Source organism: Meriones unguiculatus, chromosome 1 (genome assembly GCF_030254825.1).
Source record: "Meriones unguiculatus strain TT.TT164.6M chromosome 1, Bangor_MerUng_6.1, whole genome shotgun sequence".
In the NCBI taxonomy this organism is placed as follows: domain Eukaryota; kingdom Metazoa; phylum Chordata; class Mammalia; order Rodentia; family Muridae; genus Meriones; species Meriones unguiculatus.
The window spans coordinates 105,682,446-105,826,624 of NC_083349.1; the positions used below are offsets into that span (position 1 = coordinate 105,682,446).

Below are 144,179 nucleotides of genomic sequence, written 5' to 3' on the forward strand. Positions count from 1 at the left end.
TAAAAGAAATAAAAGCAGCTGTGAACCCATTCATCCACCCCTTGCATTGCCTTAGAGACAGTCTAATTGTCCTCATTTGTTTAAATCTATATTTATTGTTCATATCTAGTAGTGGATCCAATTTTTTAAAGAGCTAATATAGGATCCAGTTTTTTAAAGGTAAGTTTGTTCCACTGCCTCTCCATCTGGTGGGGTCATATATAAGAAGACTATTGAGAAGACAATTTCACAAATGTCTGCCAACTAGCTAAACTGTGGCATTGTCCATCTCTGAAACCTCCAGCATCCTTGAAGCACTCGAAGGTGCCATCTCTTGGGGGAGTAGTTTAGATTTTTCTGAGACAACTGATCCCAAGTGTTCTGGTAGACTGCTGGGTACATGGACCATCTCAGGGCTGGTCCTGTTCTACTACCAGTGTCTCCCTTTCACCTGTGCATGAACCCTGTCTGCCCACTCAGTGAGGTTGCTTTCCCCAATGGGCACAAGGCCCCTGGGAGCTCCCTGCCAACCTCAGTTGTTTTGAAAGGTAGTTCAGGCAACAGGAGAGGCCTTGGCAGCATCCTATATCTATTCAGGGAGAGGCCTTAATGCCTATCCACCCTCACAGGACCTGTCCTATCCATACCAGCCCCCTCCCCATACTTTCTTACCAGCAGGCTCTTAAACAATTCCTTTCTTTCAATTACTGTCTTTCCAGATTACCCATAGTCCTTCTCACAAGTTATCTGGCCCCACTTAGAAGTCTAAGGGCTGGGAAGTGTGAGTGGATGAAGAAAGGCACACAGGCTGTTTTAGGGACTTAGCCACCCTTCTAAGCTCTGCCTCCCTCACTCATTAACACAGTCACAGTCACAGTCACATGTATATACATAGACTCATGTTCTTAAGACTGTTTTTCTTTCATAGTGCTCTTTGGCAAGCTTAATATAGAAGTTTTGTTCCCTGAAGACTTTGGTCCTCCCATTAGTCCACACCCTGTCCCTGACCCCAGAGGTGTGAACTTATGTACTTAGAAACAAGGTTTAGAACCTGGGACCATCATTAAGTGTCCCAGACTGCTTCTCAGGAAAAGGGAATGATCCCCTTAGTCAAAGTGCTTCTTGGCTGTCAGTACTGTGTATTCCTCCTCTTCATCCCCACCATTCCCATGTCATGCTGAGAGGAGCCACTGATAGAGTCAGAGTTGGGCTGGGCTTCCAGTGCATGACTCTGCCACTCACTTGTGATACTAACACTGACCTCAAATGCCCAAAATAGCCAGGCCACAAGTTTGGAATGCCAAGACTACTGGGACAAGGTCCACACCTTCTAACTCCTCCCCCATGTTGAAGCCAGAAGCAGAGCTAGAGGGGTGGGAGTATTCTTCAAGAGCTTCATCTAGAGGTAGTCATATCAAATGCATCTGTTTTGAGACTATCCCTGAATGCTCACTGTGGAAAGATGGGGGGATCCTGGCATTGCACAGCTCAGCACCACAGGAGAATGCCCTTCCCAGGCAGATTCTGTCCCTCCCTGCATCTTGTCACTGTATGCCTTGCTTCGGTCTCTTCTCCATAGTCCCTATTTCCACTGAGTGGCTGTCTCTGGGTTCCTTTCTATCTCTGGACCCTTTCTGTCTGGATCTCTGTGTCACTTTTTTTCTCCCTCTGTGTGTTCTCCCTGCTTTGTCTGCCTCTCTCTTCTATTTTCTCTTTGTTTCATGTCAATGGAAGACTAAGAAGAAAGGCCAAAATGTGATCCTTGAAGAATAAATAGATTATCTAAATATTACCTTAACTTCTTTTTTTAAGATGGGTTCTGTTGTTGTTTTGGTTTTGGTTTTTGGTTTTGTTGTCGTTTTTTGTTTTGTTTTGTTTGGTTTGGTTTTTATTTAAAAAAGGGACAGAAAGAAAGATTCTGAAGCTGGTGTTGTCTGATTAATCCTGGGAAGTCATCAGGAGTGGGGAGGGGCTAGATCCTTCCTGAGGAACTTTGTTCTAAAACAGAAACTCGTTATGACCTGGTAGTTTAGCTTAGTACCTGCCCAGTGCAAACTTCCTAAGTCTTCCTGACGTACTTAAGAGAAAATTCAAATTAGGTAAGTTGAAGTGTGAAACACAAGCTTTCTTCTGATATGAAAAAATCTACTCCCAGAAATTTAGGAATATATCAAATTCTATACAGTGTCTCTGGAATACATCAGGCTGTAAAATCCAGAAAGAATATTCTACCCTGTTAATAGAATACAGCTTAACAGTCTATCCAAGAGCTTTCTTGGTCTATTTTTCTAATAGAGTAATATATATCAAAGATCTTTGAAGAGAGGAGAGGCACCAAGACAAATTTCACTTCTATGTGGGTGTTGGCACACAAACTTATTTAAACACATTAAAAAGGAACTCAACCTTACTGTCCAATAAGATTTAGGGTACATATTCTTAGCACCAGAAATACAGAGCATACATTTAAAGGTGGAAATAAGAAACTTAGAAGAGAAAGTCCAGTTAGCTTAGTCTTCCAAAGGGAAGAAATGATCCTAGAGAAGGCAGTGCTCTATCTGAGTTGAGAGGAGATACATAGATCCTTTCTATTCTGTCACCTGAGGTTTCCTGAGATGTTCCCATCTGTTAAGATCTATGAGATCCACAAGGCTGGGGGGATGAGCGTATGGAAGGAAGGTAGGTAGGAAGATGGTAGGCTGGGGGTAGGTAGAATAAGAGAATGGGAGAATGGGAGAATGGGAGCCTGGGAGGATGGGAGGATGGGAGGCTGGGAGGAAGGGAGGATGGGAGGAAGGGAAGTAGGAAGATGGGAGGCTGGGGGTAAGAGAATAAGAGAATGGGAGGCTGGGAGGAAGGGAAGCTGGGAGGAAGGGAAGTAGGAAGATGGGAGGCTGGGGATTATGAGAATAAGAGAATGGGAGAATGGGAGTCTGGAAGGATATGAGGCTGGGAGGATGGGAGGGTGGGAAGATGAGGGGCTGAGAAGAGGTGAGGCTAGAAAAATGGGAGGATGGGAGAATGGGAAGATTAGAGGCTGGAAGGCTGGGTTCGTGTGCCAGAGCAGTGGGAGAAAGGGTAGTGTGGCTGCCATGTCCGTTGACCCACAGAAGGTATCTTCCACACTTTGTGCTCTAGTGCCAAGTTGTCCGTCTTCTTGGCAGCCAGCACTGAGGCTAAATCCAGTCACTGGCAGGCAATGGCTAGTTCTATTCTGAGCACTCACTTCTCTGGCACCTGCTACAGGGCTGAGATGCTTCACTGCTTCTAAATCTGAGCATGGTTTCTTTCATGTCTCCCACTCCCGTGGCCAGTTGGTAGATTAGAGATTATCTCAGATGATGAAAGACGCTTGCTTCTCCCATCTCTTTCAGCCCTGATTAAGAAGACAGGCAGATGGGTTACTTACAAGCCAGATTTCCAAGACTTGAAGCCAGGGGTAGTGCAGAAGCCCACAAGTATTACCCAACTCCTCCTGCTTGATTTTGAGCCTCAGTTTCCTCTTCTGCAAATGGAACCCACTACAATCTTTGTGATCTTGCTGGTCAGCTTGGCTGAATCTGTAATAAACTAAGAGATACTATTCTGGGCATACCTGTAAGAGATTATCTTGATCACATTAATTGATGTGGGAAGGCCTCTTTTAACTGTGGGTGGCACTATTCCCAGCAGGGTAATCCTGCACTGTATGAAAATGGAGAAAGTAAACTGAGTAATTGCATGTTCCCCTCTATTCCCTGATAATGGATCTGACATAACTCACTACTGCAAGTCTCTCTCGCTGCCTTGGCTTCCTCCATGGTGAAAGGCTATACCTTGATCTATGAGCTAAATCAGCCCCCCTTCTCTCTTAAGTTGCTTTTGTCAGAGTATTTACGCAGCAACAGGAAAAGAAACTACAAGAGTCTTTCTCTGAGACCTGCCTTTCTGGGAGACATAACCCTGCATCCATGGCTTTTAGGCTACAAATGGCTGGTACCACCCTGAGGTCTGTGAGGCATGAACACAACTCAGGTCAACACTCTCCTAGAGAGTGTTGTTAGTTCCACCTTCAAGATCTGTCATCGGTTTTCATTCTCACCCTGGCGCCATCTCCTTCAAGCTCTCCTTGAGAGAACAGCTCTGTGCCTTTTCTACATAGGTAATCCTATGTACAAAGGCCTCTTTCCTCATATCTCACTCTCCCTTGCTTTTTCTCTCTCCACTTACCATTGCTTCCATTTTCTCTCACTCTCCCTTCTTCCCCTCATTGCTCTCTCCCATTGTTCTCTGGTCCTAGTCCCCCCTGTCCTTTGCTCTGTCTGACTGGCCTCTCTATCTTCTTCCTCACCTCCCTCCCTCTTTCTCTCTCCCTAAAGCTCTGAGGTGTGGCAAGGTGGCATATAGCTAAAAAGTGGTTTGCACTGGGTGTTTTTCCGCCAGAGAGCAGTTAAGTGCCTTATTTTCTTCACTTGGGTGACTAAATTATTCTCCGTGTGTTAAACAGTGTAATTAAACACATACACATGAGAGTGAGCGGGCTCCTTCCCCCACCCTTCCTTGTTCCTTGTCAGCAGACAGAGTGTCAGCCCCAGCCTTCAAGCTCTGTTAGTTTTAATTTGAGTTGTGGAATTAGTAATGGGTTTTGCTGTAACACTGTTGTGGGAAATAGATCGCTCCTTGTGCAGGGTTTGGGCACCATTTCAAATGAGTATTTGTTAAGGGGAAAGCCGTCCCTTGTCGTGTTCTGCTACATTACATCAGATTTATTTCCATTGTTCTGAGAAACACCAGCCAGGAGAGGGCTGTGTGCATCACTCCTGGGCAAGCAACGATTGAACACCACTTCCTGTTTCTTAGCCGACTTGGGAAAAAAATGCAAACGAACTCACCCTCTTTGGCTAGATTACTCCAAGTACTTCTTATAGGCAGGAACATCGGACAGCCCAGGCACCTGTCACTGTGAGGCCTAAGGGAACTGCTTTCCTGGGCCTGTCATCTGCAGAGAGTGACTGAGTGAGGTGATGGTAGGAAAATTGGATGTTGGAGAAAAGTAATTGAGTAGAGAGAGCCCAGCAGGCCAAAGTTGAAAGAGATCTGCAGGCTGCGGAGATTCCTAAGCATCTTTTTGCAGTCATAGTTCTCTGCTTGATGAGTCTCACTGAAATTCTGCCATGTTCTTCCTTGTTCCATAGCATTTCATGTCATTAGCAGCTCTTTTCTTTGTGGCTGTCCAATAAGGCAACCACTGGTTGCATATAGATGTGTGCAGTTAAATGCAATTTAAGTGTAAATGCAATGCAATGGAATCAAATTAAAAGTCAGTCACTTGCCTTATACTAAGAGCTCAAGGGCCACATGTAACTAGTGATTCCTGTGTTGTATGTGATGGTGTATTAGTCAGAGTTCTCTAGGGTAAAAGAACCAAAAGAATGAATATATTAATCAGGCTTATTAGACTGGCTTATATTACACAGCCAGAATAGCTCAACAATGGCTATCTCAGAGTAGAGAGGCCAGGAACAGCCAGGGTCCAGAGACAGCCAGCCTTCTGCTTTTCCAGAATAGGCATGTCATGTTTGGGAACTGGGGTGCGGGGCCTGGGAACAATGCCTTCCTTCCCTTCCTCCCAGGAAACTTATTTAGATACTGATCATGATCTCTAGGCTTCTTGCTTGCTTGGCTGGACTGCCTCAAGCCTGTATGACTTGTTTGTACAAATTCAATAAAGCTACCCCTGTTCCAGGTGGGCCTAACTCGCTACATGTCAAAAAGCCTACCTGCAGGTGAAGAACTCGCCTCTCTAGCCAAATTCTATTCTTATTTGGACACGAGAGAGAGAGAGAGAGAGAGAGAGAGAGAGAGAGAGAGAGAGAGGACAGCAATGGGCCACTTGGAGTCTATCCCTTCTTACAGAAGCCACACATCCAACTCAGTGGGCCAAGAGGAGCTTAATATAAAGGACTAGAGCCATTCCATCTAGAGCAACACATCGCCTCAGAAGCTGTTCAGACCCTAAACATAGTTTTGTTCCATTTAACTGAGAAGTTAGACATATAAAACCATTTTCCAAATGAAGTCTGGGTATGACAGATCCTGCTCACCCCGACTGAACCCATGCAGTTAGCCTTCACATGCAAGGACACCTGGGTCACACATTGTCCCCCTAGTTCTGAGGTCGTTTAGGGCTTTGGTGCTGTCGGCTCTTAAATGCGGTCAAAAAGTCGCAAAGAATCTTCATTTAGATCTCAACACTTCTCTTTTGTGGCTGAGGGGAAAATGCTGAACAGAGCAGGACAAGAAATGTAATTCGATGACTATTAGAGTGTAGTGATTCTAAGGTGATCCTGACCCACTCGTCGGCTTCTCTGGATCAGACTGTCAACTCTGAGCTCTGTTTACTACCATGCCCTGCCTCACCGTGCTATGCTGCATGGAGCTCCCACATGGCAGGATGCCCAGCCTGACCAAGCCAGCCTGCTCTTGCCACCTTACATGTACAGAGTAAGAGGAGATTTTTACCAAACAATGTTTTTTTGTAAAAAGACAGGAATGTAAACACAGGCACACAAACACACACACACACACACACACACACACACACACACATACACATACACACCTCTTCCATCACCATTATTTACTAAATGCTCAAAATGTTCCTTGAGTCTATTTTAATATTTTTCTATCTGTGTCAGACATGCTAAAGATGCCATAGAGCTATAAAAATCTTTAAATCAGAAAAACTGTAGTGTTAATTACAAATCAACTTTTAAAAAAGGAAAATTTATACAGTTTCTTATATTAAATACCCACAGCGTTTAACATTTGGCTCAGCTGATAAAAATTAAATTGATATTTTAATATGTTTATGTAAATTAGAAGACAGTTGTGTTCCTCAAATGACACCGTGAAAGAAGATAAAGCCACAAGCTGGCTGAAGATGCTTGCAACATATATACCCAATCAAAGATGAATATCCCAAGAAGATAAAGAAGTCCTACAAATCAATGAGAGAAGGGTAAGCCCGTAGATAAATGTGCATAAGATATGAATATTCATTTCTCAAAGGAGGGAGCACGAATGGAGAAGAAATGTATTGAAAAATGCTCAATCTTACCACTAATCAGGGAAACAAATTAAGACCACAAGGAGTTACTGTTTGTTCACACTAGGCAGATACTAATGAGAAACTTGCCAATACCCAGAATCACTGAGAACAGAGCAGTGGGCCTCTTTTCTGGAAAATAATGTAGCTGACTCAGACTGCACACTACATAGTCTACATTTGAAACTTCTACTCCTAGAGATCCAACCTGAAGATACTTAGAACGAGGTTGGCTAAACAGTCTCCCCTCAGCAAAGGAGTGTGGAGGAGGCTGGGATCTGCCTGGCTCATAGCTGTCAAGGTTAGCAGAAGGGGGTCTTCCTATCCCCCTCTCCTGAAGCCTGATTCATTAGCTTACCCAGTTTCTCAGCTTCTACCCATTCTGCCACTCTTCTAACTCCCCTATGCCATTTTTCTTGCTGTACCCCAAGAGATTCCCAGCGGCTGACCAGACTTTTACCTGAGCATCAGGTAGGGCTTCCATCTCTTTTGTTTTCTCTTCTTCCTATCAGTGTCGATGAGACTGCTCTTGTTTTTGTTACTCTTACAATGTGAGACAAGTAGGGGAGAGAAAAAAGGAGAGAAACCCCAAAGCCCCCTCCAGAGTGACGAGTGAGAAAATTGGCTCATCCTGTGTGGGACAAACAATGGTAACATAATGTCAAGTTCTACAGATGAACGATTCTGAAAGGGGGAGACACGGTAGGTGTGAAGTATGTGCGCTTCACGTATGTGTGTGTATACAAGTGTTCCTCTGTACTTGTGGAACAAACCTCGCCGCCTGCCCTTTCTGTTACCCACCAAGATTCTCCCCCAGGGGTGGACATGGAGTCTCACCCTGACTGAGGAGCCATTGATAGTTGCTGGGAGATATAGAATCCATTTTCATTAAGGTATACCCCTGGTCAGTCAACTGTGCTGTAGGAGGTGGTGACCCTACACCCAAGTGGGCTTGGGCAGTGCCAACTGGACTCGGTGGGTTTTAAAAGAAAAGAAAGTGAAGCCAGGAAATTGAGTGAATAGGGAAGTAGAGGTGGACCAAGAAAAGATGGGAGGTGAATGTGATCAAAATATAGAGTATGCAATGCTCAAAGAATTAATAAAAATATGGTTTTAAATAAACAGGATTAAAAAAACAACAACAACAACAACAACAAAAAAAAAAGTCCTTCCCCAGAGTGTCCTACCTTCTCCAGCACCAGACGTCCATCCGCCACAGTGACACTGTGACAACAGTGAACGAGCAAACGGAAAGCAAATAGCAAGAGAGGTATGACCATCCCCTACCCGCATCCTTCAGGCCCCTGTGACCCTAGCCTGCCCTTGAGTGCAAAGGAAGTTCCTTGTCTTAGGCCACTACACAGTCCATTCATACTCAAATAGTAATAGTCATTGTACTAATAACAATTACCCACTGACCACTTTCTATTTACCAGTTATGGTGTTATGTATTGTGCAAGCGTAGTTTCTTCTGAGTGTCAGAATGACCCTATTATGTGTGTAAAATCATCTTCATTTTGCAAACCAGGACAGTGACTGTTAAAGGGCATCCCTAAAGTCTGGCCAACCAACTCCCCAATAGTGAGCAGAGGGGGCCCTCTAGAATGAGCCAGGGATTCATTTCCCATTTGTAAGAACTTTGAATGATTCTGACAGAGAAATGAAACTAAATCCTTTAAACTTTAATTTTTACATGCAATTATGCACTCCTTGCCAGCAATCCCATAATTGTGTTATTAAGGGTAACTACAGTGTGGGTTTCACAAGCTAAAATTAGGTCATTGCTAGAGATTTCCACATACTCCAATTCAATATTTGATGGAGAAGCTGGAGGCTGACTGATGCTGTGTTGGTTCCTCGGTCCCAGAGCATGCACAGAGCTGGCAAACCCACAATTTCCTAACTCCTCATTACCAGGTGTCATTGTCATTGTCTTGAATTGACAAGCAATTTCTATCACTGTTTTTCTGCTCTTGAATGATAGCTTGCTGTTACTTCAGCTCTGTCACTATTATTTAATTCGTTGTGGGCTCTCTGTATAACCCCATTGTGGATGGTGAGGTACAGAACATTTTGGTCTGTTTATTTTTTTCCAAAAATTAAATTGAACAAATGCATATATTATACTAGGTGAAAATAAATCAAATTGTCTGTATTTAACCATTGTTTTGTCTTGGGTTAAACTATATGTATCTGACTATATTTAAGTACTTTTGATCCATAACAATGCTAGTTTTATAGGGCTCAGTCTAATAATGCCAATGTAAATTATTCATATCTTATTTGGGAGAAAATTATAAGTACAATTTCCTTCCCAATGTGCTCATACAATGACACTTAACTGGTGATATTCTGCCTGTGAATTTGTGCTATCTCAGTAATTTGCCACATACCACTACCAAGTAACTGCAAGATAATTGCAAAGTTATTTTAAGTTTGCATATGTTTCTCTAAGATTCACAAGTCTTGGCTGTCAGTTCGTGTTCTTCCCTTATAACTTAGCTCCCCAGATTCCCTCATTCTTTCTCACTCCATTTCTTCACTGTGACGCAGAGAGGATGGGAAGTATGGACATTGGGATCTTGTGTGCCACCTAAGTAGATCTCGGCCAAAGAAGCGTCAATTGCAGAGTTTTAGACCTGCAAGAGGTTAAATTTAATTTAAATTAAGTTAAATTGCAATTTAAGACCTGCAAGAGGTTTTCATGTCCCACTAATAAAGTGAATTTGTGACTGCGACCCTGGCTAGCTTCAGTGGTGGAGGATGAAATGTATATGTTGTGGGGTTGCATAGATTATATCTGTATGTCTTCTTGGACAACCCTAAACCTTTATTGACAATGTTTTAAGGAAGTTAGACACTGACCAGCATTTAATGAACCCCTACTATATAGCAGCTTCTTGGTTGGATCAAATCTTATTTAATATCATCACCAACACTATGATTTTGGTACAATCAACCCATACGGTAAAGAGACTGCTTCACAGACATGAACGCTGTCTCAGTATTGTAGACTCAGGATGTAGGCGGAATAAGTACAATGGCGACCTTAAAATCCATGTGGTCATTCATCACACCTCCCTTCTCCTTGTTCAGGTCATCGTCTGATGGTGTAGGTTCCTCCTGTAAAACAACCCTGGGGTGCTTTCTACCGTCATCACCACTAACACTCCACCACTAGCTCTCCTGAGAGCAAGCGCAGCCACCTGCGACCTCTTCCATTCTGCATGCATTCTCATCTGAACACCTACTTCCTGAGTCGGCATCCTATCTGCAGACATGATCAGGACAGATCATGCCCTTCCCCCACCACACACATATACATGCGTGTGCACACAGACACACTTGCAGGTGATTGTGAAAACCCCAAACAAGTAAAACAAAAACAAATTTTAAAAAACCCTTCATTTGACCTTGCCTTTCTAGCCATTTTCCCTCAATACCTAATTATTCCAGCCCAAACTAAAGTCCACTAAACCCCTAAGCCACTTCCTATTCTCACATACCCTATGACTTTCACAGGCCAGCTTTCAGGGCCTCTGTGCACTTGCTACTCAGGGCAGCTGCAGACAGTTAAAAAATTAACCACCATTTCTCCATCTGGTACATTCTTCCTTCAAGGCCTGATTCAAATGTTGCTGCCTATGGAAATGTCCTCCCAGGCTGTCAAGAGGGTTATAGTGCCTCCTCCTTACGGCCCCAGACTTTGTACACATTTTTAATTGAGTAGTGTCTTGTTGAATGATAGCTGGCTGTTGGAATGTCTAATCCATCTTTCTCACTTGGTAATGAGCCCCCAGGGGATAAAGATCATGATGTATTTATCTTTGGATTGCCAGCATTCAAAAGAGTGCATGGCACAAGGTCGGTGTTCAATAAATGTTCATTAAATGGACAAATGCCCTCAGAGTCTCTGGTGCACAGGAGAACACACTGAGAAGCTAATTCAGAACACCATGCTGAACGTGAATAGGGAGTAGGGATATTAAATTTTAGTTGACACTTGCCCACCCAGGAGCTTCATGCCAAGGACAGCAGAGATATGAGTCTCAGATCTTATAAAGGGGCAGGGGTTGGTGCATCAAAATGTCTGGTGCTAATCATTTTCCTCTTTCTCATCAGAAAGAAGAGACGTCAGACATCTTTCTAAAGATAGTCATGGCACATAACACAGAGCCTCAAACAGAGACTTCCGTGGTCAAGTTCAAGAATCAAGACTTTAGGTCCTTACGGGATCGTTGCCTGAGCAGGGGTCAACTGTTTATAGATGATACATTTCCTGCTGAGGCCTCTTCCATAGGCCAGAAGCTTCTCAAGGGAAAGAGCCTCTCAAAATTGGAGTGGAAGCGACCCCAGGTGAGTGAGTCCCAGCCAGAACACAGCAAGTTCTGCGACTCTGGGAGCTATAGGCCATGGCATCACCCAGTGAAAAGAGAAGTGGTGCAGCCTCAAACCAAACAGGAGAGAAAATAAGTCATCTGGTTTCTCTGCCACAATCTTATGTCCAGTCCAAGCAGTGAGAAGGCTCTGTGGTCTGAGCCACAGCTCCTCACTCAGTTCTAATAATGACCTCACTGGTAGATTAAAACATTTCAGTCCTATGACTGGAAACTGGCATGTTATGGTTGTGGAGGCTGTGCTGGTTGGTCTCCAGGGTCTCGCCACCTCCTTAATTGAGCCCATCGATCAGTCTGTCAGCCTTTATTCTCTTCCAGTGTCTTTATGCTCCTTTCTTCTTACCTACCAGAATTTACTCAAAAGGAATAGATCATGTCAGTCATTTCTACCATAGGCAGAATTTAAATAATTGCTTTGTCTCTCTCTTTTATAATCACTTTCTTAGTCTCGTAAGGGCTTGGTCATCCATAAAAGGACTCCAGACATCACAGACACCTGTGACATCGGGGTGGTAATGTAGGGTGGCAATTGAATCACCCTGACTCCCCTACCTCAGCAAGTGGCCACCAACTCGACCTTGCAGCGAGGTGAGCCCTGCTGGTTTTGAGAACTATCTCAATGTTAAAGCATGAAGCCCTGTGGGAAACATCTCAGTAGATGGAAGTTACCCATGGTTTTATCAGGACTTTTTATAAATATGAAGGAGCTAAATGGAAAATGCTTTGGGGTACCTGACAATTCCTCCTCATGCCTCCAAAGCTGCCAGCACAGTCTAAAACAAGAAAATAGTACAGTCTAGTGAGTGGATGACAGGAACAGTTCTCAGGCACTGCTTACATGCCAAGCACTGCACTAGGAACACTGACTAACACCAGCCTAGAGTGCACAGAATGGTGATTTCTGATGATGTCCCACAGTGTCTATTTTGTCCAAGGCTATGTGATTTAGTTTCGTACATGAGAAAGAGAACCCAACACACCTAGCTCTGAAGGGAAAACTTTTTGCCTTACCTGGGACAGTAGTATCTCTAGGGAAAGAAAAGGCCAACAGAAAGCTAGAAGTGCTTCAATATTAGTTCAAGAAATCCGGATGCATTAATAAGTCTTGTATGGTTAGTCCAACTAGCCCTTGACAGTAGGTCCTTAGTTATGGCTCTCTTTTGCCTTTACCACCTAAGGAGATAGACAAGTCTATTTAAGAGAATTTTGAAGAGTCACTTTCTCTCCTCCATAGTTTTGAAAAGATAAGATTCATTTAGAAAGCATGTGAGACCTTATTTAGAATGTTGAGAGATTTATAACACTCCTATTTGGAAAGGGCTGAGAATATCTAATTATCTAAGTCCATCTCAACTTGTGATAGCTTTGGGGAACAAGAAGAAACTGAGGCAAGCAGAAATGACTATCACAGAATCAGCCCCATAATCCAAAGTAAAGGCAGCTAGAAGCCATGTTCATTTTTCCCATCATGCTTCACACCCAGGGGCTTACCCATACTCTACTAAAGGCCATTGTTCATTTCAGCATATATTCTCAAACATCATATTTCTTAATGTGTTCCTTTTCCAAATTTAGCAATACTTGTATTTATATAATAATTTCTAAAGACTTCCATATCTTGCAGCCTTTATATGTTTTAATGTTACAAGAAAGAAAACAGATTCATAGAGGTGATATAGCTTGACCGAGATGACATGGTTAGGGAGAGAAGAGCCCACGAGTTAGATCAAGACTCCCAAGAGTCTTTTACCCACCTGAACTTGAATGTCTAATTAGGGTTTGTTAGAATTTAGAGTAATAAAGAAATAAATAAGTGGGTGGGTGACTGTCTACAAATTACTTGTTCAGGTTTCAAGCTTATATGTACACAAGAGAAACCTTTTGCTGACTGATTTCTCACATAGACTAGCAAAGAGAAAACCTGGGTATATACTTCTTCACTACTATGGAATCCCTGACTCCTGTAGCTTACAGACTGAATGGAAGGCTACGTATAGAAGAGCCACAACCAACCTGGCCCATGCCTTATAATAAGGCCAAGATGCACATAGCGTTATGGTTTTAAGCTCTTTGAATGACTTTTAAAACTGTCATGAGGGGCTGTCATTAATTCCGTTCTACACATAAAAATGGAAACAGAGTGGAATGATCAGTCTAAAGTCACACAGCTGACCTCACAATATATTGCCCCCTATAAGGTGTCACTGTGAACTCCTGTTATATGTTGTATTCTTGGCTTTTGTTACCTCAGATATTTTATGCACCATTAGACTCTCCAACCTCATACGATCCACCAGGAACCCACCCCCCTCCATAAAGTCAGTCTCTAGGATTTTAGAAATCTTTGTTCCACATCATAGTTGAAAAATAATGAAGATGAAAACTGGACCTGTATCATACTAATATGATTATTTTAAGGGGGACTGCGAGCAATGCTTAGCATCTAGTGCATTGTAATTACACACTATAAACACTATTTCTCTGATTCCTCAATGTTCTTGAGCTTTCAGAATCCAAGAATTTCGGTTAAATTCAGAAAAAAAAATAGTAAATGTTTCCAAGGAGAAATGTAGGTCATAAAAAATGGTTAGTGGCTAAGTGGCTGCAGGGAAGGAATGTACAAAGTACGTTTCGTCTTGTGTTCTGTATCCCAGCTCTGCTTTCACAGTCAAGCCTCCCCTGCAGCAGCTTGCTTCCCACCTGAAACTTGTTCCAAGGCCCCTTAGCCCATCTCCACATTCTAGACTGTTCTAGACAACGGGGAAATTCCAAACACAGGCAACTGCTAAGCCACGATGGGTCTTATTCTTCCTGGAGTATCCATCCAAGCTTAGTAGGTTCAGCAATAACCTACAAGTCAGGGGCTGGGGACTTGGGCTCAGTTTTCTGGGCCTATCGTAGAAAAGTTGTTTAATATCCATAACTCCTATTCTCTCTCCCTCTTTCCCTTCATCTACTGTACTAGTTACTTTCCTTGTTGATGGTCCAAAATACCTGATATAAGCAACTCAAGAAAGAAAGGCTTTATACTAGCTGACACTTTAAGGGTATAAGTTGATCATGCAATTTGTCATGGCAGCAGAGACAGAAGGTGGCTGGTCATATAATGTCCACAACCAGGAAGGAGATAGATAGATAGATAGATAGATAGATAGATAGATAGATAGATAGATAGATAGATAGATAGATAGATAAGACACTATGTTCGTCTCCCTTTCTTCTTTATATTTAGTCCATGTAATTGTTCCACCCACACTGAGGGTGGGAATCTTCTCACATTAACTAACATAATCTAGAAAACACCTCACAGATTCTACCCACACTGACATGGATCTTCTCACTTTAAGTAGTGTAATCTAGAAAACCCCTTACAAATATGCCCACAGGTTTGTTTCCATGGTGATTCTAAATCCCATCGGGGTTGACAGTCAAAGTCAACCATCACACACCTGCATTTCGTCCTCACTTCTCTTCCCCTCTAACAATGAATCCAATCTGTTTGCTGCTGAAATGTTGCTGAAGGGGAATGTTTCTCACAGCCTGACCCATTCTGTTTCTCTTTAAGGAACATCCAACCTCGTTCCTTCCTTCAACTTGGGCTCAGCGGTAGTCTGTGACCTTGTAAGGAGGAAACTCAAGGATTCATCATTCTTAATGTTTCCTATAACCTCTGCTCTCAGGAAGCAATAATGCCAAGAATTTAACATGGGGTGTATGTGTAATGCATTCTCTAAATTAAATTTGGTACTCAGATGGCCTCCTTTTAGGGGACTTTTTATCCTGTGGATAATAGTAATAAATTCCACTTATTGAGTATGTACATAGTTGAGGTATTATACTAAGTGCTTACATGCAATTTGTCATTTAATTACCTTCACAGTCCTGTAAGGTGGATGAAATTATTCTCACTAAATAGATCATCAGTGTCCTGTAGCCCTTTCTGCACTGGTGGAGGTGTTCATTCTGCTCTGCTCATTGCCATGGGCATGAGTCAGATGTGTCTGTTGACTATATGGTCTTTGAGGCTGAGAGACAGAAATGTTAAAGTTATTTAAATCTAAATTGGTGTTTCTCAACCCTCCTAATGCTGCAACCCCTTAATACAGTTCCTCATGTTCTAGTGACCCCAAATGTAAAATTATTTTTCTTGCTACCTAATAACTGTAATTTTGCTACTGTTATGAATCTGACATGCAGGCTATCTGATATACCACCCCCAAAGGGGTCACAACCCATAGGATGAGAAACACTGGTCTAAATGAACATGTACCACTAGAGCTACTCTAGAAGATAGCATGGACCTGGAGATGGTAGATCTTCCCATTGTCACCAGTGTTCCTAGACCAAGGGACTGGAATGCCATTTTAGACCTCATTCAGGAAAAAAAAAAAAAATCCACTTCTCTACCAAAGGATGGGCTGCGTGTCTAAAGCATGTTCTCTAATAGGTACTTGGAGCTCAGCTCACTTCATTGTGGACCGAGTCTGTGGTCACTCCAGAGCAATGCATTTGCCAGCCCAGGAAATGCCACCTTCATATAGTCAGAGTACTTTTGGATGGGATCACTTGCTCACTAGAAGTGACTCACCAAAATATATTGTTCAGAAAAGGAAGAGGCAAGAATTAAAACCCACCAAGGTGCTTATCTGAATGTGGGAAAAACTGTGGAGTTGTTCTATCATGTAACAGGTGACAGAAGGTACTGGATATAATTATGCCAACAGTCAATTGCCACTGAGTCTCCAAAAAGAAACATCTTTGATGCCAGCACAGCAGAATTCTCTTTAAAAGAAAATAGGAAAGGGATTATCTTGCCACCTGTCCAGGGAAAAGCCTGGTCACCATCTGGAAGGGCTGAGTGACAAGATGATGAGTCTAATTGTTATAGGCTGAATATGAAATGCTCCCACAGGCCTGTGTGCCGAATGTCTCCAGCCGAGGGCAGGATTTGGGATGGTTCTGGAAATGTTAGGGGGTGGGCGTAGTAGAGGAAGCAGGTCACCGAGGAGGGGCGTGACTTTGAAACTTACACCTGGTCTCCAATCTCTTGGCTGGTCTCTACTTCCTGTCCACCATGCAGTGAACAGCCTCCCCCAACACACCATGTCACCACATGATGTCACAACTAAGGGCGTCGATAAGCCAGCCTCCCAAACTGTGTTCTAAAATGAAGCCTTCCTCTTCTAAGTTTTCCCCCAGGTATTTTAGTCACAGCTGTGCAAAGATAACTATTGGCAAAACATGTTTTTTTTACACAAGACCAGTACTTGGTATAGGAAAATCATGAGAAAGTATTCAAAGAAAATACCATGAGGTAAATTCTCTCATTACTGGGGTGATGCCTCTAAAGATGATAGAGAACAGTGGCTTCTGTGGTGCTACTTCAGAGAGGATGTTTGCTAAGGTTTGTATTACATGGGTTTCTTACATCCCTAATGTAACAGAGAGTAACTCAAACTTGGCTTGGAGAAAAGGATCTAAGTTACTACGATTACTTGATTTGACAATTACTTAGTTTGATGATTATTGATGGCTTATGTATTATTCATATTTTCCAAATACCTGGATAAAATCTATTATATGTATGTGTGTGTATCTACATAGCACTGATATATACTTATATCTTCTTAACAGATTTACCAACATCCGTATTGATAATATATTTTTCATGTATTAACCCTATTATTATACTACCTATAACCTATTGATGTATTTATGAAAAGAAATTTGTTATGAGGTATTGGCTCATGTATTTATGGGTCTAAGTAATACCATGCTATGCAGTCGGTCACCTAGAGACATAAGAAAGTCTTAAGTCAGGGGCCTGAGAGCCAGGGAAACTACAGGGCTGAGTCCCAGTCTGGGACCAGGAGGAAATCATTTTGCCATCTCAATCTGAGAGCAGGACATTCTTTGCCCCTTTGTTTTAGTCAGGCACCTGATGGATTGATCACATCGGATGTTCCCACCCACACTGGGAGCGTAGGCTGCTTTACTGAGTCCAACAGTTCAAATACGAGGCTCACCCACCGCTTCTTTGACAGACACACCCAAATAGAATATTTATCAAATAAATGACTCCCTGTGATCCAGTTCAGTTGACATATTAACTACTTCAGTTTCCGTTGGCATACCTAATATTTTTGAACTCTGTCTATCTTACAAAACCAAATACTTCAAGCTGGGAAAGACTGGGTGTTGGGAGAAGAGAGATGTATGGGCAAGTTGACCTGGAACATACCCCTAAACTTCCCTCAGCCTGGTTTCTTGCCCCTGTTGAGCCTTAGAGTCACCGGATTACTGTCGGTCTTGAATGCTACCTCTGGCTGACCTCCTGATTTACAGGTGTGGAAGGCAGGGCTCCACGGCCTCAGGTCTACAGAGCTGCCAGCTGATTCTGAGTCATCACTGGGTGGGAGTTCAGCACAGATCTGTTCTAAGATCTTATCACAATAACTTTCCTGCTGCCCTGGCTTGCCAAGCCTGCCTGCTAATCAAGGACTTCACAAGGCTCAGAGCTTGCTCTTCTTTAGCCACAGTAGCACATGTTCTGTACAGACCTTTTCTCTAGCAAGCCGGATGTACAACCTGAGCATCACCACATCTCTTCCCACCTTCCCTCTCTGACTGAGGGTTGAGGTTCTAAGGGCCAGCATAAGACATGGGGTAGATCCTTAGGGGACAGGAGTTGGAGATACTGTATCCATCTTTAATGCAGTCAGCCCTACTGTTTCCTTGCAAACTTGATGTTGGCTATGGATTGCAGGCCTATCTTGTCCCTAACTAGCTGCTACTTTTCTTTTTTTCTTTTTCTTATAACTTCCATTGTTTTGGTAAAAGTTTGTGTGGTTATCAAATGCCTTCATAGGCTTTAGCAAAAGGGTATAAATTTTCCTCCATTTATCCCATGTAATTCCTATTTCATATTATTAGAGATCCTAAATTGTTGTTGAAAATACATGGTATTGTATTTTCAATACATGGCTAATAATAAACATCAACATAATAATAATATTTATTATAATAATAAACATCATTAGCCCTATAATTATTATGGTGGTATTGTTTAATCTGAGATCATAATCAGTAAGACAGAGATACCTGTTAGATTTTATAATTGCCTTATTTCACCTTGGGCTGGACAGATAATTCACCTATGCCACCTCAGTCTCCTAGGCTGCATCCCTTGCCATCTGCCTTCACCATTCTTTTCTGGGCTACCTTCCATCCATAACCTTATAAATACTTGCTTATATATTTCATCTTGGTGTCTCTTTCCACGTCATTCTTGGAGTCCTTTCTCCTGGCCCACATGGTTCTCTCTTCACCTAACCCCATGGGAGTTTCCTCCTTCCTCGTCTCTTCCCATGAGTCTCCTCTCCCAAAGCCCACAAACTTTGCCCATGCCTACCCCATTCTGCCCTGCCAGGTTTAGGCCTTTTAATCAGCCAATCAGGAATAATTTCTTAGATAGGGTTAAACAGCAGTACTTGGGGTACATGGCAGTTTGCTCATAAACAGTAAGAATCACAGGGGGCAAGCAATTAACAAATACAAAATATCAGACCATACTCCAACTCCAAAATGAACTATCCTTGCCTTTTTCATTCCTACAGAAATTCCTATTTAATGAAAATAAGTTAGCCTAAGTCAACGTGTGTGTGTATGTGCGTGTGTGCACATGAATGCATATGTGTGCATGTGTGTCTACTCTCATGTTGTACAGAAGACTTTATTGGCTTCTTAATTAGCAGTAGAGTTCTTTTTTTTAACACTTAAACTGTAAATAACATGGGACACATTTATCCCTTGAAAGGGTGAGAGGATTCAGCAGAAAAATTGCAGATGGTTATACTAGGATGATAGTCTTTTAAATCTTAAAAATATTGACCAAGGTTATTGATTTGGGGGTGTTATTTACTAATTTCAGCCATTTTGTCATTAATTTTTTTCAGAAAGTTATTAGTATTTGTAATTGATCAGCATAAAATTTTCTGCTGTGCTTTTATATTTCTTTCTAAAGCCCATTTTTATTTCTAATTTTATTTGGGTTTCTTTATTATATTTATCAAAGGTTGATTTTATAGATAATGCCACTACTGAGCAGAACAATTTATTTACCTTATTATTCTTGCTGTATTGCTGGCTTATTTTACAACGTACAGGCCGTTTTCTTTATCACTTCCTTCCTCCCATTTTTGTCCCTTTCTTTCTATTATCTATGAATTGACTGCTTCGCTTATGTTTGATTCTGTCTTGTTTAATAATGAATGCATTTGAGGCTATGGGTTTGCCTGTGAACATAGCCATTCTAATTTCACAGCTATCACACAGGAGAAAGGAATCAATAGTTATTGAACACACACCCTGTCAGATGCTATGTTAAGTGTTCCCCATCCTTCCTCATTTGCAAAATAGAAGGACCCATCCTGCTTTGTAAGTCTGTTGGGAGCCTGCAGGGAATAGTCTAGGAGTAGAGCAGCTGGTGCTCAGGCAGAGTTTGATAATTGGTGGCCATCGCCCTGCCTCAGAGTCCGCTTCTCTCAACTGCTCCTACATTTTAATACCATGTTGCACACGAGGGGAAATTAAGCTACAGCAAAGAAGAAGAAAATATTCAAGGTCTCCAGGTCATCTGGGAAGAAAGGTCAGCGCAAGATTCCATCTGCAGTCTGTCTGCAGAGATCTTCCAGAGACCATACCCTCCTGTGCAAGGCACAGGAACAAAGCGAACGGAACAGCATCAGAAGAACTAAACAGTGGGTAAAGATAACTACGGGATGGGCCACACTCCTGCCCCAAGCCCCTGTAAGCATCCACTGTCTCCAGTTGTATGTGTACAGCTCACATCTGTATGGCTCGCATGCACATAAAAGCCAGAGGGCAGCTTCAGCTGTAATCCATCCTTAGGTACCGTCCACCTGGATGTTTTCAATGAAGCCTCTCACTGTTACCTGAAGTTTGCCAAGTAGGCAAGGCTAATTGGTGAGCAAGCCCCAAGGATCTGCCTGTGCTGGCATTCTGAGGGACTTCCACCACATCTGGCTTTTCACTCTATATATTCCATCTACTTTTATTTATCTTTATCATATTTTTAATCATATTATTTGAAAAACATAATATAATTACATCATTCCCCCTTCTCTTTCTTCCTTCTAACCCCTCCCATGTATCTCCCCTTGCTCTCTCGAAAGTTCGTGGCCTTTTTCTTTAATTGTTGTTACCCACATACGTACATACACACATTCCTAAAATAAAATTGCAACTTAATCAGCCCCTATAATAGTACTTATTTGTCTATGAATTTAGGGCTTACCATTTGGTATTGGATAAGCAATTAGGGGACTCCCCCCTATATAAGATCATTTCTCCCACTCTCAGCATTCCTTGGTTGCCTATAGTTATTGTTTTATTTTGTGGTTTTGTTGTTGTTTCGTTTTTGTTTTTAAGACATCTTAACTTCCTTCGGAACTTCCGTGTCAGCATGTCTAGCGGTACCATCATTGCTCATGTTTAGGCAGACATGTTGAGGAGAGTTTATAGGTGTAGCTCTCTGTCTTTCTCAGAGACACAATCTCACAATAACCTTCCTTTTCTTCTGGCTAATAATCTTTCTGCCCCATCTTCCCCAGAGGTCCCTGAGCCTTTTAAGGGTGCTGGACTTGTGTTGTGAATATATCCCTTGGAACTGGGCACCATTTGATATCTTGTTTTCTGCCTTTTGACCAGTTGCAGTTTTCTTTAATGGTCTCCATCTGTTGCAAAGAGAAGTTTCTTTGATGAGGGGTGAGAACTTTGCTTATCTCTGGGTATAAGAACAAATATTTAGAATGTAGTTAGGGATTATGCTGGTTTGGTGAAGTGGTGGTTGTAGGTTCTCCTTCAAGATCCATGACTTCACTAGCCCCAGGTGATTGGCTAGGTTTCAGGTACCAGGCATGCCTTCCCTCCTGTTGAGCAGGTCTTTAACATGGGGCCTATGAAACTCAGATAATCAGGCTTGCTTGAAGGCAAGCACTTTCTGAGCCATCTCCCCAGGCTTCCACTTTTGTTTTCAATTCCTATACTGGAGCATTGGGAGTGAATGTCATTATTCAGATAGCAGACTTCCTTTGAGACTTGTAATTCCTTTTCCCAGTAGAAATAACCATCTGTGGTCACTGAAGTGCCCCCACATTGTTTTAAAGCCAGCGCCACAGCCCATGTACAGGAGCGTGGCCCCTCACACAGTCTTTCCTGCTTGAGTGAACTGGAGAGCTTTCCAAGTACACTCTGCACCTAGTTATAACAGAGGGCCCGTAGGAAAGCCAAACTGTGTCTCTCCTGGAGTCTGATGGGGTCAGTTCACTGTTGACAAAGCAAGTGAAGACACGTTCTCCCCAGAGAACCCTGGCCACGCATGGAGGACAGGTAGGGTTCTACATCGGTGTAGGTCTCTTTCCTTTCATGGCTACCTAGGCCCTGATCTCTGGGGAGTTACGTGTCCCTGTAAAAGGAAACAATAGCAGAACAATTATCAAATTATGCAAACATATATAGTAGAAGAAGAGCCACATAGAGAGGTCACAGAGAAAAATCCTGTAGGCTCCTCAAAGGAAACAAAACTAGAGGGCTGGTGGGCCCTGGAGTAGGAGCCACGGCGTTACTCCAGTGTGTCCTAAAAGGCCTGGAGATGCCCTTAGGAACTCTCCTAATATTCACATCTGCTAAGAGTCCGCCAAGTTCGCCCATATGTCCCACTTTGATGCTGTAGCATTCCTCTTCTGTGGCAGGCAAGTATACGTGGGCTAGATGCCAGGATAGAGGTCCCCCAGACAAAGTCTGTAAGTACATGAGGTGTGGGCACCTGAGTAGCTTGAAACTTGTGTCCTCTGCAGCACGTGAGTGCAATCTAGAGTTGGGAATGGCCAAGCTGGTTTCTGAGGCATGTTGTTTCTCAAGAAAAGCTTTATTCAGAAAACAAAACAAAACAACAACAACAACTGTAGTCCTAATGTTTCTCAAAGTCTCATCTGACAAATGGATCCTATTCAGTTTTATTTGTTTATAACCGTCTAATAAAACACAGGCTTGTTGGGAGCAGACAGGCTGACTATTTGATATAAGGATCTTCAGACCTTGTTTATGAAGTTTCCTTGTACAGTTTCCTTGTGCATTTATTGCCTGTCTTGTCAGCTACATACACACCCCTTTGACACCCGCTTCCCTGTGAGCAATAAAACCTGAAGAACAAAGGAAGCCTTCCTAATTCATATTTTAAGCACCTATTTAAGAATTAACCTCTATCCCTCAAAGGCAAGTGAATGATAGTGTTGATACCACACTGACGCAGAAAGGGATGAAAGGCGCTCACAGCTTCTCATTGTCTTTTGTAAGGATTTATCAGAGGATCCCCCTCACTTCATCCTGGAAGGTGCCAGCAGATTTGATATCCAGCAAGGAGGAGCAGGTAAGAACTCCATTGCCCCCATTTCAGCCTTTCACCTTGTCCTTCACATGGGAAACCATTACCTTAATCCAAGTTCATAGGTATCTATCGAGCTATGAGCTGGATAGTCTGCCCATTAGGGAGTCCCCTGACTAGAGAGAGGGGCCCTCTCAGGGTACCTTTGTGATTTCTGCTCTGAGCACAGTGCCTGTCATGAAAGCGCATTCAGAAAATTGATGGTGGTGGCGGTGAAGGAGGCAGAGAGAGAGAGGAAGGAAGCATATTTAGAAGAGCTCACATTGATACTCGTGGAGAAGGTCAAGGCTACTCATCCCTCAAAGGGAAGAGGAGACACCTCCTGCATGGGCTAGCAAGTCCCCTACACAGAGGTGGGAAGGGCAAACGTTAGCAAAGAAAAATACAGGTGTGTTTTCTGCAATTGTATAAAATACCATTGCTGACTCAGCTCAGTGGTTAAAAAAGTAATGGTAATAGTGCTATGAGATCAACCCTAGGCAACTCTTAAAAAACAGATTTAGAGAGCCAGTTGAACCCATCAATTGCCATAGTTTATGCGGGATGCCCTGATCTTCCCCACCAGACCACACCACACCCCATGGTCCCCAATACCTATGCATTAGCACCTCTTCTCCATCTTACTTAGAACTGTAAATCTTTCCCCCAATTTTCCTCCCTCAAAGGGCAAAAACCCAGTATAGACTCCAAGTTTTAACTGTTCCAAACTCTGAAATGTTATCACAAGAAGAAAATTATATACCTGATCTCACATGGCAGGTCACAATCAAAATGCAAGTGTAAAAAAATAAGACTTAAGATTACCTCAAGTCTGAGTATATGAGAGAGATGTGGAACATAAAGGAATATGTATTTAGATTTGGGCCTCATTCCCAGGAAAAATGTATTATGTGAAAATATTATGTTTAAAATAATTTGAAAACATCCTGGTATCAAAGATTTCAGATCTATATTGACTCTGTACTCAGAGGAAGGGTTGGCAAGTTAGCACCCATAAAATTTAGGGTGGGATTTTCAGGTATAACCAGTTGCCTTTTATGGCTTTTCCCTTCCCAGGAGACTGCTGGTTCCTGGCAGCACTGGGTTCCCTGACCCAGAACCCGCAGCGTCTCCAGAAGATCCTGATGAAACAAAGTTATTCATACCAGTATGCTGGAATTTTCCAGTTCCGGGTATGTGCGCCACAAGTACATTCCTTCTACGATGGAAAACTCTTTGTGAGTCACAAATTTTCTAATGTCCTGGGAACCTTGAAATGAGAATGACATCTGTATGTCAGTTACCCTTCCTCCTCCGAAAGCCTTCCTCCTCCTTTTACTTATGGTCCAGCCACACACAGAGAAGATGAGAGCTGAGATATTTGGTAGAAGAAACAGGATGTTGAGGAGTCCTTTGGGTATATGCTGAAGGGTACATACAATTAGTGAAAGCCGCTGGCCTAGAACTCTAAAGGTGATGACCATTGAGTTTTTGCCTGTTATTCCCGTACCATACCATGATGCTTGTGACAGGAGTTCGAAAACTACTGCATCTGGGAAGATAAGTTCTGCTTCATTATTCATTCTTCTTTTCTCAAATACCTTGGTAATCCTTGCACATTTCTCTTCCATGGGAATTTTAAAATAATTTTGCCTAATTAAACAGAAAAGCCGCTGTGATGTAGAATGGAGCAGCATATAATTTATGCATTAATTTGGAAAAATTACATTTTTATTGTTTTAATTATTCTTTTCCAGAAACACGGTATATCTTTCTATTTATTCAAAAGTGATTTTATGCCTGCTCATAAAATGTTATAGCTACATTTTCGTATTGGTGCTGTATCCTTCTTGGTAAATTTATTCTCAAATATTTTACAACTGTATAGCCAATGTGAACTTCTTTTGGATTTTCTCCCCCCACACACACTTTCCAAGTAAATGATGCTGGAAAAAGAATTAAACAGCCATCTATTCTGTAAACTGTCTGGAAACCTCACCAAATTCTCTCTCTAGTTCTCCTTTTTCTTCTGTGGTTGAATCTAAATTATTTTCGATACCTAATGATATAATCTTCAAGCAGGTGGAGTTGTCTCTCCTCTTTTAATGTGCATAGTCATTATTTTGCTCTTTTGCCTTCTCACACCTATTGAGTCAGAGAGACAAGGGTCAAACTCTTACCGCCCATGGATTTTAGTAAGGGACTATTCTGATGTTATCAGCTCCAGTTGGTTAAGAGTCTGATTAGAATTTGTGTGCCTGTGTCATGTCTGAAGTTGTTTTCTGTGTTGTGTTATTGTTTAATCATGTTTGAGTTACACTATCTTTGTAAAGTGAACTATTACATCCTTGGTTATTTGAAAGAATTTGAGTAATGTTTGCTAGTCAAACATTCAGGAAAGTAGACAAAAAAAGAAAGTAAAGGAGATAAGAGTTAAATCACCTCACTCTTCTTCTAGATGACTTCCTTCACTCTTCTAATATATTCAGCAGCTATTAATTGATTTGCTTAACTTGTTTCTCTTGGGGTTATTCTTTTCTAACTTTTATTTTTGCGATAATATAATTACACCATTTTTCTCTATCCTTTTCTCCCTCCAAACTCTCCCTTATATCCTCCCTTCCTCTCTGTCACCCTCATGGCCTCTTGTTATTATCTGTATTTATGTATGTGTACATACTTATTATAAATACCTAAACATAACCTGCTCCATATATTTAATGTTGCTTGCATGAGAACATGCAAGCTTTGGGTACCAGAAGCCACCATGCAAACTTTTAAAGGAGGGAGGCAAGCAATAGTCCTCCCCAGCTATGTTGCCTATGAACCATGACCAGCATGGCACAATAACCCTAAGTGTTCAGAAGTGACATACATGCATCGGTGATAACTAACAACTATCTAATTGGACTTAAACTTTCTCAACAAGAGAGAAACCATACCTGAAACTAAAAACCTAGCTGACTAATCAGTGCTAGTGAAGTCATTTATCTTAGACAAGAAATTATAACCGCTGCTTTACTAAATCAGCACAATTCCTAACACTAATCTAAACATTTGTCCTTATGCCCACAGATAACCGGAGCTACTGATTAACATTTATGCTTTATCAGAAAAACTGTTTTCCAATACAAAAGCTTGAAGCTGCTCTTGGAATTCTCTGATAGTTCATTTGATATCTTTTTTTTTTTTAGATTTTTTAAAATTATTTATTTATTTATTTATTTTTACTTTTTAAATATTAGTTACAGTTTATTAACTTTGTATCCCAGCTGTATCCCACTCCCCCATTCCCTCCCAATTTCACCTTCCCTGCTATGTCTGGGCCAGCAAGATGCTTCAGCATGTAAGGGCCAACCAAACCTGAGGACCTGTGTTCAAGACCAGGACCTACAGGCTAGAAAGATAAAACCAATACCAGCATAGTCCTCTGACCTCCACATATGTGCAGGCACACACACACCCTCTGACGTCTTTGTTTATGCTTTAATTATCGGTCTTACATTCACCCATATGGGTATTTTTTGTAAGAAACTTCAACACTCATTGCTTGACAGGCTCTTCCACACTCATTTCTTTTTACCTTGAGATTTTGTTCTATTTCACTTCCCCAAAGAGAAGTGGTCCCTTGCATAATTTTCTCAAGCTGCAAGAGAATTTATCTGGTCTCAATGAAGAGCCTCTTAGTTTGATCTGGGTTATCCTGTCACAATCTTTCCCCTAAAAATCCCCATTGTCGCACTGTCTTACAGCTTCCATTGTTGCAGGAAAGTCAGGTGTAAACCATACATGTAGCATGTGATATCAGTCCTCAAGTCTCTAACTGGCTGTCTCTCCCTGGAGTTCAGAAATTTCTCCAGAATACGTTCAAATGTGTATAATTTTAAAAGCACTCTTAGGGAGTGGAGAGATGGCTCGCAGTTGACAGCATGTACTGTTCCTATTGCGGACCTGAGTTCAGTTCCTAGGATCCACCTTTGAATGGCTTAGACACTCATAACTCTAGCTTCTGGGGAACTGATGCTGTCTCCTGGTCTCTCTGAACCTGAACTCATACACCCAAGCACACACACACACACACACACACACACACACACACGTATACATACATATATACATACGTACATACTTATAATTAAATTTTAAAATATAAACTAAGAGAAATATTCTTGGGCTAGCGAGATGGCTCAGTCAGGGCAATATGCACACACACACACATAGACACACATACATTCACATATTCACAAACGCATACATGGACAATGCACACATACTCTTTCTTGAAGGTAAATGAGACATTAAGCCTAAAGACTAGCCTCCTTCTGTTGCTGGCTTTCATTCCATCATTGCTCCTCTTTCTTACTGTGTTCACCACTTCCCAAAATCCAATTAGGCAATACTAGATCTTCTGACAAGCTAGTGACAGTAGTGATCCAAAGACCACACTCAGGGCAGTGTAGACTATCTAGAACGGAGCTGAGCATCGGCTCACCATAGGCCCGCAGGCAGTGCTGGACCAGGCCTTGGTTGGTTAGGATAACCAGAGGGCCAGCATGGCACACTTTGCCCTTCTCTGTAACAATGAAAGTCAGACAGTTACCCCAGGACTCTGCATTTATCCTAAGTGTTCAGTCCTCAGGACCCACATGGTGAAAGGAGAAAGCAGATTCCATTGGCCTCTGACCTCCACATACATGCTGTGGTACACACACAGGCACACACCATGCATGCACACCACCCATGCACACAGGCATGCACACGCATAAGCAAACAAATGTAGAAAAAAACTCTGCAGTATCAGCTACAGTGCTGACTTCTGTAGGTCTCTCCCTGCCACTGTGAGCTTGGACTCTACTTCTAGAAAACACGCAGCGCCCAGGCACCTCAGATGCTTTGCCCAAAAAACTCATTACCCTGCCAGGCACGTGGCATTGGAAAAATGGCACCCGCGTGGTTTTTGAAGAGTTTAAACATTGTCCATGTCTGCTTCACTAAGGAAACAGAGCGTGGCTGCATTCCTGACCATCAGTCAGCTTATGTTTTGTGTTTATAGTATATTATTTATGCATAGGTATCAACACTTATTTAAACACTATATATATGGCATCAGCAATCTTAGCTGGTGGTCTGCTTGCATAGAGAAAGTATATTTTATCAGTCTTACTAGTGAGAGAAGAATGAGGTGAATGTGATTTCTAAGATGAAACTGGCCACAATAGTTCCCTGTCCCAGGGCACCCTCATGTATCCTTCTGGCTACTAAACAAAACAGCCATACAATTCCACAAATCATAGCCCCTCACAACCACCCTGTCCCTCTCACAGGGGGACTCATCTAATTTCACTCTTAGCCTTTTCATCTTAGCATCCATCATTTCCCAGAGGGTAAATCAAGTCAAGGTAAAGTAAGTTTCTTGCCCACTTACTTATTAGATAATAAGAGGTAAAAACCAAAATTCAGGCATATTTCTACCAAATGGACATTATCCACTCTGTGTTTACCCAAATCAGTCCAAATTTTGAATGGCCTTCTTGTGTACCCTCTGAAAACTGCAATTAACTTTCCTTGTGCCAGAGCTGGCTGTAGTGCCCTGGCTTGTTTAATGACCAGAAGAACATCTTTTTCTTGTTTCCACTGACATCTCTGTCTCTGTTTTCATCTCTGCTCTGATAGTACGTCCTCAGGTGGGTGCAACAACCCTGAGACATCCAGATGCAGAAAGGATGGAGTGGGTGTGAGCACACATCCACCCCTACTTTAGCAACGCTCACCTGGAGGAGACTTACCTTCGTCCAGTGCAGTCCTAAACCGCAAGTCCTGATGCTCCATCTAGCCTGCTGGAAACAAACAAAGATACTTAGAAGGCTGCCTTTGTAATGAATGTTCCTCATTTGCTGATGTCCCTGGGTGAACCACTTAGAGTTGAATACTAAAGATGAAAGCAGTCTGCTTTGGAGAGGAACAGCTGGCTCATTTGTGCTCTTAGCAGTAAGAGCGCAAGGCACTTTTCATTTCTCTATTATAATAGCAAGGCCAGCGTGACATGAGGACAGAAGGGCCAGAGTTAGGCTGTCACTACTCGGTCCTCCTGAGCCAGCCACGTTGTTCTGCCTCCAGGCGTTCGCCCATTCTGTCTTCATCATTTGAGGTGCATTGCAGTATGCCTGCCATGCTTCCTTCCTGGAGCCCTCATCTCCAGGTCAGCTGTCCTGCTCTGTATCAGCCCTGCATCTGCCACTCATCTTATTTAACATATGCTCTCCCTGCTGCCCTGCATGTGCAAGATAGATCTGGAGCCTCCTGTCTATTTGAAATACACACAAGATATGTCGAAATAAGGCTATAGTTTACTGCAAAGCCAAAGTAGGCCCTACACATTTTTCTTCCCTGCCTGGATATCCCTGAGCTACTTGCCTTGTTTTCTTGATTTGTGCCTCGTTTTTTACTTTACCGCTGGAGGTGACATGCATTTTCCCCTTGAGCTGGGAATTTGCACTAGATGGAGTTTGTTATTGGGTCATGAAAGTCATGTCACTAACTCTGTCATGGCTTAGGTCAGAAAGTTACAGAAACTCCCTCCTTCCCTGGCTACACTAAGGCATATCCTTGTCTTTCTTCCAGTTCTGGCAGTGTGGCCAGTGGGTGGAAGTAGTGGTTGATGACCGCTTGCCTGTCATAGGCAAGAAATTCCTCTTCGTGCATCCTCGAAGAGGCAACCAGGAATTTTGGCCCTGCCTGATGGAGAAAGCCTATGCCAAGTAAGTGTGGGCAAGCCTGGCAGCCCAGTTTCAATCCTGGATCTTCTTGTCCTGTGTCTTGCCCTCACTGATGCCTCCTGCCAGCTGGCCCTGCAGCTCAAAGATTTTCTTCTTAATGCAAGCAGTGACCTGGGTGTGGTGGCCCACACCTTTGATCCCTGCATTGGGAAGCTGAAGTAGGCAGATCTTTGTAGCCAGCTTGGTCTACAAAGTGAAGCCCAGGCCAGCCAAAGCTACATAGTGAGACCTTGTCTAAAAACAAGCAAATGAATCTCCATTTGAGCATCAGAACCCTTATCACCCAGCAAAACAATCTTTGCAAGTAATTGCCAAATGAAAGGTTTGGTCCTGGGGCTGTGAGGAGGGACCCGCAGACACACAGTGAGCTGTGGGACAGACAGCTCTAGGTCCATGTAACATGAAGTATAGGCAGATATAAGAATCCAGATGAAATATAGTTGTCCTAGGCATCTAAAGGACCCTCCTATGGATATTGCAAGTCATGATGCTCAAGATCCTTATATAAAATGGAATAGTATTTACATGTAAACTACATATATTATGTATGCCACATATAATATCTAACGTGATATAAAGCCTATATAAATAATTATTATACTGTATTGTTTAGTAAATAATAACAATGGATAATTGCTCATGCTCAGTATTGACAAAATTTGTTCCCAACATTTTCAATCCATGGTTGGTTTAATTGTGGGTGCAAAGGCTGCAGATTCAAAGGACTGACTAGAAGAGTATAATCCTGCTCATAGAAAATCCTGCTCATGATCTGATTGGGAGATAAATGAGGAAATAGTCCTGACCCTCTGGCCTACAGAGAGGAGAGCTGAGGTTTCTGGAAGAGTTGACATTTCAATGGAGATGGAAAGATGGGTAGGACTCTACAGTGAGGGGAGAGTTATGGGTAAGAGCAATGGGTAGGGGCAGTGAGAGGGAAACAGACAAAAACTTAGGTGAAACACGTTACACTGTGGTCCAGGAACTGAGGGTGTTATGTGGCTGCTATGAGATCTCATTTGTTTGGTGGATGGTAGATGAACAGAACTTACTCCTTGTCTTGTAATTCACACAGGATGTTCAGGGACCACTTCTAGTCGTGACAAGCTCAGAATTTGCATGCACCCCAGCTCACATATTTTCCTTGGGCTTTAAGGGTTTTCTATTCAACAGATGCCCACCAAACATTTTACCATATGTCAGGCACTGTGTTTGGCACTACCTCAGACACTTGAGCAGTCTGGCTTAAGTGAATATGTATAATGATATGCATACACACATCTACACAGAGCAAGGCACTATTCTAAAGACTCTTACAATAAACAAGATAAATAAAAGCAAATTGTAAGGTATGACAGCATCCCTCGATGTTCCCAGACTGCAAAAGTCAAAGCTAAGTAAAGCCAAGTGACTGGTATTAGAGACAGCTCTGATGGGAATGCCCTAAGACAACTTTCTAAGGGCCACTTTGCTACTCTTAGATTATTCACAAGCACATGTCACACCCCACGAGAAAACTCCTAGAAGAAGTCTTAGAGGACAGACCATATCCCAGAGGCACTGTGGATATGGTATGAAAATCCATGCCAGGATGCACAGGTACCATAGGGTGGCTGTAATCTGTAGACAGCCACACAGCAGCCAGAAGCCACAGATGTAATCTATGCCCAGGCTGAGCCTCAAAGCGTGGGCTCCAAAGGAAAGGGTCAAGAAACACTGAGCAGTAAAATACAAAGCCATTTATGGACATGGAAATTACATTAACTGCAATGTGCATTTAACAAGAATACAGAAGAAAAAGCATTACGGATTAAACATCCTGAAATGGACCGTGGTTAGAGGGAGAAGAAGGAAGGAAAGGAAGGAAGGAAGGAAGGAAGGAAGGAAGGAAGGAAGGAAGGAAGGAAGGAAGGAAGGAAGGAAGGAAGGAAGGGAAAGAAGAAAGGAAGGAAGGAAGGAGAGAGGGAAGGAAGGAAGGAAGGAGAGAGGGAAGGAGAAAGGGTGGGAGGGGAGAGGAGGAAGGAAAAAGGAAAGAAGGAAGAAGGAAGGAAAGAAAGAATGAAGGAAGGAAGGAAAGAGCCCAGCAGCCTGTCTGACTTCCTATCTTATCTTTGCTCACTCCACTAACTTCACCTTCCTCAGAACACTCTGCTTCCTGGCACCTCATGGCAGAGCTTGGCCTTGTGGCCTTGCTCTTTCTCCCTTTCACACTTCAGTCTCCTCCTTTTGACCATATTTCCTGTTCCTTGTAAGGTTCTAGTTACAGAAACTGACAGTCTAACTGGCCAAGGTCACATTGGGTCCCTGCTGGCCTTCTCAACCATGGCCAGGGCTTGGTGGCCACAGGGCCCTGTAAACAAGAGCTATGGAGGAAAGCATTTACTACATGGGCAGAGACACAGAGAACGACGCTTCAGAGGGGGAGAGGGAATCACAGAGTCATAGCTCACAGGTAAAAGACCACCAAGCACCCCACATCCTTGAGAAAAGGAATAGAAGAAGGGTCATAGAGTTGGAAGGTCCACATTCACACATGAGGAAGCTGAACCTCCAAGCCATCATAAGGCAATAGGTACAAGCAGTCGAATCCCTTAGTCACCTGCTTGGGACGCCTTGTGGCGGGGCTTCAGCCTGGCTAGATTCACAGTCTAGATGAACACCTTCCTCCAGACTTCTTTGTGTTTTTTCTTTCCTTCCTTCCTTCCTTTCTTCCTTCTTTCTTTCCTTCCTTCCTTCCTTCCTTCCTTCCTTCCTTCCTTCCTTCCTTCCTTCCTTTTTTTCTTTCTTAAGACAATTTGTGAAAAAATAAGGTTGTTTCTCCCTTCTATTGCTGGAAAGAGATGTGTGTTTGCATTGGAGAAAGAAGTCCAGGGAAGATCCAGGGCTGTTGAAGCAGAGCGGGCGTTCTGAGACGTTAATCCACTTCTAAGCCACTTACACAAACATTGCCATCATCTTTCCAGGATGGATCCCACCCTCATCACTTCTGGGCCTCATTTTCCCCCCTTATGTAGCCTGGTGTTTCGCTGGGAGAATTAAAAGCTTGAGGATGGAAATGATGACTTTGACCCCATTTTATTAACTGCCGACCTAAAGCAATCATTCAGCTTGAAAAGAAATGGGAGTATAGACTCAAATCCCACATTCTGCCACCCGGAGAAATCTAGCTGGGGATAAAGTGTTTCAGACTATTAAAGCTGTTTAAAAGTTTTGCCTCCACACCCACCCACCCAAGGAGGACATTACCGAATGCAGAAGTGAAGGCCGGCATTTCAGAGCCTGGTAAAGGCCTCTGTGAACACCATGACCTCCCTCCTGTGAGGGATGAGAAAACTAAGGCTCAGAGAGAGCACATCACTTGTCCAAGGTCCTACAGTAGTCAAGACCAAGCTGGGACCAAGAGACGTCCCCCCAGTTACTTTCTTCCTGCCAGTTCTTGGTATTGTCAGCTCTTATGGTTTGGTGCCTGAAACAGGGACACCACAGAAACATGGAGAGAATAACCTTCTGTGGCAGAGGCCACTGTCCCTCTGAGGGCATGGAAACAGTCCAGTGAGCACGTAAGGAAGGAAGGAAGGAAATGGTCCGCTCCCACTTCCCACTTATCACTGTGCCGGGGAGTCTGGAAGTAAATTAATCAGTTCGGGCAAGTGTCAGGCAGAGCAATCTGTGTTTGGAAATTGAAGAGACGGGGACAAGCTGTGGCAGGCTGTGTATCAGCCAGCGTGGTGTCTCTGTGGGTAAGAACTTCAGTAATTCAGTCTCCTGCCAGGCTCAGATTGAGACACCTGGGTTCATCTATTCTATCTGAGCATGAAGATGGTCATTTCGTTGAGGTGATGCTAAAGCAGAGGGATAAGGACAAGGCTCTCTCAGAATTCCTGGGTTTGGGCGACAAGGCCTAGTGACAGCTCTAATGAGCACATTTGTCTCTCTGAATGTCTCTGTCTACCTGTCTCTCCATCACTCTATCTCTGCTTCTCAGTCTCTCTCCATCTCTCTGTCTGTTTCTGTCTCTGTCTCTGTCTCTCTTTCCTGTTCCCTATCAGCAATGAGGGCTAAGAATAGTTGCCATGTTCCCGAAGCATCAGCGAGATCCATAAGCTTGCATTTGCAAAGAAGAGACCCAACTCCTCGTCAGAATGTCCATCTGCTACTGAGACAAGCTTTGCAGGCATAGAGGACAGACACTGAGAGAAGGTTATGGAAGACACGAGGAGGAGTCCTGGCTGTGGCAGAGTAGACAGGGTGCCCTTCCACCCTGGGTGGTATCTCTGTGGTGACAGCAGGAAAATGTGCCTAACAGACCTCAGATGAAGCCCAGAGCCGTCAAGATGAGGTGCATCAGGGAAGAGGGGTCAAAGCCCCCAGTTGCTTTCCTGGAGCAACCCTCTCATGGATCCTGTAGAGCTGGGAGGGACCCTTGGAACAGGCAGGAAGGACTAGTGCAGTGAAGCACTGACAGGCTCTGGAATGGTTCTTTGTGAGCTTTGCTGTCCTCAGTAAAGACCTGACATTAAGATCAAGTCTTCAGAGGTAGCCAGGGATAAACCCGATCAAAGGGAACCTGAGCCATCAGCTGAGAAAACACTGCGGAGATAAAGACTTTAAGGCCAATCAGATCCTGAGGTCAGAGGGAGGCCAGGGAGGGGTAAGATCGAACTCATTTTAAACAGTGTGGGTAGATGTCCCACGATGTCCCTGAATATTTGCCCTTTTGGTCTGTGGATCTGTAGGTTTCTGTAATAAGAGGTTTTTCTATGCCACCCTTGGCAAGTGTGCCAGGGACATAGTGGCTACTTAACACATATTTGCTGACATGATTTTGCTGTAATTCTATGTGGTTCTAGGAGGAGAGTGATCAAGGAAGAAATAGGGTGAGAAAGGAGTCTCTGAAGTCCCCAGTGTGACCCAGCCCATCCTGCTGTGTCTAGCAGAAAGTCCAAGAACAGAATGAGGAAGGGTCGTCTCCCAGTCGAAAAATACCTTGTTTTATTTGCAGCAGCAAGACTGAACCCAGACCCAGACTCTCATTTGAGTTTATAGTGGAAAAAAAAGACTCATGGCAAGGACTATGACCATCATTTGTCACAGGCTCTGTCTCTGCTTGCCAGTCAGAGACAGATGCCTGGGATCTGGCAAGGACAAAGAGAAGTGTGGCTCCTACATCCAGAAGACTGGCCACAGAACCCTGTCTCCTGTCCTTCATGTTTTGTCGTGACTGTAGCTTAGGAACCCACAGTTCACTACACTGAGAGTCTGACCCTATGACCCTAGCATTAGTGATGCCATTGTGACCTTTCTCCCAGAGATCTTAAGCTTCCCCGACCCCTACTGTCTACCCTTCTAGGTCCATCCATTTAATGGCCCCAGAAGCCTCTCCAATTTGATTTTCCCCTTGGAATACCCCTAACATTCTCCTTACCTGAATGAAACTCAACTCAGAGCCAAAGATACCTAGGCTAGGATCAGTCCATCTTTTGTCTCCCATGGTTATCCATTTGTTCTTGTAGCAAATAGATGCCCTAGTAGGTTAAAGAGCTTGATTTGTGGCCATTGACAGCCACTTCTAAAGAGATTATGTCCTGATTCCAAGCACTGGTGTGGAGGACAGACATATCTGGAGCAGGGAGGAGACATACAGACCACTGTGCCTCGTGATGCTGGCCAAGGCCAGAGATTCTCTGCGCTGGCCACATCCACTTATGCTGCTTTAACTCAGTGCGGCATTTGTACAAACCCTACTCCGCAAGCAGGCAAGGGGGCCTGAGAAAAAGCTCACTTTACTTCCAAGTATTGAGAGCTTGTGAAGGGGAGCCAAGGATAGAACCTGGATAATGTGTGAGGGGGGTCCCGAAACAGGCTCAGAGGTGCTAAGCCACCCCCTGACATCATACATTCAGGAGATTATGAGCAAAGGCTGGGGTTTGAAGCAAAATCGGGAAGAAAGCAAAGCTGAGACGATGAGGCCAGGTATTTCTGAGGTGCAGGCATGGAAGCAGAAGGCCAAAGGCTGTGGGACGGGTGCCCAGAGAACGGGTCTGTATGCCCAGACTCATCTCTTCCTATGCCACTTTCACCAAAGCCTTTCTCCTTCCTAATTTACAGGGAAAGGAGTGGCATTATAAACAAGAGCTCTGGATCAGTTTTCCCAGAGTGAAAACAAAGGCTGCTCATTGCCAGGCTGAACTTGGGGTCAGAATTGTGAGTGGGGATAAGGTCTTGTTCAACTTTGGGCCTATGGTGGCCCTGCAAGTGTCTACAGACCAGGGAGGCAGCAACAAAGCAGATTCTCATCAAAAGTAGCATTCAACATTTTCTAAAGGCTGGCTGGCCCTGTTCTTCACTCCTCCTGGGGAGGGCTGGGGGGTCCCTGCAGATGGAGAAGTCCCTTACCCAGGGAACATGTACAGGGCTGATGTGCAATCTCCTGCTCCAGGGATAACCTGACTTCCCCCTCCCAGGCTGCTTGGCTCCTATTCCCAAATACACTATGGCTACCTTCCGGATGCCCTGGTGGACCTCACAGGAGGAGTGGTGACCATTGTTAACCTTCACTCCTCCCCTTCTGATCTACTAATGGCAGTGAAGAACGCAGTCAAGGCAGGCTCCATGGTGGCCTGTGCCACACCAAAGGGGGTGAGTATATAGGGGCTTCCTTGGTACCCAGAGAGTTTTTCTTCACCTGAGAGTGTCCATCCAGAGCTCTTATCTTGGGAGAAGACAGATTTCAATCTGTATCTTTCCTCTGAGATAGGGATTCCAAACTCATATCATAGAAGAGGAGATGAGCTCGGAGAGACTACGTAACATTTCAAAGTCACACAGCTGTGGGGTGCTGTGCACAATTTAATGCAGCCAGCCACCCAATCCTCGCATATTGCTTCCTCCTGAGCAGGAGCAGCGTGCAGGACAGGGTGACCAGAAGGACTGTCAAATGTTGGAGAAAGTAACTGTAGCTAGTGGTAGCTCCATTGTGTTTTCTTTATATTTATGATTCTGGCCAGTCATTGGAGTAGCAGACCTCATCATTTGCATAACGTCCAAATTACTTGAGTCTATTCTAAAGCACCTGGCTCCCTGTCTACATGACACTTCCTGTACTCTTAAACATTGGCCAAGTCACTTCCCCTCGCAGAGGAATGCTGTTGAGGGCAGGAGACCCTGCTGACCTGTGTTACACTATGTCTTGCTCATGACAAATGATCAGTGGAGCAAACAGCCCATGCCCTCAGGTCCTGTGAATTTCAGAGTCAGTGGGGTAGGTAGCTCCTGGGCATGAAACACTGAGACCTCTCACTCAGTAGCCTTCACTTCTAAACTCTTAGGAAGGGTCACACACACACTCATAAACTCACACATTCACACACACACACACACACACACACACACACACACACACACACCCCTTTCCTGCTGGGTGCCGCTCACTAGCTCAGCTGCTGTCTGAATGTTTTTTGTTTGTTTGTTTGTTTGTTTGTTTGTTTGTTTTTATGTCTCCAAAGAACTCTGTTCTTTCCCTTCTGCAGCTGACAGAAGAGTCAGAGGTGATGGAGAATGGACTGGTGAGCCAGCATGCCTACACAGTGACTGGAGCTGAACAGGTAAGGCTGAGCTGCTGGCCTGATCTGGTCCCTGGGGTCCTCCTTAGAGGAGCCAGCAGATCAGGTGCCTGCGGGAAGCCCAGTGGCTGGAAAGCATGTACCTTCCTCTCACCCTGCCATAGCTTCCATCTCCAGCAGTCTCAACTCCTTCTCCAAAGTTATGGTACCTAGGGTCCTTCTCCCCAGGACACTTCTCTCCCTGTTTGTTTCTTTGTTTGTTTTTAATCTCTGTGATAATGGGATCTACTCCAAAGGGAGGTAGAATGAATCACTCAATTGACTTTAGGGAAAACTTGACCCTGAAACTCATTTCATTTGTGACATAAAAACTAAACCAGTAGAACAAAAGTCCTCTAAACTACAGGTACTTACAAAAGAGAGCATTTATTTCTCTCTTAGGTAAGCAGATGATTCTGGGTCATGGGTGTCTTAGTCACTGCTGCATTACTGTGAAGAGACACCATGACTAAGGTAACTCATTAAAAATGCATTTAACTGGGACTTGCTTAGTTTTAGAGGGTTAGAACATGATCATCATGATAAGAATCAGACAGGCATGGTGCTGAGAACTTTACATCCTGATCCACAGGCAGGAGAGAGAGAGAGACTAGATCTGGTGTGATCTTTTGAAACCTCAAAGCCCACCCCCAGCGACACACCTCCTCCAGCAAGGCCACACCTCCTAATCCTTCCCAAACAGTTCAGCTAATTGAGGACCAATCATTCAAATATATGAGCCTATGAGGACCATTCTCCTTCAAATCATCATGGGGGTAACTCTGACATACAGAGCAGGGGATTCTACCTGTGAGTTCAAGATGCATGCTGTACCTTTGTCTTGTAGCTTTGGAAAAGAATGAGGCCAGGGGCCATTCTTTGTTCTCCATAGTGGACAAGAATAAGAAGGCATCCATCTCACACACACACACACACACACACACACACACACACACACACACACAGCCCATTAGCTTGCATTTAATACTCCAGCCATACAGTGTCCTGAAAGAGGCTGGGAAATCCATTTCCTAGCTGTTTCTATCTGCTCAGGTCCAACTGGACCCCATGATGGGGTTGGCAGTCTATAGAAGAACTGACTGCAAATGAATGAAAATGTGTGTGTGACTTCTGGCTACAGCATAGTCCATCTAGAAAATACTACCAAAGTCCAGCTAGCTTCATTCTGAAATGAAGAATCTGAGGGATGATGGGAAAATCATATTTCTGAAGGTCACAAAGATGATGACCTATGAGATAGACAGCTGCCTGGCACCTGGCCTCCCCAGTTTGCATCTGAAGTCATCAAACACCTGTGCAGTGATATTTCCTAACCTCCCAAGGGTTTTCCTGAAGCGTCCCTGTCACTGTATTTCCCACTGCTCTTGAGTCAAACATGGTTTCTATGCCCTACAGGACAGAGTTCCAAACTCCAAGACAAATTTTCCATAAGTACCTGTGACCTGGGGAATGCAGAATTTCAAGCACCCTCTGTGGCCTTCTCAACTTGTCCTAATTCTTTGGTGCCAATCTATCTTTCCCATTCATCATCTTAAAGCCAGTTGCCCCATTGTTTCATATCCTAGTTCACAGCATGAGGGACTTTATTCTGTCCCCTACCTGCCTCCAAAATGGTAACCAGCATCAATATACTTGAAGATAGTTGGCATCTAATAAACGCTTGTAGAATGGATGAATGCAGTTGAATGCATGAATGAATCCATTTGCCCTAACCTGAGAAAATGACGTTGCTATTTCCCTATCACAGAATATATGACAAAGGCCTACAAGGCATTTCCATGAGCAAGGTCATGGCAGCTGAGACCCCAGTCCTTAGAATTGTGTATCAGATCCCCTGCCCTACTCTCCCAACCTCTTCCATGAATTGTTAAGGAAGACAGTCAGTACTATCATCACACTGGACATATGTAGATGCTCCATTTCCTATAGCCACACTATCCCAGATGTGGACAAGTCTCAGGTTTGCAGATAGATTTTATCTCATGTGGCAGCTGTGATCACTTAGCCATGTTGTCTGGGTTTCTAAGTTGATAAGACTTTGATATTGCTTACAGACTTAGAGAAAGAAAGCAGTGGTCAGTTAGCAATATCTGTGGTGAGCATGGGAGGAGAGCATGGTCTGAACAGAACACCTGCTCAGGGATGACAGTGATCAAGACTGCATGGCCTGTATAGTCCTGCCCTCCTTTTCTAAGCAGGTGTCGCATCAGAGAATAATAGACCTTCAGGGTATGTTCTCTGAAAACAGATACATCTGTAGAATGCATCTCACCATTTCTGCCTCCTGCAGGTGCACTGTGCATGAAGAGGCTAAAGGCTTTGAGAGCACCTGCATTAGTGCTACTTAGTTTTAATCAACCATTAACAATGACCCCACAGTTTCTGGCATGGAACTATTAATAGTCAATCGAGCTAGTATTCATTAGAGAAAATACATCTAAGGAGCTGCTATTTAGAATAGGTAACCCGGGCTACCTCTTGTCCAGTGACATCGTTGCTGAGACCAAGATCTGACCAAGATGAAGAGAATGGTCAGATCACTGAAGGCATGACCTTGGCACTCCTAGCTATACCCTACTTAGGTATCAATTGGGCAGGGTCATAAAGGACACACGGGCTCAGGGATTTGAGTTTGTTAGTCTCTCTCCCCATGGGGAGCGAGACGGCTATAACTCTGAGCCACAAGTGCTAAGATTAAAGCAGCCTGTAAATGTAGTATGCTTTTTAATCTCCTCACCCTCCCTCCAGGCAGGACACAGACAGGAAGATAAATGAAATTGGCATTTTTTATTACGCACCTAGCTCTGCCGGCAACTCCCCTGGGCCAAGGGGTGAGTGTTTATCTGCATGCCTCATTTAGCCTCACTCTGAGCCCTCTGAATCATGGGCTATAGCTCCTCCTCATGACCAACTGAGCCCCCGACTCTACTGGGCACCCAGGGGGGGCTCATTAGTCTCTGCAGCACACCAGGAGACCGTTTCTTATGCCCCTGCTTGGTGGGTATTCTGTTTCTTCCCCTGCAAGACAAGCACTGTAAAAGAACCCACCTCAGAGAACTGGCGGTAAGTTAGCTTGGGGCCTCTCCACAATTTCTCCTTGTCCAGTGATAAGCTGTTCAGTCTCTCAGCTGCCTCTTGCAATGGAGTTGGTGGACAGCTCTGTCCTCCCCTAAGTCTTCTATCTCCTTAGACAGCATTAGCATGGATCAATAGCCCAGCTACAACTCAATCATGCTGCAGTCCCCCTCTCCAGGCCGAGAGCTCCTGGCTCCCGGAAGTGTGTGCTGGATGATTTGCTGCAGTTTGTTCTGACATCCCCATGGCCTGCCCTTAACTAATGCAAGATCACAGGTAATAAATATCTTGCGGGTTGGAGGCAGGGATGACGGAGAAAGGAGGTTCAGCCTGTTAGAGGCCACCTTCTCAGAGAATGGCGTGTCTGGTCAGGGGTAAGATGTTGATAGAAGAGGGCTAGCCTCAGCTACCCCGGCTCCACCGATGTCTCTTACTCACATCAAACTCCTCACTCACAATACTGTACTATAGGCACCAGAGGTCTGCTGCTAGAGGTCAGGCTGTACTGGTGGGATGGAGATGCCATCGTGTGATGGATTAGAAGAAGCAGGGGACCACAAAGCTGTCTCCACTACAGCCAAATGCAGCAGCCTATGCTAGCTGTCCACGGTTAAACCTGAGTTCACCCAGCTCCAGCAGACAACACCCAATATGATGGAGCTGCCCCTTCACCTGCTGGGGCTGAGCAAAACAAGGGTCATTTTCCTCCCCTGCTACACTTTCTCTCTCCCTCTCTCATTCCAGCTCCTTGCGGGCAGCAAGAGAGACATTGATTTTTTTTCTTCTTTTCATTTTTCTCCTGGCTGCAGCCAAATGAGGTCAGGAGTTAAATTAGTCCTGGGAGGTAAAAGCAGCTGCATTCATACTTCAGCTCTCTGCCAACTTTGGCCAGAGAGCCCTGACTGTTGCTTTTTCTGTTCTTCCTTACAGATTCGGTACCAGAGGGGCTGGGAAGAAATCATCCGCCTTTGGAACCCCTGGGGCAACACAGAATGGAGAGGGCGCTGGAAAGATGGGTATGGGTGATGGGCACACGGGGAAGCTGAAGATTGTTCCCAGAACGTGGGCAGGGTCTGGCTAGCCCACTGCAGTTTACACTACAGGCCTGGCCATGTTCATCCCTGGGTATAGCTATGAGTACACTAACACTCCCAGGGTATCATTTCCCAGGCATCAATTAGGCACCTGTGAAGTGCGTGACACAAAGTGTGCGCTGGGCTAGGTAGGTGCTGTGATATGTATACAAATGGTAAGACCTGGTGTCTGCCTTCAGAAGATCTTTGCAACCTCACGTACGTGCCCAAGATTAGCAAAGAGTGTGAGAGACAGGATGAGAGCTGAGCTTCCCCTTGAGAAGAGATAGCTAGAGAATAAGAGCATCCTTCCAGAAAGGGGTTCCTCGGATTCAGATGCTGATGATGCCACACGATCAGCATGGAGTGGGCTTCATGGCTAGAGCTGAGACAATGATCTGGGTGAGGTTTTTACTGAATAGACTCGGCTGTTTCTGACACCTGACCTGGACTCAGTGTACCTACATGCCTGCAATGCTCCTTGCTCTTGGCGGGGGCTGTGGAGTAGCTAGGCCTCCAACACCCCTATGAGCAACTCTGCAACTTCCCCCAGGTGCCAGCATGGTCATCTCAGCTGCCGTAACCTGACTTCTGTTGCCCTACTTGCCTTTTATGTGCAATTAAATATCTAGTTTCCACGTATGAGAGAGAACATTCAATATTTGCCTTTCTTTTGTCCCTCTCATTATGCTCTCTTCCTCCCACCCCAGTCCCTAGTGCCTTGACGACTGACAGGGAGAAGGTAATAGATGGAGGACAGTAGACAGCAACAATTTGTTTGCTTCTCTTGGTGGTCAGCAGGGCTGGGGCTGTCACATTCCACTCAGGACCTGTGCAGACCTGTAAAAAGCATCATAGTGCCATGACTGCAGCCTCACTTCCAGCAGAGTAGGAGCATGATCAGAAAGGAAGCACAATGTGTCAGACAGACAGAATAGCACCCAACAAGTAGTGAAAAGCAACACAGTGCTCACAGTGAGCTCCAGAAGGCACATGCCGACAGCCCGGGTTGCTGGACCAGCTGCCAGCACCCCAGCTGGACTCCCCAGGCCAAGCTAATGCAAGACCCCTTGATTCGGTGTGGGCCTTGGGGCTGGGTGTGCACCTGGTCTCATGGGCACTCAGCAACCAGTGTGAGATGAAGGTATGATAGAGGATGAGAGAGAGAAGAAGAAGAAATGAAGGAAGGAAGAGAGAGAAGAGAAAAAAATAGAAACATCAGGACATGTCTATAGAATAAGCCTGGCTGAAACATCTATGGTACTCAATGTAGAATGGGAAGGAAAATGAACCTGGGAAAGCACCCGTGTACCAATGCAGCCTGTACGATGCCCTCATTCCTGTCCCTTTGCTTTTTTTCTCTTGCCTCCATTCTTAAAGTTATATTTGTCTTCTTTCTTCCATCCTGGGGATTAGACATAAGGCTCTCACATGCCAGGCAAGCTCTTCATTATATTCTCAGCCCTCATTATTATCTGGTTGAGACAGAGTCTTGTTTTCTTGCTCAAGCCTCACTCTAGCCTTGAAATTGTCATCCTTTCATCTCAACCCATAGAGTACCTAAGACCACACATCTGTGCCACCAGACCTGGATTATCCTTTAGTCTTTCCTAAATAAATCTGAGTAACCTCTGGCTGTCCCCAGTTCTCCAGGCCCAGCACCCCAAACTGCTGAATGTGAGCCCAAAGGATATTTTGATTGGCTGATAAAAGCAAGACAAGTCAGGCCATTGACAACAGGCTCCCTAGGGTGAGGAGAGGCAATAAGCTCAAAATGCTTAATATGTCCCTTGTGTCTTCCACGACCAGTGAAGGCCACAAGGGACATCAGAGTTCAGAATAGGAAAAGGTTCTCAGTAGACATGCTCAGGGAAAGTGTGACAGATGGCAACGAACATGAGATGTCCTTGTAGCAAGGGCATAGGGTGTGCTTCAGGAGAGACACTCGGTAGGGCCCCTCTCCCTAGCCAGGAAACTGCTGGGATGCAGCCGAGGAAGAAAGGATGGCAAGAATGGTCCTGAAGCTTGGACTGATGCCCTATAGGGATGAGCATGAATGGAGCCTCTAACTGGAGGAGTATGCACACAGAGCAGCAGCCGCCCCGGAGGATCATGTCCCTTGGCTGAGTGCCGAGGGTCAACCTTCTCTCACCAGAGCCAGGTTGGAAGGAAGTGGTGGAGACCGCATAATCACTGTCTCCATGCAGGTAGTCGATTTCTTCCCCACTCCTTAGGAATGGAGACGGATGGCGAGAGCCGGATGGTCTAATCTCAGCCATAATTGAAATTTCAGTCGCACACACTTAAAGGCAAACTTGCATGAATCAATAGCCTATTGATTTACACTACATTTATTTTCCCTTACACACTGCAGAAAATGTAATTATCGCTTAATTATAAAATTGCCATTTTACAATAACACATCTGACTGCCTCGGCCAGGAGCCGGAAGCCTGGTGGGGTGGTCTCCGCCTTTCTGTCCTGACACAGAGGTGACCCGCGCTCTGGATGCAGGTTCCTCTGTGGGAAAGATCTCATTAAATCTTTGTGCCTCTGGGGCCTATAGCCTGTGGTGCTTCTCTCTCCTTTGAAGCACATGCTGAAGGAAGAACAGCTGTTCCCTGTTGCCTAGAAGCATCTCTTTTCCATCATATCCCAGAACTCGCTTCTGGAACACATCATCTCTATAGTTTACTTAACTAAGCAAAAGAGAGAGAAATCACTGCAAGGACTGTGTGCTGAGGTGTCTGTTAGAGACCTGTGATAGTATCACGGAAAGCCAGGCCACTGATCTCTGGGCTCCTGGAGTCAAAAAGGAGAAAGACAAACAGCTGTGGAGCAATAGCTGCAGAGAACACTAGGTCTATGGGAGCCCAAGGGAAGAGCCAGGTCTCAGTATGAAGTGGGTGGGCTTTAGCCATGTGTCTCAGACCGAGTACCCTTTAGGTGAAAAGCTGAGAGAGTGGTAGCAGCTCAGCGTGGAGAGGTGCATTCCTACTGGAGGAGCAGCCTGGTGAAAGCAAAGAGGTGTTTGTGTTGGGGGCGGGGGATGACCCTGTTTAAAAAAATGAAGATATTCATGATTGCTGGAATAGGAAGTTGAAAGGTGGGGGTGGGGCCAGAGCAGCCCAATTAAACCTGGAGAGGTTCTCCAAGGTTGAGGTGTTCTTTAAGGACTTTGAACTTAACCCTGGGTGTAACTGGATGCCATCAAAATGCTTTAAGCGGGGAAGTGACGTCTGCTTTGGAGTGTTCATCTTGGTGGCAGGATGGAGGATGGGGAGGAAAGTGGGCAGAGCTATGTTCAGGGAGACCACATGTCCTGGAGGGAGGAAAGGGGAGGCTGAACTAGGGTAACAGAAGAAGTAGTGGGACCAGGATATCTGTGAGGGGGCCCTAGGAGGTAGAGTCAGTAAATGAATAATACTTGGCAACTGTCGAGAGGTAGAAAGCCAAAAGCTCTTGTGTTCAAGCTTGGTAATAGAAGAAAGTAGAAGATGAAGATGGTTGAAGATAACAGGCGGTTTTTATTACTGTACATTAATTATACAAATTATGGCATCCTTGTACATGTATAAGATGTATTTTGATCATTCCCCTGCTTTATTACCCTTGCACATCCTCCCTCCCCTTTCCCACTGTTAATTTATCGGATCAGCCTAGATACCTATCAACAGATATGCTGGTGAACAAAATGTGATATATATACATAATGGAGTTTTATTCATCCATAAAGAAGAGCAAACTCATGCTCTGAGCCGGAAAAAAAAAATGGCAGAACTGGAGAATACCATATTGAGTGGAAAAAGCCAGATCCTAAAGAATAGTTGTTGGGTGTTTTCTCATATATAACACCTAGATGGTAACAAAAGTGGGCAGGTGGTTTGAGGTCACTGTGGGACTCTTAGAATAATGTGGGGGATCTCATTCTTGGTCTCTCTTTCCATACGAAGGTCCCAAGAGTGGGAGGAAAGCCATGACCCACGGAAAAGCCAGCTGTATGAGAACAAGGATGATGGCGAGTTTTGGTATTTATCCCACTTTTTTATTATTCACTTCATTTCCCTACCACAGCCCTTCCCTCCTCTCTTCCCAGTCCCACCCTCTTTTTCCTTTCCCCCTCCCCTTCTCCCCAGAAAAGGGGAGCTCCTCTCACCAACCCACCCTGGCCACACCAAGTTGAATCAAGACTAAGTGCATCCTCTTCCACTGAAGCTGGACAAGGCAGCCCAGCTAGGGGAAGGTGATTCAAAAGCAGGCAACAAAATCCAGGTTAGTGACAGCCTCTGCTAGGGGACCCTCATGAATACCAAGCTTCCCATCAGCTACATATGTGTAGGGGACCTAGGTCATGTCAATGCATGCCCTTCTTTAAGGATGTTTGAAGTTCTTATTTCTCAAGCTCTCCATCGCAAATGCTTCCCTTAAACTCTCATGAGGATGGAAACTAGTGTTACAAAGACCCACTTAGAGGGAACCCGGTTCTTCACCAAGGCAAAAAGCTTTGAATGGCAAGGGTTATGTCCCCTTTTCTTGGTGTAAAGGTTATCTTGGAGATGAGACATGGGGTTCTCCTCGACATTTTGATGGTAAGGGTACTTTCTCAGAGGCTTGAGTGTGGAGGCATGATTTTTAACCCCTGTCTTCCATAATGTGTGGACCCAGCAGCTCCAGTTTGCTTTGGCAAGGCTCCCCAAAAGAGTAACTGGAAGAGAATCTACCAGCCTGACCCTGGGTGGGATATCACTGTCCTCAGGAAGGAGCTATTCAAGACCCCGTGTCTGGAAAAACACAGGCCTTATGTGCACAACTTAGAAAAGATGCACATTTCTTGCAGGGTCTTCTGGCTTAGTTAGTGACTATTTTAGTGAGATTTATAGCCTGTGTGTATGAAAAATAAAAGAAACAGCAAGACATATCTGTAGAATAAGTGTGGCTGGGACTGTTTCTCAGATGCACCCTGAAAAACACAAAAAAGGAAATGAACTTGAGAAAGTGGCCATGACAGCACACACAAGACCTGCACAGGTTCAAACCACACGAATTCCCAGCACTGAGAAGGAAAGGTGGATACAAAGTTCCACCCTTAACTAGGAAGTCTTTTACAATTAATACATGCTAAGAAAAGAAATATTTTTTTTTCTCCAATGGAGTGTCACTAGGACACTCACATATGCCAGTGCAGGTCCCATGCCTAGAAGTAGACCAACATAAAACAAACTCCACTTGGGGCACATGCTTCTTGTTGATTTCTTTGTTTCTTTTAGTTGTCTGTTTTGATTTTCACCTTTTGTTTTGTTCATCTTTGGTATAAGAAAGACAAAGGACAGGATATTATGTGGGTAAGGAAGTAGGGCAGGGAGTTGGAGGAGGAATAAGAACATGGTCAAATATACTGTATGGAAACAAATTTAAATAATTAAAAAAGAAGAAATTTAGCGGGGGTGAAAGAGTGAAAAAAAGCCTGGGTCTAAGTTACTAAGAATCAGAGAGACAAGTGTCAATTGGAAGGGCAAATCTTCCCCAATATCTCTATGTTAACCCTAGCACAAGGACAGGTTTTCATTGCAGCATCCATGTGTTTTCTTAATGACATCAGCAATGAATTTGCAAAGATAAAAGGCAAGACTGAAGACAGTGTGACAGACCAAGAGCAGAGAAAACCTGGCCTTTGTCCCACTGGCCCTAAAGTGACTCAGTTGGATTAATGATTTGGGGAAGTGGTTTTGTCAGGTGACAGACAATACCAAGATTTTATCTCTACCACTGTCCTCTCAAGCATGGATGAAGAGTGTCAGGGCAGAAAGGAATGGCACTGAGTGTAACAGAGACAGACTCTGGTCTTTGGGTAGGCCTGTGGTAAGTCAACACATGGGCACTTCCTCTGGCTGGAGAGGCACAGTGACATGGTAGGAAGCTGTTTATGGGCATGCATCCAGAAGTGACTTGGACAGTGTGTCTGTTTCCCACAGGATGTCATGTCAAGATTTCCAAGAGAACTTCTCCAGCCTGTTCATATGTAACCAGATCCCGATCACCCTGGATCACGGAGTCACACCCAATGAAAGATGGCGCCAAATGATGTTTAAGAACCAAGTGATCTCAAGAAACACAGCAGGTGGTTGTTCTGCTTGACCAGCAGCTGTCAGTTCTGCCCTAACTCTAACTCTTCTCTGACTCTTGTGTCTGGTTGGACAATGAGCCTGATAAAGGAAGTGAAGGAGGTAGCTTCAAGGACAACTACCACTTCTCTAAGCACAAGTAGGAAGGCTTCAGGGGAGGGGTCTTGGGAGGGTAACCGCTGTTCCAGCATCCTACAGGTCCTGCTACTCAGATCCACCCATGTCCAGGGTGGAAGGCTGGCTCTCTGCTATCCAGAAAATACCCAAGACAGGAGGAAAGGCTGTGGGGAAAAGCACAGGAAAGGAAGTCAAAGCCTCTTTAAACCATCATCATTCCCACACCCTAGCTTTGTGGCTGGGGATATCACTGTTCACTGTCCTTAGCTGCCCCAGCAGTAAACGGTACAAATAGTAATCCCGGCTTACCCCCCTGAACCTTTAGAGCACTTCCCAGACACAGGGTGAATGGTCCTGCCCTGATCATGAGGTAGCAGTGGGAGGCACCTCCATCACTGTCTATCCTGTTCCCTGTGTGTGACGATGGTGCCTGAAACTGCTTCCGGTGAGATAGAGTCCTCCCTTGTGAGCTTGCGCATGCCCCATAAAAGTGACTGTAAACATGTCTGTGGGAGAGAATGTATGTTTACACCTGCCTGTCCAGGAAGATTTCCTTGAGTGACCCCAGACCTTAAGGCGTGCTTCTTTTTAATCTCCACACTCTTGTGATCACTGTATTTATCACAGAGCTTTGTCACCAAGAAGGCCAAGGGCAGAATATATGGAACTGCTGAGTCATTCTTACTTATTCATCTCCCTAAGAGTGCCTGCCTGACTACACCGCAAAAACCCCTTTCCTCCAAGATAATATATTCCAGTGAACTAACCAGACTCACACAGCAAGGCCATTTATAGGAATACCTTATTACAAGGAAGAGAAGGAAGGAAATAATCAATTGAGTACCTGCTGTATGCTGCTAAGTACATATTAATCATCATCTGATTCGGTACTCATAGAAAGGCCATGACCATGATTGTCTTCTACGTCTCCTTATTCACTTTTTGGAGCTCATCAGCTGTGACCCATGCCTTCTGAAGAACATGCGCACATCTGTATCCTGACTTTCCTGAATGGCTTCATGTACTCGAGTCTAATAGTTTCCATGTGAGCTCTCTCGCTCTGGCCTGTAAACGTGCTCGGGTACAAGAGCACTGTAGATGAGCCTCGCACTATTTCCTACTATCTTCACTGGTGCGTGGTGGTGGATGCCATCTAAGGCTCTACTGGCTACTGTTAAAGGCGGTACAATAAGTTCATGCATTCTTGGAGAGTCTGCAGTGAAGACAGGTAGATTCCTAGGATTCACTCGCCAGCCAGCCTAGCCTGCTGGCAAGTCCTAGACCAGTGACAGTCCCTGTCTCACAAAACAAAAACAGTGGGCAGAACAGGAGGAATGAAACTTGAGGCTGGCCTCTGGCCTTCACAAACGTGTGCACACACACCTGAACACACACACAAACACACGCACACACACACACACACAAATAAGGCTGCATTTATAATGGAAGAGACACTTTTGCTCAAGTAGGGATAATACTTGCCTCTCTGTTTTTAAGAGGAAGAAACTGAAGCTTAGAATATAAAGAACTCGCTTCACAATCACTGGCTGTGGTGGGCCCCAACCTAGCTTTCCAAACAGTTTTAACCCAACCCCATAAAGTACTGTGCTGGAGCTCTAGGGGTATTTCTGAATCCCGGTAATGTCTCTTTCTCTTCTAGGACACAGGAAGGATGCTCAGTACCTCTTTGGTGTTCAGGAGCCCACAGATGGTAGCAATGTTGTTGTGGCCTTCACAATCATGCCACAAAGCCTGAAGACAGAAGAGGAAATATTTCCATTACATTTCCAGGTGTTCAAGGTAAACAATGTGCTCTAGGTCTTATTCTTCGTAGATACTGTATATACTTTAGGCTAGGTAGAGACACTGGCCAAGCTGCAAGATCCAGTGATAAAAGCCCAAAGGCATTCATGTGTCCAGCTCTAAAGTTTTAAGCAAAATCTAAACTAAATGTAAACTAACGAATTGTCTAATTCTTCTTGACTATTTAAAAAAAAATGTTATTGTTTTTTTGTTTGTTTTTTTTTTTTTTTGGTTTGGGTTTTGGTTTTGGTTTTTTAAGACAGGGTTTATCTGTGTAGTCTTGGTTGTCCTGGACTCACCTTGTAAACCAGGCTGACCTCAAACTCACAGCAATCCACCTGCCTCTGCTTCCCTGAGTGCTGGGATTGAAGGTGTGCACCACCACAGCCAGCTAAATTTTTATTCTTAATTATGTATATATGTGTGTGTGTGTGTTCAGATGTCCATGGAGTCTAGAAGAGGGCTGATCCGTCTGGAGCTGAAACTTCAGGCAGTTGTGAGCTGCATTATGCAGCAACTGGGAACAGAACTCTGCCAGAGCAGCTCTGGTTCTCAACCCTGAGCCATCCCTCCAGTCTCTTAACCATGTTTTAAATGGCATACGCCCTTTGCCTGTACCACTTGTGTGATATGGCTTTTCCAGATATGCCCCAGAATCTAATTCTTGTACCTCAAAAAGCACTCAAGTCTAAGATCAGCTTATACAATTATGCAAATTTTGGGGCTATCACCAGATCCCCAGAAACAGATTTTTACATGCAGAGTCTAACGGTCTGTATTTTAACAAGTTCCTCAAAGTCTGCCTACTTACATCATTTTTTAATATCATTGGTTAAAATTTGAAGAGCTTAACACACACACATACAAACATACTTAAATCCAATAGGTGAATTATTTTTCCTCTTTTTTATGTTTTTTTTTTTCAATGCAGTTTATTCAGGAACCTTGAACAATCCTCGGACCCTGGGGAAAGCCAGCCCACAGCTTAAATAGCCTCTGGGTAGCCAACCCAGGCGTGCCACGTGGGCAATGCAGATAGGTCCACATACATGGAAGCAAGCCAGATCCTCGGCCTTAGCCAAATGTGGAGTTGTTCGTGACAGAGAGCACTCACCATCGGGAAGGTGGAAGGCGGAAACCAGCTCCATCTTTAAGGCATAGCATTCCGCAGCTCTCTACAGTTCCCCCTTTTTGTTTTAGACGCATCAGGCAAGAGTAGAGGTCTGATCTCTGATATTAGAAATAAATTGGGACTTTGTACCGATGTTCATTTAGGTGTCATCCACCCAAAGAACATCAGACCCGTCCGATACCTTTTTCTCAGAGGCGGGACCTGGGGCATCAACCCGCATGCAATCAGACATGCTCTTCTCTGGGTCGAAAGCGGCTGACCCTGAGTGCAGTGCTTAGCCTCGCATCCTGAGCGTAACATTTTAGCTTTTTATGGTATCCAACCATGCTTGGGGAGAATGTCCTGCTTCAATGGCTGTAAAGGCCTGAATGATCAAGGCTGCATCACACTGTTGTGGGACTCTAATCTTGCATATACACCACAGGCAAACCAAGGAGACCAACACCAGAAGGCCTGCTAACGCTCCCATGCCCGCCCATTCCTTCAGATGATTCATGGCTGCAGCAATCCATGTTGATAATCCTGTGGCTAGTCCTGCGTCCACTCTGGTAGAATTTACTGTGACAATGGCCACTCTCAGCTGCTCCATCGTAGTATCAAATTCTCCAGTCCAATTACCTAAAATATAGCTCGACAATTGTTTAGACAGATTTGCAGCACAGGAAAAATTCTCATGTTGTATGCTAGTGACACAAAGTCCAGCATACTTTCATTGACAGCCAGGTTGAGCGATTTGCCATAGGGTATCAATTTGCTCCTGCAAGAGGTCAATCCTCTGATTGAACACCATCAAGCTTCCTTTTAGTTGAGCATTAATTCCTTTATGTACAACTAAGGCATGAGCTACATTGGCTAAATGATTATTCAGGGTCTGAGCAGTCTGCCCAGTATGACTCATGGCTAATGCCCTGGTGGTAGCTCCAACAGCCGCCAATGAGATGGAAGTAACAATGGTGGCTGTAGTTCCAAGATCCCTTTTCTGTCTGAAGAGAGTCATAGCCTGAGGGGCATCAATGGGCACAGGCACCCAGTGAGGCATGCGAGTAACCAGGGCATACCTAAATTTACTAGCATTCCAGCATTGGGCGAAAAAGCAAGTATCATTACCACAATTACTTGGCTCTATCTGGCTAATAATGAATAAAAATGGGGGATATAGACAAACAGGTGTGGGCTTATAGGAAATATTATGAGAAGCCTTAATCCCTTGTTGGAACATCCTGCATCAGTTCTAGAACTAGCAGTGGTGGTGTCCGAGGTCTGAGTAGGTTCAGGAGACCATTGCCCCCAGGGGCGAGACATGCTCCATGCCAATTGACTAACTCCATGTTTTCCTCCAATTTTGAAAGTCATTTAAGGTTCTTAAATTATTTTTCCCTTTTTTCTTAAATTTTTCATCAATTACACTTTATTCATTCTGCATCCCCCCATAAGCCCCCCCTCCTCCCCTCCCAATCCGACCCTCCCTCCTCCCTCTGCTTGCATGCCACTCCCCAAGTCCACTAATAGGGGAGGTTCTCCTCTCCTTTCTGATCTTAGTCTGTCAGTTCACATCAAAAGTGGCTGTATTGTCCTCTACTATGGCCTGGTAAGGCTGCTCCCCCCCAGAGGGAGGTGATCAAAGAGCAGGCCAATCAGATTATGTCAGAGGCAGTCCCTCTTCACATTACTATGTAACCCAATTGGACTCTGAACTGCCCTGGGCTACATCTGTGCAGGGGTTCTGGGTTATCTCCATGAATAGTCCTTGGTTGGAGTATGAGTCTCTGGGAAGTTCCCTGTGTTCAAATTTTCTTGTTCTGTTGCTCTCCTTGTGGAGACCCTGTCCTCTCCAGCTCTTACTATTTCCCAGTTCTTACCTAAAATTCCGTTCACCTGCCCAATAGTTGCCCATCCGGCTCAGCATCTGCTTTGATAGTCTGAAGGGCAGACTATCAATTACACTTTATTCACTTTGTACCCCCCTCATAAGCCCCTCCCTCCTCCCCTCCCGATCCAACCCTCCCTCCCCCTTCTTCACGCATGCCCCTCCCCAAGTCCACTGATAGGGGAGGTCCTCCTCTCCTTCCTTCTGATCTTAGTCTATCAGATCTCATCAGGAGTGGCTGCATTGTCATCTTCTGTGGCCTGGTAAGGCTGCTCAGGGGTCTTCCCAGAGACTCATACTCCAACCAAGTGCCATGCACGGAGATAACCTAGAACCCCTGCACAGATGTAGCCCATGGCAGTTTAGTAATGGGAAGAGGGACTGCCTCTGACATAATCTGATTGTTCTTTTTCCTCTTATGTCTACTCTCTATACTCGAGACCAAAGCCCAGATACAGTTCAGTGGTTGACATGTCATTTGGTTACTCATACAAAACCAGGTTTTACCTTTAGCCCAGACTCCTCTCCTCTACTACACTCCCAACCAGTTCAATCACTCCCCCAAATGTCAGCTTATATACGTACCATGAGACAATTAACTAAGGAACTTGTTTCTTTAAAAACGCAATTTAAAAGGGAAAAGTTACACAGATAAATCTAATGGTTCTTCTGTCTCTTTTCCTGAAATAAATCAAAGCATCCCAAAGGTAGAGTGGGTGCTCTCAAATCATCCATCCCATAGCCTCATTGCACAAAGAAGACCCGGAATCCCTGTGATATAAGTAGTCCCCTCTTCCCACATTAGAGTTGGAAAGGCTAGTTCACAGGGGTGTGGAATGGATGCCCCCCAAGCCTGCAGTCAGACACACCTGTCATGGAGCTCAGAAGTCTGCTGACACAGTAGGCTAGACATGGGCTTAGCATCCCTGAACAACCTCAGTTGCTCGGTGACAAAGCAACTTTCAAAGACAAGGCTCTTAGCTCATTTATGGCCGAGCTTCCTGCCTCCTCTGCTTGTGGGGAACTGTCCTGCTCACAGAGGTGGCTCTTGCTAGTGAGAAGGCTCCTTGGACATGGCGCTGCAGAGTCACAAAACTATTCAGTGTCTCACAACAGTGGATGTCCCTACCTTTACAGAAATGAAATCCAAAAGAAAAAGAATCATCTTCCCAGCAGCTGGGGTGATGGGTAGAGTTTGAGCGCAGCACCCATAGGCCCAGGCCCAGGCCTAGGGTTTTCAGCAGGGCTTACATACTTGCCTTTCTCATGGTACCCAGAGCAACAAGAGAAACAAGGACCCTTCCTCTGGAAGGAGAAACTGGTGGGTTCTACTTTCTTAATGTAGTTCAAAACCCTTACCCATTCCTACATGTTTTACTTAATTCTTCAAGAGTCAAAGCTCCTACAGAAGAGACTGTTGGGATTCAACACAATACTTTTAAGTTGTCTCAGGCCTGCCAGGCCTATCAAAGAACATCTCCGAAGGATGCAATAATAGACTGTTGTCATTTGAATCTCTATCCATCGCCTTCCTCCAATTTGGTGGGAGGAACCATGCAGGCATTCACTGCAGTAGCTAAGGAAACCAAATATCCCATCTCCTGCCCTGAGATGCACAAGGGAAGGCTTGTAACCTGGGCGTTTCCACTTATTTTCCCTTTTACCTCCATTCCAGCCACCTCACCACACACACATACCTGGTCACGCCCATACTCGACTATTAGTTAAACAAAAAAGGTAGGAATAAGCAGGCATTATTTACAGAAAATCTTTGGGCCCGGAAGTAGCCATGTAGGGTAGTCTATAGTCATGCCTAGCTGTGGCGCCATCTTGAGCAGCTACCTCCTACCTTTTGAGCTTCATTATCTAGACGACCCCACCTACAGCCAATGGACAAACATGCTTATGGTTCAGGAGCTATAGTGAAGTTGTAGTCAACTCTATTTTTAACATTTCTCCAAGCTCCCCTCTCTCCTTTGTACAGAGGCGCATTATTTCTCAGCTGCCACTTACCAAAGGGGCACTCAGACTGGACGCTTCCTCAGGCTTCCTGAGATCTCATTGGTCCTTCCAGGATCCTGATGGAATTAAATGCCAATGACCAGTCTAGATCTCATCATAAGATGCTTGAGGGACAGGAAAGATTGCTCAGTGGTTAAGAGTGCTTGCTTCCTCTTGCAGAGGACCTAGGTTGGGCTGCTAGTACTACCATATAGTAGCTCACAATGGTCTGTAACTCTAGTTCCCGGGTTGTCAACATCTTCTCCCTTCATGGGCACTAGACATGCATTTGGTGCCTACCTATATATATTGGCAAACAGTCATACACATAACAATTTTTTTTAAAAAAATTGAGACAGGGTTTTTCTTAGCTATTCTGGACTCACTTTGTAGACCAGGCTGGCCTCAAACTCACAGAGATCCACCTACTTCTGCCTCCCTGAATGCTGGGATTACAGGCATGTGACACCAAGTCTGGCTATAAATACATTTTTTTTAATCTTTAAAAAAATAAAAAAGATGCTTCAGTTCTTTCTGTATTCCAGGCAGAAACAAACAATGAGTTCACCAGCATGCAGGCTTCTGGAAGTCCCTAGGGCTAGGTGATTATTATAATGCTGATGTAGCTGAAATGGAGCTCCAATCTTAGTGTGAGCTTGTGACTCCCCAGCCACTGTGGGCACACTGCTCTTTGTTACATCAACCTGCTACCACTGGTGTGTGAACAGGCAGGAAAAAGCCAGGGCACAGGAAAGGGACAAGCGTACATGCTAGTCCGTCCTCATTTCCCAAAGGTCCTCCCACAGGCCAGGGTTCGACACCTCGCTCCCAATGTTCATGGCTAAAATGACCACCCATCAAGTGGTCCAGCTGCATGTTTAAGACCCCCCCCTCCCCTCACAGTAGGCAGGGACTTGAACCCAGGATGACTGGGAAGGACTGTGCTTGCTGGGAAGCTGGCTTTACTGCAAAGAAAGCACCGCAGCTCGCCCTGTTCTCCACTCTATTTCTTGCCTGTCTGGCTTCCATTTCCAGAAGGACCCTGAACATTGTAGAGGGGCGTAAAGATAAAATTGTGTTCTTGGGGCTTCCTTGCACCAGACAGAAAAAAAAAATGGAACATAGCTGTCCCCCATTCATAGGTGCACATGCATTCCCTACAAGGGGAGGGAGTACCCATCGAAGAAATTCCTATCATGCTTACAGTTGTCTAAGGATATCAAAGAAGTTGTCTTCTCGTTGGTGCTCTCCATGTTGAATTATTTGCACTTGACTTTGGGAAATCTGCCCTTGACTGAGACTGTGTCTTATCTCTGGTCCTGATAGAGATAAGACACATCCCCCCTATATTACTATCATAGCTATGAACAATAACCACATCTTGCTCTGACATAAATGGAGCATTACTTCCACCCAGATATTTTCTTCCTTCAGTTTCCTTCCCTCTGCTGCTCCCTACAGCAGCATAGGTTTCTGTTTCTACAACTCTGCACAATGAATGAAGAATCTGTCCCCACTCCCAACACATGACCTTGTGCGCCAGGCAGGCTGAAAACACAAGAAATAGCATGGGCCCTGAGCTAAGAGAGGAGACTCAGTTGTCTTTCTGTTGCGTCTGGCTTCCTGAAGCTCCTTTTTCTCTCTTCCACAGGTAGACTCCCAGGTATGGCTCACTGCTGTCCTCATTGACTTCCCACACCTCTGATGCTGTCCCTTGGTAAACTGTTATACCTCTTCCAACTGTTGTACCTACCCACATGTCTTAAGTCTACAAATTCACTCTCACTGCATCTTCAATCAGCAGTCAGCTTAACATCTCCAAACAGGTGAACAAACTAGGATATGATTTGTCATCTTGGTATGTGATTGGACCCTGTAAGGATTTTCGCTTTAACATCCAAGAGGGGCTGCAACTGTGGAAACATCTTGAAGCATTTGGTCCTCATAGAGAAACCTGGTCCAGAGGGTTCCTTTGCATTTAAGATAAGAGCAGCAGTAAGGGGTTTCTAGGAAAGACCTCCAGACTCTTGAATTAGTCCCCAAATCAATCACAAGCTGATGCTTACAGGCTTCATATAGCTTCAAAGCATTCCCTGTACCTCTTCTCATCAGCAAAAAGATATCTTCTTTATCCAATAACCTGACTTGGTCAAGTATTGAAACAAGGTCTGAAGACTATAAGGAAGGGTGGAAAGGGACATTTGGGTTCAGAGGGCCTGACCTCAGAGGTACAAACCTTGTCATGACTGTGAACTCTTCAGTAACCTTTCTCTGCTGCCAAGAGGAAGGTACAATGTATGGGTGAGGGACAGGACGTGGCCATGGCAAGCAGATGGTAACAGTGCTCCACCCCAAGGCTGTCAAGGCCCCAAGAAGTACTGTTTAGAGTAGCAACTCTCAGAACAGGGTGACTCAGAAATCCAGGCATAAAGTTGGCAGCAAAGATGTCTATGCTTCAGTCATGGCCCAGCCACAAAGCAGGGGCTTAGAATGTGCCATACATGAACGCCTAGTTCTATAGAAGGGCTCTGAGGAAAGGTCGCAAATGAATGAAATGGATCAGAGTTCCAGTTCCCTGAGCTGGAGAACATAACATGGTAGGGATTTGAGCCAGAAAAGGGTATGAACCCCATCACTAGAATAACAGAGCCAGCTGCGTAGCTGCCTGGCCCTGAATCTACATGAAGCAGTCTCCTCTGGGCACTGGCCTAAGGTCTCCTTTCATTCCCAAATCAAACTGTTAGCCACCGCTGAGCATGTCCTCTCTAAACAGGGCTGCAAAAAAATACATGAGGGTGGAGAGAGGCAGATAAGTGAGGCCATCGTACCCTACCTTGTAGGAGGAAGGCCGCTCACATACTCCTGTACACGCAGTGCCAGAGGGCACAGCTGCTCTTTTGGAAAAGAACTGGCCCCAGCATTCATTACTTCTGTCAAAGGGAGCTAAGCAAGCAGGACCCCCAACCCCACAAGGGCTGCTGTGTAGCAACAGCAAAACTGCTCTGGAGGTTCCATCTGCCCTCTGCTGTGCACCTGGGACAGTGGCCTATCCTCTGCCTGGCCCTGTCACTACCCCCCCCAACAGAAAAGTCCCTATTTCCCTTATTCTTCCCCCAAGGCAGAGCCTATCAATAACCATTTCATGCTGTGTAACCATTCTAAATGGAATCAGCATGCTCACACATAGTAGGAAAATTTGTTTAGTAAGGGGTTTTTATTATATAATATGTATGTGACATCTGGTAATAGGAATTGCATTATATTTATTGTTTTATCTGCAAGAAATTTTGAAATAAAAGGAAAATGATTGAGACCCATTATTTTCCAATGAGAAGGACTCCCGGGGCTCTTGCTGGAGATGAAAGAGAGGGAGAGAAGAAAATGCAGCCCTGCAGTCCTATGGCAGCCCAGAGCATGTGATTAAAGGTTTAGAGGAAACATCGCCATGGGGATCCCAGAAGAAATTCAACGCTGGGACAGTGCCACTAGTCCCATGTCTTGTTTGCACATAAATAAGAAAGAAAATCGGAACTCCAGATGCTGGTAGATTAGAGAGACAAAACTACCTGTCAAATTTGTGCTCATCTGCTGTCGTGTCCAACCTTTTGACATTGTAACATGATTTTGTCATCTACAAATGCATTGGGCCACATCCATAGCTATCCTGGGACACTTGTGGCCCAGAGACAACAGGCGGGACGCACCTGGTAGATAAGAGACTGTTGTTCAGCAGGTGGGGGTTCAGTGTGAATCTGAGTCAGCACTATCTCTCCTTTTCCAGTGTAATGGTGTTCCGGTGAGCAGAGAAGGGCCTAGAAAGCTGTTTACTAGCCAGGTTCCATGTGTAGAAAGGGCTTTCTCACAATAACTGTGTTTCTTCTAGTTCCAGAAGTTCCAGGAAAGACTGCCGCCTGCATTTTTCTCCCCATTTAGAAATGCTGCCCAGGGTATGGAATACGTTTCCAAGTGTAACTTCACCAAGTCCTTCCACCTGAGCCCCGGGACCTATGTAGTGGTTCCCTCCACACACCGAAGAGAACTTGAGTTCCTGCTCCGCATATTCCTCAAAATGCCAGACAAGGACAGGTATAAAAGCACAGGGGTCCTGAGTGTTTTATTCCACTTCAGTGTTTCTATATGAACAGTGCTCTGTGCATTATATGCAGCATGTGGTGTGCCAGGGACACAGTATGAGTCTTGCCTTGAGACAGTCAGTCGGGAAAGAGAAAATCCACGGGCCAATAGCTCAACAGCAATGTAAACCATGTGAATGAGCAGAGTGGAGAGACTGATTCTGGCCATAGGGATTGGGAAAGGCTTCTCAGAGAAAACAACGCACGGTAAATGGAAGTTAGTAATTTCAAGGAGAAAATCATACATGTGGGAAGAAGAAGGGACATAACCGAGCCTGAGGCTTGTTAGGCATACATACAGGAAGATCATACCATGCATTATGTTCACTTGTCTGAAACATGCCGAGAATGCAGTGTAGACCAAGAAGACAGAATGACCTGAAAAGCAGACCCTGATTCATGAGAGTCTTAAGTGTTGTCATGGGTCAAGGTTGGGTTCAAAAAGTCCTGTCTCTCTGAGCCTGAGGCAGGGGTTACTATAGTCATAGAGGTCTTTACAATGAATGTGTCAAGGAGCATGAGTCAAAGGTCATCTGCCTTTGAAGATGAAGAAGACCAGACTATGTCCACCCCAAATGAACATGTATGGTCATCGTGTGTCTACCACCAGAGATGTTAGGTATCATCAGGTGCCCTTCACAGGTACTCCCGGAAATATAGTGCGGGTCATTTTTGTCACAGTGTTCCCCTGGTTTTCTAGGAATCCAGGCAACAGTTTCAACCTCAGAGCCCTCAAGGTAGGTGTGCAGCTCTTATTTTCTGTCTTTGTTAGCTACATCACATCCCCCACATGCTTTTCCTTCCTGCTCTTGCTATTGACCGGGGAGAACAGAGACAGTATGATAAGCTACTGATAGTTCTAAGAGGTTGGGCAGAGGAGAAGGCCAGCCCTCCAAGACCAGACTGGACCCAAGTATCTTCCTTCTAACAAATTTTAGTTTCCAAATCCCCTTAAAGTTTGATTTCCTTCACCCCACCCCCCGCAACTACCAGGTGAAGTTGCTGCCTTAGATTCAGGTAGGCTGCTTGTGTCCTTCAGTCAGTCCAAGGGTTACAAAGCTGTACCGGATGAATGGTCTCTTTCCCGGAAATTTAACATAACTGTTTTCCCTTTGATCCAGGGAAGTCTTTCTGAAAACGGATCCCAAAAAAGCATTTTCTACAGATATATGGATCAGGTATGCTGTCGAACACCCATAGGCCTATCAGGAGAGGGAGAAAATCCAGGGATAAGACCTCTCCAGTTGCTTATCAGAATGCACAGAGTGAAAAGGAATTGGTCATAGTAGCCTCTTTTTATCCCTGGACCATCCCCAAATGTTCTGGTTGCCAAGTTCTGGAGACAAGTGATGTCCCAATGTGGGAGGAATCCCACTGGAACATAGAGCTTAGGAAGGAAGAGGATAATTATGGGCTGTGTGTAAGAGATATATTGTGGCTTAAGCCTTTAGACAAGCAGTTGGCAGAAATCTTTCTTTCTCTGGCTCAGTCATACACACCCGAACCCCATACCTGGCATAGTTCCTCCTAGAGCTGGCCAGCCTCGGAAAGCCCCAACAGCGCTCTTCCTGCCAAGCCACCTATGAGCACACGGGGCTTTCCTAATGGTTTAATAAACTGTTATAAAGAACTCCTTGACTCCTCAGGATAAAAGAGCTGCCAATGGTTCTGTGGGATGGGCCTTTTACCATTAATAACCGTGTCGGTATGGGAAGCAGAAAGTGATATAGACAATTTTGTGTACCATGGGCCAAGCAGAGACTGAAGAAGGAAGGATGCCAGGCAGCCTCTGCCTCTGTACTCAGAGGGCTAATAGCATGGTGGTGTCTCAGACACAGGTTGGACTTACTCACATAAAGGAGAGGTGCGGGGGTGAATGAAGAGTGTGGCTGGAGTGAGGGGTGAGTGTTGAAAAGAACAGCCTTGCAGCACTTGCTCAGGATTCAGGCCAGCTCTCACTAAAACAAAGCTGACCCAGAAGACCATTGTCCCCTGCCTGTGAGTTCCCAAAGGCAGAGACAACTTCATATGCATTCCTTGTCCCCAAATGCTGATCACTGTCCTTGGCCCAGAGGAGGTGCTCAATCATTTCTGTCAGGATGAATTAAGACAGATTAGCTCCCCTGGAGCAGATGCCCAAGCTTGGGTTAGCTGCTCTGAGGTGGCCAGCAGGACCTGATTAGGATGCCTGAGAGCAAGCTTCTTCAGGGCAGGTGGTACATTTTCACATAGGTCCGAGCACCTGTACTTCTAAAATAAAAATTTGATTTGTCATATGATAGGATGGTACGGACTCCTTAATCAGGACTTTTTCAAGTCACAGCCAAATGTCTGGCTCCCCCTAGAGTGACTGTTAGCTGATATTGGACTTTAGTCAGAATTAGAATGAGACGTAGATGCAGTGCCATGCTTAGGTCACCCTTAGGCAGGCATCCTAGAGCAAGGCACCCCTGGCACCTCCGACAGCATCCTGTGCAACCTGCAAGCCATGCTCACAGATTGTGGCCTCCCAAGAAAATGTTAAGCAAGGCATTTCTCACGTGCTCACTGTATCCTCCTTCCTGGTCTCTCCCATCGCTTTTAACCAGCTTTATTAATACAGTCATTTATCAGCACCCATTGCTGCTAGTTGTTTTTACCAGCCATGGCTGTGGGGATGGCATAACTAGACCTGCCAGTCAGAAAGGACTCATGCATTTGGGTTTCAGGATTAGACAGAGCGAATCTAAGCACCATCCTTTATGAATTCAACTGAGAAGCATTTTCCAAACACCTAGGGCTTTCCACCACGTACCTACACCTCACTAAGCTTTGGAAATATGTCAGCCCCAGCCTTTGAGTGTCCCCCAGTTCCCACAAGCAGTTCTCCGGGAACTTGTCTGAGCAACTGTCATTGCTATGGCTGCCATCAGTTCCATAAATGTTTCTGAGGATGACGGGGTATGGAGTCCAGGTCCACCTGTGCCCTGGGTGGGTAATATGGAGAAGGAAACAGATGTGGTCCATGCTCTGTTGAGTTGGCTAGTGGGCAATTCCATGAAGGTGAGTCTCTCCTTAGCATATAAACCTCTGTAAGGGGTCAAAATTCTTTAGAGGAAAAACTCGGTGGATGGTTGGCACCTAAAGCCAGCTTCTCTGATATCCCCTAACTATGAGAGGTTAGAAGAATATTCTGAAGACCAGCATCAAGCAAGAGCAGCTTAAGAGTCTATGCTTCTCGCTGTGGGGCTTACAAGAACAGGAAACAGGGCTGCTCTTGCTTTCAGGGCAAGATGGCGCTGCCAAGGTTAGAAGGACAAAGGGAGAGTGGGGGGACTGTGAGGGCTATTATTTGTGAGGGAATCTTCTCAGAAGACCCCTGGGAGGGAGTCAAGGACTGCCACTCTACAAGTCCACCCACTGAGAAGCCTTGCTCCAGTGCCAGATCCCTGAAGTACAGTAGCCATACTTCTCTGTGAAACTGTCATCAGAGACACTGCCTACCAGGCTGCCCAGTGCCTGTCTGCAGGGAAGGGCTAGTGCCATGACTTTACCCCGAGTGCAGGCCTAGGAAACATCCTCTTTACCTATGACCATTGCTTTCTGCTTTTAAGCTAAGGGAACCCAAGACCCCTTCCTTTTCACCTCAGTACCTGGAAGACTAAGCAATGTGATTCATGACAGCAGCTTCTAGTAGCCTAGATTTTGAGTATATTTAGCTCTTGTTATCTCACACATGCATAAACAAAGTCATCACGTATCTCATAGTCTTTCTGGAAGTGCAGAATACATCTAAAGGGCTCCACTGGTCATCCATGGTTGTCCCCCAACGCCAGCCATAGTGATAAGGGGAGGAAGAAACATGTGTTCCATCCAATAATAAGTGAAGGGGAGCAGTATAAGGGAGCCCACACCAGGAATCCCATGTCAGGACCAACCATTGAGATGGATGTTTAAGAACGGAGTTATCAACGTGGCCAGAGCCCAGGGCAGGCCCAGGACAGAGAACAGGTAGACATGCTATGGAAAGAAATGGCTCAGAAGTCAGAGAGCTGCTACAGATTTGGGGCAGATTTGTTCATTGGTTCCTGATTCCCATCTCACAACCCATTTTCATCCTGTGTTTAGAACCAGGGGCTGGACATTGATGCCACCCAACTTCAGAACCTTCTTAACCAGGAATTCATGACAGGTATGTCAGCTCAGAGGCCTGCTGGTTCCAGACTGATCCCCCATGTTGTCACCTTCAATGGCGCTTCAGTTCTTCTCCTTCCTTAGGGCTTCCAGGGGACACTTTCTCCTTGGACCAGTGCCAAAGCATCGTAGCTCTGATGGATGTATCCTTTGCCGTCATCGCCTCCTGCAACTCCAGGAACCCACCTACCCTTTTCCCTAGGATTCTAATTACAGATTAGCACGTGGATGCTGCGTATTTTTCTACGAACTCACTCCACAATCTAGCTCATCACAGCACCCATAGCAATAGCCACTACTAACCAAACTTCTGGAAATCATGAGGAGGTGCATTTAAAATGCTTGTAAGAGCCTAGGCAATACAACAGCTATTATCTCATTGGACGATGGAAGACACAGGGGTCATAGAGGTTAAGTATTTTTGCTCAGCTTATACAGCTAGTTGGAAGTCATGCATAGACTTGAACTAAAAGTTTTAGTTGCCAAGGTCTATGTTCTAACCTCAGCCGATACTGTCTTCTCCAATTGGAGCTATTTTCCCTTGCCCTTTCCTTCGACATCGGAGAACTCTTCACTGCTTATATTCCTCAAAGTCCCTCAATCTAAAAAGATACCACCCAAAACTCGTAAACATCCTCAGTCTGCTGCATAGTAGTTGTAACTGCTCACATAGTGGTTTTGGACCTGCAGACGCTGGTCTTGAGGCAGTTCAGTGGCTAGCCCAGCTCCCTGGCCATAAGGAGCCAGACCAGGAACCAAAGTTCAAGTGCTTCATTCTCTTCTTAACACCCTCTCCACGCAGCCTCTCTCCTCTATCTGACCTCTCTATCTCTCCAGGAAGGAAAGACACTGTCCGTGCAGAATGGATCCCAAGCCTGGCAACTTCTCCCCAGGCTGTGGCTGTCCCCAGAGAGAGACAGATCGCCCCTATCTCACACTGTTAACAAGGCTCGATTGTGAATGCGAAGCCAGCCATTGTAGAACAAGAAGGCTTCCTGATGGAATCATAAATCAGCCCTGTCTCGGCTGGCTGTGGTCTGGAGTCACTCAGAGACGCAGAAGAATCCAAATGGCCCTTGCAGGCCTGTGGCCAGGGCACCCAGCTATGGGAGGAGGAGTTAAGGGTAGAAAGGGCACACACACACACACACACACACACACACACACACACACACACACACGTCCCATATTGTATTGGAGGACTGCAAATAAAGCCTCCCTGAGACTGAGTGCTAGCATAGAATGCTAGTTCTCAGAGTTCAATTATTTTTTTCTTGCATCAGTTGCCTATCATAAGGGGTGTCTGGGAAAGTATCCCAGCTACATGCATGGCCCAGGGATGGCACATTTACCTATCCACACAGTTTCCACAGTTGTAAGGCCGGAGCATGCTCTTCCCTCCCCTCGTCTGCTCATGAACCCAGCCCAACTGGAGAAGACCGTGTTGGGGGCTCCCTTTCTACTGCTGAGTATAACCAAAATTGATGCCTCTTTCTCCCAGCTCCTTCCATCTAAGAATGTACTTTATTTTGTGAAAACAAATCTAAGCCAGGTCACCTTTAGATAGAGTGGAAGCCAGCTGGCATGGGGCCAACATGGCCGTGGGTTACTAGCTGAAGGATGAAGCTGCTCCAGCTTCCTTAGCGGGACACACAGGTCCCTTTCCCCCGTTGTCCCCTGGACTGTTTAGCTCTTAACTCCTCCTCCAGCTGAAGGTGAATGGGCGGCTAGATCAAAGCGAGTTTGCAAGACTATGGAGTCGCCTTATGCACTGCCAGGTATGGTCACATTCTCTATGACATGACTAACACACTTGTTTATCCAGCTGAGCAAATTCTTACTGGGTGTCCCACACTGGAGTAGGAGAGGGTGGGAAGCATCACCCTGCCCCTAAAGTCACCTCACATTTGGTTTAGGGAGAGGTACACGAAACTGAAGGCAGAAGTGCTGCCAGCGTGTCAGGATGAGGAAGGTTTTAGGGGAATGGAGAAAGAGGTTACCACGGACAGTGTCTAGAACCCCATGTTATATAGCGAAACACTGGTTAGTCTGAGCCCATTGCTTTCTATCCCAATCCCTCTGTGGGAGGATCTACCAAAACAGATGCGGCTGGCTTCTGGCCTGGGGATGGCCCCCCATCACCCTCAGGAAAAAGTTCAAGTGCATCAAAGCAGCACAGAGACCCTGAGTTCAGCCTCTATTTTTCAAGTCTAGAAGAGGCCATTTTTACTCATCCTTCTTTCTCTGAAACCCTTCTCTAAGATGCTTTGGTCACCTGCAAATGCCATGTCTTTGTTCCTCTGGCCTGCCCTTCCTCTCTCCCATCCTCATCCTCCAAGCCTGGCCATTGCTCTTCTGTCCTAAGAATACAGGCAGCTGCAGACATGCCTTCCCTGCCAAGTCTTTTGCCAATCACTATGACCTGGTTACTGTTTCTTCTGCCTCCTTGCCTCTAGCGGACACCTGTAGGGCAAGCCGAATTGTCTGCCTTAATATTGCGTTGTTTAAAAGAACTTTTCCTTATTCTAAAAGTGATGCCTATTGACATTAAAAAATGTAGATGAGAAAAAAAACTCAAAAAAGAAAACATCTTGCCAAAGGGAAAGTGTTAAGACCCAGTTAATATGTTCCAGAGTATGTCCTATGATAGGCATATTTATACAAACTCAATAAAAGTATAACCTGGGCAGGCAGGATGACACACGTCTGTAATCCCGGCACTCAGGGAGCAGAGGCAGGATGATTAGAGTTTAAGGCCAGCTTTGGCTACAGCTTTGGCTGCATAGAGGAAACCCTATGTCAAATAAATAAATGAGTGCTTAACTAAATAAGGCAATTAGTCAATCGTATAGACATATACACGTATACAAGCTGCTTTAAAAAAATAAATTGCGCCAATATATCCTATGTCTAATCATGTCACTGCCTCTGAACATTCTGAAAGGCTGAATCAAGCACCCCTGTGTGGCTATGCCAAGATGCATCACCTGATCCCTGACAGGGAGGCATTTGACTTCTCACCAGACACTAGACTGGTTGACAGGCTCCTCCTACCCTTACAGTGCTGGATCCTCCGGGGCAGGCTCTTCCTCATGTTCCTCAGAGACCTCCACAGTGCGTAACGCAGCGGCATTCAGGATGCTCAATAAATGACCTAGCCAATTAGTTACTAAGTGAATGAGATTATGTCATGAAAACCACTTGACATCTACCTTCAGACCTACCAGAAACCACCTAAGGCCAGGAAGAGGCTCTAAAGCTGTCATCCTTCAGCCATCGCTCCCCCACCCCCACCCCCACCCCACAGGTGGCCTTACCTGGCATACCTGAGCTTTGCTATTTTGATATGGAAAAGCTCCTGTGGTGCAGCTGTGTAGATCTGGCAGTGAGGCACTCTGGGCTCAGCCCAGGGAAGCTGCCTGCTTAATCCAAGAGCAGGTCTTAACCTGCCAGAGGGTCAATTTCCTCATCTAGGAAGTACACCATGGGCCAGGATTACAATGAGTGCTGGGTAGAGTCTCCCATAAATGCAAAAATGGTACAATAGTAGCTGTGGCTTCTACAGTCACCGCCTTCCACAGCCATGCTTAGACCAGGACACAGCTCTAATCTGCTTCTGGCATTTTCTATACAGCACTCACTAACAAGTGAAGGGATTCATATATGAGCATGGGAACTCAGGTATTAGCAAATGATAAGCACCTTATGAATTTGTACTTTGTAAATGTTTGTTCATTGGCTTCTTGTGTCGAGCCTAGGAGTTAGGCTGTAACTAGCCCTGTACTGTAGGTGAGGAAACTGAAACCTAGAGAGACGAAGTAACTTGATAAAGGTTAGTTACACAGATGGTCAATAGTTGAGCTGGAATTTAAACCAGGCAGATCATCTTAACCACTACAGGACACAAACCCTTGAATTCATAACAGTAGCAAAAGTACAATTATGAATTAGCAATAAGAGTAATTTTATGGTTGGGGTCACCACGACATGAGGTTCCGTATTAAAAGGTCGCAGCAGTGGGCAGGTTGAGAAGCTTTAGAGAGTCCTTGTGCATCCCCAAAGGCAGCCAAATGTTTTGTCTCTCTGGCCTGCCCTTCCTCACGTGTCTAGAGTGAGAAGAGGAAAGGAGAGCTGGTTGGAAGAGTGGAGCGTCAGGTCCAGTTGTGACCACACTGACAGACTTCAGAGTCATCCCCACTTGTCCCCTCCTTTGCCTCTGTAAGCTGGCTCCTTGCACACTTTAGTCACGCCTCCTCTGGGGATGGAGAACTGACTTACAGGACCTCTTCCATCACATCCTCTGGGTCCTCACAGGCTTCTTGCTTCTTTCCCCATCAGCATGTTTTCCAGAACATCCAGAGGAGCCCTGGAGTTCTCCTGAGCTCAGACTTATGGAAAGTCGTAGAGAGTACAGGTAACGTGGGGCCCATGAGCCTGGGTAACTGGGGAGCCCGGGGCATGTGTGAGGCCTACCTTCCCAGCATGCCATAAGCAAGGCTGGGAAGGTAGGGAGGCTGGGCAGCTGGGAGAAAAGAGAGCTCTAGCTGATGTGTCCTCCCCTACCTACATTGACCTGGATGGGCTTCCAGCACCACAGACTCAGATCTGAGCTCCCTGCCCGCAGCCTGAGCAGTCCTGTGCCAGTCAATTTCCTCAGCTACCTTTCCTCTCCAACACAGCTCTGACTGATGGGGAGAGAGAGGGAAAAAAGAGAGAGAGAGAGAGAACCTACAAGGAATGGAGCTCATCATGAAGTTTGCAGCTCACTGTCTGGTTTGTCAGGGTTAAATACTTACACGCAGGCTGAGGAATCTCACTTCTCTCTCTTCACAGAAGGCTCAAGGCTAAATTAAACCAAATGGTGTGTGTGGGCTTCAAGCAGGTGCGAGCTCTCTGTCCTGGGATAACAATAACAATACTTCAGGGCTCATAAGTGCTTCACAGTTCACCAAGAACTGTTCACATCACCTCATTTCATTGTCTCCACTCGGCTGCAAACTGGGAAGGGCAGGAATCATTACCTCCACCGTACCTGTGGAGAAGACAGATCGCATAAAGGTTATGTAAGGAAATGGCCACCTTCCTTAATAAACCATAGAATCATGTTCCCCCAGGTTAACTCTGGGAAAAGAGCCTCCATAATTCTTATCCCATACCTCAGTATCACAGGTTTGCAGCATAGGAAAAGGCTGAGATGCCTAAGAGCTAAGCTGGCCCACAGTACCATGCAAGGCTTGATAGAGCAAGGAAGGTTGCGTTATCCCTCCATTACCAAATCAGGAGATGGGAGGAGTGCTGGAAAATGCATTTCCAGCAAATTCCAAGGCATTATTTTTGTGGCTGACATGGTGCCACACTTGGAGAACCGCTGAAGGGCCAGATGAAGATGGAATCATCACAGGAGTCTAATGATAACAGAATAAAAAAGGGGTCAATAAAATAGAGACTACTCCCAATTCAACTCAGAAGCTCTCAGAAGCTAGTCAGGTAACTGAAGGGTTGATAGAAATGAGCCACTGAAGGTAGCTATCTGGGAAACTCAAGCCCCATCTGAAGGCAGTTGGTTCCTATTTTATCAGCTCTACTGCAGAAATCAAATGTGCCTGTAGCTGCATGGGGCCCACAGGCCACCAAGCTCATTCCCCACACGAATGGCTCAGCTTTCAAATGTCTGCCTGCTCACCAGAGCATCAGCTGTTGGCCACTCTGTACTTGTCACCTGTGTGGCTGGTGCCTCCCTGGAGTTTATAACTAGAGATGCAAAATGACAAGGTCAAAGAAAGAGGGCAAGATGCCTATCTTCTACCCAGCTGCAGCGATCTTGTGAATTGTGGCCTCCCTTCTGGGCCTTAGCCTTTCCTTTCCCTCTGGCAGGGAGACCAAACCTGCCTTCATTAACAGCACCCATATATGGGACTTACAGAGAGTCCTGACATCTGGTTAGAAGACATTTTAATGTGATCACCAGCAAAGAGAAACCTGGCAGAGGCAAGGCCAGACTTACACAGCTCCGTGCTATATGAGGATTATCTAATTATTAGAAAAGACGATGTGTTTTCAGAGGACTAGTCAGTGTCCTGAGTCTCAGACCAAGCTTCAGGCTTGTGACTCTAGGGCACGACAGTCAACAACCAAGGGAAAAGGAGAGACCATGAGTAAGATGGGACATACTGGACTGAGTTGGGGGTGTGGTAGAAGGCTGCTGGCCCTTCTTAACAGGCTTCTTGAGCCCCATGAGGCAGAGGACCAGACCATCTCCAGTCTCCTCTCAGCTCACCAGTTCCTCTTCCCATCCCAGACTTCCTTTCAGGTGTCTTCATCAGCAATGAGCTGCTGAGTCTCATGACACTCAGGTACAGCAATAGCTCTGGCCGAGTAAGCTTCCCCAGCCTTGTTTGCTTCCTGATACGGCTGGAAACCATGGCAAGTAAGTGACCCTGGGAGCATTCTTTAGACCTTCACAGTGACCAATGAACTCAGTAGATGGCCAGGAAAGCAATGACACCCCAGTACCTGGGTGAAGGCTCAGGAGTAAGCAGTCTACAAGTAGTATTGTGGCAAGGGATAGGGAAGAGAATGAGGTCTGTCAAAAACTTTTACACAGCTGCTGTGAGATTAACATATGAAAGAAATCAGTTTGCCAAGAGGAAGACTGAAAACTTCCAACCAAAGCCAACAGGTAATAGTGCATTCTCAAAAGGAAAAGAAAAGGCCCTTACTATGTAAATTTGTGAAGTAACTGGTGCTATTCAAGTGACTCAGAAAGGGTTACTACCCTCCTAGCACCATGCCGCTGGCCTTCTAACCTTCCTCTAAGTTCTGGCCTACTTCCTGTCTTGGAAGTTGTCCTACTTTCTTTCACTGTTGCTATGATACTATCCTCTGACCAAAGCAACTTAAGGGAAAAAATATTTGTTCTGGCTCAATAGTTCTAGATTACAGTCGGGAAAGTCAAGGTAGCCAGAGTTTGAAGCCACTTGTTATGTCTCATCTGCAACCAGGAAGAAAGCAATGAATGCATGCGGCATTCGGCTCCTTTTTCTACTTACACAGTCCAGGATCCCAACCAAGGGATGGTGCCTCCCACAGTGGTCTTCCCACCTCAATTAATACAGTCAAGATAGTTCTCCACAGGCATGTCCAGAGGCCTATTTCTTCTGGTGTTTCTAGATTCTGTCAAGTTGACAGTTAACTCTGTCCAGCACAGGCAAATATTCTTCCTTAGTAAACTGTCTCTGCCTCTGCTCTTATCCACATGTCTGATCCTTTTTTTTTAATTTTTAATTCTCAGACACAAGGACCTGGAAATTCCAGAGGGTATCAGAGTCTGATAACAGCCAATAGTAATACTTAAGCCATGTCCATATCCTCCCTTCTACACTCTTTTCTATTCCTTCATCCCAACTCAGTTTTTGCCTCCTTACCCTAGTCAGGCTCTGTCTCAGGAACAAGGTTAATTTGAATCACCCTGTCTGCTCTCCAGGTTATGTTTAGAACTAAATCTACTCTTTAGTTATGCAATGGAGGATTTCAGTGTCTACTGAAAGAATTTCATACAAGTGACTACATGGGCACAGAAAGTCTTTTCTTCAAGTTATAAAAGTCCTAAGATGGAGACCAGAGGGTTCCACACTTTCTAGTAGAATTGCTTTTGTTTTCAGTGATATCTTATGTGAAGCTCCAAGCCACAGTGCAGCTCAAAACAGCTGCAGGGAATGAGGGAATGGTATACCCCTTATTCCTGATACCTCAACAGCCATGGGGCTTTCTGAAAAGCCCAAGGCTCTGTGTGAAGGTTGAGAGGAGAGAGCCCTGAGAAGGCAAAGGAGAAGCCTGGGTTCTGAAATAGGTTGGGGAAATCCTAACTGTGCCCATTAAAAAAAAATAGCTCATACACCACCACAAGGCAAAGAAGGAAGCAAGGTTTGTGGAACCTTTTACAGCTGTCTTGAGTGGGGGGATCCCTGAGCGCACAGGGTATAGAGCTGGATGAAACAGAGAGGAGAAGAAAGGAAAGGCACTGGGGACCATGAAAACTGATGACCACTCAGCCGGTCAAAACCTTTCTTCCTCTATCCTAGAGGCATTCCGCAACCTTTCCAAGGATGGCAAAGGCATCCACCTGACAGAAGTCGAGGTGAGGCACCTTCCTCTCCCAGGACCAGGCGCAGGCCCCAGCTACATCCTGCTGATCCAGTTCTAAGAGGCATTTTTCTCCCTTGGGTATTGAATAGTCTGTCAAAGGCCAGCCAGGCTGGCTTGGGAGTGTTGGGGTGGGGGGACCTTGGGAGCTGCCTCCAATTACTGCCTTTATATATTGCAGGCTGCCAGGCTGCTTTAGGATCTTGGCAGAGAGATTTTATTTTTTTCCAATAGCTTAATAAAGCGGAGGACTATGTGGGAGTCATAAATCCAAGAGGGAAGTAAAAAACAATCCACCAAGCTCACTGTACATTAAGCCTAAATTTTAGATCCACCTCACCAGACAGCTGGTCAACTCATACACACTCACCCCTCTCTGGTGGGCCATTTAGAAAGTAATAGATGCCCCTCACTTGCTCAGGTGCCAGAGAGGAGGATTGTAGAGGAGTTACCTAGAAAGTAGTTACCTAAAAAGACGGAACACTGAGAGTGGAATTGGTTGGGAAAGGCATTGGTACTGAACTGAGTTTTTCCAAGGGAAGAAGTATGTGTGGTCCTACTCCATATTAAATGAACCAGCTTTAAGGGTTGCATCCACAGGGCTGGGGCTTGGTCATTAAAGTACTTAGCACACAAGCATAGGGACATGAGAAGCCAGGCATGGCAGTATATGCCTACAGTCCCAGAGTCCTGTAGAGGCAGAGACAGGAGGTACCCTGAAGCTTGCTGGCCAACTAGCCTGGCCGAATTGGCAAGGTCTAGGTTCAATGAGAGACTCTGCCTCAAAAAGTAAGGAAGACACCTAGTGTCAACATCCGCTCCAAACTCACATATTGTATAAATTCATGAATCTGCACATACAAGGACTCACACACCACAGACAAGGAAAGAGCAGGGACAGAGAATATTTGTTCTAATGATGATGCTTATTCTCAGTGGCTGAACCTGGTCATGTACGGCTGAGCTGAGAAGGCCAGCAGAGCCCTCTGGACCAGGTAAGACATGGCAGCGTTAGGGTCCTTTCTTCTTCCTATGACTGTTTTCCCACTTCCTCTAAGAATGACACATAAGAGTCCCTGGAAATAGCCTCTCGGAGACTTGAGAAAGCTTATCTTTATGAGCCAAGACCCATTTGCTCATGGCTCCCGAGCTTTAAGGCCAAATGCTCAGAATTCATCCAGACACATTCATGAAGGGAACAGCCTGAAAGTCATGAATGAGAGATTTACAACATTTAATTAATGTTCCAAAGAGAACGGATGATGACTCATTCCAGACAGGGACTAGAAATGGTGAAAATAGAACACTGCAGAACAACACGCACAGTTGACCTTGGGGGAAAGGAGAGCCAGCCACCCCAGCTCTACCATTGCCTCACTGGCCTTGGGCAGACATAGATCTGTGTAGTTGTTAGCATTTATGCTTCCAGTTCATCATCAGCAACAAACAATGCCATTTCCTCTTTGACCTTACGGAACAAATTAGAGTTACAGCATATCTGTAGTCAATCCTGCTATAGTGGAAATTCCAGCTGAGTGTTCTAGAGTTCTGAAGAGCTTGCAAGTTTGTGCTCCCACTGTCTGGGAATCTTCAAGTGCTCTGTATTTCTTATGTAGACACAAGCATCTACTTCCCTGGGGATTCCTATCCATGCTTCCATAGAAACTCTACTCCCTGGGCCACCACAGAAAAAAGAGAAAGAGAGAGACCAACATGGCAGACATTGAGTTCCTGGAAGACATTTCTGTTGCCTGACCCAAAGTCTCTCTTCTTTAGTTATCACTGTCAGTTCCCCACACAACAATCCTGTGGTCAATACCCTCTCTATTAGTTACTTGTTGCTGTTACAGAACACTGACACAGCAATTTACAGAAGGAACGGTTCATTTCTGCTCATGGTTTGAAAGAATATGTATGTCCACGGCAGGAAAAGTGTGGCAGCAGGGCACAGGATGGCGAGAGCTTTGTATCACAGTCAGGAAGCAGAGGGAGATGGGCACTCATACCCAACCAGCTTTCTTCTTTTCTCCACTTTTTGTTCAGTGTGGGACCCAGTTCATGGGGTGGTACCCCTCAACACAGTCAGAACATGTCTTACCACCTCAGCCAGTCCTCTCTGAAAATACCACACACCCAAAAGTACACCTCACTAAACACATAGATTTTTCCTCCTCCAATCAAGTTGATCATCAAAGCTCACCACCACACCCTCTACAACAAATTCTGTTGCTTCTGTAAATAGTATTTGATAATCTATGAATCATGTGTGTGCTTTGAAACGGTGAGAAAGGCATTCTGCATGAAGATATAATATTTGTTTATCAGTACCTCCTGATGAGCATTTGATGGTTGCTCATGATTAAGAATTGACAAGAGTCAGCTTTGCTCAACTGTATTGAATTCTCCTTTCATTCGTTTTTAAAAATATATCATTTCCAATGTTATTGTGCCTATTACAATCTGCATGGGTTTATTGTTTCTTTGGTTGTATTTTGAAGCTAATTCAGCTCATGGAGTCTCCTTTTACGAAATTTTAAAGTCTCTGAATTTTCTCTACCTTGTCTCTTTTGGGGAGTCTCAATTCCCTTTTTACTCTGTTTTGGTTTCTGATTTTTGGTTTGTTTGGTTTTTTGTTTGTTTGTTTTCAGTTTTCTGATCTGAAGCTCATACAAGGAGGAAGTATAATGGAACGCGCATACATCTTTATCTTTCTCATTAATGCTTGTCATTACCCCGAGAATGCTGCCTCTTCCTTGTTCGTTGTCATTCTCTGACATCACAGTTTTGTACATATCTTTTCACATGTAGCTCAGGAGTTGGGGAGTTGGAAGCAGGAAGGTAAAGGAGTAAAGGAGTTCTGACTGAAAATGTACCAATCCACCTCCTTTGGTAATACCCCTTCCTTCTCTCATGTTCTGTTACACAGCATATCTCTTTCTCTTTCTCTCTCAGGTTTTCTAAGCCTCATCCAAACACATGTATCTTTTCAATTTCTCCCATCTCCTAATCCCTTCCAGCTACTACTTCCCCTCTCCTCCTGTTACAGCCAAATTCCACGGAGGATTTCCACATCCTCACTTCCTACTCTCTCCTCAAACTACTCCAGTTTTGATTTCGTAGAAATCATCTGTCTCCCTGAATTTTGCAGTGGCTTTTGATCTTATTTTTCTGTAGTCATTCATATCCATCAAATCAATTTTCTGAATCCAGAGTTATGCTCTTAAAAATTCAAATCCATTTGCTGCATTCCCCAAGTTAAAAGCCCTTCAACATCTCTCCCTCTTGCTGTACAAGGGAGTTCTAGGGTCCTTAATGTCAGTCCCTGGAGCCTGCACCATCTGCCCTCCCCATCCATCTGACCACACCTTGCTCCTTCATCAACCCCACCATCCTATTGCCTGCTGTTCTCTGATTCCCAGCCTTGACTCTCAGGCCTTACTATGTGCCCTACCCTTGTGTTAGTAACCCAACACCTGCCCTTTCTTGCTGTAGCCCAACTGGCAACTCCCATAAAGTTTCTCGCATTCCCTCTTCCCCAGTTATGAAGCTCAACACGTAGTTTTCTTGTTGCCAGTTTCTTTATTTTCTGTGAGCTTTGCTGCGCTGCGATTCACACCTCTCAGTTCACCCACATACAAGTTTGCACACAGCACTCCATACATAGAAACCTAGAGCTCAGGAAGCAGAGGCAGGAGGATCGCAAGTTCCAGTCCAGCCTAGGTTCCAAGCCAGCCAGAGCTACATGATGAGACAGTCACATACACACACACACACACACACACACACACACACACACACACCATGTTGCATTTGTGGTTTTAGTATAATTATAGGCCTTTGTTTGTTCTATTCTATTTATTTCCGACCATTCCAAGAAGTATTTCATTGATGCCACACCATATTTGATTCATCATTCAACAACTGGTAGATGTTGGAGTTATTTCTAATTTGTAGCTATCACCAATAATCATATTGTGAATGTTTGTGGATGAGCATTGAGATGAACATATGTTTCACTTCACTTGGCAATACAGCTAGGGATGGGCCTGAAGGACCACATGGTAATTCTAAGTGACATTTTAGGAGCTGCTTGCCTGTTGTGTCTTCCCTCAGCAGTGAATGAGAGTTTGAATAGCACTGGCTAATGTTTGTTTCTGTGGGTTTGAACTGGTATCTCACTGTGGGTTTGATTGGCACTTCCTTAATAGCAACTGATGCTGAGCCTCTTTCCCATTGATTATGGGATACTCATATGTTTTCTTTATCCTATTTAAATCCTTTCTGCATTTTGAAACTATTTTTGTTTTGTTTTGTTTTCATTTTGAAACTCTTATATATTAATATCTTTTTGCTACTGAGTTGTAAGAGTTCTTTTCATATTTTAATTAGTAGTCTTTTATATGTTTTTTGTTAATTTTTTCCTGTTCTTTAGGTTGTCTTTTTAATTTTTTAAATGTTTATTTATTTTCCAAGTAAAATGGTGTAATACATTTTATCCTATTTCCCTTCCCCCAACACCTTCCAGATCCTCCCCACTTTGTGTTTTTGTGAGGGTTTTTTGTTTTGGTTTTATTGTCTTTGCAGTTTGGAGTGGTATCATTTGAAGTTCATGAAGTTATGAGGTCTATCATGCCTATTTTTCTTAAGTTATTTATACTTTGGATGGTAGATGTCAAGGGTCAGAGATTATTGTCTAGCCTTGGATCACAAAATGTTTGCTCCTGATTCTCCTGTAATTTTATTTTTTTTACAACTTAGTTTTTGTCATGTAGGCTTTTGAACTGTTTTCTTTTCTTTTCTTTTCTTTTCTTTTTTTGCCTCGGCAAAGCAGGGGCCTAGCTTTATTCTTTCACACGTGGACATCTGGTTTCCCTGCGCCCATTGCTAAAATGATTAACATCTCTTCCATATTGCTGTCTTTGAACATCAGCTCATCATGCTGTAAGGATTTAGTCTATATTCCCGATCCCATCCCAGGGATGTTGGGGTGAAAGGGATCACATTAAATCTTAAGTTGTGAAATGTCATATTCAAAGCATCAAGTTTTCGACTCCGCAGATATAAAATATGCCACACCATATTTGATTCATCATTCAACAACTGGTAGATGTTGGAGTTATTTCTAATTTGTAGCTATCACCAATAAGCATATTGTGAATGTTTGTGGATGAGCATTGAGATCACACCTTCATTTTTGCATCACTAGTTTCTCTTAGAGCTACCTTCCTGTCTATGATCCTGTGTTAAACTGGCTCCCAAGTTTTTTATTGATTTTGGTGCTACTGTGAATGAAATTGTTTTCTTACCCCCTTCTCAGCTGTCCATTGCTAGGCTTTAGCAATACATTGATTTTTTTTTATACTGATGTCACATCTTACAACTTTTCTAAACTCATTCATTAACTCTGGTTTTAAAGGGATCACTTCAGATTTTAAAACCATGTCTGGAAGTAGTTTTTATTTTCTACACCTTGGGTTTTTGTCTTGGTTTAGTTTGGTTTGGTTTGGTTTTTGGGGGTTTGGGTTTTGTTATTTCCTTGCTTTATTATCCTAGATAGAATTTCTACTTCAATTCTGAACAAATATGTTTTTAAAGGGGGGGGGGAACAGGCAGAACAGACATCCTTATGCTCCTGATCTTGGCAAAGATGACTGGTCTTGTACTATTCCATATGATGGTAAACTTGGACATATTTTAATGGGGGTGAGAACGCAGTGTTTTTAATGTCACAACAAATACTGTATGATATTGTCCCCACTTTACAACCGAGGAAGTTGCCCAGGGTTGCAAGCCTAGTTAATAGTGAGGCTGGGATTTAAAAACTGGGTCCGTCATTTTCAAATTTAACTATGCTGCTTTTCCAGCCGTCATGCACAGTGGTTGGATTAGATTGTGTTCATGTCTAGGTGACAGTCTATTTAGTATTCAGAGAACATTGGATCGGAACTCCATTCTGAAAGGAGCATATTCAGGACCATACATGCTTGTATGGATGATGTGTTTTTTTCTCTTTTTATTGAGAATTTCATACATGTATATAATGCATTTTGACCAAATCTGCCTTTCCTGTACATCCTCCCCTGCCCACCCAAGCCACTTTTCCTTGATCTCTCTCTCTCTCTCTCTCTCTCTCTCTCTCTCTCTCTCTCTGTGTGTGTATGTGTGTGTGTGTGTGTGTGTGTGTGTGTGGCTACTTAGTGCTTAGGGGTAGGACCATCTACTGGAAGCTGGGTAGCCTCTAAGAGACCACATCTGAAAAAAAAAAAAGACTTTCTCTCTCCCTCTCCCAGCAGTCTGGGGGAGCCCTTCTCTCACCAATTACCAATATATTCTCAGCTAAGGGTGGCTCTGTGTGCCCACCTCCCACTCCATGCTGGGGTCTTGTGTGCCTCAACCTTGATCCTGTCTTGAGCGTACCATCACAACTGCTGTGTGTTCATATTCACAGCTGCTCTGTCCTGTCTGGAAAACAGTGTTCCATAACAGTGCTCCACTGCCTCTGGCCTTTACATTCTTTCTGCCCTCTTTGCTGTGATGATCCCTGAGTCTTGGGAGGAGGGGCTTGATATAAATGTCCCATTTAACTTTGAGTTTTTAATAGATACCATCCATCAGGTTAAGGAGCCTCCTATCTGTTTGTAGTTGGCTAATACTCTTTTAGCTGTTTGCTCCATCCCTTGCCAGTTGCTAAGCCTGGATCTGTTGTTGCTACCTTAGCACAAAGTCAAGTGTGAGCATAGAGGGTAATTCAGCGACCATTTCCCAAGGGACAAAAGAAAGGGTGTGTTCATTTTTAATTTTTATTTTAATTAAAATATAATTACAACACTTCCCCACTTCTCTTTCCTCCCTCTAATCCCTCCTGTCCCCCCTCCTCACTCCCTCTCATATTTATGTCATCCTCTTTAAATAATTACACACATATATGCATATATAAATGAACAAATATATAACCACAACCTGCTGAGTCTGTTGAGTATTACTTGTTAGTATATGATTTCAGGGATAAACAGAGGGGGATCATCCTGGGAGAGGATAATTCTCCATTTCTCAGTAGTCATTAATTGCCTGTAGTTCTTTGTCTAGGTGTAGGATGCTGTAAAGTTTTCCCCTGCCTTGCTAGCATGTCTCTTGGTATTATCACTATTCGGGTCTTGTTTAGTCATCCATATTATTGATGAAATAATCAAAGGATTTGTCATCTTTACCACATGAGCTTTTTCCCCAGAGAAGAAAGTGACAGAACCCTGTCACCAGGCCATTCTGTTTCTGGATCACATTTTATAAACTACACAAGGAGCCTTTCATGTTCCTGGGGCTTGCTGAGTTGGTTGGCTTGTGTGACCATTGTTAGAATGATGTTTTCCTCTATTTCTGCCTCATTTTCAATCCCCACCCCCCACCTCTGACTTAGCTTAGGGTGTGAGTAAGTGCAACCAGGCTAAACAACTCTTCTACCCTCTCCTTGAGCCTATTTCTTCTGAGGAAGCATTGTCCCTTCACTGCCACATTGCAGGTGATACTTCTGTGAAAAGATCAATTTCAGAAAATGGAGTGCATTGAGACAGGCAGAATCATGTTGATCTCAACTGATTCAGAGTCTAGAGGTTTCGTCCATTGTGAATCACATCTTGCTGAAAGCTTGTCAGCTAATGCCATCTGCATCCGTGCGGATGTGCTAACAATATGGCAGTAAAGTGCCTTCCAACAAAATTAGTATTTGTACCAATCTCCACTTCACAGCGATCTTTAATCTGTGTGCAAGTGGAAAATGGGCAGCAACAACCTTGATCTTGTTGGTCGCTATCAACAATTCCTCAGAGTGGGCCTACTTCTATCTTAAGAAATTCACCTCTCTTAACCTTCAGACCAAGAAAGTCCCTCTGAGATGGCTGGCTAGACTTTGGGTTGAAGACTGGCATTACAAAGAAGATGAGACAATCAGAAGTTTGGACCAAATTCTCCCATGTAGGTCATTTTAATAATTGGGAGTCTGGATTTGGAGCTGGTAACATGAAAATGCCAGATCCCACTCAAAAACATAAGCCCTAGAAGCTTAGCATCCAGCTTTATGAGCTGGCTCTTGAAGAGAAATGTATTCACCCAGGAAGCTAATGCAAACACACACACTCCTAAGAGCATAATCGGAGGGTGTTGGGTGTGGATCTGGACTCTTGACACCCACCAGTGGAAAAGTACCTTTATCAGAGGTAGACACAAGGCAGAGGACAAGAAGTCCCTAGGGGAGCAGGGGGGGAATCGAGGAAAGAGTGAATCAGAATAGTTCCTTGGATGGCTTCATCATGCAGAAAGCTTTGAAATTCTGCTGGAGACTTTTAGAAGAATTATTAAGATAATGACAGACTATACAGACAAAAAAAATGAGGCAATTAGTAACTCCTGGAGGAACAAAAAGTTACAGAAAAAAGGAAATGTGATCCAAGAGTATTTCTTCGCCCAGCAGTGAACAGTACATATATAATTGTAATAAAGTAGAAATTAAATATTGATTTAACAAAAAGTGTAATATAAATATATTAGAAGAATGAAGAGAGAGACGATAGAGATATAAAAGTGGGTGCAGAACACCCAGCCCTGTCTTCCATCACAGAAATCGATGGGGGTTTAAAATTGGCAAGTGAGGAATCGCTACTGTCTCAGCTTACTGTGTTAAACTGTGGGTGAAGCTTCCAAAGCAAGTCAGAGGAGAACCAAGGACAGGCAGGACGGAGCAATCTGACCTTTCTCCTTTCGAGGCTGCTAGTAATGTTTGAGTTTTCAAATCGTATGTGTTAAATTGAATTATTGCTAGGAAACAAACATAACAAGTAGGAGAAAGCCAGAAAAATCAAATGTTTAAGACTTGAAAGAAGAGAAGACCAACTGGGAAGGAAAGCTAGGGGTCCTAACTGCCACGGGCAGGGACATTCTCTAGGTGCAGGAGAAATATCTACGTTGGGTTGTCCCATAATCTGAGCCATGTGCACTGGAGAAAAGCCCCCCTTCCTCAGAAGTCCACAGCCAGCAGACTGAAGCATGCAGAGGGCAGAGGGCAGAGGGCAGAGAGCAGAGCTGTCTGGTTTGCCCAGGGAAGGACAAAACAGGGGCTGACCCCAACATTCTTTCTATGCTGCTGCAGGCACACACAGAGCTGGGCAAGCTGGACTTTGGATCCTAGTAGGCAGAGTGAGCAGATGGGTCTTCTGGGGATTTTGAAAAGAAGAGCATCGTGATCCATCAGGGAACTCTGTGAGGGAGCCAGTCACTCTTACATGGGAACTTCCCGGGCTTGCTAGGTTGTAATTATGCATTGTGGAAATGGAGCCGGGCCTCTATGGTCACTTGAAGAAAGAAACAGTTTCTTTCCTCTCCCTGGACCTTTTGCCTATGAGATTCTATGTCTTTCTCTAGGACAAGCTCCTGGTGGTCACTCAAGGAACTGGCTTCCTCCCCTGGAGCGGTGCCGACCCCTGTCTGTGGCAGGTCTGCAGCTAAACCTGGTATTTGAAATGGAGTCAGAGTCTGTCGAAAGCCTGGGCCGAGTTCCTAGCTGAGTCGGGCTCTGGTAAACTCAAGGCCCCTAGGTCATCAAAGCACTTTCCAACATCAGTAGGCACTTCCGGGAAAACAGAACAGGAAATGTCTACTGCTGTGATAGAGGAGGAAGAAGCTGACACTCCATCCCCTCTCGCTAAATCCATTTCTTGGAAAAACAAGAGCCATCCAGTTTATGCACCTAGGTGGTGCTGGTGACCTGGGGATGGTCTACTCAGTGACACTTGTCAAATAATCTCACCCGTTTGTATGTACACCCCAGTTGTTTCACAGCTAAATGGCCAAATAAAATTTATTTCTACAAAAGGTTCTTGGTGTGAAAGAAGAACTTTAGATCTGGTTTTAAAAGTACAGCTGGGGAAAGGGTAATCTAGCCAGCAAAGTAGGTGCCTTCCTCCTCCTCCTCGTTCATCATGCGGTCCTTGGGTATCTCAAAATGGTCATTTTGAATCATGGTCATTTAAAAAAAAAATCACCAGGCCAGACCTACTCTTAAGGTTGTACAATCTAAGAGCTCAATTGTGGAAGTACCTCCCAGTAATAGACGGGACTTCTGGGGAACAACTTCTGATTTACATCACGGATTTTGGTCTACTATGGTGGAAAGGGGATAGTGGTGTTCACGGAGGATGTGGCACAAGCTCCTCCCATCATAGTGGGCTAGAACCAGAAACAAGGGTTGACTGTTTAGACTTTAATACCCACTTCTAGAGACCTTATACTTACCAGCCAGGTCCCCACCTCCTAAAGGTCCCACAACCTCCCCTATATAGTGCCACCTGCTGGAGGACAGGTATTCATTCAACACAAGAGCCTGAGGGAGACATTTTGAATTTAAACCACAACAGGAACAGTAAAGGTCTGTGTGGAAAGGACAGGAAGGTGAAAACCCTTCCGAGTGTGATTTTGTGAGAAAACCCCATTAGCAAACAGATGGCATGGGCAGGATTGCTCCATCACGCACACACTCGAGCCGAGAACAAGGTCACCGTCTGGAAGTGACCACATCCAGTGAGCAAACAACAAACACAGCCAACTAACTCACACATTTCAGGGTGGTTTTAGTCATTTCGTGTTCCCTGCATGTAATTTAGAATGGAACAGCTGGATTGCTAATGGGCTGGATTACTCTGTTACATAAAATCTTTCATATGTGCAGTTTGGATGCAGGGGTCAACATAAGCTCTGCTACAAGGGAAAAGTCCAGACAACTGAATCAGCTATCTCTGGAGAGCTCAGAGGTGACCTGCTTCAGAACATCTCTGTAGAAAGTCCAGCACACCTGTGCACCCTTGGCTCCCTGGGCCAAATAATACCCTGAGCTCCTTCAAGATCAGCCTGAGTTCCAAGGGCCAAGAAAGAGTGGTTCCTTTTGCAGTCACAGGGTCAGCAATGGTCAGGCCTGGGGTTGACCTGGACTCCTCTGCATTGACTAGACTGCTGTCCACAATTCAGACTAGTTTCCTCCTCCTCCAGGCTCTGATCTGTAGACAGAACAGGCTTTCATTTTCTCTTTAAAGTAGCAGCACAGAAAGAACGCAACAGAGGACACTGAGCCCCAGAAGACCCAGCGAGGCCACAGTGGCCACGCCATGACATAGACTCTGACTTCCTGTCTGGAGCTTGGCAACCCAACACAGGACAGACCAGAGGCATATTTGCATGCCGTGCCTTCTCGGGGTTCTCTGCATCCCTCGGCAGAAGTCAAGAAAAGCCCCAAAGCTAGGGCAGTGTGCTCTGCTAAAGACTTCAGCTGCCCGCAGTCCTGTCAGATCCCTCCTCACAGTGCACTGATGAGAAAGCCTCTGCGATTTCCTGCTGTGAATAGTGCCTACCTTCCATGGACCCGGAGGAACTGAGAACGAAGCCCGGCTTCGTTTCTATTTTAGGGAGAAGCAAAGCTGAAGGAGTCCACCCCCAGGACCCTGGGTATGCCTTTACAGCTGCTTTCTGGGACTCAGCTTTCCTGGGTGACCAGGTTTCTCCTGCCTTCCAGACACCACGCTAGCGCAGATCACTGGTGGGCCTGCAATTGTATCTCTCTCTCTCTCTCTCTCTCTCTCTCTCTCTCTCTCTCTCTCCCCACAAAGCCATTCTTGGGCTTCCAGTCCCTACCTGATGGGAAAAGAATAGAGAGAGGTGTGTAAAATGTGCCCAGTGCCAAGAGATAGTCCCTTCACGGGTGGAAAAAGAAGATGGAGCGAAAGAAGGAAGATGAAAGATGGGAAGATCTGGGAAGAGGACTTCAGAAAAAACAAACAAACAAACAAACAACAAAAACCTGGCAGGCAAGCCGAGGAAGCATGGCAGAGAGCAAGGTAAGCAAAGCCGGAAGAGCTAGGACAAAATGGAAACCCAAGAGTAGTGAAGGAGAAGAAGGGTGCTGGAGAGGAAGCCCACCCCCACCCCACCTGCGATGTACATCCGGTGGAAAATCATGTAGACCTGCTCATCCCTCACCAGAGTTGAGTGACTCACACCTCAGAGGCCAAGGCCCCCACCTTGTACTGTGAACAAAATCCACCTGGAAAAACTTGTCTTAAAAGCAAAACAAAACGAACATCTTTAGATGTTCCCATCAAGCAAATTCAAACCCAGGCCTGGGGATCTGAATTATTAAAGATCCCAGGAATGGACATGGTCCTTGACTAACATGTCAGGAATCACTGCTCTTCAGCTCCACTGAATGGGGTGTCTCTCTGGGCTTCGACAGCCAGAGCGAGCAGAAATGTCCTGAGAATTCAAGCGTAAGGCTTGCTCTGTGGGAGGCCCCGCCCACACCCTGTTGAAGACGCTGGCTGCCACCTGGAAGAGCCTCAAGGTCCCTTCCTACCACCTTGACTCACTTTCCCTTTTCCTTCTGGCTTGCCGAGAACTAATGTCCTGGTTGATTTTCTCGCCCCAAACAAGCTAATTAAGCAATAATCCTAACAGAATCCATCACTCTGACAAGGTTGTTGATTAATGGTCCCTCGGCCAAGCCCAAACTGCTTAATATCCCGGCAGAATGGTCAATAATGAGTGCGCCAGTGGCGCTGGGCTGCGGCAGAGCGGCTCTGGCCACAGCTGAGAAGACAGGTGCGGAATGGGTAATGGGCCCCAGTTTTGCAGCCGGGTAGAAGGCATGGGAGGAAAGGGAAGACTGGCGTGGGACCGCACAGACTGGAGTGTCTCTAAAACCATGGGCAGCAGCGCCCAGCCTTGTGATGCTGTGACACGCCATCATCATTTTACAAATGTGTTTGGACACAATGGCCGCTCTCCCGAGACTTGTGTAGCCCACAGGCCGCATGGGGACATGCATGGAACTCTGTATCCTTCGATCTCGGACCACAGAATGCCCTCAGAGAGTAACCCTGAATAACTCTGGGCCTCGGAAGGACCGCACGCAAGGTGTCCACAGGAACGCTTCAGTCCATAGCTGCCGGTGTGAGCCGTGAGGCAGGTGAGAGAATTCAACCGCACTTTGACAGGAGGATTTCAAGTCCAGGCTGATGTGCCTATCCGTTTTCTGCACCCAGAACGTTATTGCACTTTTATCCCTGAGAAAGAAGGAACTTTCTTCAGGGTTGGGAGACTGGGTCTTGAGCAAGTAGAATGTGATGAGATACTGCCCCCTGGTGGTCATAACTGCAACTTCAGCTTTTCCACCTTCCCAAGGTTCCTGCCCCAGCGAGGGTCCAGTGACCCCTACGAGGACCGAGGACCACAGCCGGAGTATCATCTGAGGTGCCACAGCAAAATATACAGCCATCTGTACTGCCTAAAGTTCTGCCCTAGTGACGATTTCCCAGCGTCGGGTTGTAATGCTGTAGCTGTCCGCTTCTGGGTGCTTCCTGCACACCGCGTAGAACCAACAGCTAACCAGGCCCTAGTCTTCCTTCCTCAATCAACCGACCGTAGGGCACACCTCACGAGGCTGTAAGAAGAACAGGCATTGTAACATGAGTAGAGAATGTAGGCATCCGGGCAACTTCTTGGTGTAACTGGCTTGCGCCCTCAGATCGTGTATACTCCACTTCCGTTTGATAACGGGCTGTCTACGGAACTGCCCCCATCATCTTTGAAACCTCCGTCTTTTTTTTTTTTTTTTTTCCAGAAGGAGTGGGTGGTCTTGGTAAAGCACTCTTGACCAAAGAGAAAAATCACCTGTTGACTAGCTATGCTGCCCCTGATAAAAGTACCGGCTGGGTCTATCATAAGCCATGGTATGTTGTGTCTGCACAAGTTTACAGTTCTGTGCAGCTACAAAGAACACACAGCGACTGCTCTAGAAACAGTAAAAGGGTAGTTGACGGAGCATGGTGTAAAAGCGGGAACGCAGTGGATTAGACAGAGCCTTGAACTGGATCCACCTGGCCTAAGGCCCAGGTCTGTTCTTTCTCTATTCAACCGTATGTCCTAAGGGAAAGGCTTTCTCCTTCTGGGCCTCTTCTCCAAAAATTAAGACCCTGACTCAAAGACATCTAAGGTCTCTTTCATACGACAGCGTTGGGGAGCCAGTTCCTAACGTCTAATCAGCAGCCAGCATTGAGGGCACCAGTTAATCACCAAAAAGACCTCCTGACCCCACAACAGCCGGAGAGTCACACTGTCTGGGGCAGTAAGTCAAACTGCTCTCTCCCCCCGCAGTACGGGAGCAGATGCTTCTCTGCCTTGGATGCTGTAGCTGTGAAAATGAAAAGCCCCTTCCACCTACGGGGAGTTGGCCATCAGCCAACGAAGTTCCCTGGACAGATGGTGATGGGGCAGTGACACCTAGTGGCTATCTCTACAAATTACTGTCCGGCCCCAGTGCTCTACCCTGCAAGCAAGTCCGCGCTCCTGTGGCTAAACCAAGACCATTAACTCACAGGAGTTAACTCAAGGAGCTGAAATAGGCTTGCTCTTAAAGCTGTGCCTCAGTCTGGCCTTAACCAGTTTCTTTAATTCATTTGGCCTGCCTCCCCCCCCCAAAGCCTTCCCTTGTTCCCCAAGTCTCTCCCATGCTTATAATACAGAGTTCGTACCAGCCCAAAGCCCAGTACGGGAACCATGGGTTTCACCTACGTCATCGTTTCTGTCCACACCTACCTCCATCTGGCTGTGCAGCAGAACCATTCAACCAGGCCGCCTTGACTGCAGATATTTCATGTCGTGGCTTCCCTTCATCCCAGATGCCATTTGCTGCGGTGGGAAAACAATAGCCACGACTGTGTGATAAGCTCGTCCCTAGACCACTGCAGAGGCCTGTACAGTAGTCAGGGCCCTCCCAAGAGGAAGTGGTCACTGGCTCGGATACAAATTCTAGAGTCACCATAGCTCCTAGTGGTGCATGGCCACTTTCTGTCATGAAATCATGGTTAGCGTCACACCTTCTGAAGGCGAGCGCCAGCCTACTGCCCATTTCAAAATACCTGCTGTGTTACACCTGCACCCTGAACAGGGAGATCTTACATGCACACACAATTAGCAAAGGTAAAAGGTAGTTAACTCCTTTAAGCGATTGCAGCTGGAGCCCAGGACGCTCCCTGCTGGGTACTGGAGACACTCTGTGGAGATGGGACATGAGACTCCCTTGGGCTGATGGCTATTATTACCCTAAGCCTTGTCATGTCTCACTCGCTCCCTCTAGTGATGAAGATGGGCATTGCACCAGCGGCGAAAGACGCGCACACAGGTTACAACTCCAGTATTTCTAAATCGGGCGTTGGAGAACGGATTTTGAGTTGAGAGGCAGCGCTAGGCTTTCTGTTTTTTTCGTCTCTTGTGACTTTGTTTATAAGTCTTTGAAGAAGAGATTAGCAACCATTCTAAGACTGGAAAGAAAAACGCACTGAGAGAAGTAACGTGAGGTGAGAGTGCAATGGTTACCGAGCTGGTTCTTAAACTGATGTATGTGTGGATCTGGAATATGCGTTTGCAAACCCCACCGGCAGTGCCTCTGTATATAAAGCATTTGGAGCAGTAATTGTTTTAAGTCTGGACCAACCAATGAGTGAGATTTTATTCCTCTCTTTCCAGTTCACTCAGCCCAGACTCTCTGACTCTCCTTGGAGAGACAGACCATGAGGCAGCTATCTTCTGGGGGGCAGTGACACTTGAGACGGAGTCACCGGGAGCTTTGTGAAGAGTCTGCTGAGCCTGCTCCGGAGAGCCTCATGTGATAGACCCGGGTGGGGGTGGAAGCCTGGAGTCCGCACTTAAAACATCCCCCCCCGGAAGTCACTGCCGCACGGCAGGGGAAGATCACCCACTCCCCGCGGGGCTGGAAATGCAAGCGAAGGGCTGCCTAGTGGATTATGGGAGGGGAAGATGTCCGGCACCCCCTGGGAAGACTGACAGTGATGTCTGGTGTCTTCGTGGAAATCCAATAGGGGCTGTAGATGTTTCGTAGGTGATGAAGTTGAAATGCTTCCATCAGAAACAACAATGATCGCTGTTTCTCAGGCTGGTGATCAAGAGACCTGGGCTTTGAGACCCTCTGGCTTTTGTCTCCCAACCCCGTCTGGCATATTTTCTGGGGGGGAGGTACTTTGGAGTTAGAGCATCTTGCTCTGGGGTGAAGGATGCCAGCTACCAAACACACCTGTGGTGTGATGGAAATTTATGCTCTCTTCTCTGACCTCTAAGCCTTCTTCCTAGACTTAAACCAAAGTTATCAGCTCGGGAAACAGGGTTGTGCCCAAAGCCATGAGCTAAGAGGGTGAGGCAGGGATGGTTGTTGCAAAAGCTACACTCTTTCCACTGGTCTACACAAATGCTGAGGGGGAAATGTCTAGGCGGGTTGCTCGCTGAGCAGCTGTAGACCTGAATAGCTGGACAGCCTACCAGGAGTCAGAGCTGGACCGGAAGAACCCAGAAATGTCCTGGAGGAGCAAAGACAGACACTTATGCTATGCCCTGAGTCTTCTGGGTACTTGGAGATGAAGGTGAGACTGGCCTAGGAGGTTTGGCTGTGCCTTCCAATGGTACAGGGATCCATTTCCATGGTACCAGACACCTGTCAGTGTTATGATGTAGAATCAAGGGTCCAGAGTCAGTCACTAGAGGAATGTCTCCAGCAAAAACCTATCCAATCGTTCTGCTTGACAGGCAGCCCACTGGGTGATTATAGGCCAGCTAACAGGAGACCACTTACTACAACACAAAGCCAGCATAGAGCCCCACAAGACCGTGCCTCTCCCGGGTGGCAGCTCCATCCAGCAGCCAGCCTGCACCTGTCATGGTGGACTCTCACCAGGAGAGCCACAAACTGCGTGTCAAATCCTGCACATCCAGGCTGGGGTCTCTGCTGTGTGACCTTCCTCTTAACTCCTGGTCTCCAGATGCCCTCCTCTGTAAATAGACACTAACACATGCAACCTCTTGTCTCACAACTCTAACACTCAGAGCAACCTACAGCAGAATCTATGGACTTGGGGGAATAATGAGATGTCCCTGCTGGTCTGTCCATTGCATCAGAAGGACCATTCTGATAGGAGATGCTGATGTTGAGGAGAGCCATGGGGACATGAAAACAGAAGGAAGTCTACACTTTCTGCTTAATTTTGCTATGAACCTAAAACCCTTTCAGGAAAATGTACTCCTTTAAGGTTTATGTCTGGAGAGATATTCCATCCTAAGGCTGATATGAGAATTACATCAGATAAGGTTGTCCAAAGGCCTTGCCTCAAAGACTCAGAGGTCTTCATAACACTGTGGTATCTACAGTAGCTGAATGGTGGGTTATCGCCCTCTTAAAAGTGAAGATGCCTCCACAGCAAGGGGAGATGTCCGGCTAGATCACATCTCAACTCCCACAGGAATACTCCAGGGTGGGGATGGGTGTAAGAATCAAGAAGCTGAGCCAGCCAAAGAACAGCAAGTCTTTGCTCACTCCCCAGTGACCACCTGGCATTCGGTCCTTCCCTTCAGTCACTAAACCCTTTCGTGGTGCCAGGGACCACTCAGCAAAGCAGAGAGAGAAAATGCTGGTGTCTGGAGACTTGAATTCCAGTGCCGACTTCATGATTAAATTCGGGGCTTTGCAATAATCTTTTTCTTCTCTGTTGCCTCAGTTTCCCCAGAATGGATTTCTTCCTTCTGTCACTCAATACATTTTCAGGAGCCAGCTACGGAGCCAGGCAACATCTAAAGGTCCTTCCTCTTGTGATAGAACACATATGCTTTTAAATTATGTTCCCATGCACTCGAAGAAAACAGAAAAGGCACACTGCACAAAGCTGTGAGCACAAACAGCTCCATCATCACCTGCCCCAGAGTTGACGTGAGGCTTCACTTGCTTGCCTTTCGCTGTGGGGCTGTGAATGGAAGCACCTGTTTGGACCATCCTTGGAGAGTTCTGAGGACTGAGGGGCTATGGTCTTGCCATCAGTATCTGTTCACTGCTGGTCACTCTCCAGTCTCTGCATGAGAGCTGCATGAATCCAGGACAGGCCTGGATGCTTCCTGGACCACAAATGTTAAGTTTGCTTGTATCTCCCCTTTTGGCTATACCTGTCCTTCCTGCCGGATGCTTTCCTTAGTTCAGACTCTACAGAGCAGTGGTTCTCGGTCTTCCTAGTGCTTTAATACAGTTCCTCATGTTGTGGTGAACCCACAACCATAAAATTATTTTTGATGCCACTTGATGACTGTAATGTTTCTACTGTTACGAATCATGGTGCAAATATCTGTGTTTTCCAGTGGTCTTCGATGAAGACCCTTGTGAAAGGGTCATTTGACACCCCAAAGGGGTCATGACCCACTGGTTGAGAACCACTGCTGTAGAAGGAGCTGGAGATCCTTTAGGGAGACACGGTGTAGAGGGGTAAGCATGAACTTCTTCGGTCCCAATCTCTGCTTTGTCTTTTATGGGCTGTGTGGTCCTGAGAAGGTATTTAGCATCTCTGGATTATGTTGTGTTTTATCTCAGGAGTGCAGAGGATAAATCTCTATCTGGCAGGGTTATAAAGACTAAATGACAGAGGTGCTGCCACTGACCACACGGCGAATCTAATCATTAAGTGGGGTAAATCATGTCTAGGGTCAGGTCTGTGCCTAGATAATTATGCTACATCTAGTAGTGTGATCCATGTCTTTAATTTTCTCTCTTTGGTTATTTTTATTTCCCTCCCCATGACCTCCAGGTGGCAGCATGGGCCACAGAACCAGAGCACAGTTCCGCAGGCTGTTGCTTCGAGGGATGCAGATGCTATCAGGGATAGAGTAACGGCAACCACAAGGGTGCTTGCTGGGTTCTTACTGTGATCAGGGAAGCACTGCACACAAACAGAAGTTTGATACTTTGGCTATGTGAGGAATGAAAGGGGTCTCTGATAGAAGGAGCCCCTGTCAGGGAGAACCAGAAACCAAACACGTGCAGTCTCTGAGGCTGCTGGCCAGGCTCCTTGCCCACCACGCTGGTCTTCTCTGTGAATGCAGCATCCTCCCTCATTAAAGAGAACAAAGCAGAAGGACAAAATGGAGCAGCCTAGAGTCCAGAAATATCCCATCACTCAAGGCTTGGCATAGGCACTAGGAACCATGGGAAAGCTGAACCCAGAACCACCCAAGAGAATCACTTCCATTCTCAAAGCGTTGCTTTTCCAAAAGCCAAAGTGGATTGTGGGAAAGTCCGTCCAATTGTCTGCTGGGCATCTCCTTTCACTGAGCCCTTCAGCCACTGCATTGCAAACTCAGCCCCTAATCCTTTCATCCTAAATGTTCCTTGAGAATCTCTCAGCCAGCCACATGTACAAACATGTGTTCCCTGCTGGGGCTTCTGGGACCAGATGGTCAGGCTGAAGCACCCTTGAAAACAGGGTAGGGCAAAAGCCTCAGATCTGTGTTTGGCATTTCTAGATCAGGCACACTGACTCTTGGCCAGGAAAGCCCAACTCTCCTCCCCCTGTGCTCTGACCGGCTCTCAGAGGGATGCTCATGTGTGAGGTTCGGACCTGTTTCTTCCTCTCTCAAATGAGGAGCTCCGTAGTCTTACCTGAAAGGAAAGCAGTTGTGGACGTTTTGGTTTAGGATATGTAAACATGTTTTTGTTATAATTACAAGTTGGAGATTTTAGCTTGTCCACACCTGTTAAGCATCTCATGTGGAGCATGGTCTTTGCCAGGTGGAATTAGTTGAATTCTGAGGATTTAGAGGGATATAAATATGACAGCCCAGAGGAAGAAGGCTCAGGTGTGTGGAGGAGAACTGCTTGCTGCTGGTTCATGCTGGTTCATGCTGGTTCATGCTGGTTCATGCTGGTTCATGCTGCTGCTGCTGCTGCGTTTCCTGTCGACTGATATTGGTATGCCCCCAAAAGAATCCTACCACCCTACCCATCAGGAAGTGGCAAAGAGAACTCTGCCCCTGTCTCCACTAACCTTTCTCTTCTACCCAGTGTTGGGGGTTGGAAAAGAGGTAGAAACATTTAGGAAACCCTAAATAAAGTAGATTTGTTAAAACGTCTAAGCCTACAGAAAGCCATGAAGAACAAGATCATTTATGAGTTTAAAGTAACACCAGGTTATAGAAAACAATTGGAGTTAGCTGTGCGTGGTGGTTTCAATAAGAATGGCCCCCATAGGCTCATAGATTTGAATGCTTAGTCACCAAGGAGAGGCACTGTTTGGGAGATGTGGCCTTGTTGGGGTGGGTGTGCTCTAGAGAAAGTGTGTCACCCAAGGTGGGCTTTACCTTTACCTTTACCTTTACCTGGGTTTCAAGCCAGGCCTAGTGTCTTTCTCTCTCTGCTGCCTTGAGATCTGGATTTAGAACTCTTGGCTGCTTCTCCAGCACCATGTCTGCCTGCATGCTGCTATACTCCTTGCCGTGATGGAAATCGAATAAACCTCTGAAACTGTTAGCAAGCCCTAATTAGTTGCTTTCCTTTGCAAGAGCTTCCATGGCCATGGTGTCTCTTCACAGCAGTATAATGCCAACTAAGACACTTTGTCTAACCTAAAGCATCCATAACTGCTGTTTCCATCCCTCGAAGACTACCACCATCCTCTTCCCTCTCCACCTTCGGTCCCCTGAGGAACCACAGATCCTCAGAAGCCGAAAGACACACTGGTCTGGGCCGTTGCTATGCAGTTGCTTGATGTTCTGTGCTCACCAATGATTTGGGTATATAGAGGCAGGGGATTGGACAGAACCAGCAGTCACAATAGTCTCTGAACAGAAGAGATAGTCAGGCACCATTGGGCTTGGAGCTCAATGTCTTAGGAGATGTGAGAGGACAGAATTAAAGAGGTAGACACTGAGCATGGACTACTCTTCATCCCCACCAACCTCAGCTGGACTGAGGCAAGATTTTCAGGCAGAAGGGGCTGGTCAGATGGCTCTGCAAACTGGACAGTTAGAGTTTATTCTGTAATCCACAGATTAATGGGGCTCCGACTGTCCCTGTAAAATAAAATTCGATTGGTTCAAGCCCCGTGTGGTAGGGAGCTTGACTCTCTCCCTCAGATTTATTCTCAGGCCGTGACTTCTTGTTCCAGCACTCTATCTCTGCTCTGAGATCCAATGCTACTCCTTTATTTCCTCCACTGCCACCTCAGTCATGGATATCGCTTTCCTTTACAGAGCAAATAAAGAAAAAGAAAGCAAAAAAAAAAAAAAAAAAAAGAAAAAAAAAAAGAAAAAAGAAAAAACTTCCCACTCCCCTGGGTAAAGAGTCCCCTGCATTCTCCAGAGCTGCCCTCTGCCCAGCCTCTCACCTCTCACCCTTCCACACCCCAGCAGTGTGTTCTAGTCAGCAAGGGGCAGCCCCTTTCAGGGCAATGCTAACTCAGCTTCCAACAGACCCTAGAGATGTTCTCAGAACTGGCCTGCCCAGGAAGCTCCTCCGAGTGAACCATGAGGAAGCCCATACTTCAAATTCCCCAGAAAAGTACCTTACCTTAGTTCCTGAAAGCCTCACCCATCTCAAGCAGAAATGTTCATTATCTCTGGTCACTAAGAGACTGACCTCTACAGAGGAAGGGATACAGCAGGGAAATTCATCCCTGATCAGCCTTCAAAGTGATTCAAAATCACACTGCTTCAATCAATAACTTTCTTTTTATAGTGTAACAGAGGTGAGTCTCTCTCTCCCTCTCTCCCTCTCTCCCCACATACACCCATACCTTAGATGTGCAGTCTTTCATCCCCCCTTAATTCCTATGCTTAAACTTTTATTCAAATTTTCAAAATCTCTTGATAAAGTCTAAACCTATAAATAAATGTAAATAAAGGTAACAAAACATCTGACCCACTCTAAAGCTTCTCATGGTATCCCCAGTCTCCTTGTTTGAATCTAGAGAAGGCAGAGAGATGGAGAGCCGGATCCCAGGGAGGGTCTTCCCCAAACTCTGCGGGGATTCCTAGGCCCCTCTAACTTCTGCAGGCCCAAAAGGCGAATGAAAAGTGTTTCTTTAACCTATGACAGAACACCACATTTTTAACTCTTCATAAGACAAATGCAAATAAAACCCACCACACTGAGATACTATCTCTGCTCTGTCAGATAAGTTAGAGGACCTTTAATTTCATCAAAAGTGCACAGACAGGCAAATTCTCCCATACTGTAGAGGAAAATTTGAAAGAGTGCAGCCCCTGCTGAGGCAATCACTGTTATGCAAATGCTCATGTGTATAGGTCCAGGAATAGCATGAGCAGACATTTATGCTATGGATAACCTCTGTGCAAAAGGAAAACGGCTTTCAGAACCACTTGTAAAGAGTGTCAAGGCCAGTAACCAACCTAAATGGCAATTGAGAACGGTATATCTGCATTAGTGGAATGTTTCTAAATAAATTATATGCTTATATAATAGAATATTAAAAGAAAACCTTTTATTTTATGTGTATGAGTGTTTCTCTGCCTGCATGTATGTGTGTGCCCATGTACAATGCATGATTGGTACCTGTGGAGATCAGAAGAGAGCATCAGATTCCCTGGAACTAGAGTTACAGATTGTTGTGAGCTGCCATGTAGGTACTGGCAACTGAACAGTGACTCTTAACTGTGGATCCATCTCTCCAGCTCCCAAATGTCTTATTGTAATGAGAAAAGAGGGGCTGGAGAGATAGCTCAGTGGTTAAGAGAACAGGCTAGAGGACCCAGGCTTGACCCCCAGGTGTCTTATTTCCATGGCTAACTTAAAATGCTTATAAGAACTAATAGGGGAACATGAGACACACACCAGCCTCTCTCCCAGTCAGGTCTAAAGGAGAGGAGCAATGTTGAAGCAGTTCATAAAATAACCTTTGGGGAAAATGAGCCACCAGGAAAAGGCAGCACACCTGAAAATTTTAAGTCATAGTTGAATACCTGTTGCAGCTGGGAGAAGGGAAGAAGAAACATCCTCCATTCCTGGTTGAGAACTGAAATCACATGCACATAGAGAACTGTGCATGAGGGAGAGAAATATCCCCATGAAGAGCAAGAGCTCTGTTCAAGACTGAACCCAAAACACAACAGCCAGGCTGTCTCAACTCCCATCTAAAATCCATTAAATGGCGCAGAGCTGCAGAGCAGCAAGCTATTTCAAAAAGGATGAAGAAAAAAAATACATGAACAGTTTTCTTGATCTGTAAGCCTAAAGGTGAGATAGTACTGACATTAGGAAAAGACGTCTGGCCAATCAGCTGCTGCACTATACATAAGGCAATATGAGAAAAGTTAAATCCATAGTATGCTGGGGATAACCAGATTCCAAAGGCATCTTGACTCCTGATGAGACTGCTCAGTCCCTCATAACGAAGGCCCAGTAAAAGATAAGGAGGCCTGCCCATTCCTGGAATTTATTTCAATCCACAGTGTTCTACACGAGATGTTCAGCTTTCAACAACAACACAGTCATAAAGCACACAATGGAGCAAGAAAAAAAAACATGATAGATAAATAGATGAACGGATAGATGATAGAAAGATAATAGATTGAGAGATAGGTAGATGATATACAGACAGACCTAAACGTAAATATGATTCAGATATTGAAACCAGCAGATAAGAAATTTTAAATAACTATAGCTAATATGTTAAAACTTTTAGCAAAAAAAAAAAAGTGATATGTGTGTTCCAGATGGTAATTCTAGAAAAGAAATATAAACTGTAAGCAGCAGGTAGGAAGGACACCACAAGTAGAAATCCATGGAAAAAAGAGAGGGGATGACGTCTGACATCAAAAGTCTCACCAGCAGACTGGATATAGCAGAGGAAATGCTGGCCCAAGACAGAGTAATAGAAATTACCCAAACTGAGAAGCAAAGAGGAAGACAGAACAGCACTGAAGACAAGTGGGACAATATCCAAAAGCTAAACAGAGGGCTAGAAGGGGAAGAGCAAGCAGAGCTAAAGTTGTAGAGCATGCTGACTGAGAGCAGTGGGACAGCTCAGCCTGTAAAGAGCTCTGCCCAAGCCTGACAATCTGAGCTCCATCTCCAGCACACATGGACAGGTGAAAGGAGAACAGACTCCACAAAGTTGTCCTCTGACCTACACACACATACCACACACATGGACACATACACCACACATACTACACAGAGACACATACACCACATACACACAGGCATACACTTGCACACATACCACACACAAACACACGTGTATATGCACATGCACACACACCACTCACATGCCACACATAGACACATACACCACACACACACACACATACACACACACACCACATCACATACACACATGTACCATATACCAAACACACATAGTCATACGCACACAAACATATACACAAATAAAATTTTATTTATGTATGTAGTATTTATATATGATTAATTTAAAAATTAGTAACAGATCTATCAGTCTAAGCAAAAAGTGATGGAAGAGAGCAGGGTGCTGAAGGAGGGAGAGAAAAGGGAGCAAGGCAGGTAAGAGGGATAAACTGAACCACACTATTCAAAGTATTGAAATCAATATCTAAAAGCAAAATTTTGAAATTGGGCAGAAAAAAATACACACAACATATAGAGAACAAAAGACAGGGTACGGCAGACTTGAGAACAAGCCGGAAGGCTACAGAACGACATCTGCAAAGCTCTGAAAGGGGATGTGGGAAGGATTGGAGACTGCCCACCCAGAATTCCACTCGAGGTGATGAGACCTGTTCATCACAAATGTCCAACAAAACTGATTTCTGTTCAAAATCAAAACTGAAAGAATCTGTTGCCATCAGACTAACACTCTCAGGGATGATAAGTTTCTTCGGGACAAAAATACATGATAACAAGCCGAAGCCAAGAATGACAGGGAGTGAGGAACAAGGAATGGCAACCACGGAGATAAATCTTAAATTGCTGTGAGTGGTTGAAAGAGTTGCCGTGTCTCAGGTCCTACAGCACATCTGAAAGTAAACATAAGACAGCACTGGCCCCGAGAGGCAGAAGTCGGGGCTGTAGTGAGAGCCTCACAGCTCCAGTGCAGCGTGAAGCACAGTCTGGCTTTTGAAGGTGTTCTAAAACTTAGGGCAACCACCAAAGTAAATTGTAAATTAAACAAATAAAGGAAAATAATAGTAATAAATATTCATTCCGAAAAAAATGTAAACTAAATAAAACAGAACATAGAAAACTACAACCAGGAGCCAGAAGTGCAGATTTTTAGCCCAAACATATTTACCATTACATTAATTGTCATCGTGGTTTGTGGACTGACTTACAAACCTCCAGAATTTTTATACTGAACTCCTAATAGATAGTCCAGTGGTTCTGAACCTTCCCTGTGCTGCAGCCCTGTAATGCAGTTCCTCATGTTGCAGTGACCCCCCAACCCTGAAGTTATTTTTGTTGCTACTTCATAACTGTACTTTTGCTACTGTTCTGAATCATATTCAGGGGGTTGAGACCCACAGGTTGAGAACCTCAGATCTAGTACCTTAGACTGTGACTGTGTTTAGGGCTTTGGGAAGTAAGTAAACTTAGGGGAGGTTCCAATGATAAATCTCCAAACCAAGAATAGGATTCTTAGGAGAAAGCAATACATCTTTACTCTGGACTTCTAGGGTTAAGAAAACTAAGCAACGTTTTTAAGGTGCCTTATGGCTGGTAGTCAGACAGCCCTAGTAGATGAATGCATGTTCTAGTTAAAAGACGCCATTGCAGGCTGGAGAGGTGGCTCTGTGGTTAAGACTACTTGCTACCCGTCCAGAAGACCCAAGTTTGGACCCATCACCCGTGTTGGACAGCTCACAACTCTCTGCAATTCTAGCTCCAAGATGCTCCCTTCTAACTTCCATGGCCACCTGCACAAAGAGACATACACACAGACACGCGCAGGGCTCTGTGAAGAAAAGACTTGCTTTAAAGATAAAGTAGCCAGATGGAGGTAGACAGAGAGACCTGGTTTGTGTGGATATCCCGGTTGCAGAGGTTGATGTTGTGTGTCTTCCTCTATTACTCTCCACCCTATTTTTAAAATTTAAAGGTTTTTTTTTTTTTTAGAATTTTATGCGCAAGGTACTGTATTAACATCATTTCCACCCTCTGCACCTTCCAGCTTGTCCCATATCTCCCCCCCCCAACTCTCTCAAATTTATGGCCTTTTTTTGTTAATGATTGCTGTGTGTGTACATGCACATAAGCATACATGTATGTATGTATACACATATATCAACACAGTCGGCTGCATGCACTTGCTGTTGCCCGTATGTCTACGGACTTACAGCTGATGCTTGGGGTTGGATAATTTAGCAGGGGTCTTGTCTCTGGAGAAGAATGATTCTCCTTCTCTCAGCAGTCATTAATTGCTCTTCGTCTAGGGGGACGGCCTTGTGAGATGTCCTCCATCTACTCTGACATGGCAAATGGTGTTGTCAGTGTGCAGGTCTTGTTTAAGCAACCGTATTTGTTGAGATTCCATGGTGCAGCTCCCCTGTCATATAAAGAAGACGCTATCTCACGGTAGACCTCCTGATCAACCGGCTCTTAAAATATTTCTGCACCCCACACTCCCCCTTCTGAAATGTCCGTTAGGCCTTGGGAATTGGGTTTGTGTTATAGATATATCAGTTGAGTTGGTGACCCCAGAGTTAGTTTTTATTTGCATTTTGATCAGATGCAACTCTCTGCAAGGGAACCCATCTGCTGCAAAAAGAACCTTCTTTGTTGAGAGGTGAAAGCTACTTATCTGTGGATTTAAGGATAAGTATTTAGAATACCGTTAGAAAAAACACAGGCTTAGCAGAATGGCAGTAATAGATACTTCTTTAGAATTCATGGCCTTAATATCCATGGGTCATTGGCTAGCACTACAGCACTAGGCATAAATTCCCTCCAACTGAGTAGACCTTAAGTCCAGTTAGACAGCTGCTGGTTACATCGAGACCTAAATGCCACTGATGCACCTTTCAGGATGGCTAGCCATTGCTGTGGTTCATAGACATCACAGCTGGTGGAACTATTGGCTGTTTTTCTCCCTTAGAAGCTCTGAGCTAGTCTTCAAGAAGGAGGCTTCTGGGTCAGTTCCAGATTGATCCCTCCGAGTCCAGTGTCTGGAATGTATGGCGTCTTCTGAAATAGAACTTTCGAGTTCTGGGTGACAACCAAGGTCAATGTCAATGAAGACTCTTTGACTCCCCTGACCAACAGCTGGAAGGGAAGCTCCCCACGCCTAATTTTGAGGATTTTGTTGGGTAGCACACACCCCCAGCTCCATCTGAGGCATGGTCTCTTGGATGGACCTGGAGCTTACTAATTGGATAGGATGGCTGGCCAGGAAGTTCCTGGAATCTACCTGTCTCTGCCCTGCTTCACCACCAACACTAGGGTTACAGATGGACACAGCCATACTTGGCTCTTTACATGGACGCTGGGGATTGAAGCTGCAACAAGCACTTTATCCACTGAGCCCCAGATTTTATTATTTTAAGAGACAAAATTATATCCTGTCTCTTAACATAAAAGAGCAAACTAAACTGATACATATAAAAAAAAAAAAGGACTGTGTAAAACCATCTGAAATTAAGCTGGAGCACTCGCATTAATATCTAGCAAAAGAAACTTCAGAAGAAAGGATATTGCTAGTGACAAAGGTTGACAGAAACAGGGATGGTATAAAAAGGACAGCAACCCTACCATGTGTCCAGTGAAGCCAGAGCTTCAAAATCTCTGAAGCCTGATAGGGCTAAAAGAGATAGGGCTAAAGAAGCTCCAGATAGTACTTAGCAGCCACAGTCCTCTGGAAATAAAAACAAGTGGTCAAAAAAAGTCTCTGGAGACATAGAGGATCTAGAGAGCAGCTTAAGCTGAGGGACGCTTGCAGAACATTCCACCAACAGCAGCAGCAGGGTACTCATTTTTTAAGAGCACATGGAAACAATCACCCAAACAGACCATATTCAGGACATAAAAAAAACCTTACACATTTAAAGGAATTTAAATAACACCAAGTATGTTCTCCAACCACAGCAGAATTAAACTAGGAACCAAAGCCAGAACGTATCTGGAAAATCCCCAAAATATTTGGAAAGTTTAAAACGACACTTCTAAATAACCAATGGGTCAGAGTGGAGGTAACAGGAAATTGGAAAATAATTTAAACTGGATGAAAACAAAGCTCACAGTGTTTAGCTTCGTGTGAGACATGTAAGACAGTTCTCTGAGGGGAATACATAGCTTTAAATACATTAGGAAGAAGATATGTTAAAAAAAAAAAAAAACCCAAATCAAATGACTAATTTTCCACCATAGGAGACTGAAGTAGAACAAACAAAACTCAAGGCAGGAATAAGGACAGAAATCAATGAAAACAATAGAAAAAACTGGAACAATAAAAACAGAACGAAGCTGGGCATGTCAGCACACAACTGTAATTCCAGTACCAGAGAGGATGAGCCAAATGACAAGTCTGAGGCAAGCTTGGGCTCATTGTGAGACATGAAAAAGAAAAAAGGAAGAAAGGAAAGAGGGAGGGGGAAGGAAGGAAGGAAGGAAGGAAGGAAGGAAGGAAGGAAGGAAGATAAGTGGGTCTGATTCTTTGAAAAGAATAAAAATAAAGTTGACAGATCCCTAGCTAGTCTGAGAAGGGAGGTCAAATACTCAACACTTTACATAATTAGCATAATGTTTGCAATATATACAATATAAATATGGTAAAAATGAGAAATGTCTAAAAGACATTTTTAAAAAGAGCCAAAAGATCCAGTGTTAAGATATCAATTCCTCCCAAAGCTAACATGTGGATTTGATTTAGTTTCAGTAAAATTGGAATATTTGCAAAATTCTCTACAAATTTTTTTATAAATATTGACAAGACAGCGCTAAAATTTTACGCAGGAAAGTAAAGAAATTGGAAGAGCCAACACTGTCTTCAAAAAACAGAAAAAGCTGGACAAATCACACGACTTGAAGACTTCACAACAACTGAACCTAAATCAGCTCACAGAATAGTCCACTCAACAGCAGAAAACTGTGCCAGAGTATGCAACTAGAGTCGTAAACACAAAAAGGTATACATATATGCACACAGGCATTTATCTATTTTTATGTATGTTTAGATAGATAGACAGACAGACAGACAGACAGATAGACAGATAGATAGATTTTGTTTTTCATTGTCAACATGACTGGATTTGTATCTACCTAGGAGGTACACCTCCGGGTTTGTCTGTGAGAGGGAAGATCTGTATGTGAGTGAGTGTACCATCCCACAGGCTGGGATTCCAGACTTTTGTAAGGGGGGAGGGGGGAAGGGGTACAGAGCCACCTGAGCAACAGTATCCGTCTGCTGTTTTAGTGTGAGGGAAATTGACCCAGAGTAGAAGTGACCTCAGAATACATCTGCCAGGGCTGGGGAGTAGATAAGAATGAGCAGTTCCCTTTCTGGAGCTGGACAAAAGTCCTAGGAAAATAGATGCTGGCATCCCATTTTATGAATGGGAAGACTGGGGACAGGGTGACTCAGTAACTTACCCGTGATCACACAGTCTGGTCAGTGACGGTAAAGAGAGGACTTTGCCTCTTGTAGGTGTCAGGGAAGATCCCTTCTCCCCAGCTACTCCTAGCAGCAGCAGCACAGTTGTCCAGCCTGATCTCAGCAAGAGTGAGCCAGCTTTCATCACGGAGGTCAACACTGGCCCCTAGTCCCTGTGGGAAAAGGAGCTTTGAGGTAGGTTGGGTCCTCCCAGAGGAAGCAATGGGGACACTGTGCTCAACACTTGGGTTGAGCAGCCAGCCTCCAGGGCCTCGAGGTCTTCTCAGCATCTGTCCCTCCAGCTGTCTGGATCTGGACTCCCTTCCTTTCTTTCTTCCTTCCCCCTCCTTCCTTTTCTCCTTCCTTCCCTCTCTTCTTTCCTCTTTCCCTCCTTCTTCCTTCTTTCATTCCTTTCCTCCTACCTTTTCTCCTTCCCTCCCTCTCCTTCCTTCTTTCCTTCCTTCTCTCCCTCTCTCCTCCCCTTTTTCCTTCCTTCCTCCCTCTCTCCTCCTTTCCTTACTTCCCTTTTCCTTCCTTCCTTTTTTTCTTTTCCACCTTCCTTTTTGTTGTTATTTTTCCTTTTTGTTTATTTTTTGAGAATTTCGAACACTACGTTTCTTACATATTCTTTCCCATCTCTCAACTCATCAAAGATCCTCCCCCACCCACCCAAGTTCATGTTCTTTCTCTTAAAAGAGGGGGGTATACTAAAAAGCATGCAGAAGGTTAACCCCTAGGCATGGAGCCTGCCCTGAACTGTGGCTGGTACTCCCAGAACCACTCCACTGGAGAAAACTGCTTCTTCCTCTCGCAGCAGTTACCTTCAGAAACAGTTTCATGGCCCAGCTGGTACTTCCCCGCTGGATTTGGGGGCCCTTTCCTACCTGACCAAGCAACCACACCTTTGGCTTCAGGTTCTGAACGCTGATGAGGTATTTCTTAACATCTTCCTCCGTTCACTCAGGCTGCCCTAATAAAACACCATAGACTGAAGTCTGAAACAGTAACAATTTGTATCTCGGGGTTCTAAAAGCTGGGAGTCCAGGGACAGCTCAGTCGGTTTGCAGGGCAGATGCCTTTCCTGGTTTGTAGATGGCTAGCTACCCTCTTGCTGTGTCCTGACAGAGCATAGAAAGGAAAAGGCTGTCAGGTAACACTAATCATATTTGATCTAGCCCTAGCCTAGGGCCTCATTTAACATAAATTTTTCCTAAAAGGCCCATTTCCACATATGGCTACCCTGGGAGTTAGGAATTTTAGGGGAATGTAAACATCAGTCAATAACATTAAAAAAAAAAAAGACATGAATTCTCTTTGAATTTCTGTCCCTCCAACTCTGTGGCCTTAGGAAATGCCATGCCTGAAGTATTAGATTCCTGTCATAAACTGCCACTGGTTTAAAGCAACACAAACTCAATACTTCACAGTTCTGAAGTAAAAAAGCAACCTCAGTCTCACTAAGTTCAATTCATAGGCCTTCTGGCTCCGAAGCTCCGTATCCTCACCTTGTCCAGCTTCTAGGTGCTGTCCACACTCCTCAACCGTAAGAACGCCAGTTCAGTTCCCATGGACCTACCTCCCTCACTCTGGACTCCAGCCACCCTTTTAGAAGGTCCTGTGGGTTACACTGGGCCCGCTGTACAGGCCAATCTTTTCTAATCTCAAGATCTTTTACTTAATTGTCTCTACAACATCCTTTTTTCCATGTAAGGTGAGTAAGTCACAAGTTTTGGAGAAGAGAATGAGGACATTAGTGAGGTATTACTCAGCCTACTGTGCCTCAGTTTCCCCACTTGTAAAATGAGGATAACAGTGCTCTATCGGGAGGTCCTAGACTATTACTAAGTGCTCAGTGCTGTCTGTGGCGCAGAGGCTACATGAAGGCATGGACATGGTGCTTCCTGCCCTTCTCCTATGTTTTGAGTGCATCCGGGGTCACCAAGGCCCAACTCCAGGCCTGCGTCCAAGTGGTGACTCAGAGTACCCTGTTGAAATAGCATGATTGACAGCTTCCACTCCCAAATGCTGCAATAAGATTCTGCTCACCCATCTGAAGGCCTCTAGGCAACAGCAGCAGGACTGTGAGTGGAAACGTGGAACACAGTGCAGAGACACGTTATTTTTGTTAGGGAAGCTGAACAGAAAGTTGCTTCATCTACAGCTCCCACACTGGAACTGATCTCTCAGGTTGTCTTTGATGGATGGAGACCCCCTAGCAGCCTGAGTCCCATGTCCCCAAAGAAGCTCTGAGTCCCGTGCGCCTGCAGAAGCTGTCTCCGCACCGCTGTATGGTAGGAAGACTGTGATGGATCAGAGTGGCAGGAGATGAGCAACACCTGTTAAACATTGAGATAACACAGTTGGGAAGGCCTCTGGTCTCAGTTTCCCCCCCACTGGTTCACCATGCTGGTACACCCAGAACTTCACATGTCCGGACATCAGCCGAAGCTTTCCCTCCAGGGTGTCTGGGAACCCCTAGGCCAGTCCCTGAAGTGTGGGATGTTGTTTTTCTAGCTTCAGGTCTAGATCTCAGGGTAAGGCCAAAGCTCAGGGCTCCCCCAAGCTGAGGTGGTCATGTCTGCTCTTAGATGAAGCAGCTTCAAATGCTTTCTTGGCCAGTGGACTTGGACTTCAGAGTCAGCCTTCTTCCATGGGCTAGGGCGGGCCAGTAGACTAATTGTTCACTGCTCATTTCCAGACCATGAAATGGCATTAGAAAGGTTCTTGTGCCATCTTCCAACGCTGGGTCAAATGCAACATCTGTTTGGTGCCGTGAAGTCATTCAGAGAACAGACTTGGAGACTGGAGACCCAAAGCCGAGGCTTACGTGAGTATCATGTAAAGCAAAACCTGAGAGCTCACACTGGTCACACGGGTTACATCACAACCCACACAGCACAAAGGCAAAGCCCTCCTCGCAGTGGTCCAGTTCCGTGCATTGGCACCTTGGATGTGGGATGAAGTCAAAGTTAGAGTCCCTGATGCCTCCATCACAGGTCAGAAAGGCTTGACACTCTGCACGGGAAGGGCCACCATAGGAGGCAGCAGGGCCAGTGCCACCATTCTGTAAAGGGGAAGATGGTAGCTGAGCACTCATGGGTAGAATCAACCACCCCATCAGAGAATCCAAGGTTCTTAGAAGGTCTGAGCAAGGTAAGGGCTGTGGGAGTTTTTTCTGCCCTGATCCAGAAGCCAGCTCTGCTTTCCTTAGAGGTGATGGGCTGTATAGGCCCCGATGTCCCAGCTGAATGTTCTTGATTTGGGTTTTTGTTTTGTTTTGTTTTGTTTTGTTTTGTTTTTGGGGGGGGTGTCAGCTGATCCCTCGCTCTCTTCTATCCTGAGCCAGGAGACTAGTAAACAGGATGGCACCCAGAGGAGATGTGGCCCTACTAATGGGATTCTAAGACGTGAACAAGGACTGCATTTACTTGCTGAAAGGTAGGGGAGGCATGCTAAGCCTTGCCCTTTGCCATGGTGCCCTGCTTTAAGCATGAGAAAAAATGTCACTCTACCTGGTGACATCTTTGGCATTCGGTGAACCAGCATAAAATATAACATTAGAGACAGAAAACCATAACCACTCAACTCCCAGGAGCCCTCGGAAGCTCTGCCTGCTACCTCATCCAGTGCCATTGTCACATATCTGTTGTCTATTTTGGCATGGGGAAACCTGGGGCATCTGGATGCTCTTTCTTGGAGGATGAATTCATCAGGAGAACAGACTGCATCAGGACCACAGGTTCTGTTTCTGGAGTGATGGATAGTCTCCATACGCTGGCATGGAAACACTGAAGGCTCCCTTCTGTAACTTTCCTTGGTGGAGAGTTAGACTGCAGGTCCAGAGGCACTTTGGCCAAAATCCTGTGAGAACAGAGATGGAGACATGTCTCACCTCACTGACTGAGAACATGCAATGAGGGAGTCAGGTGGCTAACACTGTTCCTGCAGAAAATTTTAGCAATGATAATTAGCGCCAACAATAATTCAAACGGATAACATTCTCTGTGCTAGTAGATTGATCGGTGGAGGCCGAGGGGCCGGTGGATGGAATTCAGGGGCTCTGTGAACTTGGGTAGGAAAAAGTTACATCCTTAGTTCCACTTCCCTTGCACTGAAATTTAGCTGCATTTATGGGTGCTGGGAATGGAGCTCTGATGTTCCAGGAGCACCTGTGATTTGTCACCCATAGAAATTAAAGTCCTCTTTCAAATCATAGTGTACTTGTTGAAAATATTTCACATTCCTGTTTCAGCACATCACTGTTCTGGAATCAGAGTATTTGTCAGACCTTCTGTTACTTTGTGTGTTAGCACACACTTGTTTTGCAGCATCTCGACTCTGAAGTTGTGAAAAAAAACAACAACTTTGCATTTGAATATATTTGGTCTTCCGTATATGACCCTATGCATTACATCTCATGCATTTCGTACTGTGGCTCTGGGGAGGGTTTCTTAAGTTTGATGCAACTGTCTTAGTGGTTAGTGTCAGAGGCTGGAGGCTGGAGAGATTGCTCAGCAGCAGTGACTTAGAGCAAATCAAGAGAATAAAGCAAGCAGCAGAGTCTGCCTAGCATAATCCTCCCAGCTAGCCAGGGGGCTAGGGCAGGGTTGGAAGGACCTAGGTCGGCCTGTGAACATTTTGTGGATGCTTGTTCCTGTATTCAGACAAAACATTTATCAGGAAGCCTGATGGTGGAGCTTCTCTGGTTGACTTTAGGTGCAGGGGTGTGGTTGACATCTGTGTCCCTCCCACTACCCAGCCATGAGGGGCCTTCCTTCCCCATTGCCTTCTGAGACTGCTCCATGTAATTCCTAGCTTTGCACAGAGCACGTTTGCAGATCACAACTCGGTAAATGAACCGTTAGCAGTTTAACTTCCCATACCGGATTCCCCATACTCGTGGGAAGTCTGCAATGCCTCTGGTCCAGGTCTGCAGCTCTGAGGTGGTGTTGAGTGAGCTCTTACCCATGAGTCTCTGATGAGCCCCCTCATGTATTGTTTACACACACACACACAAACACACACACACACACACACACACATATATGCATGTACACATGTATATATAAAACCCCAGGAAAAAACAGGACTTGCTGGCAATTAGGAGGAGAAAACATGAGACCAAAGGATCTAGGTTCTCAAGCAGGGACAAGCACCTCCCATTAGTATGGGATTCCAGACTCAGTGTTTATCTGCTAATTATAAATAAGTCTCCACAAAGTTGTTTTGAATATAAATTAAAGAAGCAGGAAGTGCTTAGTGGTATGGCCTGCTGCTGCTCTCTGGGGAAGAGCCTTGCCTTCCCCTACTCTTCTCCATCCTTCCCCTCTCAAGGATCTGTCTCCCTCGCAGAGGCCACCCACCACCAGCTTTTCACCTTCCAGGATTGAAGTATGTGGTCCTCCTTCTTTTCAAACATGACATTTGGCATCCTCAGTATATTTTGGTAGCAGTAGCATGCCTCACACAGATGGTCCATGCTGTAGCTATCATCTAATCATCTAATAATTGGTTTGACATTTATAAAGGGCTTCAAGGGCCTCGGGATGACTGTTGTCTTCAGATTCGAGGAGAGCATGCTTTAGATTTGCATATGTATGTGCCAGACAAGATGCAAACAGAAGGGACCAGTAATCCATGCACACCCTCCAACGTCCTTAACACGTGTCAAGCAGAGGCATACTTAAACGCACAGCACTGAAGACATAATCTTCAGGATCCTGTAATTGTCTAGTCCTGTGTTTTCTGTAAAATTTGCAAAAGTGGTTTTATCTGTCTATCTATTCTATTTATTGTTTTTATTTGTTTGTTTGTTTTGCTTTTTTAGACAAGTTCTCTCTGTGTGTATCCCTGGCTGTCCTGGAACTCCCTTTGTAGACCAGGCTAGCCTCTAACTCACAGAGATCCCCCTGCCTCACCTCTCAAGAGCTGGGATTAAAGGTGTACACTACCATGTCTGATCCTCCCCCCCCCCCACACACATACACTAAAGAGGACATCTAGAGCCAGGAGGTTGTGGCGCAAGCCTTTAATCCCAGCACTCAGAAGGCAGAGGCAGGTGGATCTCTGAGTTTGAGGCCAGCCTGATCTACAGAGTGAGTTCCAGGACAGCCAGGGCTATGAAGAAAAACCCTGTCTTAAAACACCAACCCCTCCTCTCCCCAAAAAAAGAGGCCCTCTATAATTGAATAAACATAAAAAACTTAATCCACTTGTGTTTAAAGCGAGGTCGTCTCGGGTCTGTCCTACTGTTGACTTTAAAGATAAGCAAATGGCAACAGAGTTCATGCCAGTAACTACCCCTGCTCCCCTTAATAGGCAACCCATATGGAGACTGAGCTGCCCATGGGCCACATCTGAGCAGGGGATCTAGGATATCTCCATGAATGGTCCTTGGTTGGAATATCAGTCTCTGAAGAGATTCATGGTCCCAGGTTTTTGGCTCTGTTGCTCTCCTTGTGGAGCTCCTGTCCCCTCCAGGTCTTTTTATCTCCCCCTTCTTCCATAAAATTCCCTGCACTCTGCCCAAAGTTTGGCTATGAGTCTCAGCATCTGCTTCACTACCCTACTGGTTAGAGTCTTTCAGAGGTCCTCTGTGGAAGGGTCCTGTCCTGTTCCCTGTTTTCTCCTGCTTCTGATGTCTATCCTGTTTGTCCTTCTGAACGAGGATTAAACATCTTCTCTAGGGTCCTCTTTGTTGTTTAGCTTCTTTAGGACCATAGATTTTAGTATGTTTATCCTATATTATGTGGCTAATATCCACTTAGAAGTGAGTATATACTGTGTGTGTTTTTCTGCTTCTGGGTTACCTCACTCAGGATGATCTTTTCTAGTTCCATCGATTTGCTTGCAAATTTCTTTGATCACCTCCCCCTGGCGAGGTGGCCTTATTAGGCCACAGAGAAAGAAGATGCAGACAGTCTTGATGAGACCTGATAGGCTAGGGTCAGATAGTAGGGGAGGAGGACCTCCCCTATCCGGGGACTAGGGGAGGGACATAGGCGGGGAAAAGAGGGAGGGTGGGACAGGAGAAGATGAGAAAGGGGCTACAGCAGGGATACAAGGTGAAAAAAATGTAAATAATAATAATAATGATACTTTTTTAAAAGAACTGAAAAAAATAGCAGATGAATACAAGGGCACAAGGTCTAAGGAGCTAAGGAATTTGGTCATTCCTTTGTTGGACCAGAACAAAACCAGAGCCTGTCAAGAGGGAGTAATCGTCTTCTCTGCCACCTAGTGGCTGGAAGACTCAACTGCAACCACACCATCTCAATCTGCGATGCAGAAGCCTGCCCCACTCTTACAAGGGGTGTGAACAGAACAATGAGCGGTTGGCTAGGTACTACAAAAACACAGGACACAATGGGTTAGGTATGAGCTGAAAGAGCCAGAGATAAACTCTCTCCTGTTCCCATCTCAGGGAGATAAAGTGGGAAACACCTACTGCTCCATAGTCGTCACTGATAAGAGCAGGGGTAATAGGAAAGACGGCAGCCACCCGCGCTGCGTGCCTGAGCGGTATCAGATGTCCAGATTCTGTAGCCACAGGCCTTTGGGTACAGAGCTGCGACAGGTGGTAGCGTGTATTTGGTCGAGACTGGAATGACAGGAGTGAGTGAGAGATGAAAGCTTCTTGCAGGCCCTCACCTACACCACCAGTTAAGCTGAACCTAACCCCCACTCCTGTCCTCTCTTTTTCCTACTATAAATCAGTTGTTAGGTGGGAAAATGTCCACTTTCAGTATATGTTGCTTTTCCTCCTCTCTGCGCCTGCAAACTGGGGCTGTAGCAGAATCTGGGGACTTCTAACAAACAGGCTACAAGTATGCTGGTGTAGCATTCCCATCACCCTATCCCCAGGCAGCCAGACCAGGTCTGCGGAGGCTGGACCCTGCAGACCAGCATTTTATAGCCTTAGGAGGCTTTATTTGGTGTTCCCAGTATGCAATTGAAATGATGTCATTTCTATGTTTTTTCTATATATGATATATAGAAAGAAGAATTTTGTGTCTTCTATATATTTATAGCATACATGAAGATATATATTATAGAAAGAGGAAAACATATTTTTATATACATTTATATATATATAGCATATGGAAAGATATCTATCATGGAAAGAAGAAAATATTATATATTATGTTATTTTTTCTTCTTTCTATGGAAAATTAGAAAAGCACTTATGTTTCTTTTTTTGTAATGGTTGTACAATATTCTTTTTCCTTTTTAAAATTATTTTATTTCAGTTGATTTACTTTACATCCAAGGGTATCCTCTCCCTCTTCTCTCCACAGCCCCCCCCTTCTCCTCTCCCTTTTTCCCCAGAAAAGGAGAGCCCCTTCTCCCCATATCAACCCTCCCAGCACATCAAGCCACATCAGGACTGAGCATATCCTCATCCACTGAGGCCAGGCAAGGCAGTGCTGCCAGCAATAAGTGATCCAAAAGTAGGCAATAGAGTCCATGTTAGAAATAGCCCCCCACTTCCACTCACCAGGGGACCCATATGAAGATCAAGCTGCCCATTGGCCACCTATCAGCACGGGGCCTAGGTCCAGACTAAGCATGCTCCTTAGTAGATGTTTCAGTCTCTGTAAGCCCCCATGGGACTGGGTTAGTTGTCTTTTTTGGTCTTCTTGTAAGGTTCCTGTCCCCTCCAGGTCTTTCCAACTTTCCCCTAACACTTCCACAGGACCCCAGAGCTCTTCCCCAGGCTTGGCTACAAGTCCCAGCATCTGTCTGTCTCCATCCACTGCTGGATGAGTCTCCCAGACAACAGTCAAATTAGGCTCCTGTCTGCAAGCAGAGCGGAGCATCATTAATAGTGTCAAGGCCTGGCTCTCTACTGTGGGGTGGGTCTCAGGTTGGGCCAATTATTGATTGGACATTCCCTCAATCTGTGTTCCCTCTTTACCCTGGCACTTCTTGTAGGCAGGGTAAATTTTGGATCAAAGGTTTTGTAGGTGGGTTGTTGTTCCCCTCCTTCCACTAGTCCTTCCTGGCTAGGAGGTGATTACTTCAGTCTTCATGTTTCCTCCTGTTAGGATTCTCAGCTAGAGTCACACCCATATCCTCCCAGGAGCCTACTCTGTCACAGGCCTCTAGCTTGACAGATATGTCTCTCCTCAGTTTCCCTTCTTGTTCCCAGCCCTCTCATCTCCCACACACATTCTCCCCAAATCTGATTCCCACCTTTGTTTCCCTCCCCATCCCACTTCCTGCCCAGTTCCCTCTCTTCATCCACTTCTACTGTCTATCCTATTTCCCCTTCTGAGTGACATCCCAGCACCCTCCCTTGGGCATCCTTGTTACTTAGCTTCTTTGGGCCTTTGGATTGAAGCATGGATATCCTGTATTATAGGTCTAATATCTGCTTAGAAGTGAGTACATGCCATGAAAAGCACTTATTTTCTAAGCACCAATTTTTCCCCACTCTTGGCCATGTCTCATTCCTATGGAGTACAACTCCAACAGCTCAGCTCACTTTTCAGAAGGGCCATCAAAATTCCGTGCAGCCTGAGCATGACTGAAACCCACATCTAGCCACAAGGATGGAGACCCAAAGCCAGAATTCATTCTTGCAGTATGGACCTGTGGGCTGAGATGTATAGGAAAAGGCATCCCTGTGGGGAGCTGGAAAGGCTACGATCCTTGTTTCTCCTCCTGGGTGGTGGCTCTTAGACTCCACCATGCACAAGCATCACTGGCTACCTTACATGAAACGCTGATTCCAGGTCCCCTGTCTCACTAGAATATTCATCCATTGGGGGTTGCAAGTAGAGCCAGCCGTCTGCAAACTAGGAAGGGCACTGAGGTGGATGCTGGTACAGTCTGGACTTGGCTTAGAGAAAGTTTGTTCTTTGACTTCTCCTAGTCATTCTGAAAGGTGAAACACCGCTAAAAAGTCAGGAATAAGTAATTAAAAGCTATGTTTTAGCCTAAGACCTTAGACTAAAGAGATCATGGAGGAGCATTCTTTAAAATAGGGGTCAGGGAAAACCATGACAGCTTTGAGGAACCAAAATAAGTATTCTTGCTTAAGGCCTGCCTCCCAGAAGATACTATTAAAAAATAGAAAATATATTTCCAAGGCAAAGGGGAAGTCTCAATACTTTAGAAAGACAGAGAAAATTGCTCTCTAGAATGCAACAAGGTTGAATTTATACAAAAGATCATGCATGATATATATACACATGATCAGCTGCTTAAACACTGAGAAGATCCCAGACTGGAACAAACATTAATGGCATCATGACCTATTATGTGGACAATGCTTCAGCAACATTCTAGCCAGCATGAGGATCTGTCCCTGCACACGGAGAGATGGCCCTACCAGCTACTTCTATCTTTTTCAATCCCCAGATGAAAGCATTGCTGGTCCCAAGGAATTCCATGAATGAATTAGCAAGTGAGTCACAGCCCAATGAGCAGCTTGGAAATAGACACTGCTTGCTGGCCATAATCCTCTTGGGACATGGGCATCTTTCAGTTGGCAGCAGGCACTTGCCATCCATGCATCCATGTTTACTTTGTCATTTTCTTTTTGCACATCACATGTGCCATCTCAATACTTTTCAAAACTGCCCAGAGCAGGGAGCAGAGTGAATGATACAGGAAATGACTACAGGCTTTTTTGTGCCAGGACAAACATGGCAGTCTTTCTCCTCACTTGGAAGGCCAGAGATGAATGGAACATGGTTCCAGAAGAAGCAGCCCCATCCAGCCTCTGAGTGTCTCCTTGGGGCCAGCTCGCAGTGGAAGGACATTCACCAGATACTGTTCCCTAAAGGAAATGTGCAATTTTGTGACTAGATCAATTTGAGGTCTCTGTACTTGGTCACTAGGCATGATTCAGAGGGAAGCTGGGAACCAGCGTGAAGATGCAGCTAACAGACAAATGTGTTTTCAGTTTGGATGAGGCAAGATTTCTGTCAAGAAAGAAATCTGAAAGGTAGAGGGATCCTTCTCAGGCTTGTTGAGTAGACATCTTGACCAAATGCAGGCAGGTCAGTAGGTATCTGGAAGAGAGATGTCAATCACACAGGCTCCCTAATCAGAGAGACTCCAGGAAAGTGGTGAGCTCAGCTGGCTATCAAAGTCCAGAGGACATGTACAGTCTCTAGACTATCAGCTGGAAGGCAGATGTCACCACTAAAATAAAGCTATTGACAGACCCCCTAACCACCACAGACTGAAGTCAGAGAAGGGCTCCAGACAGGCCTATTCAAGGTCAAATTCCAGAGCCATTGGGCTCTAAATATTTCTCTATATATTTTTTAAAAAATATATTACATGTATGGGTATATATGCACAGAGCTCATTTATTTTTATTTTTAATTATGTGTATGGGGAGCAGGTATGTGCATGTGAGTGTGGATTCCAGCAAATGCCAGAAAGAAACACAGGGTTCCATAGAGCAGGAGTTACTGGCAGCCGTGAGCTGTCCAACATGAGTAGCGGGAATGGAACTCAGGTTCCCTGGAAAAGCATCAAGTACTCTTAATGCTAAACCATCTCTCATGCCTGAGTCATTGGACTTCAAATTTCTTGAGTTGCCAGAATATGCCAGATACTACAGCAGGGCGGAGCCCATGCATGGATGCTCTAACAGCCCCAGGAAAGAAATTCAGGAAAACTTAAAAGCATGAAGCCAAAAACTGCCATTGCACTTAGCAGAGACGAAAAGCCTGTGGGTAGCAAGCTATGTCAGGCTGTGGTTGGGATATGCCCTCCTAGTTGGTGATCATACCAGCTGATGACCGCTGGCCAACAGAATTGGTGACCCAGGGTCTTTATTCATCCCACTTATGGCCTAGAGACATGAAATAGAAGAGAAGAAAGGGATGTAGAGAGGAGAGAATATGAAACTGTCTTTAGATGCAACCCCAGGCTAAGCAGAAAGCCGCTCTGTAAACACTCTGTAGCCAGAGAGGACTGAACATGGGTGATATTGGACAATGAAGGCTTCCTGGAGGAGGGGGAGTGTGCCCCAACCTGAGAATCCCTAAGTTCTATAGAGTTCTGTGAGTTGACCAAGATCCCCCTGTTAGTTGGAGCATAAAGTCAACAACAAGGTCACTACAAATTCCAAGATGGTTCCAACCACCATCTCTTGTGAGACACAGGAAACACACACATACAAAAAAAAAATTGAGGGTGCTGGGTTTGGCTACATAGTAGGTCTGGGCTGGTTCCATTTGTTTCTTCACTTTGTTTTGTTTTTTCAGTCTTTTTGTTTTGTTTTGTTTTGTTTTGTTTTACTTTGAAGGGGTTAGTACAGGAAGAAAGGTAGGGACAGGAACATTTCTTGTTTTCTTTGGTGGAGTGGCCAGATCTGCCATAGGCAGGCAGAAAAGGCCCTCCCCTGTCCAACCATTGAACCACGCTGTCATGGACTCTCCACAGACTGTGTGGCATCTCTTACATCATTGCCTCGTTTCGGGTATAATACCACATTCTCTTATTAGAATAAAATAACACAATTTTATTTATTGCCTTAGAATTCCTTAGTTAAAAGCCAGCCTGGGTGTCCTGCAGGGTACGTTTCTATTTGGATGCCCTAGGGTGGAATCCATTTTCTTTCCTCTTTCATCTTCTAGGGGCAACCTGTGTTCTTTCTCAAGTACATCTTTCAATCTTCAAAGCTCGTGAAAGATCTAGTCTTTCTCAAATCTCATCACTGAAACTTTCTGTTCAACATCTATCTTCCACTTGAAAGGCTCTACATTAGTTTCTTCCTGTTACTGGAAATGAACACTCTGACTTTAAAGCCAAGAGGTTGATTGAGTTCACAGTTCTGGAGGTTCCAGGGCATGGCTGATGTCATTCATTAGGTCTGATGAGAATGTCATAGGAGGTGACAGGAACACGTATGTGAGGGGGAGAAATCAAAGCAAAAGTGACAATTTGGAGATTGGATTCGGCCTTCTAAAACAACTGTCTCTAATAAGAACCCACTCAATGACTCCCATGTTCCCCTGAGGCTAGCACCTCCAGTGATATAAGAACCTTCTGCCTGCTCCTACCTTTTTCATAATGTTTCCATTCTATTTCCAGGCCATGAACTTTCAATGCATGAAGTGTGCAAGGAGATGCATAGCATTCAAACCATAGCAGGACCCTTGTGATTACATTAGGTCACTCTACCTCATCCATAATAAAATGTCTTCATCTAGAAGGCAGTCAGATAGCAGCCTTCACTCCATCCACAACCTTGTTTGAACAAATGCATTTACATGTATTGTGATGTAGACATTTTTCAGGGGAGCACAGCTATGGCAACTACAATTCACAGTTTTAATGGTCTGATGCCCTTGACAATTGTATCTGAACCCTCGAGGCCTCCCACATGTGAAGGGGGCTCTGTGGATGTAGTGTTTGCCCCACAGTAACTGTCATAACAACTGATGATGGAGTAGGGAGAAGCAGAGTCTTCATGTTTGGCTGCAGCTTCCCTACTGGACAGTTTCCATGACACCCCCACCCTGTGGTCCTGTAGAGAATGTGTCACCTTCCCCATCTTGTTCCTGCTTCAAACCCAGTTCTCCAACTCCCAACGTTTTGCTCTCTTTCTTATGCCATTCCTCCCAAGTAGGTAAATTCCAGTTCCTTTTGCTTTTTACTTTTACATTAAAAAGCAGAGGCAAGGAAGAGTTGAAACCTCCTACTCATCCCAGCTGAATGATACAGGCACATCAAAGGATGTGCCAGGAAACCAGAAAACCAGAGCCTGGATTACATCATCCTGCAGCATATCACTAAGCAACTGTGGGATCAACATCTGTTTCCATGGAGATGTCACATCATCGCCATTGGCCAGGCAGGGCAGAGAAACACATTGGAAGAAATGAATAAGCCGAGTTGTATTACTGAATGACAAAAACCTTGTCATTCTTGTGGGTAAGAAAAAGATGCATCACCAGAGTGAAAGGGATATAAATGAGCGAGACACTGAAATGGAGGAGGGAAACAGGCATTGGGATGGGATCCAGAAGGGGTCTCTGGCTACTTGGTATCACTTAAACCAGCTTTCTTGTGATGTGGCAGTAGCTGAGCTCCTCAGTCCCTTGCTGATCTTGTTCAAAGATTTGTCACAGAACCCAAGCTCTGTGTGTCCCTGCCTAGGCCTCACCCTACTAGAAGGAAAGGCACTATAGACAGCTGATGTGTCTATAAGTTTAAGTGGTCCTTGCTCCTCTGGCTCCAGCCCTAGCTCTGGTCTGCCTTGTACAGTTCATTCCAGGGATGGTGGTTCCCATCCACTGTTGACAGACCCTGTTGTCACAGGGCGTAGCTACACAGGTGAAGATGCTGGAAGGTTGGAAAGAAATAGCTTTGCTATGGACCAGGCCATATGCTACCTGTGTGTTGCAAGCCATCTCCATCAAGCTTCAGATTCTGCCTATGGAATCGCATCCCTTCATCTTTCAGTTAAAGATCTGAGACTCAGATGGAGGATGCAGTTTTTTCAGTATTGATAACAATCTGAAATACTTAGAAATCACAGTGTGCCAGCCCTTTCAGATGCTGATTCATTTCATCTTTACATGCCGTCCATCAGTGACCAGTTGTCACAATCAAGAGATGATTCTGGGGTTCCTTTGCTGCTGCACTGGACTGACTCCCTATCTGCACTGAGCCATGTAACAGCTCCAGAAGCCAAAGACAGACACACAAGGATGAGTTCTTGACAGACTGGATATGAAACAGGATGCCCGGGGAGAGGGGTATTCCTTGTGTTCTAGGATTACAGTCACTGGCCGAAGCTGAATAAAGGGCACTGGGGATCTGCTACAGGAAGTTCGGAAATCTGCATGCAGTATCAACGAGTAACAGCTACTGTCTGCATAGCACTGGCTATGCCCAGGAGTCCAGGAAGTCAGGGATTTGGTGTCTCCTGGGAAGATGCAGCTGGTTGAGATGCAGAGTGGGGCTGCTCTTACAGCCTAGGTAGGGAATGATCTGGAACTCCCTTGTTCCTGGATGATCTGTAACACTGAAGCTAGTGACTTGATTCCAGGATACGCCAATATTCACTGAGCCAGACACAAAACATTGTTGAGGATCCTGCGGGAGAAGGTGTAGAGGAACTCTAGGCATGGGACCTCAGCAGAGAGGTGGGACACGGGTCTTCCCCCAGGATGGGAAGGAAAAAGACACAAGTTCCCTTGCTGCAGGGTGGAGAGGTTCGCTTGGCTTTGAAATTAGGCCTCTGACAGGGGCCTGGTGATGTGGTCTTTGCCCACAGACTTTAGACAGCAGCACTGGGGAAAATGTCTCTTAGAGGAAGGTAAGGAACCCAACTCCACCCTCAGAAAATACACGTAAACACTCTAAGAAGGTCCAGGATCTCTGTGAAGAGAGCGCTGAAGTCAGAAGTGGAAAAGAGTCATGTGACAAGTATTGGCATGCCTATCTCTGAGTGGGGCTGAGGTCTCTCTCTCTCTCTTTCACACACACACACACACACACACACACACACACACACACACACACACACTGGAGGCAGGGGCTTGGACTCAGCTACAGAGTAGCCATAGAAGGCTGACCAGAAAACCTCCTGTACCAGCTGTATAGAGATACCATATCATCAACACCACCAACCCTGGCCAGAACCACCGAGACCCAGAAGGAGGCCAGGGACCATCTTTTATCCCCACCTAGAAGGAGCCAAATCCAGAAGTCTTTTACTCTCCCAAGTCCTTGGTGAATAGGGTAGAGAACAAGCCATGCAGGGTTAGAGCCTGGAGAAGAAATCAAAACTGAAGTGCAAAGAGGGATAGATGGAATATGTCTAAGCTGATTCCCTCTCCGCCTCTTCAGCAAACCTTGTCACAGACAGGTCTTCACAGAGAGAGAGGGAATTCAGCCTTGGTAGTAAGCTTGAAATGAATAGAACTGAGTCAAAATACTGAACAGATTGAAAAGGCACGAGTAGAAAATAATGACAATGGACAAGATGACAAGGAAAAGCACCATAGAAAGGGTATATATATATATTATGATATATATATATATATATATATATCATAAAATCTTTAAAAAGAGGGAGGAAAGAAGGGAGCCAGAAAGAGGAGAGAGATGGACAGAGAAAGAGGTTATGTGTGGCTATATTAACCATCCAGCCTTTGTGAGAAACATTTGCCAGCACCATTTATAGCCCAATTGCTGGGGGAGACAAAGCTATGGGAAAAATAAGCCCTGAGTTTCTTGCATTCTGCACTGTGTTTATAGGACTCCTCTATGTTGATAGACAGTATAGACAACTGGATTTATACCCCTGTGAATGAGAATCTCACAAATGAGTTGCTGCTGATTCAGCCATTTCCCTGCCGGTGAAACCCTGAGGTGGTTCCAGGTTTACCTGGAAGCTTTTTTGTTCTTTCCTTGTGCCCAGGAGTAGTTTCTTTGGGCTTCATACTTGAAAGTGAAATTGTTAAGCAGGAAATGTGAGTAGCTCCAGCTTTGTGAAACATTATAAAAATAATTGACTTGTGCCTCCACCATCATTCTTTAAGCTGTCCTTCTTCAAAATCCATATGCTGTGGTGTCGGAATTGCACATTTTTGCCAACTTGACAGTGTGAAGAGCCTCTACTGATGGTCTTAGTTTGCATTCAGGTGAACAGAAAGATGACATTTCTGCAATTTAGGTCCCTCTCCTGTTCATCTTCTATTCGTTTGTAGTATTTTTTTTCTTATATTCTGGATATTATTGGGGGGGGGTAAGTATTTTTTCTCAATATGTGGCATGTGTTTTACTTTGATTTGAGTTTTTTAGGCAAAAGAATTGCTAAGTTTCAATATGGTCAAAATTCTCAATTGTTTTCTGAAGTTTAGGCTCTCTGTGGCTTGCTTAAATTTTTTTCAGGGGCTGGAGAGATGTCTCAGCAGTTAAGAGCATTTGTTGATTTGGCAGAGGACCCAGGTTTGGTTCCCAGAAACACATTGTAGTTCACAACCCTATGTAACTACAGTTTCAAAAAACTCTAAAGCCCTCCATGACCTCTTTGGGCACCAGACATGCACATGCTATACAAACATACATGCAAGAGAACACTCACACACACAATTTTTAAAAATCTAAGAATACTTTTAAATTACTTTCCTGTTTCAATGTGATATAAATATGTCTCATAGCACATTTATAAAACCTGTTTTTCACATTTAGATTTTTTTATTCATCTGGCAATTACCTTTCAGGGAGGCAGAAAATGAACTGTATTTTCCTGTATTCAAATAACCAGACATATCTATCCTTTCACACTGACTTGCAGTGACACTTTGGACCTATGTCATGTCCACATGATGGTATACTTGTTCCTATGCCATCTCACTTCTGTGATTACTACACCTTTGCGAGTCTTGGTGTCTGGCCAGAACTCCATACATCCCTCTTCCAAGCACCTGGGCAGGCATTTCTCCTGTGTTCATCCAATTCAATCCTACCATTGGTTTTTCAGGTTCCATTAAAAAATAGTGATTTTTAACTAGAACTTCATAGACAATACAGACTCATTAGGAGATAGTTAACAAGGTCAGTTGTTGCATTTTCCATTCTGTGACACATCTCTTCATTTCTTCTTTGATGCCTTTCAATAACTTAATCTTTCTTAGTACGATGATGGGAGATCAAGTCCAGAGCCATGTGTAAGCCAGAGAGTTCACTGAACACTTTTGTTGTTGCTCTTGTTTGTCTTGGTTTGGTGTGAACTGGTTTGGAATTTTGAGAAAGGATCTCATGTAGCCCAGGTTGGCCTCAAACTTATTATGTAGCCAAAGATGACTTTCAACTCCTGATCCCCCCTTGTCCATGTCTTTCTTAGGGTTTCATAACTGTGAAGAGATATCATGTCCAAGGCAACTCTTACAAAGGAAAACATTTAATTGGGGCTGGCTTACAGTTTCAGAGGTTTTGTCCATTATCATCATGGCAGGAAGCATGGCAGCATACAGGTTCACATGGTGCTGGAGATGGGACCAAGCATTCAAACATGAGTATATGGGAGCCAGACCTATTGAAACCACCACAGTCCACCCCCCCCAGGCTTGCATGAACATGCTCAGCCCACTGATAATGTCTACTATTATACATATGTGTATGTTTTGTATGATCTTGCCAATTAAATTAATTTAATCAATAACATTAGATATTTTCTGTGTGGGCTGATGTGGTGATATATCACTCAGGAGCTAAGACAGGGGAATTGCTCAAAGTCCTAGGCTAACTTTGGCTATGTAGTGAGTACCTGGTCAGCCAGAATAAGATCCTCTTCCCCTTCCCCTTCCAAAAAAAAAAATCTTATGTGTATGTAGTTTGTAAGAGACAGTGGTTCACTATCCAGCACAAGTTTGCAAGCCCGCTTCCACCATGTGAAGTGTGATAGAAATGAGCATTTGGCTTGGGGTAGAGATCTCAGCTCTTCTGGTATCTATATGTAGCTGTGGTCCCAGAGCATGTGATCACAGAAATAAATATGACCCTTTTCCCCAGGCTCCTCCCTGTCTGCCAGCTGACTATAGGGGACTCTAAGGTGCTTAAGGGAAGGTAGAGCCCAGGATGGGAGGAGAGGAGCCTGAATCTCCAACTGAGCAACAAGTGGCACCATGTTGAACTAGCACACAAACAAGAAAAGAATTCTACCAGCTGAGGCTAATGCAGCAAGAGTTCTCACCTGAGTAACGGAATACTTGGTAAGGGCCAGCTCCTTCAAAACAGTATTTGTTTTTACTCAAAGGTGCTGCTGAATATATATATATATATATATTATGATACATATGTTATATGATATGATATATGATATATATATATATTGTTTTGAACTAAAAAAAAAACCTTTAGAGTCTGATAACTTCTATTGTCAGATTCTATCATGAAGTTGCTTATTCACAGGAACAAAGACCCTTTTTCTTCCCATCTACTCTTTGTCCTTATGCTTATGTTTCTTGTCTTGCTGCCTTAGCCAGGACCTGCTGTTCTCATCTCACAAATCCACCTACTGTTTCTTCATGAAGTGTAAAGTTGGCTAGAGCTGGGCATGGAGCCCATTTGTTAGTTTAAGGAAGTTTTACTTCTAGCCAATAGTTTTCATTGTGAATGGGGCTGAATCATAGCAAGTTCATTTTCTGTATCCCATTGAAATTACTTTCTTTCTCATTTGCTCGTGCAGTGAGTCACATTAATTCTCCAATAATACTCATCTTTACAACCCTGGGCTGAACTCGGTCATGAGAGACTTCTTTTATACATGAATGAATTTCTTTATCTAATATTTTGTTCAAAATTTTTTTGTACTTTTCATTTTTATTTGATTTTTGCTATTGTTGAAACGGTGTCTTATCTTGTAGCTCTCTCTGGCAATGTTTTACATAGACAAGACCAGCCTTGAACTCACAGAGATCCACTTCACTCTACTCCCCAAGTGCTGGGACTAAAGATGTATACCATCACACCAGATAAGCATTCATGTCTTTAAAAGACGTATCTGCTTCTGGAATTTCTAAGTGGGAGGAAAGAGTTTGAATAACCTATTAAACTACTGGATGATATCTTTTCTTATTTTGTTAGGTGATAATTTTATTCAAATATGTCTGAATTTTATATTATCCTTGAACAATATTTTATTTCTATTGTCACTGGGTTGTTACCTATTTTATCGAATCCATATAAATTTGACCCCACTTTGCTTCTTAAAGTATGTATTTTCTTTCTAACATTGTTTGTGACTACTCTGTTTTTCTCGACAAATCTTGGTAGAGATTTTTCCGCTTCATTTATCTACCAAGTAGACCAGATGAGGTCATAATTGATTGTCTTTCCTGGTGTGTGCTAGTGTGTTAATGCATTCACACCTGTGCTCCGTGTCATTGTCTCTTTCCCTAGAGTACATTAGGATGTACTTACTCTAGTCTCCTTTTTCTCTTTCATGTTAGATATTACTCCATTAATTTTTATTCTTTCCCATATGTCTTAGCTAGGGCTTTATTGCTGTGAAGAGACACCATGACTATGGCAACCCTTATAAAGAAAAAAAAAAAAAAAACATTTAATTGAGGCTGGCTTACAGTCTCAGAGGGTTAGTCCGTTATCATCATGGCGGGAAGCATGGCAGCGTTCAGGCAGGCATGAGGCTGGAAAAGGAGCTGAGAGTTCTACATCTTGATCCACAGGTAGCAAGAATGAGACTGTGTCACAATGGGTATAACTTGAACATATAACTGGACCCCAAAGCCCTACCTCCACAATAACACACTTACTCTAACATGGCCACACCTACTCCATCAAGGCCACCCCTCCTAATAATTTCACTCCCTATAGGCCAAGCATTCAAACACATGAGTCTGTGGGGGGAATACTTATTCAAACCACCATACCAGTTTTCTAATACAAATATAAAATATCTGACTTAGCTATATTCCACATTTTTTGAAATATTTTCACAATGAGAAGAGCAGATGACATGCATATATGAAAATGAAAATGTCAGGATGAAACCCATTAATCTGTAGACTAGTTGAAATATTTTCACTGGTGTAGTTATAGTTTCTAGCTTGGGGGCTGAACACAGTGGCAGCACTTCTGCTTGCCTAGCAAGTGCAAGCACTCATCTAATTTCCATCACTAAAATAAGTTGGCGTTTTCTAGAAGTTTCTACAAATGTGTTCATGAAAGACACATTCTATGTTGTTAAGCTTTCTCGATCCAGAGAAGTTATTTTGAGATATACACATGTTTAATCCTTTCTATTAGTGAGTAGAACTCCATTGTATGACTATGCTTCAACTTGTTCTCCTGTTGATGGCATTTATTGCAGATAAAACTGTTAAATGTGTTTTTGTACCTGCCTTTGTCACAGACATGCTTTCATTTGTTTGATTAAATGCCTTGGGTTACAGTGGCTAAGTCACATGCCTGTTATCTTAACACTTTAGGAAATGAAAATAATTCCCAAAGCAGCTGCATTACTGCATGTTTCCATAGTCTACAGATGTTTCTTTTATTCCATGTCCTCACCAAAGCTTGGAATGGTCAGCATGCTAGCCTTTCTAGTAAAGCAACACTGACATTTTGTTTAATATTCATTGGCAGGTACCTAGTATTATGATGATGAATTTCTTTTCTTGCTCTTGCCTCCCACTTTAGTGGGGTGTTTATTCCAGTCTCTTGATCTTAATTTTTTGCAAGTATTCTTGCACTTAGTTTTTGTTGTCATTATTGATGTTTGTTTTCTTATTGTTGTATTTTGAATAATCTCTGTATTCTGTATACAAGTCCTTTATCATATCTCTGCTTTATACGTGTTCTGTCTCAGTCTGTGGCTTATCCTCTCACTAATAAATGGTGTCTTCTGGAAGTTTTTAATTTTAATGTAATCAAATTTATCAGTGCTTAGTTTTGTGGGCTGTGCTTTTGGTATGACATATTTTAGACCTTTTGCCTGATCCAACCATACTAGAATTTTCTGCTACCTGTGTTTTCTTCTAGATGTTTGATAACTTTAGTATCTACAATTTAACTTGAACTATGGTATGAGGTTAAGAGCTATGGTTTGTTGTGGTATGAGGTATGAGCTGACATTTGTTTAATCCGTGAGCATGTGCAAGTACCATTGAGAAGTAGAGAACTCAGGAGGCAGAGGCAGCCATCCTGGTCTACAGAGTGTGTTCCAGGATAGCCAGGGCTACACAGAGAAACTCTGCCTCAAAAGAGCCCCCCACCCCCCCCCCCAAAAGTAGAAAACTTACTCTATTTAATTCTGGGTAGTTTCTTTTGCTAAAACATGAAGGAGCTCACTTCCAATCCCTTTCTGATTACCTTCCCTCAGGAGCTTCTGAAAAAGACTGGGGAAGGCAGGTAGAAAGCAGATTCTACAAGGGTTTCAACAGGACTGAAGATGAAGGAATCCACAGCCACTTGAGAACAAATGCAAAACACCACTCTCTGGACTCTTCTTGTACAAGAAAATCAGAGTTAAAATACTGACGAGCTAGAAGCCAAAGGTTTGGGCAAAATTCCAGTGCCCTGCAGTCATTTGACAGTGGAGAAGGATGGGGACAGTTTTGCTTCCTACCTCCCACATGCAACTGGCAAGAAACCTCCTCAGGCTGAGGTCCTTGGTGACCCAAGGCAAAAAACCACTTTTATCTCTGAGGAGGTAAAGAAGGTGAGGCAGAAAGGTCTTCCTAATATAAGAAGCCCCACAGGCATGGTTCAAGCTGTTGAAAGCCATGAAAGAGAAGAGCAGGCATAACAAAGGCCAGGAACAGAGACCATGCTGCTGCAATGCTAGGACTAGACCATTTATGCTAAAAGCCCACCTCCTCTTATGGAGCCTTACTCCGAGCAATGGGCAATGAGCAACCTGTAGCTGAGGAGGAGAGGTTCCCTCTGTGGTGGGGACTAGCCAGCATCCCGCGATTGATTGGTCCTTAGCTCCTGAGGCTGGCTAAGGCCTGGTTAATTATTATGAAATTTTACTCTTAAATTAGGTTGCAGTTCATGTACAAACTAAGTTTAGTAGCAGTTTGCCATGTAGGAACTCAGAGTTCAGAGGCTGCTTCAGGCCGAATTCTAGCTAATAGATTGCAAGGAGATGAATGTGTAAAGGTGAGCCTGTACCCTGGTTTTCTAACGCTCAGGTCAAAGCTCCTCCACCATACCTAGAGTCCAGCCTGCAACCTCCTTAGCCAAAGGCTGGGAAGTTTAAGTAGTGCTCAGGTCTTCAATGAAGGAAAGGGCAGGAAAATGAGGCTCTGGGTTCATGCAGCCAGTGAGGTCAATCTCCTGTCACTGTACAAGGGATGAAAAGTCTCCTCACTGTGGAGATCCCAACTTGCTCATCCGGACTACCCGGCACACCCACAGTTCCAGCACACCCACAGTTTGGCTCTAAGAAGCTCTGATCTATCCCCTAGCTCAGGCTTCAAAGCAGCTTCCAGTCACCCGGGGTTCTCACTCAGCACACACTCAAGCCTGTCCCCACCACCCGACGCCTGTCCACTTTTAAGTGCTCAGTCCCATCTGGCTCTACTGCAGATACTGCTGATCCAAAATATGATATGGCCCTCAAGAGGTGAGCCAACCAGCACCCCCAAACCTGAGTTTGGGTCAGGGAACTGGGATATAGGGTACATAATCGAGCTTGTACAAATAGGTAGAACTATACCTTCAGTGTTACCGAGTGGACTACAGAGTAGAATAGGAGCTGGGGTGGGGGGCAGTCACTCAGTGGTAGAGCACATACTTAGCATGTATGAAGTCTTGGGCTCCATCCTCAGCACTGCATAAAGTGGGCATGGTGGCACATGCCTGTAATTCCAGCCCCTGGGAGGAAGAGACAGGAGAACCAGAAGTGCAAGCTCATCCTTGGCTACATAGTGAATTTGAAGACAGCCTGGACTACTTGCAATTTTGTTTAAAACACGTTCGGGTGAGGGAAACATGGGCAAGGAGGATGATAAGGAAGTTTACTATTCCAGCCCTCAGTCTCCATCTTCGTGAAGCAAGCTCTATTATTAATGTATTACACATCCTTAGTCTTCCAAAGTTAGTGCGCATACAAAACGGAATTTGAATGAATTTGCAGAGTGTATGAAACTTCAACCCCAAGTGGGGAGACTCATCCATTTGCTCATCCAGTTGTTACTTCAAATCACTTGACATCAAGGAGAAAATGATGAGCAAAGGCTAGCCCAGTGCCTACAGCCACAGCCTGGGACAGATGCAGGCAATTACTGACAACTGCACACATGGAGATACTATAACCTGAGACCCGGTGAGGAAATACAGGGAATGCCTGAACTGTAGAGCCCCATTCAATAGCAGCCACATCTGTCATTGTTTAAGGGCCAGCTATCAGCAACCGTAGAACCCGAGACCCTGGCCGTGGTCTCTGCGGGCTTCTAAGCTGCTTCTGATTAGGTGCTGGAGCTATGGTGTGAGTCACACCCCTCCACCCTCTGCGGAAGAGGCTCACATGACTCAGCCTCCACCCACTCAGCCCGCCCCTCAAAGCTGCTGCAGAGTAACAGGACACAAGATCATCCCATGTGACTCAGGCAGTAAGATGCAGCACGGCCTGGCTGACCCACACCTACTGCCGCTCAGTCTCTGAGACGAGGTAGAGGTTTCTCTGGCTTCTTGGGGACGTTATCTTTCGGGTGATGGGAGAGTCAGCAGAAGGTTTAGTCAGTCTGAGATGCTAAAACCAAAACATCACTGACTGGGGCCTTGCTAGTCCTCACAGGTCTGAGAGCAGGTATTTCCAAGGACAAGGCAGATGGACCACGTGGTCAGTATCTTCTTGCTATGTCCTCCAATGGCGGAGGAGCTGGGGAGCGCTCAGTGTCTCTTGTTCTGTTGGTCTGAAATAAGATCTTGCTTTGTGGCCCAAGCTGTCCTCAAACTCACTGTCTTCCAGCATCACCCTCTCGGATGCTGAGGTCACAAGTGTGCGCCACCACACCCGGCTGTAGAGTGTTTCTTTTATTTGTTTATTTTCAAATGCTTTTTGCTTCTTTAAAAAATTTTGTTACTGATATTTATTTGGCCAGGCTGTGGGGTGGTTAGGGAGGCATGTGCACACACAACACAGAGCACATGTGGACTTCAGAAGGCACGTTGCAAGTATTTTAATTAATTAATTAATTAATTAATTAATTTTTTACTGTGGGAGTTCTAGGATTGTACTCAGGTCATCAAGCTTGTCAGCAAGTATATTTTTCTGGCTGAGCCATCTTTCTAGCCCCTACTGTTTCTTTTATAAGGACACTAAGCTTATTCATGAAGGACTCACTCCTTCATGAACAAACCCATTCTCAGAGCGTCACCTTTAAATAGCATCACCATGGGGGTTAGGATTTTAATGTATGGACTTGGGGGATGGGGAGTGACACAAACCATTGGTTTACAGCTAAAATCCTCACAACACAAGCCACAGTTGGCTCCTGGGATTGGGAGCTGAGCTTGCAGGGGCAGGGAGGAAACTCAGCTCCATTCCTTCTATCTTAAGCAAAATCCTCACCAACTACACACTGTCAGAAGATCCCAGCTGTGTGTCTGGTCTTGCAGTAGTCCGGGCTACTGTACCCATGTGTTTATCAAGAGCCTTACCTATCCAAGCACCTCAAACACACAGCTGGGCACAGCACCCCCTCCTCTCTCTGAGCCCAGCTCTGTCCTCTGCCATGAATCTGGATATCCTGAACCTTCTTATCTTCATGGTAGTCAGTAATGGAAATTCTGTAGTGTCCCCCATGCATGTTTTCTTCCAGACACCTGCTCTGTCTCTGCAGGCCCTTCACCCAGCAAGTCCTCTCTGGACCTGGCGTCTGCAGTCCAGACACTTTTCAATTTTTTTTCTAATTTATATATTCACTTTACATCACAGTTGTAGCCCTCTTCCTCCTCTCCTCCTGGTCCCTCCCTCCCACCCACTTTCTCCATCCCTCCTGCCCTTCTCTTCAGATAACGGGAGCTACCCCCAACAACCCACCCCGCCGCATCAGGTCCCATCAAGACTAAGCTCATTCTTGTCCACTGAGGCTAAACAAGGCAGCCCCATTATGGGGAAGTGATAGAAAGCAGACAACTGAGGCATGTCATTGACAGCACCTGCTCAACTTACTAGGGAACCCACATGAAGATCAAGCTGCCCATCGGTTGCATATGTGTAGGGGGCCTACCTCCAATCCATGCATGGTGCTTCTGGTTGATTGGTGCTTCTGTCTCTGTAAGCTCCCCTGGATCTAGGTTACTTGACTCTATTGGTCTTCTTGTGACATTCTTATCCCCTCCAGATCCTTCTATCCTTCCACCCCCACTCTTCCACAGGACTCCCCAAGCTCCACCTAATGCTTGTCCATGAATCTCAGCCTCTCATTCTATCAGCTGTTGGGTGGGGCCTCTCAGAGGACAGTTAAGCTAGGCACCTGTCTGTAAACATAGCAGAGTATAGTTAATGGTGTCAGGGGTTGGCTCTCTCCCATGGGATGGGTCTCAAGTTTGGCCAGGCATTAGTTGGACATTCCCTCAGTTTCTACTCTTTCTTTATCTCTGCACATCTTGGAGGCAGGGCAAATTTTGTGTGGAAGGTTTTGTAGGTGGATTGGGATTGGTGTACCTCTCCCACCACTATAAGTCCTACCTGGCTAAAAGGTGGTCTACTCAGTCCTCATGTACCCTATTGGTAGTAGCGTCAGCTAGACATCACCATATCCTCCCTGTAGCCTGACCTGCCGCAGGTCTCCATCTTGTCTCAGTGATGTCTCTGTCCTTGGTTTCCATTTTCTCTCCAAGCCTTCTCCCCTCCCCTCCCCACTCTCCGCACATCTGATCCAACCCCCCCCCCCCGTTTTCCTCTCCATACCTTCTCCTACCCAGTTCCCTCCCTACATCCACTTCTGCTGTCTATTCTATTTCCCCATCTGAGTGAGATTCAAGGAGGGCCTCCCTTTGCCCTTCCTTATTACTCAGCTTCTTTGGCTCTATGAATTGTAGTATGGTTATCCTATACTATAGATCTAATATCCACTTATAAGTAAATACATACCATGTGTGTCTTTCTGGGTCTGGGTTACCTCATTCAGCATGCTCCTTTCTAGTTCTATTCATTTGCCTTCAAATTTCATGATTTCCTTGTTTTTAATAGCCAAGTAGCATTCTATTGTGTAAATATTTCTTTATCCATTCTTAGGTTGAGGGACATCTAGATTGTTTCCAGTTTCTAGCTATTATGAATAAAGCCGCTATGAACAATAGCGGAACATCTTTTGGGTATATGCCCAGGAGTGGTATAGATAGATAGGTCTTGAGGTAGACCTATTCCCAATTTTCTGAGAAAGCACCAGATTGATTTCCAAAGTAGTTGTACAAGTTTGCATTCCCACCAGCAATGGAAGAGGGTTCCCCTTTCTCCATATCCTAGCCAGCATGTGCTGTCACTTGAGTTTTTGATCTTAGCCATTTTGACCAGTGCAAGATGAAATCTCAGAGTCGTTTTGATTTTTATGTCCCTGATGACTAATGATGTTGAACATTTTCTTAAGTGCTTCTCAGCCATTACAGGTTCCTCTGTTGAGAATTCTGTTTAGCTCTGTACCCCATTTTTAATTGGATTATTTGGTTTGTTAGTGTTTAATTCCTTGACTTCTTTTTTTTTCTTTTTTTAATTTAAATTTATTTTTTATAATTTATTCACTTTACATCATGATTGTAGCACCCTCCCTTCTTCTTCTTCCTTATCCCTCTCCCCTAATCCTCAGAAAGGGAGAGCCGTCCTCCCCTACCATGTGACCCCAGCCTATTGGGTGTCATTAGGGCTGTCTTCTTCCTCTTCTGTGGCCTCCATGGTCACCCCACCAGGGGGATGTGAACAAAGAGCAAACAACAGAGTCACTGTTAGGGACAGAGGTAGCCTATTCTTTACACTGAAGTTTTCATTTGGAAAATGGTACCTGGGAAAGAAATTGCCACTTCATTGTAGGGCGTTGACTTCTTTATATACTTTGGGTATTAGCCCTCTTTTGAATGCAGGGTTGGTGAAGATCTTTTCCCAATCAGTCATTGACAGTGTCCTTTGCCTTACAGAAACTTTTCAGTTTCATGCGGTCCCATTTATTAATTGTTGATCTTAGAACCTAAACTTTTGGTGTTCTGTTCAGGAAGATGTCTCCTGTGCCAATGAGTTCATGGCTGATCCTCACTTTCTCCTCTAACATATTTAGTGTGTCTGGTTGTATATTGAGGTGTTTGATCCACTTGGACTTTAGTATTATTTTGTGCCGGGTCTATTTGCATTTTTCTACATGTAGACATCCAGTTAGATCAACACCATTTGTTGAAGATACTATCATTTTTCTATTGTATGGTTTTGGCTTCTTTGTGAAAAATTAAGTATCTGTAGGTATTTGCATTTATTTCTGAGCCTTCAATTTGACTGGTGGATTCACCAGTCTGTTTCTATGCCAGTACCATGCAGTTTTTATTAATGTTGCTCTGTTGTATAGCTTGAAATCAGGAATGGCGATACCTCTAGATGTTCTCTTATTGTACAGGATTGTTTTAGCTATTCTGTTTTAGTTTTTTAGCTATTCTATTTAGTTTTTTGTTTTTCCATATGAAGTTAAATATTGTTCTTTCAAAGTCTATAAATAATTGTGTTGGTATTTTGATGAGAATTTCATTAAATCTGTAGATTGTTTTTGGTAAAATGGCCATTTTTACTATGTTAATCCTACTACTCCATGAGCAAGGGAGATCTTCCCATCTTCTGATATCTTTTTTAATTTCTTTCTTCAGAGACTTGAAGTTTTTTTCATACAGGTCTTTTACTTGGTTAAAGTTTCACCAAGATATATTATTTGTGGCTATTGAGAAGGATATTGTTACGTAAATAGAAGCAGTCATTAAAAGTTTCCCAACCAAAAACAAAACAAAATAAAACAAACAAACCCACGGCCAGATGGTTTCAGTGCAAAAATCTACCAGACCTTTAAAGAAGAGCTAACACTAGTACTTCTCAAACTATTCCACAAAATAGAAACAGAAGGAACATTGCCAAACTTACTGTATGAGGCCATAGTCACCCTGATACCTAAACCACACAAAGACCCAACCAAAAAAAAAAAAAAAAAAAAAGAATCCCAGACCAATTTTTCTGATGAACATTGACTCAAAAATACTCAATGAAATACTCAAAGACTAAATCCAAGAGCACATCAAAAATATCATCCAGCATAACCAAGTAGGCTTCATCCCAGGCATGCAGGAGTGGTTCACTATATGGAAATCCATCAATGTAATCCACCACATTGACAAATTGAAAGAAAAAAAAAGCATATGATTATCTCATTAGATGCCAAAAAAGCTTTAGACAAAATCCAACACTTGTTCATGTTAAAAGTCTTGGAGAGATCAGGGATACAAGGCACATACCTAAACACAATAAAGGCAATATACTGCAAACCTATAGCCAACATCAAACTAAACAGAGAAAAACTTAAGGCAATTCCACTGAAATCAGGGACAAGACAGGCTGCACACCCTCTCTTTAGTATAGTGCTTGAAGTCCTAGCTAGAACAATAAGACAACTAAGGAAGATCAAGGGAATACAAATTGGAAAGGAAGGAGTCACAGTATTGCTATTCACAGATGATATAATAGTATACTTAAGTGACCCCAAAAATTCTACCAGAGAACTCCTACAGCTGATAAACACCTTCAGCAAAGTGGCCAGATACAAAATTAACTCAAAAGGATCAGTAGCCCTTCTATATACAAATGACAACCATTCACAGTAGCCACAAATAATATAAAGTATCTCGGTGTAACTCTAACCAAGCAAGTGGAAGACTTTTCAACGCTTATGATCCTTTTTTCAACACAGGCCTGGTGGCAGTTCCCCAACACAGACCATGGAGGTCCAGAAGATGACAGAAGGGCATCCGAAAGGACAGATTGTGGAAGGGCCAAAATAAGAAGTGTTGAAGAACAGGTAAGATTAGATAATGACTGTCCTGTCTAGGGGTAGCCACTCTCTGGCAATCACTAAGTACAGCTACAAGGGAACTCTCCAGTCTGGACCTTTCAGACTTTGACAAGATTCAAGAATGCAGTTTTGTTTACAAAACAAACTCACATCCAAAATATCCCATGAATAATGTTCTTCTGCCTGCCTGTTGTGCTTTCCTTGTTGTGGGTCCCACTTTCACTTCCAACACTATCAGTCATGGCAGTTGTCTTCTCTGCCAGTGGCTACAGGTACTCCATGCTCTAGAGACCAGGCTCTTTGCTGTCCAGGGCATGCCTCACTCTCTTGTCTCTATGGCTTTCTAGCTAATGTGCACAGCATGGTACTCTTCCTTCCACATCTACCTAGGCTATCCCTGCCCCCTCCTTGGGGGTGCTATGCCTTTGCTCCAAGTCTTATTCCTCCTTTTGCCTCCTCCGCACATTGTTTCCATAAGACACAGCCTGCTCTATTCTTTATGAGCTGTGTGTGTGTGTATACGTGTGTACATACCTTCCTTGCATAGCTAGAGATTAAGATGGTAGATGATGTGTCTTGGTCTTAGAGCTCAACCATGACAGGTGATCCAGACATGTTTCGGGAGAAATGCTCTTAGGATTAAGGATCCCCCAACATCTTGTTATGTGTGCTTGACTGCACTCCTCACCATGTCATCTCACAAGACTTCTCAAAATTCTTCCACTCCTATAGTGGATTTGGATAAAAAGAGGCCCATTTCCAAACACAGTCCTTGGATATCGCCCTTCTTTCATTGACGTAACTACAATATCTGACAAGCAGAAACTTATAGGGTGTTATAGTTTCATTAGTGTTGTTGTGATAAAGGAAACCCTGGCAAAAATCAGCTTTGGAAAGCAAAGGGTTTATTTCAACATATAGATTGTTGTCCATCATTTTGGGAACATCAAAACAGGAACTCAAACAGCTAGTCACATCACATCCACAGCAGAGAGAAATGAATACATCTTGCTGCCTACTTTCTCTTATCTTTTTCTCATCCTGTATAATAATATCCCCTCTTATGCATGAGCCTAGAGAATGGTGTCACCCATAATGGACAAGACAATTCCCAAAAGACATATCCACAGGTCAAATTGATTATGGTAATTTCTCACTAAAACTTTCTTCCCAGGTAATTCTAGATGCCTTAAGATGAAAATAAGAGCTAGCCATCGTAGGAGAAGGATTTATTATGGTTTACAGTTCAAGAAGATATATACTATCATGCAGGGAAGCCACAGCAGCTGAAATATTGAGTAGACTTGTCACACTGCTACATTGTTACAGTCAGGAAGCAAAGAGAGATAAATCCTGATACTCAACTGATATTATCTTTTTCTTTCAATCTGAGACACCAGTTCATGAAACTGTACTTCATACTCTTCAATTAACCCTTTCAAGAAATACCCTGAGAGAAACAGGTGTGTATTCCCATGGTGATCACAAATCCAGTCAAGTTGACAGTGAAGATTAGCCATCATTGTCTCTAAAAAAAAAACCACATGGGACTGACACTCACATGATGCTTGTGCTGGCTAGCCTTATGTCTACTTGACATACAAACTAGCGTTACCTGAAAAGAGGGGACCTAAATTGAGAAGAGCCTCCATAAGATCAGCAAGACTTTAGGACATTTTTTATTTTTTAGTGATTGATGGGGGAGGGGCCATCCCATTGTGGGTGGTGTCATCCCTGGGCTGATGGTCCTGGGTTCTATAAGCAAGCAAGCTAAGCTAGCCATGGGAAGCAAGCCAATAAACAGCACCCCTCCGTAGCCTCTGCATAGCTCCTCCTCCAGGTTTTCACCCTGTTTGAGGTCCTGTCCTGACTTCTTTTCCTGATGAACAGCAATATGGAAATGTGAGCCAAATAAACCCTTTCTGCCCCAACTTGGTTTGAGGTCATGGTGTTTTGTTGCTGCAAAAGAAACCCTAATAAGACAATGCTGTCTACCACGGCTGATATTGTACAAGTCACCACTGACTAGTTCCTCATATGTTATTAGAAATGACTTCTCTCTGCTCCGTACCAGTAGGCCAGGCCAGTCGTAAGTATGTTTGGTCACCACATTCTCTTTAGTATTAGGTATTTAGGTATTTGTTGGGTAAGTTAGAGTGTCTGTGTTTGCACAGCCAGGGTGGGCCTCTTCAGCTTCAGCTTCCTTGGCTACATCCCACCTTCTGCAAGCCTCTGGTCCCCAGCTGGCTTGCTGAAGTGCAGGTCAGCTCTGAGGAGGCTCTGAGTCACTGTCTGAGCCTCAGCCTAATGCACTCTGCAGGCCTTGTCATTTGCAACCCAGCCCATTTCTTGCTCTGCAGTATCCTGTTTTATGGCTGAAAACATCTGTATGAAAATGGGCTCTGCCAAAGCGGCTACTCCCCGCCCTGCTTCTGCACCTGAAGTGCTGGAAGTGCTGGGTTCCTTCCGGCTGTTTATGACTGTTTGCTGTGGATACGGCTGGATTCATGGCCCAAGAGGGAGCAGGTGCAGAGGGAACTGAGAGAGCAAATGAGTTCAGGAGAGTCCCTGTGCCTGCTTCCCATTGAGACCCCAAGGAACAGGGAATGCAAGGCAGCCAGATCCACTAAAGGAGGCCACAAGCATTAGAAAAACTAGGGGAGTGAGCTGGGTATGAAATGGACCCCAGATGTGGGACTAAGCAATCCACTCATATCTGAGTATGAGCTTTGAACATGGTATCTGAGAAGACCCAGAGAATCCCTCAAGCTATGACACTGCTCCTTGTTCTATTGCATGTGGGCTTTGTCTCTTGCTCTAGCCTGCTATGCTCAGCTGCTGGGTTCTGGGTTTTATACATCCCATGGATTTTTGGCCATTCAGAAAGACAAGGGGTCAGACCACCTGGTCAGCTCTCCTGTGGGGAAATGTAGACAAAAAATGATTAAGAAAAAGGCAGAGACAATGGGTTCCCTGTGCAAATACACATAATCAGTTCACTTACTAGTCTTAGGAATATTAATAAGCCAATAAGTTTTCAGGATAAGATCCACCAGAAGGTACTTATCCAGAGATTCCCATGAAGGCAGCCCTCCCCACCCCATCCCTCCCTCCCACCTGTGAGAGCACAAAGCCTCACAGCCAGGTATGCTTGAAGCATACCTTTTCCCATTAAGGTATACTTTCATTCCAAGCTGTTATTAAGCTCCTACTGTATGCAGAGCACAGTGTTAGCTCTATAAAGACAAAATGTAACTATAAATAAGAACACAAACCCATCCAGTGGCCCAAGGCCTAAGAAAGGATGCTGGAAAGGGAGAGGGCACTGGCTACTGTGGGTGAATCACTCTTGAGGGCAGCATGGGAGATTTCAAGTGGAGATTTCTGGGAAAGTGTTGGCAAACGGAAGTGAGATGGAAGGCTGAGGAGAGTATCTTTGAGTCCATGAGAAAGATCCAAGAAGGCAGCTTCTTCAAACATACATGGCCACAGGGCTTTGTGTGCACAGCTAGTTGGGAGAGAGTATTCTCTTCTGTAGAATTCTCTGGATAGCCACGGACAGTAACTGTCAGTCAATGGAGTGACTGACTGATGAAAGGGTCTTCTATTTCAGAGCCAAAATGCTCCTTCTCTGCTGATTTGGGATGATGAGTCTATAATGGACAAATGACAGATTCAGAACCCATTAACAATGATAGTTTGGGGAGGCCAATTCAGTCCCTTGGAAGCAGGATGAGGAGCCTACAGTTGAATCTGGGCTCTGCTCTTTCTGTTCCTAGAAAAAGGAGTTATTTCCTCTTCCCATATAGCTACCTGCTTTCTATAGCTACAGCCCCTGGGCCCCCACAAGGAGCTATGTTGTAGAAAAGGTAGGTATCTGGAGAGTTCTTATATTCTTTCTATTCAAGGTCAAAGCCATTTGTGTACAGCTTGCATTTTTCTGTGGTAGGAACAGTTATCTGGACCAAGGTCAGGTATTTGTCTTCAGTTACTCTATCCTTCGTACTACCTCCCATGGTAAGTTCATTGCTTTCCCTGAGCCAATTTCTTAGAATTGAAGAACTGAATTTGTTGGGACAGGGGCCTGTAGAGGTCCTGGCGTTAGAGGTTTGGAGACTGCTCACCAAGCTCCGCATAAGGTCTAGGAGACTCATGTGGACCTGAGTCTCCCTCCAGTTCCCATCCCTGTCCTTATGAAGCAGTTCCCTGGGGCAACTGTGCAGAGCAGACGCTGCTTTGAAACCAGGCCATGCATCTAACAAGGAGTGTCTTTGTGTTTCAAACTCTATCCATGTTGTTTTTCCGAGTTAGCTTCCCAGATTGCTAATCCAGGATATCCCTAGAGAGAAGGCCCCTCTGTCTTGAGCTGACTCTCCAGCATATAGCTGCTGGCGAAGATGAGGCCTGGATTCTCTGTAGCCTTCCTTTTTCAAGCTAAGACTGCCAGGGTCTCTACTGCGGTGTTTGTGACTGGCTGATTACATTGCACAAGTTCTCTATGAGAGAGAGTAGGCTGTGGAACATTCACAACAGAGGAACACCACGAGGTTTTAGTGTGACCTTCGTACCCTCAGATGACACTGCGGTGTTCTCAGGTAGAGCTGTGTGTGACACTCACCTTGTCCTGACACCCTCAGAGGAGGTGACACTGTGTGTTCTGTGGAGAGCTGTGTGTGATACTCACCGTATCTAACAAAGCTATAACACACCCCTGCCCTTGTCTGACGCATCACCAAGACACTGACTTCTATACTTTAGAAGGAACTAAACGGAAACTTTGTGAGTGTGTGTTCTCTGCATCCCTCGTGGCCTTTGAAGATATCCCTCTACTCTGTCTTCTCTCCCTGTCTATGTGCTCATATGTGCTGGTTAGGTCAGAACTCTGGAAAGGCACAGAAAGAGTGGGAAAGAAGTCATGAGTCCAAGTGTTGGGGCTGACCTGGATGTGTGTAGACTTCTTCTGGGAAGTTTGGGCCCAGAATAAGTCTAGAAACTAACGGTCCTTCAGGCGTCATCAGGCCTCATCTGGACAACCTGTCACTGAATCAGAAGCTTGCTAGGAAAGTCAGTATACTTGTCTCCATCAGTTCAGCTCTTCTAAGCCTAAATGAAGGCTAGCCAAGACACCAAATGTCCCAGACCCAGAAATCCTGAGCTGCGGGCCCAGCTCTGCCACTTGAGTTACTCTTTGTATAGGCTTGGCAAAGTCCTTTATGTGCTGTGGGTCTCTCTTCCCATCTATGTCCTGAAGTGATTGGTGTGCATGGCCCAGAACAACCTTCTTCCTACACCATCCTTCCACAGCAACTATTGAATGAGGCAACTAAGAGCTGGCTTGAAAACTGGCCACAGGCCACTCTCATGAAAAGACATTTGTATCTCCCACTACGCTCTACAGTCTTCTTCTTCTTCTTCCAAATTTTTACTTATAAATATTGCAAGATCAACAACCCTGTGCTAGTCCAAACGTTAATGACAGGTAATGGTATGTTTTCATCACTCACCATGTACTGTATGTTTTATGTATTTATTGTCTTTATATATACCATAACTCTAAGCTGGGTCTTGTCTTCTCAATCTTCCAGGTAGGGAAACTGAGGTTCAGGAAAAGCCCTGAGCTCTACCAAGTCCATGGACTGGGCCCATGATGGTGTAGAATCCAGATTGGCCTTTGTGCCCAGTGTCTATGTTCTTTCCATGACATGGGACTGCCTGCGGCCCTTGCCTCTCTATTGAGGATGGGAACTTAGGCTTGCAGTATACTGCTCAGATAGGGCAAAGGTGTTGGTGCTCAAAGTTAAATTGTGGTGTGATTGATAAAGGAAATACAAGAAGGTCAGGAAGCAGAACCCTGAACCATCACCAGGGCCAGGGCCCAAGAAAAGGAAGGTTCCTTAGATGAAGGAGACAGAAGAAGGCAACATTCTTCCTTGGTACCACTTACTTCACAGAGGTCTGCTCTAGGGTAGAGACTTCCCTCAGTGTAGAAAACACTTCTTTCACTTCTCCAAGGCTGCCTGGAACATTAACCACAGCATGGTTGTCCTCTGCCATGATGTTGGAGTAGACACCAGCTGTGGGACGAACCTGAAGGGGTCCAGAACCTGAAAGCTTTACCTGGGTCAGCATGAATGAATGTGAATGGAGGGAGGGTGGGGCCACGATGCAAAGAACAAAGAATGTGAGCGAGGGGCCAAGGGGGCTTGGCAGAGGTAGAGGGAGCACAGGACGCTGACAGCCCTTGCTACATGGCAAACAGAAACCAATTCCTTCTTTGGATGTCCCCTGAGATGATAAGCTGATCTCCAGGTGCCTCTCTTAATCTCTACTGCACATTCAGCATGCAGTGCCGGAGTAATATCTATATAAAACCAGAACCAAATGATGTTACACCCATTGATACAATGTGTACTATTGATATACCTATTAATACAATATACCTAATGATACAATATCCAATCTGCATACAATATACACTATATATGTTCTGTTACAACCCTCAAGTCCTCTATGAACTAGTCTTAACTAACTCCCTTCCTCTCTCTCTGCACCCCAGTCACTTTGCCTCAGGACTACTGCCCCTCCCCAAAAGTCTCCTAGCTGAACCAAACTATTCACAAAGGCTGGTGGACTGAGAAAGTGGGCAAAAAGTCCGGTACTGTCAACTGAATTGTGTTTACTCCTTAATCTACTCCTGTTTTCCTAACAGTTCACAGTCTTCCACCTACCTTCTTTCCAACAATGAATGCCATGAGGTTTGTCAAGTTCTCTCATAGGGTCTGGACTCCACCAATGCCTCCAGCAGACACACAGCTTGAAGAGTTGATGAAGCACAGTAGGCCTGCATCCCTTGACCTCTGAACAGCAGAGATTGGAAACATTTGATCCCTTTCTGAACACAGAGAGTAGACTCTTGGTCTCCCTCACTGGCCAGGCCTGATTTTATACAAGCTGCCTTTTGTCTAGCTTAACATTACCTCCATCTGGACATCTGCAGGCCCCATTCATGGCTCATATCCTCTGACCTTTTTTTCACACAGCCAAGAAAGATGACACGCTGGCCAGGCATCTCCCACCCTTGCTGTTTTCCTCCTTAGCTTCAATAGGAAGACTGTGGGGATGTTTCCTGAAAAGTGAATGGGCAGCACATGTTGGATGAATGACATTCTCCCACACTGGAAAATCTGACTGCATCTCAAGCATGCCGAGTAAAGGTGGGGGCTGGGGATGAATGAGCAAACAAATGAGAGAGCCATGAACAGAGAACCTCAAGGCAGTTTACTGTGGCAGACTTCTGGCTACTTTATTGGGTTCTTTTTTTTTTTTTCTACCACTCTCTCCACCCTTCCAACCCCTCAACACTAGCTAAGAGAAAAGTTTAGAAGAAAAAAAGGGGCGTGGATCTCATTAAACTACTTCCTGCTGATTAGGGGCATCAAGTTCCTTGGGGCAAGTCCAATTTCTTCTGCTTCACAAACAGCAACCAACAGCATCCAACCAGCAAATAGCAAACAGAAACCACCAGGGGTGGTGGTGGCGGCAGCAGCAGCAGCAGCAGCAGCAGCAGCAGCAGCAGAAGCAGAAGCAGAAGCAGAAGCAGAAGCAGAAGCAGCAGCTGCCACCTCTTGGGGCTCTGGTATTAATATACCCTCTGAAGAGTCCACAGAATTCCAAATGTAAACTATCTTCAGTTGGCAAAATCATGCCTCTGTCAGAGCACGAGACAAATCATAGTTAGCTGCTGTGGACAATCTGAAACTGCCCCGTATTCCATACCAGGGATTAAAACAGAAACATATTCCTGTAAGATTTCTGTTTTTTAAAGAAACAAAAATTCTCACTACAGTTTACTCAGCTCCTGGAAATATCACTACCACATGTATCCAGGATACAATTATCAGAACCAAAGAATTAATATGAAATACAATCAGATAGCTGGAGCATACTCAGATATTGTCAGAATCCCAGTTTGCGTGTATTTGTCATATCTCCTTAGCCTCCTCAATCCATAATTCCCCAGTCCATCTTTGTCTCCCATTAGGGTAATACTTTTGACAAATGTTGTCCGGTTGGTTCATGACACCTCACTCAGTTTGAGACTGTCTGAGCATCCCTTAAGATCAGATAAAGGTGAAGTATTTTTGGCTAGGATGATATGTCCTTCTCAGAGTGTGCATGATGTCAGCATGGCTTAGGCTAGTGATGATGACCCTGGTCAGCTAAGCACTGACCATTTTTATTTTAATTTCATAATAAACTCTAGCGGCAAATATGCAGCCTTCCTGATTACATCATATATTTTTACTCACTAAATGTAGTATCCATCAGTGACTTCTGCCTGTGAAAGCTGATGCCAAGGTGATATGCTCTTGCCACAGGGTAATTTACAGCTGCCCTCACTTGTACACTTATTAACTGGAAATCTACTGCACACAAGAGTGACCTTTCTTTCCCTGTTGTTTACGTACTATTTATATACTTACGCTCACTGGAGCTGGCCCCTGTTTATTGTATCCTGTACATTATAATTCCTTTCTGTCATTGCTTGTTTGAAAGGCTTACTGCTCTGGATGGTGCCTTAGCTTAGTTCCTGTAGGGGTTCATCTTGTCATCTTAGTGGCACGGATGGCGCTCCTATGGATAAGTCTGAGGGAGTGCTCCTAGAGTGGAGTGTGTCATCCAGGCTCTGACCTAAAGAGGAAACTTGATGGGTTCAAACTCTGAATGGACTCAAGGCACACCCTGGCTGGAGGAAGAAGGTCACTGGTTGCATCCTTAGGAACTGCATCTTGCCCTTCTGCCTTTCTAGCTTCTCTTCTCTCTGCTTCCTGGTCATCATGATGTGAGCTTTGTTCTACCACACTCTCCCTGTCACGGGACTGAAATCTTTGAAACCAAGCAAAGCTCCCCCTTTTTTATGGGGGTGGGGTTGTTTTTGCTTATTTTTGTTGTTGGTGGGTTTTTGTTTTGTTTTGTTTTGGTTTGGTTTTTTATTCCATTATTGTTGTTTTTTATTTTTTGAGACAGGGTTTCTCCGTGTAGTCCTGGCTGTCCTGGAACTTACTCTGTAGAGCAGGCTGGCCTCAAACCCAGAGATCCACCTGCCTCTGCCTCCCGAGTGCTGGGATTAAAGGTGTGTATCTCCACAGGGTAGCTGTGTCCCTCCTTAAACTGTCTCTGCCAGGCACTTGATCAAAGTAATAATAAAGTGAACACAACCCCCCCCCCCGGCCCCTCAGTCGGGGGAGACTTTTCATTCACTTCTACCTGCTCCAGAGCAGGGTCTGGCTTTGCGCAGTTTGAAGCTGTCTGGGCGGTTTCATTGTATAGCCTGGGTTTAATGGGACTCACTGACAGAGCCCAAGCCCATCAGCTCACACAGGAGGGTTCTAAGGCTCAGGCAGAAGAAGGGATTATCATTAACACAGCTCAGCTAGGGCAGCTGGGGCCATCTCTATTACCTACTCTGCATGTCTGGCTCTCTCTCTTTCTCTCTCTCTCTCTCTCTCTCTCTCTTTCTCTCTCACTTGTCCCTTTCAAATCCCTTCTGCTAAAGCTCATCCTAGTGAAACAGACAGGCTAGACAGTGGCTTTTGTTTCTAGAGACTCCTTTTGGTCCCTATCAGGGAGGCTGTCAGCTTAACACAGGGTTCCCTGTGTGTCCTACCATTTGGTCAGGTGGTGTCTTAGAAAACACCAAGACAATGCTTGCTCCTGTTCTCACACAAATGTTTGATAGAGTTTTCTAGAAAGTATACCACTTGTGATAAGCAACAGATGCTGAAATTCATTTTCTAGTAACTCAAGCACATAATGCAGTATTGTGTTATGTTTCATACTCATATTTTGTTTGCATTGGGAAATAGCTATTTTCATAAAATGGATTATTTATGTTAACATATCATAGATATTATCTTAAGTTCTTAAAATATTTGTTACAGCAGGCACTGATCACAACCTATATATAATTATTTGAGGTCCTGAGCAAGTTTTAAGAGTACAAACAGGTCTTGTTAAAAAAAAAAATCTAGGACATTCTATGTTTTTTTTTTCTTTTATAGAATATAAAAGAAAATATTTATAAAAACTGAAAAAAAATTTAAAGAAGTACACTCTACCACTTCCAAATCCTTTTCCTGTGGAAGCTGCTAGAATATTAGGAAGTCTCCATCAATCGCCTTCCCCAGCCTGTTTCCACTTCAGGCTTGGCTCAGTACTGGGGAAGCAGGCTCATCATCCCTGATGACTTCCACACAAGTAAACACAGAACTTCCTGGAACACACACAGGCAGGCAGCGTACTTCACACATCAGAAAAAAACAAAACAAAAAACCTGTATATCAAAAATAAAGTTGACTTATTTATACATTTTTTTTAAAGCACAGGGCTTTAAATGGGACTGTGATAAAAGCGTCATTGTCAAGATGTCCCCAGGGATCAGGAACAGCAGATTCATTCTCTTGCATCCCACAATGGTTGGAGAGAAAAGGAGTGGTTTGTGGTCAGTCCGGAGGTGACAGCCCCTGGCAAAAGGAGCCCGTGAGAAAACAAGACCTTGTATGAGGTTTGTTTATTCTTTTTCTTCTTCTTCTTTTTGTTTGTTTTTTAGCTTAAAAAGTTAGAGAAGACAGAGCATATCCAGGACACTAACATACCTCACAGAGCAATTGGATCCACTCTCTGCCCTCTGTCTTGTGAGCAGTAGATGGGCGCTGTACTGTAGCTATACCCAGCTCATCCTGGAGCAGAGGAGATGCAGCCCAGCAGGACTTCTCAAAGGTCACCCACTGACCCTGAGCTGGAGAAACATTCCTTGGAATGCTTGTTCGTTCTCCAATCTGAGGTGTATGAGAATCATGTCGGGGGAACCTTAGTCCTTCTGGGGGATAAGCATGGGTGGGGCAACAGCCTGTGATGGCCATGCACAACAGGAGTTTAGGATCTCAATTCCAGACCAGCTTTCCCAGGTCCCCATAGACTTGATTATATGAATTGCATGGTTCAGTGGAAAGGGGAGACATGTAGTCTTTGTTGAAATGCTATTAGAACTTAGATGGCGATGGCAGCACACTGAACCAAATACAGAGGCAGGCCCTGGGGATTGCTCAGGTTATCTCCCACACAGCCTGTCCTTGTTCTCTGGCAAATTTCCACAGCAACCTCCTCTTCCCGGTGGCTCTGATAAGTAGGCCATCAGGATGCTTCCCCCAGACAGCTAATGCAATGGTCTTGGACAACCTGGAAAGGGACGAAGTCATCTCCAAGTAGGGGAAGGACAAGAGGGAGGGCCTTCTCAGCTCCTGCCTAAGCTCCTCTCCTGTTCCCAGTGAGCTCCTGCTTCCTCAAAGCCTGGCTGCTGGTTAGTGAGTGCTGTCTCCTGGCTGCAGAGCCAACCTCTCAGTCAGCCCTGTTCGCCATCATCAACAGCCCATTGCTGCCGCTAGCCCACCACCTGCACCCAACAGGGGCTGACCAGAGGGACCGAGTCTGCCCTCCTGCCCCTAACAACAGCTGCACAGAAAAGGGTATTTCCAGAGGGAATTTTAGTCTTTCAGAATGAAGGAGTAAGAGACAGATTCTCTCTCTAGCCAACCCTTGGGACAAAATGTCAGTAAAAGAGACTTAAGTGTCCTGGTTGTCAGTAAAGAGCGCCATAGGTGGAAACAGACTCATCTGTCAGTTGACAGTGGTTTCTGGAAACCGTACCATCCATGACACTCTGTGCAGTGGGGAGGTAGCCTTGTGGTGTCTGGGTATCACCAGCTGGGAGCACAGGGTCTTCGGCCCTGACTGCACCAGGGTCTGTTACGCCTTGGCACAGGATGTCATCTCTGATTTACTGTCTCCATCTCTGTCCAGCTGGCATCCTACCGTGGAAGGCGGTACTTCATAAACAGTGATGATGGGGGGGGGGGGTTGTTGTTTCTGTTTCTGAAGGAAGGCATGAACATAACAGATGTGAAGGGCAAAGAACTCAGCATGTCATCTTCGCTTCCTCCGGGTTCTAAGCCAACACCCCACATCTAATAATGCTTAAGCTATTTAAGAGTGAAGTCAACTGTGCATCAGCCATTGCTTCTAGACCATCCAAGACCAAATGCTCATTTTTTACACAAGGGGCCCGAGGCCCAGGTCTCCATTCTGACAGCTGAGAACAGGCTCCTAATTGGAGCCAGCTGCAGAGCTTGAAAAAGCTTGGGACTCTGACCCATTAGAGTCCTAGGGGTGGGGCATGGTTGTAGGTGTTTAAAGTACTAAGGTGACGCAGGTGCAGAGGTTTGTGGGCCCTGGTCTAGGGGAAGGGAGTAGAGTCAGAGTCTGCAGCCAGGAGCCAGGCTGAAGAGCATCCCTCTTCCTTGTGCCCCAAAGTGCTCCAGCCTGTTTACTTCCTGCAAATCTCAGTCCCTGTTGAGGTGGCAGAGGAGATTCCAGGGATAGCTTGCTGGGGGAAGCCTTCAGAGGGTTCTACTGGTGGGATTAGAGCTAGTTTAACAAGCACTTACAGCCCTCTGCCTGTTGCTTTTGAAAGACTGGTGCTTTGCTTAGAAGGTTCCTAATAATCGGGGGTCCAGCAATTCACCCTGAGAAAGATGCAGAAGCCTGTCTATGGAGTCCTCTGGGCACATACCTGAGATGAGATGGGTTTGCTCCACGTGCTGGCCGTTCTGCTGCAACTGCTGAAACTCAGCCCTGGTTGACGTCCAAAGCCTACTCAAAACTACTCACTGTAAGTAATAAACGTTTAAAGCTTTTGTGGCATTTATGAGACATACTAGATGGAGAAAATGCCATTTGCATTTTCTGCCTGGATTATTTCACCTAGTGACTTCCAAGTTTATTTATGTTGCCATTAGTGACTAAAATTCCATTGTATGTGCATATATATGTGTGTGTGTGTGTGTGTGTGTGTGTGTGTATTAGTTTTATGTTATTCATTCATCTTTGTTTGGGATTTGGCAACAGTAGACAATACTATTCTGAATATCCTTTTGATTTCAGCTACTTGAATATATAAGTAAAGGAAGGTTGTCGGGTCACTCATAGGAGTTCTATTTTTAATATTTTAAAGGAATTTCCTCCATGTTGCTTTCAATGGTGGTTGCAATTTTTATCCCCATGAGCTGAAATTTGTCCGTGTTTGCCACTGTGAGGTGACAGTTACTTTACTTATGATTTGAGCTTTCCTGACATGATGCTGGGTATCCTTTCATATACTGTTGGCCATTCATCTTTTGTGACTGGAAAAAAAAAAAACAAAACTGCTCAAGTACCATTTCTAAGTTTTAAATTGTGTCACAAAGCATTTCTCTATTGAGTTGTAGAAATTCTTTAAATATTTTGAAAACTCATCCCTACCAAATGTGGTTTGTGGATATTTTCCCTGTTCTGCAGCTTACCTCTTCATTCTGTTGAATGACTGATTTTGTCACTTGAGCATGTCACGCTTGAGAAGCCATTGCCAAGACAATGTCATACACCGTTGCTTCTAGTATTAGTTTCACGTTTTTTGTGTAGAAACCTTTAATCCATTTTCCACTGGTTTGGGTGTCACGTGTGGGTTTAGTTTTATTGTTCCCACCCCCACACTGTGGGGATATGCAGTTTTCCAAATATTGTTTTTGGAGATAATATCTTTTCCCCACTATGCATTTTTGATGCCTCTGACTGTAGATATGTGGGTTCATTTCTATGGAGCAAATTCTTTGCAGAAAGAATATTTTCTGCCATTTTATCTGTCATTAGATGACAGTTTTCACGGTAATGAATTGGTTACCCACACTGAACAAGTGTTTCCACGAGTGTAACTAACGTGGAGTCCATTCCTAGTTTTTACTCTATCTCCCATATTTTCACCTCTCTGTTACTGTACTGTTTTGTTTCTTGTGGCTATAGGAGCCTCCTGTAGTTGATCCTGCAATTCCTTTTACTTGGGTGTGGTAGTCTTTGAAAACTTCTTGGCTTTCAGTATTCCAATAAGATCCCATTGTTCACTGGTCTTGTCCAACTTAAGTGCAGTCATTTGTCCTGGAACCCTGGTTTCTTTTACTGGAAAAAAAAAATAGCTTTCCAGAATTGGACACAAGTATGCTGTCATTGTTATTGGCTGGTTATTAGTTTTTCCAATGGAGAGAGTTAGATCTCACAAGTGGTTTTGTTGTAATTGTTTTATTTTTACTTAAAACACACACACACACACACACACACACACACACACACACACACACACACACACACGGACTTAGGAGCCCAGCACAGTGGTTCGTGCCTTTAACCCCAGCAATCTGGGAGGCAGAGGCAGGTGGATCTCTGTGAGTTT

At 44.8% G+C, this 144,179-nt stretch overlaps 1 protein-coding gene across 1 annotated transcript; it reads left to right on the forward strand.

Annotated features, from left to right (window-relative positions):
• The first annotated feature begins 6,847 nt into the window (after positions 1 to 6,847).
• Capn13 (calpain 13) lies at positions 6,848 to 80,775 on the forward strand. Its single transcript, XM_060364619.1, has 24 exons — positions 6,848 to 6,979; positions 8,192 to 8,336; positions 11,189 to 11,422; positions 22,840 to 22,912; positions 23,984 to 24,099; positions 29,528 to 29,664; positions 36,147 to 36,321; positions 37,212 to 37,286; positions 41,310 to 41,395; positions 45,405 to 45,479; positions 47,424 to 47,569; positions 49,351 to 49,490; positions 56,145 to 56,156; positions 58,377 to 58,579; positions 59,327 to 59,363; positions 59,748 to 59,804; positions 62,734 to 62,797; positions 62,884 to 62,942; positions 64,509 to 64,577; positions 67,138 to 67,213; positions 69,098 to 69,226; positions 70,881 to 70,936; positions 71,878 to 71,936; positions 80,353 to 80,775. The coding sequence occupies exons 3-23, from the start codon at positions 11,225 to 11,227 to the stop codon at positions 71,902 to 71,904; spliced, it is 2,010 nt and encodes a 669-aa protein (XP_060220602.1). The 5' UTR covers positions 6,848 to 6,979; positions 8,192 to 8,336; positions 11,189 to 11,224; the 3' UTR covers positions 71,905 to 71,936; positions 80,353 to 80,775.
• Positions 80,776 to 144,179: the final 63,404 nt, after the last annotated feature.

Bases quoted from the DNA above. Each gene is read 5' to 3' on its own strand.
- Capn13 (XM_060364619.1), top strand. From the start codon at position 11,225: ATGGCACATAACACAGAGCCTCAAACAGAGACTTCCGTGGTCAAGTTC. The intron at 11,423-22,839 runs GTGAGTGAGTCC...GTCTTTTGTAAG, and splicing joins TGGAGTGGAAGCGACCCCAG to GATTTATCAGAGGATCCCCC. The intron at 62,798-62,883 runs GTATGTCAGCTC...CTCCTTCCTTAG, and splicing joins TAACCAGGAATTCATGACAG to GGCTTCCAGGGGACACTTTC.